The sequence below is a fragment of the Watersipora subatra genome, chromosome 2 (assembly GCF_963576615.1).
Source record: "Watersipora subatra chromosome 2, tzWatSuba1.1, whole genome shotgun sequence".
NCBI classification, from domain to species: Eukaryota; Metazoa; Bryozoa; class Gymnolaemata; order Cheilostomatida; family Watersiporidae; genus Watersipora; species Watersipora subatra.
Window position 1 is genome coordinate 1,795,454 of NC_088709.1, and position 102,703 is coordinate 1,898,156.

The following is a 102,703-nucleotide window of genomic DNA, read 5'->3' on the forward strand; positions in this document are numbered from 1 at the left end:
ACATGTCACACATTTAATTTAACAGTGAAATAACATTTGATTATAGCTATTTAATTTTGGATAGGACATTTCACCATAAAATATAAAATTATGGTGTGAGCATACCAAGTTCAACTCGTATTTTACCATCTTATTGCTTAAATTAGCTTTATAGATTATAGTTGTATCTTTAAAAAATTTTTGGTTGTTTTAGACAATGGTTACCAATTACGGTTACCGGTTAAGGTTTGATCGGTTTGAGTATTTTGTCATTGAATCTCCTTTTCTTGTAGAATCTTGTGGAAAAAGAATGAAGTAGCCGATTATCAAGCTACCAACTACTCTCTATTTTACAACAACGCAATGTTTCTAGCCTTGGTTGTGCTCGCTTCATTTTTTGTGTTCCGAAGTCTCTCACCTAGTCTAAACTACATACTCTCGATGGGGGCCGCTTCAGGTCTTGTGGCTTTAGTTAGCACTGGCACCAAATAACTCTATTCATTTTGTGTAAATATTGATAATGTAGTTCGTACAATGGCTAGTTGGAGTTAATGTGAACATTTTTATCACTTACGTCAATCTATGCTAGTGGTAATAAAATAAATATACATTGTTTGTTTGTCTATTTGATTCGGTGTAACACCCTATTTGTAAGAATTTGCTTGCCTTTATCTGATCATCTTTCGGCAAACATAACAAAAAATACCGAAGGAATAAATAAAACAACTGTAAAGTATTTCTGCACATCGCTCCTCAGTTTGCCACAGAGTAGTTGCAGGTTAACATCGTTTGTCTAATATGTTGGCGAGGAGAAATAATAATATAGAATTAATTGGTAACTAAATTGCAACTAGTTTAACTTATATGATGAAAATTTATCTGCGAATAGAGTTTTTCAGTAACTAAAAGGTTTTTTTAGTTGGAGTCATACAAACAAAATTCATACATGAAAACATTGCGCCTACTGTGAATGTTTATACATATGTGGCCAAGTTCAGTAATTATGAATGGGCTCAAATCGCTACACCTTTGAATAAAATCATTCAACGCAGAGTCTAATATTCACAAAGAGCAGCAGTGGAACAGACACGAAGGATTGGAAGTGCTGGAGCAGTGGAACAGACACGAAGGATTGGAAGTGCTGGAGCAGTGGAACAGACACGAAGGATTGGAAGTGCTGGAGCAGTGGAACAGACACGAAGGATTGGAAGTGCTGGAGCAGTGGAACATACATGAAGGATTGGAAGTGCTGGAGCAGTGGAACAGACACGAAGGATTGGAAGTGCTGGAGCAGTGGAACAGACACGAAGGATTGGAAGTGCTGGAGCAGTGGAACAGACACGAAGGATTGGAAGTGCTGGAGCAGTGGAACAGACACGAAGGATTGGAAGTGCTGGAGCAGTGGAACAGACACGAAGGATTGGAAGTGCTGGAGCAGTGGAACAGACACGAAGGATTGGAAGTGCTGGAGCAGTGGAACAGACACGAGGGATTGGCCTGCCTCATCTTTAAATGCTTCAATTGGTTCAAAGTCAATTGCACGTTCGTCTAATGATAGAGATTTCTTTATTGCATTATGTCAAAAATTATACTCAACTAATATAAACTCTTTCTATTATGTTTTCAAATTCACAAATTTGGATTTTCCTAAATAATAGGTTAAAGTCTTGTTACAGCTCGGAGATAGAAACCCAAACTGTAACAGTTATTCATTAGAAGTAGCTAGCATCAGGTCTGCAGTAACGGCAGCAATCGTCTACAGCTCATCATGCTGATTCCCATCGACTTTCTCATCTACAAATATTAGGTTTGTAATAAGAGTGAGAAACCTATATAACTGTGTCTAGTAATCAATAGACACCCACGTTGCTGGTGCAGTGTTGGTCAGACTCCATTGCTGTTGGTCAGAGGAGGTCACATCAAATTACGAAGATGGTTATAGGAACTTAATCTTTCAAGATGCAAGATCTCTTGCAATCAGGTTTACAAAGAGATATGGTAACAAAACCACTCATCAGACAGAAGTGGTGGCTTCAACTCATATATATCTGGTATTGAACAGCACAAACTATAGCCTGCTTGTAATAGCAATTATCTATTTTCATTAATTGTGGCCACAGGCTATTTTTATCCGCCTCATGACAACATTGAAAAACTGTTTTTTGTGTTCAAAGATTGAACCTAAAAGTGTACGCTTGTGAAAGCTAGCAATTTATGAGCTTTGGGCAAAAAATCTTTAATTTTGTCTTAAAGAATTTAGTTTAGATATTTATAATGATTAGCTTTCTCCTGCATAAGTGTGTAATGGTTCTCCGCAATAGCTTTACGCTGGATTTCATTGTTTACTGTTTTAGAGAAAGCATGGAAAACATTGGTTTGACATTTGATCTTACCTGTAGATGACTGAGGAAGGTCCGCTTTCATCTGACGTTGTCTGTCTGCCATTAGAACATTTCGTATTTTCTCCAGCCTTTCTCTGTTGGGCATCGAAACAACTTGAAATTGTTTGGTATTTAGCTCCAGCACGCTGTTTGATTCTGGAGTAAATTCTGGCCAAGTTGGAATTCTTGATGAGATCTTTTGGGGCAGATTTGGATTCCTGTGATAATGAGCAGTGGTTCAAGTTTGAGCCAAACTGAGCCTTAGTAAATCATTTATTGGGATTTGTCTTCTCATATGCAAACAAGAACACAGAGTGTTAGACTATGCTACTCTATTCACGTCTCAGCATATAAACTTTGGAAATAAACTGCTTTGCAAGATGCAACTTTTGCAAACTGGCACTTCACAAGTCACTGAACAGCTCGCTAGTTTTAATGGTTAGATGTTGATAGGCCAATGTTCATGGTTGTCTGTTCATGGTTCTTACCCAGTTCTCGCAAAGTTTGTCCACATTTTCATCATATCCACTGACAGCTCTGTATTATCTAGTTCCAAAGAGATGAACGCTTCAGCCAGAGCATCAGCACTAACCATGTCTGCACAGTAAATAAAAAGAATGTTACGCTCTTCAAGGTAGCAATAGACATACAATGAAGAACCTATAAACATGGTACTTTTGATGTTGAAGCTCAACCTTCGAACTCATCATTGTTGCTAGAGTTAAACGTGTCATGATACCTGAGGTGAGATTTGTAATGGCAAAGGTAGTAATTCCTATTATTAATACTAGCAGCTGTGAGAGATCGTCATGTCCATTAACTATCTGCTCAATTATTCTTTGATTATGGAAAGGTGTTTGCATGGTGAAGATGGTAGTGAACATGGCTGAGAGTCTGAACAACCAGGTTCATCTCTCATGTGGTACAGTATTTTCTCCTAATGCACTTGGTGTGGCTACAAACGGGCATAGCCCTTATTCTAGTAAAGACTACTCATATGATTATTGTTGTTATATTAGATATTTCTCACTAGTTCTGCTAGTTCTGCTAGTTCTGCTAGTTCTGCTAGTTCTGCTAGTTCTGCTAGTTCTGCTAGTTCTGCTAGTTCTGCTAGTTCTGCTAGTTCTGCTAGTTCTGCTAGTTCTGCTAGTTCTGCTAGTTCTGCTAGTTCTGCTAGTTCTGCTAGTTCTGCTAGTTCTGCTAGTTCTGCTAGTTCTACTAGTTCTGCTAGTTCTGCTAGTTCTGCTAGTTCTGCTAGTTCTGCTAGTTCTGCTAGTTCTGCTAGTTCTGCTAGTTCTGCTAGTTCTGCTAAGGTAGTATCCATCCAGAGTCTTTAGACTACCAGATAACATCTTATTCGTAATGGCTCCTAATTTTAGCAAAGGGGTTTGATAAATACTGCCCAGCTGTTTATACAAAACCGCCGTCAAGACGCTTCCAGGATAATTAGCTTAAGTTCACCAATCACCATTATCTCTGGATTATTATATTATATATCTCATTATATGGACGACTTGTCAGAGGGATATGGACCACTTGTCAGAGGGGTATGGACCACTTGTCAGAGAGATATGGACCACTTGTCAGAGGGACATGGACCACTTGTCAGAGGGATATGGACGACTTGTCAGAGGGATATGGACTACTTGTCAGAGAGATATGGACCACTTGTTAGAAGGATATGGACCACTTGTCAGAGGAATATGGACCACTTGTCAGAGGGATATGGACGACTTGTCAGAGGGATATGGACTACTTGTCAGAGAGATATGGACCACTTGTTAGAGGGATATGGACCCCTTGTCAGAGGAATATGGGCCACTTGTCAGAGGGATATAGACCACTTGTCAGAGGGATATGGACCACTTGTCAGAGGAATATGGATGACTTGTCAGAGGGATATGGATGACTTGTCAGAGGAATATGGACCATTTGTCAGAGGGATATGGACTACTTGTCAGAGGGATATGGACGACTTGTCAGAGGGATATGGACGACTTGTCAGAGGGACATGGACCACTTGTCAGACAGCTTATCACTTATCAGCTTAAACTCCTTGGGCCCTTAGAAATACTGACAAAGTAGTTTCCTCTAGTTCCATTTTTACTCTTTCCTTTTTCTGTTCAGATCTCAGCTGTGACGTGCTTTGGTCTTCCAAGTTACCATTTTATCTGAAGTAGACCCTCTTTGCTTTATGCATACCCTGGTGTGACAGCCTTTAGTGTGTCAAACCCAAGCGTAACATCCTTTAGTCTGTAGGCCCCAGTGTGTCGGCCCTTATTTTGACAGCTTTAGTGTGTCAGCGCCTAGTGTAGCAGCCCCAGTGTGTCAGCTCTCAGTGTGTCAGCCCTCAGTGTGCCAGCTCCTAGTGTAGCAGCCCCAGTTTTTCAGCTCTCAGTGTGTCAGCTCTCAGTGTGCCAGCTCCTAGTGTGACAGCCCCAGTGTGTCAGCTCTCAGTGTGTCAGCCCTCAGTGTGCCAGCTCCTAGTGTAGCAGCTCCAGTGTGTCAGCTCTCAGTGTGTCAGCTCTCAGTGTGTCAGCCCTCAGTGTGCCAGCTCCTAGTGTGCCAGCCCCAGTGTGTCAGCTCCCAGTGTGACAGCCCTTTGTATGAGAGCATGAAGGCACTTGCCAACTGTTTACAAAGGTGGCCCAGTTGTTTACATTCAGACGTTTGATTTTGGAAAATTTTTAAGGTCATTGGGCCAAAAAGCTAAACCATTAGTTTTTAGCAAACATAACTAGCTACCTTTCCAGATACCACCCTTAGCTGCCTCCGCTGCAACATTCCCTGCTCCAAAGAGTAGAGGCAGTTCATCGCCATGGTCAGCACCACGTTTCAACCAATCCTGCAGCTGCCAGAGTGGGTTTTCCACATTATGCAGCTCAGTGAAGTAATAGCCATAGGTAGCCTTGTCACTGACACTGTGCTGCTCGAGCTGATTGGCAGTGTCTGCGTTGAAGAACTGCTCACCTGAAGTACAGACAGAAATTAAACGGATATCTTTGCCCTCCATAAATTGTTTAAAGGCTGACTTGCAACGAAATTCACATTACAGTTATTTGGTACCAAAATATTCACCATGTCTTACTCTGCTGTGTTGTAGGTGCAAAATATGTGGAAATGTGATTACAAGCTCCTGAAAGCTCAAAAACGAACAGTTAATCGCAGCCATCACGAAAATGTCATAGATTGGAATCCCTTTCCAAAATGGCTCAAATGGAACGTAGTTGAACACGATGGCTTCTGTTTACACTTTCATGCAACCTCATTCGTCAAAATATTTTCACAAATATACTTCACGCATTCACTAAAACCATGTCTATTGTCCTCATGCATCTATTTCATCATTATTCTAATGCTGTTATTTTGAGCACTGGTATCTCAAAACCTACCAAAAAATTCATCAAATTTTTGACCTTAGATTGAACGATTGCATATCACCCTCTGATAAACATGACGAGCCTGTTGGTGACCTGTGATAGTCAAAAATTGCTGCAGAAATAATTCGCGATGTTTGGCATGAAGTATGGGTCACATGATCAGATTACAACTAGACAATTAGACTAAGCTGAAACAAAACTGTAAAGTAGCGAGCATCTATATTTGATACTAGCTTTTTGGTGAAACACGAAATGTTTGTCTTAAACTAATGCTACGAGACGTTTTATATTGAGCCTTTTATTGGGCTTTCAATTTACGTGATAACATCACGTGACAAAACAATAACCAAAACGTTTGAGAGCGTCATCAAAATGAAGAGATTTCACACTACGGCGTTTTCGTGATGGCTGCACTCAACTGTTCATTTTTGATCTTTTAAGAGCTTGTAATCACATTCCCATATATTTTGCACCTACAACACAGCAGAGTAAGACATAGCGAATCTTTTGATACCAAATAACTGTAATGTGAATTTTGTTGCAAGTCAACCTTTAAACATCAATCTTTATTATATTTTCAGAAAGGAGGTTGTTAATCAGAAACATTCATCAAGAGGTGTTTAACTTGCCCACATTAAACCAGCATATTCAGGTGCCTACATCACTGTTACCACTTATAAACTTCAGGACAGTTAATAGCTCTTACTTTTACATCTACCTCCAGTCGCCAAAAAAACAGCAATTGTTGAAAAGTTACAAATAAGAACGCATTAACTGAAATTAAAATCGGAAAGACTACTAACTTTAACCTTCATTATGGTTATGCTCTGCTTTGAGATTAAGGTCAGACTTTGAGATTAAGGTCAGACTTTGAGATTAAGGTCAATAGATTTAATTGTTTGGTCTTAAAGTCAGTCAAACTATTATCACAGAGTAGTTCTGACAGATGATGTACCATGGCCACTGCATGAATTCTAAGAGCAGAATCTGATGTTTAGTAACATTGAGTCCTTATTTGGTAGTTGAAGCAAACTATACAAAGCAAACATTGCAATTGACGTTTTAATAACTTAGTGACTAGCTGTAAAACAATCGCTTTGGGAGGAGTTGCCTGCTCACACCAAAAATTTATGTAATTTGAAAGCGTGAGTAGGGACTTCTTTGTGAGATTCACATAATTTAAACTGGTTTAACAGTTATCGCAATCTAAACAAATTTTAGTTGTTTATTACTATCAGACTTGAAAATAATTTGATGGAAAGAAAACGTTTAGCATCTCACCGCTTCCTCTTATCTTCAAAGGACAAAAGATATGAAAGTTGAGATCAAATGATAAATAAATACCTAGAAAGTCAACAACTCTGAAGGCTCGTTCCTTTGGACTCATCTCTTCATTTAGACCAAAAGCATTTACGATGAAGTTGGTACAGAGTTGAGGAGAGAGAGGAGTAATCTGGGTGAGGCATTTAAAGTTGATATACTCTAGCATCATATCATAGTCGACACCTTCATCGACTGACTTGTTCTGCGCTTCCGCCATCCCCCGCAGCTCAAACTCATAAAATAATCCTCCTTCCTGTTTGTTGACACCAGCCATCACATCAAACCTATTACACATACAACCATTTTTAATGCATATAAAATAATATCTGATAACTCTACCTCTATATACCTCTGTTCTTACAGTATGTGACATATTCACACCTAGTGTGTCTCATACAGAGATTTGCTTTTACAAATGTCAAGCAGTTTCAGGAAGGGTCTTTGAAAAAGAAAAGTCAAACATCGCTGAATGTGTGAATAAGAAATGATTTATTGAACATTAGTAAAAGTCTTTTTTGGTGTTTCTAATGCAAAACTCAACAAGTAAAGTACATGTGAGTAATTCCGATGTGTTCAAACAAGTCACACTGGGTTTAAGAGGTTTCCGAGTTCTCTATAGGCATCTCACCTTTACCAAGCTGACAAAGAAATAATGCAGTGCATCACCTCGGCTCATAAGCCTTCTGACAATGTCTATGAAGCAGCGTACCTGTGAGAAAGTTCATAGCTGAGGTTCTCTACAGTGTCATCAGAGAAAAAGTCATCATCAGCGGTTGGTACCATGTACGTAGGAAGCTGCATCTCTACTATTTCCTGAGCTGTCAACTTCTCCATACATTCATACAAATCTTGGTCAACCGCGCAGGCCTTCTGCTCACGGATAGATTTCTCTATCTCACTCCTCATCCTCGGTGATATGTCAAACATCATGAAGGCCGTCCCCGACTATAAAATCATGTCAGTTTTTTGTGATGAGCAGTTAGCATGATAGCTTTGGTAACTTTAGTATATAATCTTGGTGATGTGAGAAGGCTGCAGAGCAGCGTTTAAATAATCTCTAATGTACATTACAAGAGCTAAGTTTTTATCTAATATCATCCTTGGTGACATTACGTAGTCAGGTTAAATTCTGTTCTTTTTTTTCAACTTATCCATTCAACTGAAATCTTACATTTTTTTCACTTTATGCTGATAAAATTTCATGATCTCAAATTTTGTTTTCTCAGTTTTATTATAAGTTGCTGCCTGCTAGATAAGATAGAAATGAGCTATATTATCACCGGTCAAGGCTGTTCAAAAGAAATTAGACTTTAAGACAAAAAACTAACTCTTGTAATGGATTATCTTCCGGGTACATAAAACTTCTGCCAATATAAAGGAGCACTTAGTTGACTGGTCTCGTGTAAGTGTAAACAAACCATATGTATGGTACAATTATACAGATGGTGCAGCTGTTGGCATGTAGTGACAACACTTGACAATCTCGTGTGTCTCATTGTAATAATTAGAGAATATTTGAATCTATTCTACAGCCAGATTAGTGTAGCAGTCTGGCACTTCGCTTGCAGATTACACCATTAAGTATTCTGATAAAGTTCCACTCTCCAACGATTTAGGGAAATGATGTCATCCACCTATTGCAGTTGCATCCTGGTAAAACAACTAAATTATCTTCCGAATGTTTAAAATAAAATGACGATGAGGCTTTACTACATAGTTGTACAGCTGCACACAGCTTGAGATATGGTCCTGCAAGTATTTGAAATTTACATAATACTTTATTTAGGATGGTCTGTTTCATTTCTAGCAGGTAAGTATGATTTCTCCTGAAACAATATGACTGAGTAAAGCAGTGACCTACAAGTGTACTGGCACAAGTGTACTGGCCCAAGTGTACTGGCGCAAGCGTACTGGCACAAGCGTACTGGCCCAAGTGTACTGGCACAAGTGTACTGGTGCAAGCGTACTGGCGCAAGTGTACTGGCACAAGTGTACTGGCGCAAGTGTATAGGTCCAAGTGTACTGGCCCAAGTGTACAGGCCCAAGTGTACTGGCCCAAGTGTACTGGCACAAGTGTACTGGCACAAGTGTACAGGCCCAAATGTACTGGCCAAGCGTACTGGCTCAAGTGTACTGGTCCAAGTGTACTGGCGCAGGTGTACTGGCGCAAGTGTACTGGCACAAGTGTACTGTCACACGCGTAGCCCCAACTTTTATAAAAGTCACCATAAAAATAATCATGAGTGGGAGACACAAGTCTACCTGAGCTATCCCTCGTTTAAATAGCCCATCATTATGTTGGCCTATTAGCTGAGACGAGACGCTTGCCCCTCCAGCTGACTGTCCAAATATAGTCACCAGATCAGGATCTCCTCCAAAGTGGGCAATGTTATCTCGCACCCAAAGTAGTGCCTCCCGCTGGTCCCAAAGTCCATAGTTCCCAGTGCCTAACAATACACACGAGTAATAGGACTATATAGGTAAACTAGTGGAATGTCCAACTTTGCAAGGGTATTAAAAATCAGCTTATAAACAGGGACAGGTAATGTAGTTGCTTGCCACTTGCCATTAGCCGGGCACATTGCCAATGGCTACTTTGAGTAAGTTAGTAAACCTACTAATAAGAGCTGTGAAAGCAAGCTTTAATCGCGTTGCGCCATAACAGAGAGCGGTATGCGTATTTTTACCTACATAGCGACATATCTCACCCAATGAACCTATCAATCTCGCGTAGCTACATTGGTAAGATATTTGCCTGATGAATGGGAGGTTCCGAGTTCAAATCTTCAGCGATACGGATTCTTTATTCCAGTATTTAATAGCTATAGCTGGACAAACCGAAGTACATACAAACTTGTAGATTTATATATATAGATATGTATCAAGGTATTTCTATCATGTGTTCTGCAGGTGAGCTGGTAACCCTAAAGACTCTTCTCTCACTTTAAATATTCTGAGCATTTGTAATTATTAAACATTTTTGCACCATCTGTTTGTTAGGATATTATTTTGAGTATAAAACCAAAGTGGTCCGAAGAGCATTATTTCAAATTATAATAATACCATCACCGTACAGTATTGATGTTGTAACCAGGAAGTAATGCTGCATGAAAAAACTAGAAGGAAAAACCAGTTGAAAGGCTTTTTGCACCACCGACAATAAACTTACAAAACAACTTTATAAATATTTGGTTTAATTGAATTATACTTTTCATGAATTTTTTAGAACCGGAAAAAATATATGGCCACTTTTTGTGAAAACAATGAATTGTCGTTATCAAAATTTCTTCGTAGTTTAGATGGTAAACAAACATACATTTATTAGTACAGATCTATTAAGTTAAAGTAAAAACCTTCATCACTTTGAGCTACTATGTCAACTCTCAAAGAGGAATACCATCAATTCATACGATGCTTTGTTAGTAGCTCTGAATCAGTTATTATCCTAAAACTCTGCATTTTAATAAACTTTACACTACTAGAAGGTGACCAACTAAACATTTAACAAGACTCTAAACAATAGCTACTAAATCTTTTTAGTAAATTGTAAACTATCTATTTCACCATCGTGAGTTGTGAAAAAAATTAAAATTGAACAGCTCAACAATATCCCAACAAAATTTTTAAGATTTTCTGATTAAATGTGATTTTTATGTCACAAATTTGGGATTAACTTTATGCTTTAACCTTTGTTCGCTAAACCAGCTTTTTCAATGCAAATACTGTGTAAGGTAGTACAGCATAGCGCAGCAGATGAAGCATAACGTATTATATCTTAGTATAGTTTAACATATCAAAGTATAGCATAGTTTACCATAGTATAGCATAGAATGGCATAGTGTTGTAGTTGTGGTAGCCTGTTGTGTTACAGTATAGCGTAAATTAATGCAGGGTGACACAGCGGTGCAAAATGTAGAATAGTACAGCTTAATATAGTTTGATATAGGTCAGTGTAGTTTAATATAGCATACTACTGCTTAGAATAAGTTAGTATAGCATAACGAATTCTAGACTAGCTTTGTATAGCTAGTTTTCCCAAGCTTAGTATAGCCCAGTATAGCTTAGTACAGGATATTATACATTAAGTTAGCACAGTATAACATATTATAGCATGACATAGCAAAGTGTAGTATATCATACAATGTACAATATAAGTGACAGAATAAGGTATAAGCCATACAGTTTAGTATAGATCACACAGTATAGGCCGCAGGGCATAGTTTAGCTATCACATTACACCATATAGGTCACTGGGCATAGTGTAGCCAAGACATTCTATTATATAAGTCATCGAGCACAGTTTAGCTGACATCATATACTATGTAAGTCATCAGGCATAGTGTAGCTCAGTGAATTTCAACTTTTGTTGAGTTGTGGCACATTTTCTATGCTTACAAAATTCTAGGGTAAACCACAAACCAAAATGACAGGAATGACATTCTAACACAGCTAAGGAGTTTTTTAATGTATTTATACACTGACTTAGTGGCCCGGTTTTGATAAACACAAAATGGATATCATTGCAGGAATGGTAGAAAGTATCATACAAAGTTTTTGCTCAACAGCTCTCAACTCCTTTCAGTTGTTAGTTTTTTTTTGGGAAATAGAAAATGGGAAGCACTTGGGGGAATGGGGAACTTCTTAGCAACAGATGACTACTCTGTGTAATTTTGCCAATCGGAGAAAAGGAATTAGCTTTGTGTGAGGCTCAAACTCATGCCATTCAGCTTAGCATATCAACTATTCACCTACCAGCGATAATCGGCCACCCTCGATGGGACAATGGCCAATAATAATATAGAAAAGTTTTAAAGCAATTTATTATCAATTTTCCACAGTGCACTTGTTGATCTCCCACGGCACACTAGCGTGCAGCGGCGGCGCACAAGTTGAAACTCAGTGGTGTAGCTAACACATTATACTATTTACATGTAGGTCAGACAGAATAGACCAACACATATTGTCATGCATGGCAATACAAACCTTTAGTAGTTGAAAGGAAGCCAAGCACTCCAATGCGGTAATTGATAGTAATGACAATGACATCACCAGTAACAGCAATGGAGCCGCTGACATAGCAGATGCCTGTCCCACTCATTAAACCTCCTCCATGAATATAAAGCATGACTGGCTTTTTCTCCGCTGTCTGCACCCCTCCGGGCACCAGAATGTCCATGAACAGGCAGTCTTCATCTCCAACATACTTTGCATCTGAATAACAAGTTAGAGGAATAGCTATTACTGCCTATCCCTCTGTTTGGTCCACTGCAATCAGCATGCTAAAACCTAAGTGAAGGCTAAAGTAGCAAGTACCAAGGCATCTCATCAGTATTCACAAGAGTTCAAATACAGCCTCTGATGATTAGTGCCTCACTTTTTTAAAAACAAAAACCCCTAACAGACGCCTAGCAGACATTTAACAGATGCCTAGCAGATGCCTAGCAGATGCCTAGCAGATGCCTAGCAGATGCCTAGCAGATGCCTAGCAGATGCCTAGCAGACAATTAACAGATGCCTAGCAGACGCCTAACAGATGCCTAACAGACGCCTAGCAGATGCCTAGCAGACACTTAACAAATGCCTAGCAGACGCCTAACACACGCCTAATAGACGCCTAACAGACGCCTAACAGATGTCTTGCAGACGCCTAACAGACGCCTAACAGATGCCTAACAGACGCCGAACAGATGCCTAGCAGACGCCTAGCAGATGCCTAGCAGAGACTTAACAGATGCCAAGCAGATGTCTAGCAGATACTTAACAGATGCCTAGCAGACGCCTAGCAGACACCTAACAGACGCCTAACAGATGCCTTGCAGACGCCTAACAGACGCCTAACAGATGCCTAATAGATGCCTAACAGATACCTTAAAGACACTTAACAGACACCTAAAAGACGCCTAGCAGATGCCTAAACTTGTACCTAAGAGCATGCTCACCTCCACCAGCAAGTTCTATTTGTGGGCACCTGTTTCCAGGTGATGTAGCATCAACTATTCCTTGCCATGCTGGAAGTCGCCTGGGTTTTTTGAGTCTTCTGTCACCAACTGGTGCTTCAGCATACCTCACCCCTGAAAATACGATGTCATCAGTTACTGGCTGATTTACACTATAGTATCATCTAGATTTGTATTATAGCGTATATTTATAAGGTAGTTTGCAGAATTGTAATATGATACAGACACTGTTAGTTACTAGGTGGTGTCATAAAACGATACATGTATTGTTAGTTACCATGCTCATGGCATGAGGGGCTAGCTTACAGACTAGGTTTTGCTAGTTAACAAGCGAGGCTGTTATCTTGCTGACAACTTATCTGTTATGTTTGATTTTAATGAAGACCTAAATCATCAGAGGAAATGCCATTACATGTACCAGTAGCAATGATAGTCTGCATAAGCATTAGAGTTTCTAAGAGGTCACAACTCCAACAAGCCAACAGTAGGTTTATCTATTTATTTAAGCATATTTATTATTATTTGGTATTTATAGCCACAAACCATAAACTTCTCTTCAAACCTACACTTCAAATATACTTACCAGTAAATAAATCCACCGGCACATCCTGGAATGTTTCACTTCTCCCTCTTAACTGTCCGCCATGACTCAAGGTGACTACTGGCTGGGCATTGCTGATATGGCAAGTATAGCATGCTGCCATAAGCAGTATCAGTGAGTAGGCAGCCATCCCGTGTGACCTGACTGTACAAGAAGTGTCAATGACTAGGGCTAGCTTATAACGGATACTTATAGAGAGGCGGCACCCTTGCTGACCTTGAAGCTCGGCGTACAATCTGTTCATGTATTTCTAGTCGTTTTATCTTAAAGTATTTGCTTAAAATCTTGCAATTGTTTACTCAGCACACATCATCTACTCGCTCTGATATTAGCAGGTCATGATGAAACCCGAGTGCGAGGTTCACAGTCTTAGTCATGAATATACAGAACTGAGTTGCTGGCAGCTCAGACTCAACTCATTGTGCAAACAATTTCTGAGTCACGCTGATGCAAGCAGCCCGGGTAGAATAGTTACAGATGCATATTAGGACATCAAGGTAACAAGTGCATATTAGGACATCAAGGTAACAGGTCCATATTAGGACATCAAGGTAATGAACTCATAGTGTAGGTCTACTTTGTCCACAGCTCGGGCTGGCAGTCTTCAAGCTAAACTGTATGGTTTCTAAAAATTGTATTACCAGTTTTGGTACACGATATTTTCATATCTGATTACAAGAGTTCTGAACCATGAACAGTAGGACCTAACCTGGTGGGTATGCTTGATGTTGGAAAAACTAACATAGGACAGGGATCATCAAGAAAACTTTTAACTTTAACATGAGTTGTAGGCCGGATTCTTGCATTTATTACTTTTTACACAATGTACATAATCCTCCATCTGTACAAGCAATTAAAATATTTGCTACTTATAACAGAGTCTCCATTTTTGTCAGAGGAAAAAACTCTAACAGCTTATTGGTTGTACAATTATCCAATGAGAAAATTGAAGTTTGCCATTAGTAGTTAGTTATTGAAATGACAAAACCCAAGACTTTACAAATCTATACTACGCCGGGCGTTCACCTAGTAACTTATATGATGAAGTGTTCTGTATGTTCTCTATAGACTCACAAAGCACTATTGACTTCCCAAGATACTTCCCATTCCTATTCCCAGTAAATGATAGTTGCATAATTGTTTTATTCGTATGGAGCTGATATTTAATTTTTTAATAATTCTGGTTTGTTGTTTGCTGCTATCGATTTCAGCACAGATTGTTCTGCATACTTATGCCATGAAAATCATAAAGAGGACGACTAGCAAGGTAAACTAGTTAACCGTAAGGTTAGAATTAAAGCAACCAAAGAAGACCTGGTGCATTTATTCCTAGAGAGCAGCAGTCATGTCATCAAAAATATTAGAAAAAGTTAGTGACCGGGTGACAATGATTTGGTAGAATAAGTCATAATGTAAAAGTCAACAACAGGGTTTGATATTATCGATGGCCTTCAGACTGAGCAGACAGAAATTGAGGATATTTTTGTAACCTGCTATGCCATTTTCAGCAACGACAACCATGACAACTTTTTATTCAGAATAGACAAGCTGCCCTGTAAGAAATCAGCTATTCATATCATGGAGGGAAGACAACTCAAGCTACTGTCTGACGATACACGCTGTTGTTACTGAACATGAAGGGAAGACAACTCGAGCTATTGGCTGATGGTATACGTCATTGTTACTGAACATGAAGGGAAGACAACTCGAGCTATTGTCTGATGATACATATCGTTGTTACTGAACATAAGGGGAAGACAACTCAAGCTATTGTCTGATGATACATATCGTTGTTACTGAACATGAAGGAAAGACAACTCGAGCTATTGTCTGATAATACATATCGTTGTTACTGAACATGAAGGGAAGACAACTCGAGCTATTGTCTGATAATACATATCGTTGTTACTGAACATGAAGGGAAGACAACTCGAACTATTGTAGAGATGATACATACTGTTGTTACTGAACATGAAGGGAAGACAACTCGAACTATTGTCTAAAATACATGCCGTTATTACTGCTTGTGTTAATCTAGAACTATTCTGAGATGTTGAAAATTTTGGAATCACCCACTTCTTACTATTCCATCTTTGCTGTATGGTTCTCAGTAAGACCCAAAAATAAAAGGAAATAGAGAATGAGGTGGCCAGTCTGGTGATTGATGTTGTGCTGCTGAATCCAGCTGTTAATGACCTTTGAGTGATGACAGGCAGCATTATCATCTTGAAATCACTCTCGCCATACTGACTGCTGTTGGGAGCAATGTAAGCATTTTGTAAAACTCTTTGATATTTTGCACTGTTCATAGTACCATCTAGAAAATCAATTCTCTCAAGACTTTTGGCTGACATACACCACAAATCATGACAGTTGTTAGGTGTTTGATTCTTACATGTGGATCAACGCATTTTTCAATGTGCATACTCTCCTGCCCGTCTAGTGGCCCAACTATATTCACAGTGACATACCTCACCACTGGCTATCACCCTATGCCAATCGTCAGCCTAGGGTTGATACCTTTTAGCTCGATCTACATAGTTTCTCTTTTTGTTGATCAGCAGGTTTATTCTTGCCTGACGCGTATGGTGCTCCCTTTCTCACAACCTTCTAGCTACAGTCCAGTGGCTGCCTTGAACATCTGCTGAGCTTTTGACTAACTAGCTAATTCTGCACAGGAATCGTATGCATTACTGTTTTCCAGCTTGCACAGCACTCCGCGCTGATGACAACTTGATATCCGCTTTCTGTCACTGTTACCTGATCATTGTTGAAAATCCTGTACTCTTATGTTTCAACGAGGTTTTTAGCAAATTTTCGCCTAATCCATTTATTTATTATCTATCTTTAAGCCAATGTTTAAAGAGTGCTACACCTCTAGGTGTTTAGAACATGAAGGATTTGCCAAATTTTGCTATTCTGTAACTAATTAGTTGGTTTAAGATTCCTGAAACGCTGCTTCGCAAGCCTGCTTTAAGGACACAAGGATAAGGGGCTGCACGAGAATAAGGGGTATGCACGAGGATAGGGGTATGCTAAGGATAAGGGTAGGTAAGGATAAGGGTAGGTAAGGATAAGGGTAGGTAAGGTCATCTATATGGGCCTCTATAATCTGAACTTGAGAAGCAGTAAGAAACTGAGAGCTAATATGGAACTACATTAAAACTAGCTGTACCGAGGAACACTAGTAGCCATATCTATTCTTGTCATTTGACCAGTTATGTGCATACACATGTACACATGCATTGTTTGTAATCTAACAAACAGTTGCAAGTGTAACTGTTTAGGTATGTGCAGGCTACTCATTTCAGCTTCACACACGATTGTATTTGACTGTGTTTTATTGTTATCTTCCTGTTCACATAGAGTAAGACTTCAAACTTGACTAATAAACACCCACAACAGGAAACCAGCTAATTTGTTTTCAGCAATTACAATCGTATATTGGAGTTATAATTCATTCAGTATAAGACAACTTGAATACAGAATTCACTCACAAACGGCTAGTCTACAGTGCTGTAATTAGTAGCGATATTTTCCAGATGAATAACTAATTTTCAATGTTTAACAGTTACAAATGTGAAATAAATAGCAAGTAAACTCCTACAAATCTTGCGTAGATACAATCATATTCGCTGCTACTCTACTGCGATTATGTTTAATCGATAAAAGAGTTGATGAATGAGTTATAAGACTTATCTAACACATCTGAATAAACCATGAGCAAAATAATGTACATAAATAATTGTTCTTCAATCAAAGATGTGACATAACACTGCACTTGTTGTGCGCCTGTCTGCAGAACTGGAGACAGGCGCACAACAAGCAGACTTTTCGTTTCTAAAACTTAGTCGCTATAACTGGACATATAGAGGACAAACACTGAGATTTATATATAAATATATACTAGCTGTACCACCCGACGTTGCCCGGGTAATAAAAGTCTTTAGACAGAAAATTGATTGGTATTTAACATATAACAACATTTGCCATTCTGACTTTCAAACTACATATCATGAGAAAAGTGTTTTGTGTAGTTGAAATAGACTAGGAGAGAAAATAAAAACAACTGTAAAGGTTGTAAAGTTCGTCAAACAACTGTAACTTTCAAACTTCATAACTTGAAAGAAGTATTTTGTTGAAATAAATCCAGAAGAAAAATAAAAATGTAAAAGTGTTTAAATATAAATGTAAAATCACTAATAAGTAACAGCTACATGTAATCTGTTTTGCTACGATTACAATGAAAATTCAGTTGGTTTACAGTTATATGATTTTAGTTTGTTTCAGTGTTGGCATGTGAAAATTGGCCTGCGAACATGTTGTAGGCTTTAGACGTACATAGAGAGAGTGGTATAGAAACCCATAGTAGTTATCTAATGCAATCACTTCCTGGTAAAAATCATCAACATCATCATTAAAAAAGTAACAAAACAATATGTTAACCTTAGTAACCAAAGGTACCTACAAGGATTTTAGTATTTTAGTGCATTTTGTGGTTATGATCTGCAAGATAATATGACATTACAATGTACTGCGTGAAGAGTTCTTACCTTCGAGACAGACGTGTAACATACTAAACGTTGAAACTAACTTAAATGAATATAGCTTACTAAAATAATTACCGTGTGCATACGGTATACGATAGCGACAAAGATCATTACGCCTTGTTTGGCTCAGTGGTAGAGCTCGGTGGTAGAGCTCGGTGGTAGAGCTCGGTGGTAGAGCTTGGTGGTAGAGCTCGGTGGTAAAGCTCGGTGGTAGAGCTCGGTGGTAGAGCTCGGTGGTAGAGCTCGGTGGTAGAGCTCGGTGGTAGAGCGCGGTATTAGAGCTCAGTGGTAGAGCTCAGTGGTAGAGCTCAGTGGTAGAGCTCAGTGGTAGAGCTCAGTGGTAGAGCTCAGTGGTAGAGCGCCTAGATCTTGAGCTTGCAGTAGCAATCTCCATGAGTTCGAATTCATCAGATTGCAAAAATTTAAATCCAAGATTTAAATAGTTATAGATGGACATACACAACGGTGAATACAAACACGACCAACTTTGAGAAATACATACTGTACTTTTCGGACTATTAACCGCACCCCTAAATAAACCACATCTGCTTCATTTTCAAAAAAATGATAGTAAAACAATACATAGGCCGCACCTTTTGTATAGGCTGCAGAACTCATGACGATGCTTTTTAACACAGCAACAACTTTGCTGGTTAAAATGGAACAGTGCCGTTAGGCACTGTTCCATCTTAATCAGACTGTATTAACCGACGCTTTTTAATCCAGTGCCTAGCGGAACATTACCGTTAGGCATTGTTTTGTTTTTTCTTTCACCGTTAAAGGCACGCTAACCAGAGATTTCGGTTAATGTGCCCTAGCGGTGAAAGAAAAACCACAGAATAACAGCAGCTTCTAAAAAAGCCACATGGTTCAAAACAACAGAAAAACGTAGCAGCTAATAGTCCGAAAAGTATGGTATATACATTCAGCCTAGCTCAAGTTCTTCAAACTCATTTGGTCATTATTTTATTACTTGTGCAACGCCAAACTCTCGGCATTCAGTAGTATATATATCTTGTATATACATCTATACATATAAATGTGAAAGTCTGTCCTTCGGTATGTACAGCTATAGCTATTATCAGAATGGCTGTAGCTGGTCAACGCTGATACAACCTCATGGCATACCGTCATTAAAAGCCTAGCGCTTATTAGCAAGCTTACTGGAATTTTCTATTGGCAATGTGCCAGGCTAATAGCAAGTGGCGGGCAACTCTCATTACTTCTCATTGTTTATAAATTGATTTTTAATATTATTTTCCATTGGCAATGTGCCAGGCTAATAGTAAGTGGTAGGCAACTCTCATCACTCCTCATTGTTTATAAGCTGATTTTCAATACCCGGGCAACCCCGGGAGCACAGCTAGTGTATATATATCTCAGAGTTAGTCGTTGCTCATTTGTCATGTTATGTCCCGTTATAGCGATAAAGTTTTAAGAATGGAAAATCTTCTTTGCACTAGATTTAAATTTTGAACCTCCAGCCATCTGCAGACAGGCATGCTATCCTCTAGGCCAAGCGGCTTTATTTCTATACAAAGGAATAATTGCAGTAGTAATCATTACACCGGTTAAAATGGGCACGCTTGAGGCGCTTGCAAAAGTACTATTGGTTACTACCAATTCTCTTGAAGATCATGATTGATCGCGTGAAAGATCAAGACATGTTACGCTACGATTACAAGCTGGCTTCACGGCTCTTATTTAGTAAGCTTAAGTTAGTAAGCTCAAGTTACTTAACAAACTTAAGTTACCAGCTTATAGCTACTCAAATTAGCAAATTTCCTAATTTTGTCATTGGCTAATTAATCATTTTACCTAATGGCAACTACCTTACCTGCCACTGTTTATAAGCTGCTTTATAATTCCCAGTGCAACGACGGGCGTTCTTCTAGTATATACACTGTATATATATGCTAGATATATAGGCCTATATATATCACGTAAATATTACTAGGTGGAAGGCCGGCATTGCCCGAGTAATAAAAAGGTTTTTGCATAGAAAATTTAGTTTTACTAATCATTTGCAACATTTACCATCCTAACTTTCAAACTTTCTATCATAAAAAGTGTTTTGCGCAGTTAAATAAGAAAAGCAAAAACAACTGTAAAAGTGTTTAAATGTGAAATAATTAGTAAGTAATGGCTAGATAAAGTACGAATTATTAAAAATATAAAAGTGAGTTAAAACTGATACAATTAAAACATCCTGAGAAAGACAAAATAAAAATTACCAAAATGTTGAATTAATAACAATGAAGAGTACATTGAATTGTGCGTATAAAAAAAAGGCTAGTGTTGCTGCAGAAGCAATCTATCAAACTTTGAATACGACAATGCTGGTAACCTTATTCCTATGATGTGATGGTTGAAGGCAAAACCTTACGGAGGAATGCCACACATCTCAGGAAGCCGAACGTGCAACAAGTTTTTTTCAGACAAGAGAGATGCAAAGAGAAAAGGGTGAAATAAAAGAATTATAAGATTCTGGCAGCGAAGAAGATTCTGAAACACAAAAAAGATGTGATACATTGGAAAAACAAAAAGGAGACCAGGAATTACTTATCCAATTTCAACAACAGAGCCACTAGAAGTGGGAGAAATGTTTCTAGAAAACATATGTCAGTAGATTATGACTGGAATTAGGAAAGGAGGTATAACTGGAAGAACAGAAAAGAAACAGTTACTATCAGCAAAGGAGAATAGAAAGAAAAATAGGTTCCGAGACCTAAAGGAGATTGTCAGCGAAAGGAAAAGGTTCTCTGCCATAAAAGGGTTATGGCCAACTGGCCGCCTTTTCATAAAAGAAAACAAAGGGGGATGAAGAGAACGTAAACCAGAAGCAAGAAAGACTTGCCAGAGCAAACGCAGAAAACAAGGGAAAAGGAAAAAGGGGATTCTGGGAGAGGAGATGTAGCCATGAAAGTTGATGAAAGGATTTTAGGCGACAGTTATACTTTGGGAGAACTTACAGATGATACAGATGAGCTGAGCAGACGACAGTCAATCTAAAGATAGTTATAACATCGTTTACACCATGTTAGTACCATGTACCTGTTCTTTGGTTGACGCCCTTTTGTCTTTTGTTTTCTTTGTTGAAGTCTTGTTGTGACTGTGCTCCTTCCTTTGAATAGTATTTTCTGTTGGTTTTTGTTTGTTGAGTTGCTATTATTAGTCCGATTTTGTGTTGTTCAAATTTTTTCTTACAACTGTGAGGCTCATAGTAATACCACATTTAATTTTTTACTTTAAGTTCTTCTCAGAGCCAATTTTGCTTTTCACATTTCCTGCCTGTGATTTTTGTACTGCTGAATTATTTTTAGCCAGTATTTTCTTCATATACGCAGTTGTGAGGTCGTAGCCTACTCAGTACCTATTCATAAATTTTAGACAATGACCTTTGATGTTATTTCTTTTCACAAATTTATTTATTGACCTTAATTTATGACGATTGTGATGTGTACAAGGCAGCCAGATCTAGTGATGCTGGTGTACTGTGTGATTTTTTGTTTTATACTAAAAGTGCTGATGTTAGCACATAGCTTGATTTCTTTAAATACTGAACATGGAATTCAGAGTAACCTTCATCAGTATATTGGTCCCAATTGCGAAAAGGTCAGCAAAAGTTACAGTGCCGATAGAATAGGAAAAATTTAGTGGAAGTAATCATGGCTGTGGACTTACATTTACATACTGCCAGGTTTCTACTAGCAAAACTATGAAAACTAATCAAAAGTGTTTCGATGGCTCGTATACAAGCAAAAAGATCTCTTAGAAACAAATCAACCAATATAGAACGCAAAATCCTTTTCAACCCTTTAATAAGGCTACATGTATTACCGAAAAAATGCTAGATTCATCAATAAAAAATGATGAGATAGCGATACTTCAATTTAAATGTTTGTGCAGTATCGTAACAATTTGGAGAGGGGATCTCATCTATGTTCACACTAGTCTTTATGTGAATGATTTGGAGAGGGGATCTCATCTATGTTCACACTAGTCTTTATGTGAATGTCGTCAATCAGCTTCTACTGTAAAAGCAGTTCTTTAGAACTTGTGGCTAGCACTTTATAGTTAATGTTACTGCGTGTGTTTCGTCCACCCAGTGACTCAAATGAACTTATGATACCTGACCTACTGATTAAAACAATGACTGTAGTATCTATAAAAAAGATTCCAATTTTCCAGATTTCCAGATTCCAAGTATTGATAGAAATGAATTCACTTATACATAATGGAGCCAAGTCGTAGTATGGCCCTTTTATTTCTTGTATTTATGATTCATGCTTGAGTTAGCATCTGTTCCAGCCTACTTATTTATATCATGATATTCGACCTTCTCTATTGAGCGATCGTGCTATTATTGAATCTGCTTCAGTTTTGCAGACCATACCTAAACTCAAAATCTGCCACTGCAATTTATTATTAGTTTATATTTTGCCATGCTATTTATGGTATCCACATTTATTATAATCCAGCTCCAAGATGTCACAAAAGATTTATTTTTGTTTACTCTGCCAATGCTAAATATTTATTTTACTTCAATTCAAGGTTTCAAGACTTTTCATGGTTTGTGTCCTCGTTTTTTACATGACAGTTACAGGTTCTCAACCCATTTCAACTTACGTGATGTGAACAAATTGCATACAACCACTAACAATTATTTTGAAAATATCATTGCCAACTGCTTTAACATTCTTCCACCTAATATTCGTTCTCTTAGCCGAGAAAGGCATTTTAAACACTATTTGTCAAACTATTTATTCCCTTTTAATGGCTAACTGTTGCCTTTCTTTGTTTTTGTTTTTCTACTGTTCTATGGCCTAATTTGAAAAAAATTTCTATTTTTAAAATGAAATTATTGCCAATAAGGTACTATATATATATATATATATTTATATACATGTATATATGTAGTTTACACTGTAAAGTGCTCAATAATCGAGTCAATTAGAGCTGTGTATGAAGTTTATTAAAAACTACAGGTTAAAATCATTACTACTATTAGTTTCATGCAATCGCGTTGCAATCTTCAGGTAGAATGACTAAAATGTATAATGTACAAGCTATGAAATTATAAAATTACTTTATATAGCTAAGGGCTTAATACTATTGTCTGATATAATTATAGTATACAGCAAAGATGCCGTCAAATTATGTTATTGAGCTAATTAGGTGTTTTTTAGCGTGCCGGCATGTGGATATCAGCTCACTTCTACTGTTAAGGCTGGCTAACTTCGGTTTGAATAAGATGAAGTACTTTTCCCATAGACATAACTGGCAAGATATGTCTATGGAAAAATATGCCAGTGCGCTAAATGGTTATTCGTGTGAGAGCAGGATATATTTTAGGTGCTGAAACCGATTTGTTGTTATATTATTTTTTTGTAATGCGTGTTTAACTAGTTGCAGCGTCGTTGCTTAAACCAATCATTTGTGTTTCCTCATCTGCTTGTATAAATAAGCTTTGTGTTTTATGTTATTTGACAATTGCCTGTAAGTGTTTTGTAGCCTGTCAGCATTTGAACAACTAACTGAAATTGGCTAACCAGCTCTAAAGTACTAAGTCTGCAAGAACATTTGTAGCTGTTGTCATGCGTGTACTGGTTGTGGGTAGATCATTATTGCAGGGTAAACAAACCTATTTGATTCCATGGAAATTTCTCACAAGGACTAATAGTAAATATTAACTTTTGAAGACGATATTGTTGATAAACTCAATCGTGTTAATTTACTTGCTAATGCTCAGACCTGCTCCAGTTTGTCAATAATAACATATTGGTACAATATGTACATGTTGACAACATTGAGAAAGAATGAGTCATTAGCATGTCACTTGTCAATAGGAACAAGTGTCATAGAACTTGTCACTCATACAATATGTTCTGTTTATATCAGTTGATTGTTTTTATTTCGAAATTTCATTAAAACAGATTAACTTTTAGACAGGCTTGTTCCGGTGTTGTGCATAATACTCACAAGCAAATGTTCTGAGTTACTTATTAATCCAACACATCCACAATTAACATGGTGGCAGCGAGTGTTTCGGACCTGCCCCTATTGTTGGTTTTTATGCTCTTTCTGATGAGAGTACAGTGCACCCTCAAGATACGATGTTAATTCGTTCAAGGGTTGGCATCGTATGGTGAAAAATTCGTATATCGGGGTATAGAGACCATTGTAATTAAACAATGCAAACACCCCCTGGTAAAAATCGTCAATTTTTTTTTATAAAAATGTGTACATATTGACAATTAGCAACAAAATAGTATGTTAACTTTTGTAATTATAGTTACCTACAGTAACTGTATTGTATTTAGTGTATTTTAATGGTTATGATCTGCAATAAAACGCAAAATTATAATGTGTGTACCAAATGCAGTACATACGGTAAGGAGTTCTTGCCTTCAAAAGATATGCATTACATAAACTTTGAATTCACTTCAAGTAAGTTTAGCTTGCTAAACCTACACTTAAAACTAAGTTTTAGTATGTATCAACTTTTTATCACGAAATTTTATCCTTCAGCAGTTCCTATCTTCACTTTCACTATAAACTTTAGCCTATCTGTTTGAAACCTTTTTCAACCTAAATCAATAAGGCCGAGCGATGCAGTTATAGAAAGCGGCCCCTCGCACACTTGACCATTTAACGGCTACCAAAAAAAAAAAAATTTTTATTTTCTATGCAGGACGTACATACCTTTGGAGTAACGTGGCTTTAGCTGGTACATGTAGCGAGTAACGCAGAGATGAGGCAAAAGCGTATCAATGTTAATTATGGTGCTGTGCACTTGAAAATAAATTTAAAACGTAATGAATTGGAATTTTTTAGCAGGCTAAAAGAAGTTGTCCATTCCTGTCCAATTCTTCTACCTTTTCTACAAAAAATTTGATGGTGCAATGCAGAAAATTGCTAGCTAGCGCTTGTAAAAGGATCCAGAGAATGTGGTACAGTAGTTTGTCTTGTATGAAATGTGCACAAGAATCAATGTAACCATACATAAATGTACAAAGTTTGTACGCATTTATACCCAATGGGGAGATAGGGCTTTAGCAAGTTTCAGAAAGTAATGTGGATGCGTCAACTATCCTGAGTAGCTAGTTATATGAGTTACGTACATACATACGATGAATTGTATTCACGTAGAAGATAACAAGCCCATATGCAAAGACATGGTTAAACAAGAGAATAAAACATAAAATCAAAAGGAAACAAATAAAATGAATAAAATATGAAAAACATGCCACACGAGAGATAAATAATATATATTATACAAGCATTGTTTTAATGTACCAGTCCACATCAGTAAATTAAACACTTGAAATATTTCTGCAATTGTGGGGTTTTCTGTATCTTCTACATCCTCGCCTTTACTAAATGGTTGCTCCTTTTGAATGCTGATCGCGTGCATGACCTAGCTCATTCAAATCTTCAGTCGGAAGCTCTTTCTTGTGCTTGCTTTAATGGAGTTCTTGTTTTAATAAAAATTGCAAATGCTGATTGGTTGCGATCATATTCCTTGACAATGTTGATAATACGGGTGCCTTCTTCTTATTTACGACATCCAACTTTGTTGACATAGAAATCATTTTTCCTTCATTTTGTAACGTTTGCATCGGTCTCAGATTCCATAGATAACGAATTAAATGTAGATACTTGTAGTTATATACGTATGCTGACTTAAAAGTTTATAGTAAAAGCTATAATAACGCTACAAATGAATATTTGCTCTCGCTTGTGCATTTTATACGAAATTTTCCACGCGGATATGAGAGAAGTCGATCATCGTGTCTCTTCTAAACATTCTAAGAATGTTTTTGGCAAACTATATTTGGGTTTTTTTTTTATTTCGACGTATGTTATGAGCACACCGATGGCCAAATTTTAACTCGGGCGAAATTTTTCTCAAATTCGTATGGTGAAATAAAATTTGTATAGCGAGGTGAAGATATCACAATGTTTGACTTCGTAAGGTGAAAAAATCGTATATCAGGGTAATCGTATCTCGAGAGTGCACTGTACTTTTAGAGCTGTTACAATGGCCGATGTATGTGTACGATCCTCCGAACCCCTGAAACTGAGACAATGAGGATGATGCTTAGATTTGGACTGTTTGGAGAAATGTTTGGAATTATTATGCAACAGCCACTAGTCTTGCAGCTGATGTAACTGGGCGTACAGATGCTTACCGTGTTGCTGTTCTTATGAGCACATGGGGGTCGGATGGGATTGAACTGTATGGCAGGTGTAAGGCACCAGCGACAGTAAAGGTGAAAAATGTCCTGGACACTATTGAAGCTAAGATTAAGGGTGATAGAACTGAGACTTTTGAAAGATATGTTTAACGTGTGGAGTCAAAAAGAGGGTGAGTCAATGGAAACTTATATCATTGCTCTCAGAGAGCTAGCAGGCAACTGTAACTTTTGCAACTGCTTGAAGGACTCACTACTAAGGGATACGATAGTGCTAGGTATTACTGATGAGCAAGCTAGACAACAGCTATTAAGAACTAAAGATCTTACACTGACGCAATGCATAGATACTTGTAGGATTATGAAGCTGCAAAGTCACAAATTCAGGTGATACCTGAAAATTCTATGACTAGTGAGGTTAATCGAGTAACTTAGGAGTACAAGGGAGCTAACAGCTCTACTTATCAAAATCGAGCATCACAAAACCCAAACAGGGCAGAGAACTTCATAACATACAGTAGATACCATGGCTCGTCACATGTGAAGGGGAAGTGTTTTGCATATGGAAAAACGTGTAATTTGTGTAAACGCCAAAATCACTTTGCAAACGTATGCAAGTCTAAGGTAGAAAACATGGTGACAGCACAAGATGCTGATCATGACACCAACAGCAACAATGGCTATCATGAGGTATTTCCATAGATATAACAAACCCTAGATTGGCGAATAGCTATCATTACAATAGAGCAAAAGTGAGGCATATAATTGGCTATTGTTTTCACGAAGTTATGTCACAGTGATATGCATCACAGCATCAGAGCATTCAGTTGAGCAATGAGTTTAGTACTGAAAGCATGCTTGTCATACTAGTTTTCAAGTCATAGAAATAACAATAAGACCATAATTTTGGTGAAATGTCATCAGAGGAGACTACAACACACCAGGCATGGCATTGCTCAATATCTTTTCAGCAACTACTCTCACATCAACTACTTCCAAACCTTTAAGATCAACCAGGATCACATTGAGACTCTGTTTTCCAAGATACAATCTAAGAGTGGCTATAACAATAACCCGGATGTGCAGTGCTTTAGATCTGCACTTTGAGCACTGCTCATAAAAGCAGATATCACACCAAGTCACAACGCTAACTGTATGATTTGGACGAGAGCAGGGCTAAAAAAACTGGCCAACTCCTACATTCTCTGGCTAGAAAGAAGAAGGAAGAGACAAACGCTGAGGAAGGTGAAGATGAGGAGTTTGGTGATGAGGAATTTTTTCTAACCATTAACATCACCAAACCAGCGGTAGATATCTGTCAGTACCCTATGTCAGTCTGACATAACCCTATTCTCAGTTAAAAACAGAGGAGGATTGGTGACGCCAAACCCATTGATAGGTCGAATATTTATTGCTGCAGAAAAGTGCTTATACGTTCACACACGGAGAGCTATGGTATCACACAGAGAGTGATTAAACAAGTAACATTACAGACACTAACATGTCTCATTACATAACCTCAATCAAGGTTTCACATGCACAGTGCATGCCACCAATCTACGCAAAACAATATTAAATCGCTATATTAAAATCAGAACACACTACATGTATATGCCTCTTCAAAGCAAGAATCTAGTTCAGCCAGCCTTAAACAAAAACTATCTCGTTTAGTTATTCACAGTCATGTCTAATGGGTGTTTAATACAGTGATCCAGCTTAACTGCTTCTAAATCTCATTTGATTCATTAGTTTGTTATTAGCTTAATTTCTATTTGGTCACTTTTTGTATTATCAATGATATAGTAGCTTCTAAATCATTGGTATTATTTATTACCATGAGTGTAAGATTCTTGCCTTTCTCATCCAAAGTCAGTTTTATGTATTTTCCATAGATATATAAACTTAGATTGGCCAATAATAGCTATTCCAATCGGTTGCCTTGTCAGACTTAAATAGCATGACATAACGTCATTGTATTGTACCTCATGCTTGACTGCACTGTTGTTAACAATGGAGCTAATCAGGAGAAGGTGACAAAATCACATTTATTTTCACATAAAAACCTTCTTGGATACATAATCCAGTAAACTAAAGCAATTGTGTGATAATATCTGATAACCACCATAGATTAAAACTAAAAAGCTATGAATTGCTGCACAAAAATCATGAGCCATCAGGGCTTTATTTGCCACCCTCTCTTATCCCCATTCTCTCTTTTCCCCTTCTCCAAAGAAGAAGTGAGAAGGGGAAAAGAAAGAAGGGAGAAAGGAGAGGGGGGGCAAATAACCCACCCACTCAAAGAGCCAGACCCTGGCTAAGTAAATAGTCTAATATCATGCTGAACTAAACATGACTAAATATGATGAGTATGCAAGTATGTCTTAAGTCAAAAATGAGACAAAATGATTATTTTACAGCTGGCTATGTAGCTGGCTAGGTCATCAAAGCTGAAGTGTAATGATTGTTTCACTAGCATCGTGGATGTTACCAACTATGATGTAAACCAAGCAACGAATTCCCTAATCATAGTTAAGAATCATGATGGCTTGACTTTGTCTTCGCCTGTGGCGATTGAGGTTTGCAACCACAGTGAGAAAGCGACGAGAGTGTTGCTTAGTAGTGCTGGATTGGTGAAAAACTTTCCCAGGCTAGCACTAATTGCCACCATAGAGAAGTGGCCGAGATTCAACATCATGCTATTGTTTAAGTGTAATCATCAAGCTAGTAGCCTAGCTCGTGAGATAGCAAAGAGATATATTTCGATTAGGGCGCATTATGAAGCTAAGAATAGAGCTGTCACGGGTAGCTTGTCTGGTCTTGACCCACCGGGTCAGAGGTGCCCGGTCGGGCCACCCGACCCTCAGGTCTTCCTATACAAAGACACCGGTAGGTTTATGGCTAAACAACAGCGGTTGTATATCGCTTTTTAAGCGCGATTGAAATTGAGTCGCGTATAGTCTTAGAGCGGAAGGACCAGGCGAAATAAAACAAGGTGAGTCAAGACTATATTTTTATGTCTGCGACAATAATCTTTGGACTATAGGTTTCACAACGTTTTTCGGCAAGAAATAATCAACATGTCGGTGGTCTGGGAGTTCATGAAGAAGCCAGTCACGAAAGGAAAATACCAAGTTATTTGTACAATATGCAAAAGCAAGTTAAAGGTTGACTTGCAACAAAAATCACATTACTGTTATTTGGTATCATAAGATTCACCATGTCTTACTCTGTTCTGTTGTAGATGTGAAATATATGGGAATGTGATTACAAGCTTTTAAAAGCTAAAAAACGAACAGCTAATTGCAGCCACACGAGACCGCCGTAGTTTGGATTCGCTTTCCAAAATGGCTCAAATGGGCCATAGTTGTTACAGGATGGTTTCTATTTACAGTTTCATGCAACCTCATTCGTCGAAATATTTTCACAAATGTACTTCACACATTCAATAAAACCATATCTATTGTTCTTACGCATCTGTTTTATCGTCATTGTAATGCTGTCACTTTTAGCAGTGATATCTTATAATTTAACGTAAAAAAATCGTTAAACTTTTTAACCTTAGCTCGAAGGAGTACATATCATTGTCTAATAATTATGACGAGCCTGTTGGTCACCTGCGATAATCGAAAAGTGCTGCAAACATTATTTTTGAAGTATTGGGTCACGTGATCAGATTACGACTTGACGATTGAATAATGCCGAAACAAAACTGTAAAGTAGCAAGCATCTATATTTGATACAGGGTATTCGGTAAAACCCGAAGTGTTCGTCATAAACTAGTGCTACAATAAGTTTTATATTGAGCTTTTTATTGGCTTTTCAATTCACGTGAGAACATCACATGACAAGATGATAACCAAACTGTAATGACTACGTCAGATAAATAAACAGATTCCAATCTACGGCGGCTTTTCGTTTTTGAGCTTTTAAGAGCTTGTAATCACATTTTCACGTATTTGGCACCTACAACACAACAGAGTAAGATATGGTGAATCTTTTGATACCAAATAACTGTAATGTGAATTTTGTTGCAAGTCAACCTTTAAGCTACAAAGAAGGGTCCACCTCAATACTATTGAGGCATTTACAACGACGGCATCCTGAAGAACTTAAAAGCGCGTCTAAGAACCTTCAATCCAACCAATTTATTTTATTTTTAGTTTCTTTCACTGATACCGGAAGTTTTAGGGATGTGATGGATTTTTGCTTTTCACTATGCTGGGTTATCTATTTCTATATTTGTAAAGTATTTCTTAACTAATCTCTTGTTGATTATAATAGCAGTTGAAAATAAAATCTGTAATAAAAACACTAGCCAAATCATGCCATTAATCTATCACCCATTGAATAGCATTGATCCACCAATGTCTAGCCATAAATTGTAGATTGCATCTATAAACCAAGCCACAAAATATAATGACTGGTGTGATAATGGTTTCTTTTATCATAGTTTATTGGTGTAACAACATTAGGCTGTAATAGAACTATCTCTTAACCTTAAATGAATAAAAAATCGCGTGTGCTGACCCGGTCCGACCCGATCTTGGCCCTCATTGCTGACCCTGAGTCTGGTCTGACCCTGCATTCCTTGGTCTCGTTCCAGCTCTAGCTAAGAAAGCCATTGAGTCCATTTCCCTGATCAGATCAAAACTTAACAGGCTCATCATATTTAGTCATGTTTAGTTCAGCATGATATTAGTCTATTCACCTAGCCAGGGTCTGGCGCTTCGGGTGGGTGGGCTATTTGCCCCCCTCTCTTTTCCCCTTTCTCTCTTTTCCCCTTCTCACTTCTTCTTTGGAGAAGGGGAAAAGAGAGAATGGGGATAGGAGAGGGTGGCAAATAAAGCCCTGATGGCTCATTATTTGTGTGCAACATTTCATAGCTTTTATAGTTTTAATCTATGGTGGTTATCAGATACTATCACACAACTGCTTTAGTTTACTGGATTATGTATCCAAGAAGGTTTTTATGTGAAAATAAATGTAATTTTGTCACCTTCTCCTGATTAGCTCCATTGTTAACAGCAGTGCAGTCAAGCATGAGGTACAATACAATGACGTTACGTCATGCTATTTAAGCCTGACAGGCTATTTCCCTATTGGCCAATCTAGGTTTATATATCTATGGTATTTTCAATAAAATGTGCAGTCTCAGATGCACAAACTATGGCAAAATTGTGCAGTTTTAGGTGTTAAGTCAATAGGAATTCATAGATCAATGATTCCCTCTACACATCACCATGACGTTGTTTCAAGCTATTTATATGCCTCACTTATTTTCATTATTCGCATATCTAGGGTTTATTATATCTATGGGTATTTCAGTTGAACTCAAGCAATGGTAGACCACTATATGCTGCTATGAAGATAGAGGCACAACATGAAACTACAAAGTTTTAAGTAGATTGCAGAGCTATAGTCTCAGCCATTCCTAAGAGATTGATTAGGAATGGCTCACACAAGTAAACCTATGCAAACAATTGGGACAAGATTGAAGGTTTATAATGGTAACATTGGTGTGGTTGCTGGTGAAATCAAGTTACATATAAGTAACCCAGCAAATGGGTAAGGATATCTGATACGTTTTATTGTGACAAACGAGGACCTAACACCTGTTTTGAGTAGAGCAGACATAAAAAGAATGCAGCTACTCACTCTAAACTCTGAACATATACAAGAGGTAAATGCTATTGACATATTTGACGGAGTTTGGGAAAAATGGAGGGGGATGTGAAGCTACATCTAGACAATAGTGTTGAACTTGGACTATGCGCACCTCGTAGGGTCCCAATTGCTCTTCATGAAAAGGTGAAGAAGGGTCTAGATGACATGGTAAATAAAGGAGTGCTGAAGCCAGTGAAAGAGGCCACTGAGCGATGCTCTCAGATGGCTGTGGAAACAGAGAAAAATGGCAAATTCGTATCAATCTACAACCTCTCAGCAAAGCTTTGATATGAGAGAGCTATCTTACACCTAACTCAGATGACATTCTGCCTGAGCTAAACCGTGCCAAAGCATTTTCAGAGGTAGACCTTTCCAAAGGATATTGGCATGTAACACTCAACAAAGAAAGTAGCAAGCTGACAACAATGACAACTCCATTTGGCCGATTTAGATTTAAGAGGTTGCCATATGGTCTAAAGGTCAGCTCAGAAATCTTTGTCAAAAACTGCAACAATGCTTGGAGGGTCTAAAAGAAGTCTGTGTGGCAGATGATATTTGGAGCTGATGTATCAGAATACGACTAAAAACTTGATGCACTTATTAAAAGATATCAAGAGACTGGCATAAAATTGAATTGGGACAAGTGCATATGGAGATCCCTAGTGACCTGGGAGGGCCTGAAACCTGATCCACATAAGGTAGAGGCCATTGTGGACATGAAAAACCCTACTGATCAGGAGAATATTCAGCGCATATTGGGCAGCACTGGCTATTTATTAAAGTTTTTACAAAATTTATACATGGTTGCAGAACCACTAGAGGCTTCAAACCTCATAGGAGTCATGGGAGTGGAAGCCTGAACATGAGGCTGCTATGGCTGAACTGAAGAAGCTGGTGTCACAAGCGCCGATACTAGCCTCTTATGACCCTAAATTATCACTGGTGGTTGAATTTCATGCATCTAGCAAAGGATTAGGAGCATTGATCATGCAGGAAAATAGGCCACTAGCTTATGCAAGTAGAGCTCTAACAAACAGTGAACAACACTGCACAAATAGAAAAAGAGTGCTTAGCTGTAGTTTTTGCAATGGAAAAATTCCACTAATACATGCATGGAAGGCTTACAAACGTTCGATCTGATCACACGCCTTTGGGGACAATCCTCAAGAAACTATTGGCAATGGCCCCAAAGAGACTTCAAACTATGATGCTGAGGCTTTTACAATACGGCATTATCCTGGAACATAAAAGGGGAAGCCAGCTACACATAGCCGATATGCTATCTCGAGCATACCTTAACGAAACGTCTTCAGCATCTAGACATATTTTCGAGAGTCAACAGCGTGGTACATCTGGCAGCATCAAATGAACGGCTTAATGAATTCAGAGTGGCAACACTACAGGATCCAGTGATGGTCCAGTTAACAAAGATGGTTGAAGTTGGTTGGCCAGCGAGCAAACAAGATACACCGAGCTGAACCCGACAGTTCTACTCAATGAGAGATGAGCTACATGTATCTGTATCAGAGGGGCTGTTATTCAAGGGTGAGCGTTTGATAGATCCTCATTCACTGCGACAGAGTGTCCTGGCCAACCTACATAGCTCACATCTAGGGGTAGATAGCATTCTGCGACAAGCACGAGAAGCAGTATACTGACCTCAGATGGAGACAGATATAGAACACTTGGTTAGAAAGTGTATAGCGTGTAATACATACTCAAGAGCCTAACAAATGGAACCACTAATGCCTACACGCACAGAAGGGCCATGGCAGAGAGTTGGCATATACTTGTTTCAATGGAATGGAAATGACTACCTGATAACAGTAGATTACTAAAGCAATTGGTTGGAGGTTGACTTTATGCATAGCATGAGGACATGCAGCATTATAGAGAAGCTGAAGCGCCACTTCATGAGGTTTGGAATACCCCGATATGTTGTCACAGATGCAGATCGTCGTTTCTTAGCAAATGAATTTCAGGTCTTCAAAACCAAATGTGATTTTGAGCACTCCACGTCATCGCCTCATCACCATAATGCAAACAGCAAGGCTGAAAGTGCTGTAAAGGCGGCTAAGACAGTCATGGCAAAATGCAAAGAAGACAGATCTGACATAACAACAGCTATTCTGGATATAGGAAACACTCCAAAGCAAGGCTATCTAACAAGCCCATCTCAAAAGATGTTCGGTCAGAGATGTATGACACTAACACCTGTAACAGAAGGAACATTGAAACAATGGGCAATGGAAATGTTCCTTGCAGGAATCGTGAACAACTAAGGCCATCAGCTGAGAGTACATCTGAGATACCCATAGATACCCAAAATGAACAAAGCTCTGATGAAGCACTGGCAGAGTGAATGACAACTCTAATAGTGAAGTCACCTTCAATACACCTATAACTGTTCGTCAATCTTGCAGAGTACACGAACCTCCACCTTATCTAACAGAGCTATATGACATGACAAAATAACACTTACCTCCATCTGCTGCAATGTCGTTAACAATGCACTTAAGCTAGCGACATTAATTATTTCTCAAGTAACCAAGGACTCAAGTTACACTTCTTGTGGTTAAATTACCTGTATTTTATGCATCTTTAGTCAATGTTGTGTAACCCATATTTTGTATTTTATGTTTCCAAGCTATATGGTGCTATAGCTTGTTTAACCAAGGGGGTGTTTATATATCAGTTGATGATTTTTTTATTACAAGGTGTCATTAAAACAGACCAACTTCCGGGACAAGGCTTTTTTCAGTGTTGTGCATAATACTCACAAGCAAATGTTCTGAATTATTTATTAATCCAACACATCCACAATCAACATGTTCCTATTGTGTTAATATGTTCCATATGTCACCACAAAGCAGGTGTGCTTTTGGATGTCCTACATCACATGTGTCAAACTCACGACCCGCGGGCCACATCTGGCTCGCTTTCTAATCTTATTTGGCCGCAAACTGGTTACCTTATCGCTGTTCATGGTCCATAGATATGCAGCGATGATAAAAATGCTACACAGAACTGTAGATCCCGTAATGTAACGCTCCAGCTGCCTTGCCGCATACTTCTCGTGTCCATTAGGTCTAGTTATTACAAGATATTACGAAAATAGTCGTTAGCCTGATGAACACCTGCTGTCTATCTTGAGAATCTCCATAACACAGGACTTAACACTAAACGAACACGAGTTTGTTACCAAAAAGGATGCAAGGAAGCTGGCTTCGGTCAGAGCATATAATCAGACCAGCGTCATAAGAGCAAATAAAACTGAATGATTTGAATTGTTATTGCTGAAAAGCGCACATTTTATATATATTTCCAGGTTTTGTAGCATGCCCATATTTCTAACTTGTATAATTTCAACAAGATATACTTTTAAAGAGAGCAAAATCTTTTTTGGGATATTTAAGTTTATTTTTTAGATACATTGACATAGGAGCAAAGGAATTCGAATTTTATTTTTCACAAAATATTTTTATGAAGAGCAAAAAGTTAAATAGAAGTAATTTAAGGCTCAAGTTTGCTTCAGAATAATATTCCTGTCTGTTTTTGTTCATATTTATGTTCCAAAAACATTTCGTTTTAGTGTGGTTATCTTGTTCGGCCCGCGCCCTAAAGTGTGTTTTCAATTTTGGCCCGTTGTACGATCGAGTTTGGCATCTCTTTCCTACATGTTGGGTTTGAGCTATCAGTTATATGTGAATGATTTGGATTTCAGTAGCTCATCCCTCATAGATTTTAGAAAATTTTGGCGGTTAATCATTATTATTATGAATATTTATTGAGGATTGCAAACCAAGTATATAAACTCTTACAGAATAAATAACTTTTTGTCCTCACATAAAAAAAAAACACAATACTGAAAGATATGTTACGAAACATACAGTCAACGTAATTGTCAAAACAATACAATAATACAATGCTACAATACAACTCAATGCAACAATACAATAATACAATGCTACTAAGACTATGTGCTACATATACCACTAAGAGCATATGCAACACCTAACAGATACCAAGACTATAATTATGCTACACTACACCAACTACTACTAACACGATATTATACTAAAATCCACAAGAGACCTGAACAGAATGACTAGGCTGAAATAATCCTAGGTGACTAGAAGACAAGAGTATTTGGAATGAAGGCACTTATATAGGCATTCAAGAATTATCATTTGAACAGAACGAGTATTGAAAATGATTACAATATTAAGAAAAGCTTAAAAGAGACCGTGGATCAGAGTAACCGGCAGATAAAAAGAGGTGATATTGAAATGGAAAGGAGCTCTTTCCAGTGTTTGAACGCGCGTAGGGCTTGATAACTTTATGGCTACTCCGTAAAGACATGTGTGTGTGCATATCACTGACTAGTTTCACCAAGTAATTTGAGGCTTTTTGTTTTTGCACTTTGTTTTGGATAAATTTTTTAAATAAATACTGCCTACGGCTAGCAATTGTTGGTAAATTTAACAGTCGGCGACCACAAGTTACTGAGAACTTAACTGGAGCTGAAAGCATAATACGTATTGCCCGATTTTGAATTCTTTCAAGAGATGTAGATTTTGCTTGTGAAATAGTTAAGAAGAGGGAAGAACAATGCTCTAAAACAGCCCTTACTATGGATGTATATACCAGCTTAGCTTGCTCTACAGTGAGGTATTTTCTGAATTTAGACGAGAGGTAAACTAACTTATTCGCTTTTTGACAAAGAGCTTCAATATGAGGACCAAAAGTCAACTCGGAGTCTAACGTAACACCTAAAATAGAAAGGGTGGGCTGGGATTTTAGAATGTCGCCAGCCATGCTTATAGTTTATTGTTCTGTTATTTTTCTATTAGAGAAAATACAAAACTGTGATTTAGCTATATTTAGCTGAAAAAGGTTATTACTATGCCATGTAGAGGAGAGGCCTGTATAAGTAACTCTGAACATGACATTAGTGAGTCTTCAACAGACGTACCAATGCTAAAAATCAAGGTATCATCTGCATAAGCAAATGATGTAGGGTGAGTGACAAGAAAATCATTAACAGCCAGTAAAAATAAAATGGGACCTAGTATAGAACCTTGAGGGATTCTACTATTAATGGGAAGCATAGATGACTTAGAGCCACCAACTTTCATAACCTGCATGCGATTAGATAAATAGGAATGAACTAGTTCAGTAGCGTTGTCTGACATATCATAGTCCTTAAGTTTGGATATGAGTAGCTTGTTTGTTGACTGAATCGAAAGCCTTTTTCACATCTAGAGAGAATGCTGTAATGTAGACCGGAGAGTTTCTATCTAATTTAGAGCGCCAATCGGTCAAAAGAGCTTGCAGAAATTGTTCACTTGAATGATTTTTGCGGGAACCAAATTGGCGGTTACATGACAGTTTATCTTTCTCAAGAAATTCCATGAGTTGGTCTTTCAGAATTGACTCAAAGATTTTAGATAGAATGTGCAATGATGAGATCGGTCTGTAATTGGACAGGTCCTGCTTTTTTCCTTTTTTATAAATTGGAGTAACAAGAGGTATTTTTAAAGAGTCTGGAAAACTGTTGCTAGCAAGTGACTCATTAAATACAATTGCCAATGGGAGTGCAATTAAATCTACAATACTCTTATAGACAAATGCCGGGATTTGGTTTACACCACCACTTTTAGACGAATCTAGAAAGTTTATGCGAGATACAATTTTTTCATAAGAGATTGGGGTGAAATGAAAAGATCGAGTACTACAACCTGTATGAGAGGCAATGGGAAGGTTAGACCTTTTTATATTAAGTTTAGTAGGAACATCAGTAAAGAAATGATTCATAACATCAGCGATTTCCTCCTCTGACACTATCAATTGATCATTAATCAGCAAGCTTTCAATTTTCGCTGAAGAGTTTTGTTTTCCAGACAGATGCTTTAAACATTTGTAGAAAGAAGTTGCACTCCCAGAAGCCTTTTTTGAATAAGTCTTTTTTAGCTTTCCTTATTTGATAGAGCACATAGTTTTTGAATTTATGATAATGTAGTATTTGATTTTCGGTCACAATATGCGTGGACTGATAAACCTTTTTGTAGTATTGATTTTTCAGATTAACTAGTCGTAACAAATTTTGGTTAAGCCATTCTTTCTTTGGCCCGCGAACTCTGATTTGCCTCAGAGGCAGGTGATCGTTAAAGATTGTGTATATATTAGATTCCAACAGGTCCATTTTCCTATTAGGAGATATTGTACTATCCCTTGCTATTTGAAGCAGTGGAAGTTTTTTTACAGCTTTATAGAAAATGTGTGGGTCAAATTTACTATATGCCCTGGTCTTAATAAGTTTTCTTTCACATCTGACTTTTTTGACATATGTTAATACAAGAAATGTCGCATAGGGATCAGATATAGAGTGGTCACATGTAAGTATTTTAAAAAGATCAACATTTAAACTTTGACTAACATAACTGTGGTCTAGAAGAGACTCTTTACCAGTGTAACTAGTATAAGTAACCCAAGTCGAGTGCTGGGATAAACCTAGAGCATCTAGAGTGTTTTGAAGCAGAGATTTTTCATCGCTTTTGACATTCCAGTTAATGTTCACGTCTCCTACAACCACCAGTGGTCTATTTATCATAGAAGGAGAAGATAGCAATGCAGAAAACTGAAGCAAAAACTGGGTTTTGTTTGTATCGGGTGTAACGTACAAGCTACCAACAATAATAGACTTTGAATTTTCAGCTGAAATCTCAATCCAAACGGAAGAGTCACACACTTTAGACATGGCAGTGCACACGTGTGCAAGTATTTTAAATTTAATATTAGAGCGAACGTAAAGTGCGGTGCCACCGCCTCTAGATTTTGTCTCTGACTCACGGTCGCATCTAACTATGGAAAAACCAGCTAAATCAACTAAGGAGTCAGGTATGCACGGTTTAAGCCATGATTCGTTAACTGAAAAGATATCACAACAATCATGTAGCTTAAGACTCAAAAAATGAGAATTTTCTATGTAGTGATTTAACATTATGATGTAAGATCCTTAAAGAGTTTTTCGATCCAACCGTACTTTTTTCAACAAGACTACTTATAGGATTCCAAATTTTGTTATGATATTTCTGATTTAATTCCCTAAGAGTATTGTTTGTCACATACTGAAACCGATGTGACATTGAAGCATTACTATCATCAATTGGATTATTCTTTCGATTAGGTTACTTGATGGTACACGAAAGTCTAATTGGGTTAGGTTCATTACCAGTAAATAAGCGTATGCCCTGCAGTTCATATCTGAGTTTAAGATTATAATTAAATGATTATTCTATGTTCTACTCAGGTTCATATACGAAAGCTGCGGACTGAGATCTTTATAACAAATGCATTCATTGCATTCGGTATAGTCTAAAATGTTTTACTCGGCTCGCTCTCGAGTATTTGGTAAAGCGATTATTGTGCTGATCACGTATTATTGAACGCAGTATATAGAAGATACCTCTATGTTTGTGGATACATGTGAGATTAAACAAAGGCTTGTTGTGTAATCCATTCCTGATCTTGGTCTTGGTCAATCGAACCCTAAGACCTCGATCCCCGAGGAAAAAAAGGGCCATCATGTACGTATCTAGATCTAGTTCAAATGTTTTCAATAAAAGTCAAGTAATATTCGAAGTAAGTAAAATCATGACTATAAAAAGTGCGTTAAAAATTTCTTCGTAGGTCGCGAGAAGTTCTCGGTAAAAAACTGTTATGATAAAATGTTTTGCTGGCTGGAACAGCCCTAGGTACGTCATTGGATACCGATCTGGTATGATGTGAGTGTGTGTCATTGTGTATATTGTTAAAATTATTGATTAAAGACTCATGCACATTGCTGGAGAGAATTTTTATAAGTAAAACCATTCGAGCCGACTTCCGTCTGTTCTTAAGCAATTCCAACCCTAATTTGTCTCTGGCCATAGTTACGCTTTCCACCCCTTTAAGATCCGCAATAAAACGCACAGCGCGCCTCTGGACATTTTCCAGTTGTGTTTCATGTTTTATGAGGTATGGATCCCATACCTCGCAAGCGAATTCCAAAACGGGCCTGCACAGACTAAGATATGCAATTTTTTTGACGTTTCTGGGTGCTCCGTGTAATACTCTCCTCAACATCCCTAACCTTTGATATGCTCTAGAGGTAATGTCATCTATGTGTATGTCCCATTTAAAGTCATTAGAGACATTCACTCCCAAGTATTTAAAAGATTCCACAATCTCCAAGTGTACGCCATAAAGGGTATACGATAAATTAACTTGGTTGATTGGTGGCTTCCAGCCAAACAAAACTACCTGGCATTTTTTAACATTAAACTCCATTTTCCATGTGTTAGCCCATCGCTCAAGAGATAAAAGATCTTGCTGAAATAAAAGCGTATCACTAGGCGTTGTAATTGGACAGTATAAGAGAGCATCATCAGCAAAAAGGCTTATAGAAGAATGTTGAAGAGAACTTCCAATATCATTAACATAAACTAAAAACAGTGAAGGGCCCAAAACAGAACCCTGGGGGACTCCGGATGTAACTGCCAAAAAGCTTGAGTTACTTCCTTGGATAACCACTCTCTGAAATCGATCAAACAAAAAATTTTCTATCCATTTGATTATTGACTTGTCAATTGTAGTACGAAGCAATTTGTCAATTAACAGACCATGGGAGACTTTATCAAAAGCCTTGGAAAAATCCAAGACTGCTGCATGTACTGATGTTTCATTATCAACAGCCGCCATTATTTCATTTGATGTAGAAACAAGCTGAGTAGCACAGGAGAGTCCTCTCCTGAACCCATGTTGGTCAGGGCTTAAAAACTCCTCAAGTATTGGGCTTATATTGCTAAGAATAATATGCTCTAAAAGTTTGCATGATATACATGTTAAAGACACCGGTCTAAAATTTCCAGGGAGCTCTTTGTTCCCTTTTTTAAAAATTGGTACAATATTTGCAGTTTTCCAAATGTCTGGCAAAACTCTAGTATCCAAAGAGTATTGAAAAATTAGTGTTAAAATTTCAGCGGTATTATTTATATCAATACTAAGATCGTTTTTTGTCAAGCCATCTGGGCCCGGAGCTTTGCCATCTTTAAGACCTTTCAACATTACTATGACACCATCTTTAGAAACAACTATCTGACTTTTTGCTACCCCATCACTATAAAAAGTAGGCCTGTGGTCTGTTTTTGAAAATACGCTTTGGAAAAATGTGTTAAAAATCTCAGCTGTCTCTGAGCAAGACTTGTCCTTAAAAGCTGACGTACCGCTACCACCACTCCGGCCACACTTTCTTCGGTAAAAAGAATAAAAAGGCTTACTGTCCCCCTTGCTTAGCGGTTCAAAAAGAGTTCTAATATAATGCTCATGTTCCATTTTTCTGAAAACCTTTTTGTTTGTTCGTCTGAGTATCTTGTACTCTTCAAGGTCCTCTGGCAAGCCCGATCTTTTAGCTTTGTTATACATCTTTTTTTGTTGCGTAACAGCTGCTTTGGCCTCTTTATTAAACCACATAGGCTCATTTGGTTTCGAATTTTTGATCTGGTATTTGGGAACAAACCTTTCAATTGCCATTTGTAAATCACTCTGAAAACAGTTCCAAATCACATTTATATTTGCATTATCCCTAATTAGATCTTTTACTTTCACCAGTGTATTATCCAGATGTTTTATGACAGCTGGGGTATTAGCCTTTTTGTACAAATTTAAAAACCTTTTTGAGGTAGTACAAATTTAAAAACCTTTGGACTGACTGGAGCTGTAACTCCACCATGAAATGGTCACTCAGGCCAGGCTCAACAATATTCAGATTGTCAACCAGCTTCTCATTATTAGTAAGAACAAGGTCCAAGATATTCCCTCTAACGTGAGTCGGCTGTGTCACCAATTGGTGGAGCCCATAAAACAAAACTAAGTTTAAAAAACATTTGTGTACTTCTCTTTGATTTGAACCGGGCCTAACGGCCATATGCTCCCAATCTACATCTGGAAAATTAAAATCTCCAACTATCATCACAAAGTCACCAGCAAACCTCTTGAATATAAAATCTAACAAATCACTCAAAGGAACGATCGAGCCTTTTACCATGATAGGTGGAATATATACGCAAAGTATAATTAATCTAGAATTATTATGTGAGTCCAGTTCTACTTGGACACAAACGGCTTCCACTGGGAAAATCTCGAAATCAATACTGAAATATTGGTGAGGCAATGATAGATAGTTTGTCACCTGTGTATTCGCATTCGAACAAATTTAAAGGTAATTTTAAAATTTAAGTTATTGATTGGGGGTGGTGTCCAATTAGGCTTCTTGGCATTTTCATTTCTTTAAATCAGTAATAAGTTGTAATCAGACAGATGTAAAAGTGTCACGAGCATCCACATCCTAGTAACTGCAATCGCAACATTACTATCCCTAGTTAATTAGTTATTCTGCTTTATTAGAAAAATATTCTTAGTTGCAACATATTTCCAATATATACTGTTGCTACTTAGCTTCACTATATAGGAAAGGAAAACTATTGACCTGTTTATTTCAAGCAATAAGCATCGCATACTTTCTAATACTAACTTATTTTATTGATTCAAAGGATGCAGATTGAGTATCCAATAGACAAATCAGCGAAAGGACTGTTTGTGATTGTAAGACAGCAAACTCACCAATTAAATTTTCATCCTTTATCACCAAAGAACGAATGCGATTGGGGATTGAAGAGCGAACTCAAATACGCCGCTGATGAAGAGCGAATAAAAAAAGTGTTTGCATGGAATTTTCCACAAGATGAATCTGAATGGCTCATTCGCCTCAATCTTGAAAACTCTGAAGCTGATCCCAAAAATCACCTAACCTGTTTTGATAGCTTCATGGAGTATGTATGCAGAAATGATCGAGCCACTCCTAAATTTATTCTGTTCTTTCTCTTGTCTCATGGCTTTGAGAATGGAGTCTTTCTGTTAGCCGCGAAAGGTGTAACCATAAATGGACAACGAATACCCAAAATGCAGTGCTGTAGTGGAGAGGACACGCATAGATTGGTCGACAAATGTTTTGCAAGAAGTATCAGCAGAGATATTATATGTAAGCTTAGCAAGCGATATCCAGACATTCCAAAGTTATGCGTTATTCAAACTTGCCGAGGTGGTGCAGAGGAGAATTTACAAGGCAGCGTCTCTCCACCGCCAACTATTAGACCTTCTGCGACGGAGCTGTTCATTGCTGACCAATCTGACACACTAGTTTTTCGAGCATCGGTAGAAAGCTATAAGGCTTATGTTGAAAACGGCTCTCTCCTAATAAAGTCATTCTGTGATGCTGTTAGTGAACTTCAACAAAACTGTAGATCTTATCACAATCTTCTAAAAACAATAGGAAAGAACAACCCTTGCCTAGAATCCTACTTGAGGGATCACAGAGAAGACCTGATAGGAGGATGGGCAATGAATATATGTCAGCGTGCGACAGCCTTGGTCACCAACCGCCTGTTAGTCACGATAACGTTGTCTGACACATCATTGGGGAGGTTGCTTTTGGCCTTAGACCAAGGGGATAGTGAAACTGCAGCAAAGATACATGAAGAGTTTCGTGAAGGTATCACTGCTTGTGACATTCCGGCAGAATCAAAGCAAACTCTGCTCGACGCTTGTAGCCGAAGGCCTGAGTTCACATGGCTGATCTGCAGATACCTGTCTGGTAAGATAATCTTGTTAAAACCAGCAAAACTCTTAAATGAACTGCAACCATTTAGGCTACACCTAGATAAGGTCATCACTGCTCTTCATAACAAAGTTCCATTTGCCAAGCAACAGCCACACATAAGCAGCTCGTTAGGAAAGAAGCTCTCAATAATTAAGATTATTGGAACACGTGGCCAAGTGCTTACTTAGAGGTGCAAATAGACCACATTGCTGCCAGAACATTGTTAGAGGTGCAAAGAGACCACACTGCTGCTAGGCCACTGTTAGAGGTACATAGAGATCGCGCTGCTGCCAGACAATCGCTAGAAATGCATAAATAATACCTGCTCTTAGACCATCCTTAGAAGTACAGATATCACTCTACTGCCAGACAATCGCGAGAGGTACAAGTAGATCATGCTGCTGCCAAACAATTGCTGGAGATGCATAGATATCACGCTGCTGCCAAACAATTCCTGAAGATGCATAAATATCACACGGCTGCTAGACCATTCTCAGAGGTGCACGAAGATCACATCGCTGCTGGACCATTGTTACCGAGGAGAGAGCATGCTGCTGTTAGACCATTGCTAGAGGTACATAAAGATCATACTGCTGCTAGGCCATTTTTAGAGATGAGAGCTTTAGTTCTATTATTGTACAGCAAACTAATAAAATGCAGTAACTTGTTTGCTAGCAAAGGTCCCTCTATGATTGTATATGCTTCAAATTACATGAACTATTGCTGTAATAATAATACTTTGTAGCTTGTGTGTGCCTTTTATTCATTCATTCATTCATGTATTTCTGCTCAGTTTTATTGTTTTGTTCATAGTATGGTAGAATAGTCCCAACTCACCAAATATTCTGTTTAGAAAATGTTCCATTAGACAGCACTTGTGATTTCCTTTCTTGTTTGATTTAGTCTAATAGAGCTCTCTTGTCTGGCATACATTTGTTACTAGCTAACATGATACATATACATGTGCGTGCATAATAAGTAATTCGCCAAGCTCATAACATCATTAAGAACTGAAGACACAATTATTGAGGCAGAAAAACCCTCACTTACAGAATGTGTATATAATTTTCAGTTTATCAACAGATAAATTTATCCGAAAAATATCCCAACAAAATTTAACTCTTGTGTATGTAGCATGCACAAGAGACACGCAGACAGCCCCCATTTTAGCTCAGCCCTTTCTCCACATGTAAGTCCGAACAAGGCAACAGTCGATCAGCTGATGGGTTTTCCACGATGCTAGTCATATATACTAGTACATAGCCTGCTAGTGTATGACAACGTATGCCTTTTAAGGACACTCAGATATTGCAACAGCATACCTTTCCACTTAGCACCTTACTTACACCTTTACACGATAGCTTACACTGTAAGGTACCACCATATCTTGGAAGAGCCACATCAACTTGACTCAATTCCAAAGGTTGCACTGATATTAAAAAAATTGCAATACTGTCGTGCTATAACTTAAGTGTAAATTTAAATAATGTCGCTCGCCGACGGAATTGTTTGGAGCTGCCTGCTAGATGAACAGGCTACTGTTAATCATATCAAAATCTTTGCTTGAAGCTGCCTGCTAGATTTGGCTAGAGGACTGCCTTCGAGTTCTTTTGCCTGAAATATATGTATATATTTCTACAAGGTTGCGCGTCTCATTTGCCAAGTTGTGGTTATAATAGAAAACCAAGTTAAATAAAAAAAAAACAGTCAACTAATATTAAGCTTTACTGAGTGTCAAACTATTGTAGTAGGGAGACAATATGGCTCAGGGATAACCAGCACTACCCACTAGACTGGCATTCCTTGGCATCTCATATTCAAACGTTGCAGGATAATGGCCCAGTAGTTATACTTGTAATAAGTGTTGCTTTCAAGTTTGCCCGAACAAAGCAATTAACTTCATCAACAATAGAAAACAAAATGTTGATAATGCATCTACTAAAGAATCAAATTTTTCGGTCGAGTAGATAGTTGCCTGCATAATTATGGTGGCAAGCCATTCAGTTTGCTATTGGCCACTACCGAATAATTTTCAACTGTTCCTCTGGGAAAAACAGCCCGAGTCACAATGATTGTCAGTCTGGACTTTCCCACTTCACTTTAAAGCTGCCTTCACCTATTAGACTTGCAGATGAAGATAGCAAAACTCACTTGAGGGGATCTGCATTGAAATGAGTCTTTCATGGAACTGTAGTTGATGCAAAGTACCACAGCTGTATCCAGATACCTATTTAGCTGGCAACACTTTCCAACCGCCAGAACAAATATGTATCAGAAATCAGTGTAGCATGTAGTGGAATAGCAGCTACGGTAAGTTCTTTCATGACAGATTGATAATGGCTATAACAAATAGCTGATGTATGAAAACTGCGTCAAGGATATCAGAAATGGTGCAAAAAATACCTAAAGCGATGCCAGATGAAGTAAAAAGAATTCAGATATATGCAAGAATGCTGGACATAGGGCTATTATCAGACAAAATTATATGGGTACAGCAACAACTATGGGCAACTAATGTTGAAAAATGCAGGAAGTAGAATTACAAAATTATATAAAAAAAACTTATAAACACGCAAGTATAGTTAAACTTATACATTGGACCCTCGCTATGCAATTTTAATTTGTTGTAGAGTTGGCATCATAAGACGAAAGTTTCGTATAGAGGGGTACAGAAACCAAAGGAAATATCTAATGCAAACACCCCGTGGTAAAAATCATCAGAATTTTATAGTCAAATTCTGATAAAAAAATTTTAAACTTTACATGAGAAGCTCTTCAATTTGCAACAAGTCATCTATGCTTTTGATTTATATATAGTTTGTCTAGGTACATGTATCTACTAATAAATACATGCACTTGTGACAGTGCTCTGATAACTTGACAGCTCTGATAACTCGAACACTTTCGCTCGGTCCCGTGAAGTTTGAGTTATCCGAGTTTGCCTGTATATGTGCTGTACATATTAAAATAGTATATTTACCTTGGTAACTATAGTTACCTACAGCAACTTTAGTGCATTTAGCGGTTACAATCTGCTTATGATTATAATTTCTTTCTTCAACGTCACTTTTAATTTTGGCTAACAGACCCTTGGGTAACAAGTTATAGTTATACATGCATCTGTAATTATATATGTATGAGAAATGTTTCTAAATATTATATTAAACGCTAAAATGCACAATAAATTTTCATTTTCGCCTACTTTTTGCTAATCATATCATGTTTTTAAGTGAAAAACAAAGAATACTGAGAGCGCGGGCATCATCTCTTTCAGACGTTGCAGGAGGGATTTCGGCAAATGGCATAGCATCTTCGTTATTCCGAAGTATTCAGCACACCGACTGCCAAATTTGAATTTCTAGAGACATTTTCGTCGATGTCGCATGGCGAAAAAAATGCCGGAACGAGGGTAAGAAAAAACATTGCGCTCCACATCACAAGGCGAAAAACTGTAAAACAGGGATGTCGTAACCTGGGATGCACTGTACTTCAATGACCTTGACACAAATTTCTAACAGAACACAATATTCCTGCGAATATTTGCCTTTACGCCCTTAGCACTTCCCAACATTTGGCATTTTCCAAGCATTGCAGTTTTACAAATGAGCATAGAGGCTTGTGAAAAAATAATAAAACGGAGAAAAATACAGACATAAAGCCAATTAGCTAGGTTCATTTACATTGCAATCGGCATATTTCAAACTCATATATATCACTCAATATCACTTCAACTCCAACCCTACGAATTGCCTGGCCTAAACTTCCATTTCCCTCACGTAAAACAACAAAAACCTTTTTGAGCTTTCGAACGGGTTTTTGATGTACATGCATCATCGTTTTTCCATGATAATGCAAGACTTGAGTACCTGCTTGCTAAAATTTTTTAGTTAAAATCACAAATTGGCGAAGTTTTTACTAGCTGGAACTGAGGTGTAAACGGTGTACCGAAAAAACTCATTTTTAAATCTCACCTCAGCTGTGAATAAAAGGGCATTCATTTTATTTCAGGAACCGGCATCGAAAAGAGAAATATTGACCTAGTCCTGTTCTTCTGAGTTCACAAAGCTCAAGTGTACTTACACCAACAACTTCAACAACCTTTCAAGCAAAATGGGTGCTAGCTGTTGGGGATGTTAATTCCTTTTTTTTTAGAAACAACTCATAAATCCTTACGCTTACCAACGCAGAATTTACAATGGAACAAATTTACTGGAGACCTGTACCGACTTGTTTATGCTTGGTTTGTATTGATCGCCATACACAAGCTCCAACAATTAATAAGAAATCACTATATCAGCTTTGTTATTATCCAAACATTTTTGGCATCACTCCTTTAGGCCAAGAATACAGTCAAAGGATAGCAGCATTTCTAAGTTTGGTTACATAAGAAAATTTGCCAACTATAAACTATTTGGCTTTTTACTCGTTTCTGCGTAAATTATAGCTTTATAGCTTGAATGGCTTACGGCAGTACACTATATTCTAACAAGCTGGTGAAATATACCACAAACACAACATGGTAGGAAATCCAACCTTCGCAGAAGCAATGCGGAAATATTTCATTGACTGTTACGTATGATTAATGCTACAAAACCACATGCAAGAACCAGTATCAAGCAATTAGGCTTTGAGTAAAGCAAGTAGAAACACTTTTCCTAGAGTAGGTAGTTTGCCAGAGTTGCCAAGCTTATAACAGCAAAAAAGGCAAAAATGTTAAATGATGGCAAATACTGGGAAGCAGTTGGAAAAAATGCAATTGTAATCACGAGTTGATTTTTTGCAAAATATGGCTGATAGATGTCGCTGTAAAGCTGATTAAATATTGTGACTTTTCGACATTACATATTAAAATAGATGCTACAAAATATGATGAAAACCAATGGCAGCAAGTACAAATATTGAGAAAATCATTCAAGCTTTTGCACTTCAACTATTAATAAAAAAAACCATTTGAAAGATAAAACAGACGGGGTAATTTTGGGAGATTTGGTCACAAAACAACGGCTTTGAAAAGTCTCACAGAAACATTAACTTGCCACAACTTGCTAAGTGCAGATAATGCAACAACACATGACGCAATATAACCGATTTCTTTATTAGCCTGTTTCTTAATTAGTAAACAAAAACGCACAAATCATGCATAGCAAACCAAATGGTTAGCAGCTGGCAACTCAATTGTTTTGTAAAATTAACTAAACAAACAGAATTTTGGGTCACATAAGGTGAAGCCGATTTCACAAACAATTACACCACCAAGATTGTGATAATTATACAGCTGTCTCATATGCAAACTTTGTGAATTTTCTTGACAATTGTATACCTGCTAATTTAAGATTTGATTGACCAATGGACCACTTGCTGACCAGCCGGATGACTCAAAATCTTTCTATGGTAGTTTTTTGCTGTAAACAGCAAATGCATACGAAATTCAGGATTCCTGCTTCTGCGAATACAAGACTTGTTGATTAGGTCAGCAGTAAAATATATGCAACCACATAAACAACTGATGCATAATCATGCAAGTTATAGCTATCTTCAGGAAGAAGAGGCACATACATACCTAATTGTCACACAGCAGCCAGTATCTGCAAAACACGAAAATACCCTTATAAATAAAATGAACAAGACCATACAGTGTCAAAGAAAATTCAAATTGACAGCACCATCGCATTCCCTTTGGCAGTGCAAGCAATTGTTGACCCAAGATTACAGCAGCTGTCATATGGCAAAAAAGCACCCAATAGGAAATGTAAGGTTATTGTACCATGTGACTAAGCTCACCTTCACCAGAATCTAGTCGATGCTAAATCAATGTGACTGTATCAGCTAGTATAATATACGTCACTACCCGTGAGCATCGAGTTTGTTCTGCAATGCCTCCAACACTAGCTAGACATTTTCACTCACATCAATAGTTAGTTGTACAGTTGGCCATTCTTAGGTTGTTACCCTGGTTAAGCTGTCATCAGACCTGGGAGTGATGAACCTAATAAGAATTACTCTGCTCTTCTTCAACAACTGGTAGATGACATCAAATAGTTGATCAGTAAACATTAGATTACAGTCATTGGATGGAGACCAGAATGCAGAAACAAACATCTAACTACACCCAGTTTGCAGTTGTTATATTTCTATGAAAGTTATATAATTAGCATCCATTGCTGCGAACAGCAAATTGGGAATATATGTACAGAGAATCGATAATGACTAATATGAAACAAAGATAGGTGGAGAAAGGGAGGATGATGTTGGCAAACAGTGCTAATAAAATATGTACAATATTTCTATTAAATAACTGATTTAGCATGACAAGGAATGAAGAGAAGGCATAGCCCTAGTCCACTCCACAGTTGACCATCTCGGGTTATGTAACATCAGCGAGATACGAATCATTCTACCTTCTTCGTTCGTATCATAGGCTATATTGCCTGCGCTACACTGCTTGTATGTTGTACTATAAACTCAGTACTATCCTTTGAGAGGTCTGTGAATGGCTGGGTTGGTAGAAGTGAACTTAGCCTTAGGCTATGGTCTAGTACTAGTAGTGATGGTTGGCTATGAGAAGGCACTTCCTATTCTAATCTAACCTTGTCATGACCTAGATAAGTGCAACAAAACAACAGCATTAGAATGAGATAATTTCTAAATACAATCAAATTTTGACTTACGACCATTAATATATTATTACTATTTTCACTGAATGAGAAATACATCTAACAAAAAATATGAGCAAATAATGGTCTGGAAAGGGCAATTTTTGTGCCAGAATACAACGTCTGAGATTCACTTGTTTACTGATTTCTCAAAAATTGTAAATTAGTACATATGCATACAATTCTCCCGCTTTGTTCCTTGTTTTCTCTGCTTTAAAATCAAGGACCCAAGAAGAATAGTACAAGTGGTAGTAGTGATGAAAAAACGATGATGGTAATGATTTTATTCAATTTCAAACAATTCAAAAAAGTGCAAAAAAATTGTAGCAAAAAAGTATTTGAAAAATCCCAGAAGCCAGATATCTAGCGGTCATCACGAAGAAGAAAGGGAGTGATGAAAAAAGCCTAAAACTAAGGGTAGTGGAGGCTGATAATGATAATTAAAAACAGCATGTAAAAAACATTAAACATAAAAACAAGCAAGTAGGTTATGTTATTTTACAGTGAACGTAGTCGGATTCTTGTCGCTCTATCTCTATCAGCACCTCTACCTACAGACGCCCTGCCTTCCGCATTGCCGAGGGTACCCTTCAACTCGCTAGTCTTTACCATAAAGGTAAAGCGACAACAAAAACCTTTTTGAACTATTCCTAGCTTCATATTTAATTTCCAACATAATTTTTTTTACGTCGAACTTATTATATTTACTTATATATTATTATATATGCAATAAACATAATACATGTGCTTCATTACATTATGTAATTACAGGAAGGATTTATCAACATTTTTTAATTGTGGAACAAATTGAATGAAACATAGCATTTGTATAAGAATATTTGCCCTACATCCGAACATTTTGACATACAGAACCAATATCATAACAGATTAATTTCGTATGACGAGGTTTGACTGTAACATAACTCTTTCAACAACTACTTGAGGGCTGCTTTTCCCGATGAAATCGACTCGGTAAGGTAAAAAACGGCAACAATTAGAAATATCCCTAGGAACTCACCTCAATCCATGAAATATGAGATTTTTAATTTCTGTTCCAACTACCACTGTCACTCCCTACAAAATATCCAAATAACCAGCAATATTTTGTGATCCATCTTGCAATTACCATAGTGACCATCCCTGCTTATCCCTTCTATCATTCTACATTGTCACAGATCGGTAGATTTAAATGGCTAAATGATCAAATGGAAGGAATGCCGGTAGCAATGATAATTATAATAAATATATATATATTATAATAATTATAAGTATTCTAATTAGTGTTAAGACATTTATAAATACATCAAGTCTCCGCAACTATACATATGGAACTGTTTGATGTCTGATTGTACGGAGGTATTATTAGGTAGTTTACTGGATTAGCTTAACCCTCTCACAACGAGGCTATTTTAGCACAGCAATTTGTACCTCGGACATTGCTGTAGGAAAGCTGTGTCTTACCACCAATTTATATTGGACAACTAAACAAATATGTATAGGAAAACTGAGAAATTTCTCTACAAACTGATATATTTTGCTTGCAGTTAACATAGGAAGAAGATATCATAATCTGAGTTTGCTATTATTCGGGGTTATGAGTTATTCCTTTTGATTTGCCTAATTTTATGCGTTTTTAAATGTTATACTGCGCCACCCCTACCAGTTCCCGCTTCACTATCATATTCACTGTCTTGTAACATAAAATCGTTTGTCCTGCTCAAATTAAATCATTGAGAAGAATTTTTTTTGGCCATTTTGAATAAATTTCAAGGAAGACGAACTTTTATGAACAAGCACTGCTAGCACATTTGCGCAGAAATAGCTTTATAATAGTAGTGCAGACTATATCGCATTTATCAAGGCTGAAAAGCGGTTGCGGTGATACAAATTTATAACAAATTAAATGAACTTTTAAAAGCTCTATGTAATCCCAACACTTTCAGGATTTGTTTTCAAGTCATGGACGAATAACCTAATATTGTTTGGATCCATCATAAAAGGGTTACTAAATACCAAATCTTTAAAAGCAATGTTGATAAAAGACTGAATTACTCACCACCACTATTGCTGTAGGGTGCTGTTCGACTTGGTTTATTAAATCCCCTTATTGGGCCACCTCCGGTGCTGTTGCCATATCCACTAGTAGTGTCGGTTCCATATCCACCACTACCATATCCACCAGTGCTTCCATTGCCATATCCACCACTGGTTCCACTGTTGTATCCACTGCTATTTGCACTACCATACCCTCCAGTGCTTCCACCTCCGTAGCTTCCACTGTTGCTATACCCACCACTACTTCCTCCAGCGTAATTAGCATTTTGAAATCCACCACCACTACTAGAACTGTCCCAGTTGCTCTGTTGCTGATTGCCACCCCAGCTTCCACTTCCACCTGAAAATCCCGCAAGAGGTTAATGAAGAACGAAGCGGAGAACACCGCGATATAAAGTGTATTCACTATATATGCAAAGCTCACCACTATTTCCATAGCCATCCCCTCCGCCGACTCCGCCAGCCTGGTTGAAACCTCCACTACTATATCCTCCTCCCTGGTTAAAATTTCCACTGCTGTTGTATCCTCCTCCATAATTTGCTAGAGGAAAGAAACACCACTGCATGATATCATAGGCCCACAACAAGAGATGGACATTTGGATTGAACTGGTTTTTGTGTACATCGAACCCATCGCATAACCACCATGTTACACACGAGGCCCCAAATTGAACCGTTTTTACTACACTTCTATTAGAAATAACATTATGACGCACAGGCGCATACACATATACATCGACAGATATCTAATGAAGAAGTAGAACAAAGTTCAAATGTCTACTTAACTTTGCTTTCAGCTACCAGAAGTTTCATGCATCTGCATTCATCAAGCTGTACTAGTACTAGCATAGTGACTATGCTACTATATATATATATATAGATTTATATATAGAATTATGTATATATAGATAAATGTATTCATATAGATTTATATATATACATATATAAATATATATATGTATGCAGATACACACGACCTGTTTCCGTAGCATATAAACAAACCTAATAAAATAGAAAATCTGAAGTATTCAACGTTTGTTCAAACTGGTAGGTTTTAGAATATTAAAACCAAATGTTATGAAAATATTCCTATGGAATACAGCGTAGCCGATTTATTTCAGGTTAAGAGGTGATGGTGATAGAGATAACAGCAAACTTGCTCCAACTTACACCAGGTAATATTCAAATTGACTTACAATTGAGGCTACCATTTTTGTAGCTCAAATGTTGTTTGCTTTTGTTTTATATTATTTGCAATGTTCACAAGCCTCCTCATTTTAATTTATGCAACTGTTTTGTTGTGACAAACTTTAAAGGTCAATCTTTAAATTGTCAATATACAATGTGTATGGTGAGGTGATAGTAAGCAGAGGTTTACTGTAGTAGCAATAAATTGACACAAACAATCGGAACAAAATGGACCAAGGAATGGATGTAGATTTAAAGGTTGACTTGCAACAAAATTCACATTACAGTTATTTGGTATCAAAAGATTCACTGTCTTACTCTGCTGTGTGGTAGGTGCAAAATATGTGGAAATGTGATTACAAGCTCTTAAAAGATCCGCCGTAAATTAGAATCTCTTTCCAAAATGGCTCAAATGGGACGTACTTGAACAAAATGGCTTCTGTTCACACTTTTATGCAACCTCATTCGTCGAAATATTTTCACAAATATACTTCACGCATTCAATAAAACTATGTCTATTGGCCTTACGCGTCTATTTTATCATCATTCTAATGCTGTCACTTTGAGCGCTGATATCTCAAACCTACCGTAAAAATTCATCCAATTTTTTAACCTTATACTGAACGATAAATAAATAATCACAATGTTTGAGTACGTCGACGAAATAGGGAGATTCCAAACTACGGCGTTGTCATGATGGCTGCGATTAACTGTTCGTTTTTGAGCTTTTAAGAGCTTGTAATCACACTTTCACATATTTTGTACCTACAACACAGCAGAGTAAGACATGGTGAATCTTTTGATACCAAATAACTGTAATGTGAATTTTGTTGCAAGTAAACTTTTAAGCTACCATAAACCTTTTAAGAGATAGAAAATACTTACACTGATTGCCAAATCCCTGGCCATAGTCACCTCGACTGAACCTAGAGACATGAAAAAGAAAATGCGTGTTATAATTGCTACATATTTATAAAAAAAAAACTTTTGCTGCCGAAGGACGAAAATCCAATTCTTACAGCTAAACGCTGGTTCACACTATATCGCCATATCTCGGCGATGGTGCCATTATACTTCGGTGATCGTCAACGATAGCAATGTTCACATTATCACAAACCCATCCGCGTTTGCATCAGCAAACACTCTGTGACGTAGTGTTCTCACTTTTCTTTTTAAATTTTCGCAAAGAAACCTCTTTGTTTTTGCGTGCTTGAATCAAATACTAGTCTCGCAGCAACTACACAAACGGAAATCAATAGATCTCGCTATCCACGAATTACTATCGCCGAAATGGTTTACATTAAATAGGTAGCTGTCGATGCTCGACGAAATATCGAGAAAGTGTGACAGCTGCAAACTTTACCGACGTACAGACGCTTCCCAACTTGGGAACGAGTTACGTTCCAAACGATCGTTCGTAAAGTGAATTCGTTCATAAGTTGCCTCAGTGCTATATTTTGTATTATAATCTATGTTTAAGGCCTATATAAGTATATTGAAGGTTTGTATAAGTATGTTTAAGGCTTGTATAAGTAACCTGTATTGGTTTGTACTGAAGAAACATTTAGTAAAATGGAGAGAATATTGTGGTGGACGCCGGGCCATGACACTGCATTTCTTATTTATTGCTCGTGCTGCCCTTTTTATTATATTGTTGTTTTTCTCGTTATGCTATCACTTATCGTTGTTGTCTAATTTTATTGTGTGTGTTGTCCTTTTATTATAGCGTTGTTTCACTCGTTATGCTATCACTTATCGTCACTTATATTGTTGTCATACCAACGCACTAGCGATCCTATTTATTCACCTTGTTTGCCGGTGTTCTTACTGGTTGCCGTTAGCCAGAACGGTTTATATGATTGTATATAAATGAGCGCTCACTTAGTTGAGCAGAGCAGATAGCCATACGCTCCTTGGCTAGTGAAATTTCCTTCGCTAATAAAAAGCTGAATGAAACTACACGCACTCTCTTCTCTTTATTTACAATAATTCCTTTCACATTCCTTTGCAAATTCCTTTACAATACGTCCAGTAAAAATAAAAAAGTTCTTTGCGCACTAGAGATACGTTCATGCACTTATGCACTGCAACAAACTGGGCAGAGGAAGGTGGATGCTGGGTGGTGCTTCCGAGTAGTGTCTCTTTTCGCCGCTAATACCGTCGCTATTAGCGGCGGACATACGCGCAGGCATGTTCGTATGCACCGTTGTTCGTAACTCGAATGTTCGTAAGTAGGGGAGCTTCTGTATACAGGTTGCTTCGTCAATGCCATCGGTCTACGGGTCACATAATCGATGATGAACGCCGAGAAGAAAACGCCATCATATGATGGTATAGTGTGAACCAGCCTTTTGAAACATTTCTTTGTTTTATTGAATAGCAAACAAATGATTGTCCGAAGCCTTTCCATGTTCATTTTATAATCTTCAAGCATTAATAAGCACTGTTAAACCATAAATTTTCATAATGGAATTCAAATAGGTCAACAATCTTTTGAAACGGTGAATTTCACCCCTGCAATTATTTTTTCAAACTCGGTTTCAACACAAAAATGTTTCTTACGTTCAATAGTATCCTGAAGAACAATTAAAATTCAACATAAACATCTGTACTGTTTAAACGCAACTGCATTGCGACTGATGCTGCTATGACGAAATCTGATGTTTCGATCAAAAAGTCGCAGCAATATCAAATTATTTCCAGTACACTGCGGTTTGTATCAGATTAGTCGGTCAGAATGCAAGGAAATTTGCTTGATATCAATATAATATTTCGGCTTTTTTGTGAATCTGTAAGCATAATTTGGCCAAAACCAAATGGTTGAATAAAAATCCAAACTTGATCGTCTTTCCGATTTATTAATGACTGGTAAAAAGAGCATCTAACCTCAAAATCCTATTTTATGAGAGAAGACGGACACCACAAACTTCATGATACCCATTTGATAGGGTTTTCTGGTTCCAAGTTTAATACATTTAATACTGGCCACATGTAAAAAAGCTTCGTAAAATACCATTTACCTTCTATAAATTGAATGTCATTGGAGTGGTGTGCTAATACGGTGGTGCAATGCTGCTAAAAGGGCCTCTTGAGACATTTATGAACAATTATCATACAAACTTTCAATGCTGAATATTCAAAATACTCAGTTGGATAGTCATGTAATTTTTTTTGCCCGCTGTCATTTAATTGAGACTATGTCAGAATTAGTGGTTGGCCTTCGTGCACCCCCAAACCACTTGACAATAGGAGAGTTAAAAGGTGAGAGCATTTGTTGAAACAAAACTGCAAGGACATCTCATCTCTTTTGACTGGATGACTCACCCGCCTCGGCCTCCACGACCTCCTCCACGTCTCATTTCATCCTGGCTCTTTGCCTTCTTCACTTCCACTTTAAATCCTTGAAGATTAAGTTTGCCTTCTGGAGAAGTCTGAGCTTGCACTGTAACATAATAGCCAATTAATGTAACCATTTTAGCAGCAAAAAAGCAACAGCAAATAATCTTAGATATGACAAATTATCCATGTAGCAGTTTATCGAGTTGAAGCTGCCTTAATACCTTAAGATTACCTACACTCTCAAGTGCATATTAACCCTTTGGCAGGGGAAACGACCAAAATGTGGTTTACCAGTTGCGTGGGGAAACGACATTTATGTCTATTTCAGTAGACGTTTATAAAGCTGTCGCCTAGTAACATTAAACAAAGGATATGCACACTAGTAAGTTTTAAATATCGTCAACAAGATATCGGTCGATGATTTACAATATGAAACGATTATCTAAGAGGCCTTGCTTTGTGCTGAAAGCTAAACAAATTGCGCCTCCTTGGAAAATAATAAAAGTCGGAAAAACTAGTCAAACTCGGCTCGACTTTCAAAACAGTAAAATAAAAGATTATTTGATCCTGCGATCGTTAGTGATTTTTTGTCTTATCAGAATAAAAATAATTCAAACGATAAAAGTGATGTAAACTTTTTGGACTTTTAATATACTTGGAATATACAGAAAAAACGATCGTTATGGTGGCTCGCACGGCTACGTTATAGCGTTTGACTCTACCGAAAAAAAATGCTTCCAAGCATTTCATACAGGGACAATTGCACATGGCTGTATTCTTTTTTGAGTAGTAGATATGTGAATGAATGTTTATGTACAAAAAATTTAGTTCATAGAAATAAATTTAAGATTTGAGCTATGCATGTTCATAAAATGTCAATTTTATTGAATTTTCGAAAATAAATTACATGAGGTTCGGTTGTTTTGGTTGGCCTTATACCTGGTCAAAGGGTTAAAGATGTGGTTGCGTCAAATTTGAGTTGATCTTAAAGGAAAGCATTTTTTTCTCTATCAGTTGATTTGTTTGTTGTGTTAGGCGATCTTATTGCCAAAATATTTGAAGATTAAAGTCGAAAAAAATCTGATTGCGGTAAAAACGCTCAGGCCAAAAAACATGCCCAGACTTGCCCAAAATGATGTCACGCATGATATATCTGTCAATATATCTCGTATTCACATCGGCTATTTGCAATAAAAGTCTAGTCCTACGCGGCTCTATTGGCATATATTTTATTTTGTATTTGCTCATGCTGGCTAGAATAATATTTTAAATCCAGCTACAGATACATTATTACCAATGTCTCAAACGAGGAAAATTAAAAACTTGTCATATTAGCTTCTTCTAAATGCTGTGTAAACATCTTAGTACTGACTACCAATTCTACCAGTCTGCGGTAATTCTGTCAAGCAAACTATGAAGAATAAGATCTTTGTATCAGCACAGTTCTGTCGCTACCCACACTAACGATATACAGCCTCCCAAAAGCCCCGCCCACATTATGCCCGTCGCCAATCCTGGGGGTGGGGCTGTATATCATTGCCCACACCGAAAACTAGTTTCTTACGACCGTAAGTAAAATAAGCAAGCTGCGTCTTTGAAAAAAATATACATAGGGATAGCGTTTCAAGGATGAAAAATCTGCTGGAAACTGGATTTGAACTCGCATTCTCCAGTTCTGCGGACATCCATATACCGTATCCAATTCACTACAATATTCTGCAACTCATGTTTTGCATTATCTTCAACAATATCATTTTATTATATAATTTTTACAAGCAAAAATTTTTCATCTCGGCATAAAGCTTTTATTAAAAATACTCATCAAGTCGTGGCCACTCACATAGTTTTAGCTGATACAATAAGACAAATTCATCAAATTATAAATGACAAATTAAAAACATGACAAATTACAAACTCAAACAAAGCATCATGGTTTATGCAGCACACATTCAAGTCTCTCTTTCCCATTTATGGCAGTTTCCACACTGCCAAAGCTGCTTCAGCTGGTGGGACCATTTCCTGTAATCAGTAAAACAAATGCAATAAATATATGCCATTCATAGATATGTCATTCTAACGCGTATCTATTGAAAGCGTTCAAATTGGGAGTTGGCTAGATTGCGAGTGTAATTTTAAAAATGAATAAATGTGTCGCGGTCACAGAAACCATGGTTAAGTCGCAAAGCACGAAGTTGAGTTATCCGACTTTGAAGTTGAACCAACTGAATTTATAATATTGGTAACGATTTTTGTAACACTTGCATCTGGACCAATCAAAGAGTGATCTTTCTGAATCTGAAGTCAGTTTAGCCAATAGAAGTCTTCAACCCTCGGAAAAACCCTCTTAAAACGTTGCTAAGCTAAACAGGAAGTACTGAAAAATGGCGTTCGATAAATATAATCGTTTCTTTTTTGCCAATTTTAAAGATAACTCTGACATTTTGGACACTTATAATCGGTACTTTGGTGTTCCAACTGATGTCAAAAACAGTAAAAGTAAAGGGAATTACGATGATAATTTCCTAACAATTCTTAAAAGATTATTACATTATTTAATCATAAGAATAATTATTCGATTTTATAGGATTATTATCAGATTTAATTATTAGAATAATTATTAGAATTTCCAAGATCAAAGTATATAGTGACCGACAGTGTGCAATATGTTACTGTTGTTACTTTTTTAAAGGTTTTGCTGATGATTTGGCTGTGCCCGATATCGCGGTACTGCCAAGCCGTTTTAAATATCTACAAAATTAAGCAATGCATTTTCTTTAAAATATACAGCTATTTCTGTGACAACCAGCTAAAATCTGTTTAGATTTTTGAACACAGCATAATTTTTTGAATAGAAACACAGAAATCTAGCTGAATATCACAACCTCTTGATATTGGTTGCTAAGACGTTTTGAAATGTAAACAAAATTGGGCATTGGTTTTCGTTTCTCAAACTTTAACACCAGTTTTCTCGGAACTATGTTTTCGCACTAATGGTAAACGCGCATTCAGTTTATTGACCATAAAATCTGCTGTAATTAAGCTAGAATCAAAATTTTTTTTGCAAAATAACTGAAAATTTTTTTCTTTCTGCTAATGTAGATAACTCAAAATCTTACAATCCCGACTTAACCATGGTTTCTGTGATCATGACCCAAATGTTTAAAAGCATAAGTACGCCAAGCCAACGATTCGAAGCTTTGGTTCTGGAAGTTGAAGATTTGCATTGATCAATCGATTTTCTTCACTTTCTACAAGTGAGAAGTGAACATCTAAAGTCAAATCATAAATCTAATTTACTAGATAAAACTGCCACAGAAAATTTGAAGCAAACATAGCTCGGTGAAACGATAAAAAATTATAAAACAATTAATCGTGATAGCAAAAAGTTAAAATTTTATTAATTAGTACATGTATAAATGAGTACTAAAAATATTACCTCTAGTATATATTCATCAATCTAAGCCATTGTATTGCTAGGCGATATGGATTAAAGAGAAGCCGTCAAGAACTCACTGTACATGCGTATCTCACGCGCAAAAAATTACATTATAACCTCAAACAGGGAAAGATAATCTGAATGTAAACTCAACAGTATAACTATAAGAGAGTCAGAGTAAAAGATAAATTTACCTTCATTCTCCTATCTTCCTCCATAGCACTTTAACAACCTGATGCACAGTAAACTCGGAGTCACCTTCACAGTAACTTTACAGCAATTTTTTCAATTCTGTTGTTCATCAATAAAACGTGTCGATCGAGTAACTCATTGAAGTAACGATGTTAATTAATTTAGTAAATATCAATGTCCATGCGATTTAATAATAGAGTAAAATCCCTAGATTTGAGATCTCAGACAACTGGTTTTACGAGTGATAACATTTATTACGACCTATATAAAAATTTTGTGTTGATGATTGGCTAATGAAGCGACCTCATATTTATCACTCGTGGACTCTTTTCAGATGTATCACTAATTACGTCACGAACGAAGCACCCGCTGGAATGTGAGCTTTTTAAAAGATGGCCTCATTCAAACGCATATATCTCTGGACAGGATTGGTCTACAAAAACAAAAATGACATCAAATTGTAGCTGATGTTTTAGCCTTTCATCGGTCTTAATTTCATTAAATCGACCTTTTTGACGCAGCCACATCTTTAAAGATCTATAGCTGTCTGAGCTTACCTTATGTGTTGAGCAATAACTGAGACTAATGAGAACTCAACTCGAAGATATCATTTGCAAAATGCATTCAACAGTAAGTGATGGACATTGTCGCCATGTCACAAAAACCACTCAAGTGAACTTGGTTTTCGATGACACCTCCGGTTAACAAATGTAAACGGACCTCAAGTGGAATGCGAATTTCTTACGTACACAACTTAAATGTAAGAAATTGAACGTGTCCAGAGGCAAAAAAAAACTGAGCCAAATTTGCAAACCTTTCGCTTATACCATTTTACTGTATTTTATGAGCGAATAAAAGACCATACACTTGCTAGGTCTAGAACTTAAGCAGCTTTGGTTGAAGAGTTGTAATATTCTGGTATTTCTTTCAACTGCAGAGGATAAGTAAAATGAAAAACACATATGCTTTAGAATTCACTAGCTACTCAGACCCTAGCTCTTATGAAAAGTATGTATTTTTCCTCTGGCAACATACTGCCAGAATGAAACTCAATAGCTAAAACTGTGAATATTTAATACTATATTAAAAGGTTGTCTAGCATGCTCTTTGATTACAAATGACAATGTGCTTGATGCTACTAACTTACAAACACATTTATCAACGGCATCGAAGTCTTGGAATGTAATAAAACAGAACCCTTTCCTCTTGCTGGTCTCTTTGTCAGTAAATGTCTCAACTCGCTCAATAGTTCCAAACTGGCTAAAATACTGAGTGAGATCATCCTCAGTGATCTGATCCCTCAGGCCACCCAAGAACACTTTGTTAACCTTCTGTTCTCTTTCACTTCGTCCCTGCGAGGTTTCCTATAAAGGCAGATTATTAACAACCTTTTTGGAGATGCAGAGTTGGTAAATAGTATTCCATTCATTAATTGCGAATTGAAAACTTGCATGGGTCTAGAGCGTAAAAAACATTACCTTAGGGACGACCCTCTTAGTGTCTACTCTTTTACCACCAAGAGAATGAGGCCTGTCAGCCTGGAGTCTGTCGACACATTCCGATTTGTCAAAAGCCACAAATCCAAATCCCCTAGATCTAAAAATTTAAATACTGTTAAAAATGTACAAAAGCCACGATGAAACAGTTGGCAAACGTAAAATTCATTGAAGTAATACATAACCACAAACCTTCTTGTTTGCGAGTCTTTCATCACTATGCAATCTAGGATTTCGCCATATTTGGAAAAATAGCTCTTCATTGCCTCATCATCTGTCTCAGGGTGCAGTCCTCCAATGAACACCTTCCTTAAATGCTCAGCTTCCAACTATAACAACATACACATTACAACATACATGCATTTTCAGTCATAGCATTACATTAACAGACGAAATCTGAGATTTTCCACGATTGCTAAAAATCTTTTGTAACATTTTACTCAGGGTTGGCAAAAGTATTGATACTTTTAAAAGTATCACATCCCTGATATATATTATGATATTTATTAATATTTTTGATATTTATGATATTTTCGAAACAAATGACATTTGGAAAAAGTTTGAAGCTAGGTTGAACTCGTCTGGTGTTTACATTGTGATTGATGTATTTTATAGGTTATATGGGACCAGTCAGCAATGTTTAATACCAAACACTTGATTTATTGTAGGTCTAGTATAATAATAATATTTATAAATATGAAACTGTTCGTCAAACATTGGATTGGAAATCATGAATGCAAAGTGCAAAATAGTGCAAATAGTAAATACACACTATGATAGTCCAAGCATGTTCTAATGTCCTCCTCTTGTCTAGTTTAGGTTTTTGTAAACAAACACCAGCTTGTCAGCCTTCACCACACCGAGACGACTTCTCAACTTGCTGTGAACCAGTCCACATGATGGAAACACACACTCAACACTAGCAGTCAGAGTTATATCATCACATTTATCTATAGATTTTATACTGAGCCAGAATTCTTTGAAGCTATTCATTGAAAGATTTTTACAGAAAATGATGAGATACTTTGTCATCTCAGTGAGCCAGTGTAATGTGCTTACAATTATGTTTCTGGGTCTCAGATTGTTCAATTCAAAATCATGGATTATGAAGTTTAAAGGGTTTTTGGTAGGCTGGTCTTTCAATAAGGCAATAAAATATAACAGTTTAACATGATATAATCAGGTTAAGGAGATAGTACTGGGATGAAGGAATACAATTTAGATCTGAAAAACTCTTCTCAACACAAACACTAATTAGTTGGTCTAGCCAATGTCACCCCCTTGGTCTGGCTGTCTTTGTTTGTCTGTGTTGGGTAAGCCTTATAAGCACCTATACAAGTATTTGATGATTTTAGGTGTTATTTAGTGTTTTTAGACTGTTAGCAATAGTTGTAAGGTAAAAAAGGAATGATAAAATGGATATTTTTCAAAAATATCAAATTTTTGTTTACCCAAAAATATCCTATCTATCGGCAATATATATCGGTGATACAGTGCACCCTCGAGATACGATTACCCTGATATACGATTTTTTTCACCTTACGAAGTCAAACGTGATATCTTCACCTCGCTATACGAATTTTATTTCACCATACGATTTTGAGAAAAGTTTCGCCCAAATAAAATTTGGCGGTCAGTGTGCTCATAATGCACGTTGAAATAAAAAAAAACACCGAAATATAGTTTGCCGAAAACATTTTCAGAACGTTTAGAAGAGACACGATGATCGACTTCTCTCATGTCAGCATTCCGCGTGGAAAATTTCGTGTAAAATACACAAGCAAGAGCAAATATTCATTTGTAGCGTTATTATAGCTTTTACTATAAACTTTTAAGTCGGCATACGTATATAACTACAAGTATCTACATTTAATTCGTTAGCTATGGAATCTGAGACCGATACAAATCTTACAAAACAAAGGAAAACTGATTTCTATGTCAACAAAATTGGATGTCGTAATTAAGAAGTAAGCACCCATATTATTAACGTTGTCAAGGAATATGATCGCAACCAATCAGCATTTGCAATTATCATTAAAACAAGAACTCCATTAAAGCAAGCACAAGAGCTTCCGACTGAAGATTTGAATGAGCTAGGTCATGCACGCTATCAGCATTCAAAAGGAGCAACCATTTAGTAAAGGCGAGGATGCAGAAGATACAGAAAACCCCACATTCGCAGAAATATTTCAAGTGTTTAATTTACTGATGTGGACTGGTACATTAAAACAATGCGTGTATAATATATATTATTTATCTCTTGTGTGGCATGTTTGTCATATTTTATTCATTCTATTTGTTTCCTTTCGATTTTATGGTTTTATTTTCTTGTTTAACCATGTCTTTGCAGGTGGGCTTGTTATCTCCTACGTGAATACAATTCATCGTATGTATGTAACTCATATAACTAGCTACTAAAAATAGTTGACGCATTTACATTACTTTCTGAATCTTGTTAAAGCCCTTTCCTCTAGGGTATAAATACGTATAAACTTTGTACGTATGGTTACATTGAATCTTGAGCACATTTCATACAAGAAAAACTACTGTAGCACCTTCTCTGGATCCTTCTACAAGCTTTAGCTAGCTAAAAGTTTTCTGCATTGCACCAGCATTTCTTTTTCTTTTAAAGATGTGGTTGCGTCAAATTTAAGTTGATCTTAAAAAAAAGCATTTTTTTCTCTATCAGTTGATATGTTGTTTGTTGTGTTACGCGATCGCATTGCCAAGATATTTGAAGATTAAAACCGAAAAAATCTGATCGCCGTAAAAACGCTCAGGCCACAAAAACGTGCCCAGACTTGCCCAAAATGATGTCACGCGTTAGGCAACCTGTCTCTATCTCTCATATTCACATCGGCTATTTGCGATAAAAGTCTAGTCTTACACGGCTCTATTGGCATATATTTTATTTTGTATTTGCTCATGTTGGCTAGAATAAAATTTTAAATCCTGCTACAGATGCATTATTATGAATGTTTCAAAGGCCTCAAATAACGAAAATTGAAAATTTGTTCTACTCACTTTCTCCAAATGTTGTGTAAACATTTGGGTACCGACTACCAATTCTACCGGTCTACGGTAATTCTGTCAAGTCAACTATGTATAACGCGGTCTTTGTATCAGCAGTTCTGCAGCTACCCATACTAACGATATACAGCCTTCCATAAGCCCCGCCCACATTATGTCTGTCGCCTATCCTTAGGGCGGGGCTGTATATCATTGCCTACACCGTCTACGTACTAGTTTCTTACTAGTAGTATTCTTACCGAATACTACCGAAGTGAAATAAGCAAGCCACGTCTTTGAAAAGAATATAGATAGGGATAGAGTTTTAAAGATGAGAAGTCTGCTGGAAACTGGATTTGAACTCATTCTCCAGTTCTGCGGACATCCATATACCATATCCAATTCCCTACGATATTCTGCAAATCATGTTTTGCATTATCTTCAACAATATGATTTTATTATATAATTTTTACAAGCAAAAATATTTTCATCTCGGCATAAAGCTTTTATTAAAAATATTCATCAAGTCGTGGCCACTCAGATAGTATTAGCTGATACAATAAGACAAACTCATCTACTGCAACAAACTCAAACAAAACATCATGGCTTATGCAGCACACATTCAAGTCTCTATTTCCCCTTTATGGCAGTTTCCACACTGACAAAGCTTCTTCGGCTGGTGGGACGACATAAACATTCTGCAATCAGTAAAACAAATCCAATAAATATATGTCATTCGTAGATATGTCATTCTAAAGCGTATCTATTGACAGCTTCCAAATTGGGAGTTAAATAGATTGCGAGTGTAATTTTAAAAACGAATAAACATTTAATAAAGGCACAAGCACGCCAAGCCAACGATTCGAAGCTTTGGTTCTGGAAATTAAAGATTTGCAATGATCAATCGATTTTACCCACTTCCTACGAGTGAAAATAATTTGTAATCATGACTCTAATTTACCAAAGAAAATTCGAAAAAAGTATTAAAGCTAGGTAAAACGGCAGATAAGCTATGAAACGATGATTGGAGATAGCAAAGAATTATCATTTTATTAATTAGTATATGTATTTATGACTATAAAAATATTACATTTACTTAAGTATAGAAGACTCTAAGTTAATTTACCTCCATTCTGTCTTCCTCTGCAGCAAAACGCTGCTGACGCCTGTCAGCTTTGACCATAGGCTGTCTACTCCAATCTTTTACTAAAAGTTGCTCAGATAGCTCTGAGTCGCAGTCGCTCGAACTTGAAGCCATTTTAAAACTATGTATAACTTAGTAATTGTTGAAACGCGTTGAATCAGTAACGATGAGAATTCTCTAACGATGAGAATCTTCGAGACCACAGACAACGCGTTTTACGAGTGATAACATTTATTACGGCCTATATAAAAATTTCGCGCTCATGATTGGCTAACGAAGCGACCTCATATTTATCGCTCGTGGTTTCGTTTCAGATATCTTGCTTGTGACGTCACGAAAGAGGCATCCGCTGGAACGTGAGCTTTTTAAAAGAGGGCCTCATTCAAACGCATATATCTCTGGACAGGGTTGGTCTACAGAGACAAAAATGGCATCAAATTGTAGCTGATTTTTCAGCCTTTTATGGGTTTTAATTTCATTAAATTGAATTTTTTGACGCAACCACATCTTTAAACCAGAAGAAAAATGGGACAGGACTAGACAACCTTCTTTAGCTTGCTAAAAATTCCATTTTATTACGTATTAAATTAATCTTCAAGTGTACAGCAACATATATAGCATTGATACGTTATTTCCTCCTCCCTGCTTTATTCGCTACAATATACCAGCTAAAGTCACGTTACTCCAAAGGTATGTACGTTCTGTATAGTAAATAAAATTTCATTTTTCTTTTCGGTAGCTATTAAATGGTCAGGTGTGTGAGAGGCTGCTTTCGATAACTGACAGAATTCTGGTCGAAAAATGTTTCAACCAGACACGCTAAATTTTACAATGAAAGTGAAGACAAACTTATGAAGGATAAAATTTCGTGATAAAAAGTTGAAATTCATTAAAATAGTTCAAAATACATACTAAAACTTGGTTTTAAGGGTGAGTTTGGCAAGCTAAACTTATTTGAAGTGAATTTAACAATTATGTTACGCGTACCTTTTGAAGGTAAGAACTTGTTACCGTACGAGCAGCATTTGGTACACAGATTACAATTTTACAGTATTGCAGATTATAATCACTAGGTGCACTTAATACAATGCAGCTAATGTAGGTAACTATAGTTACTAAAGTTAACATACTATTTTGTTACTAATTTTCAATATGTACAGCATTTTTATAAAATTTTGGACATTTTTACCTTTTTTTTCCCATTGTATAATTACAATGGGTTCTATACCCGGACATACGATTTTTTTCGCCATACGACGCCAGCCTTGGAACGGATTACCATCGTATCTCGAGGGTGCACTGTATATATCAAGCGATATATCAAACCAACCCTGATTTTACTACAAACAACCCATACTAAGAATGGAAATAAATAATTGTAACTGCATCGCTACAACCTTAGTCCTGCATTTAAAGTGGGCGAACAAATGAAAGGGCGATATGAGAATTTGAACAGCAGTAAGTGCAAATTTAAGTCACATCTACCAACAAATTTGCTTGTTATCAAGACTTGCATTTAATTTCATAACAGGGTGTAGATTCAATGGAGTTTCAATATACAGTAGACGCTCCTATAATGTATACCTCCTGTAACGTGAATTTCAGATAACGCAAAGAACTTGTGTAAAGTTTTTGCTTCGTACTATGTAATGTTTCCCATAACATAAAATGTCATGTTGAGACAAGTTCTCAAATTCGATTTGAATGGTAGCCTACTTTGCCGCACTTCGGAGAAGAAAAAAAATGACGTACGTATAACCTTATATCTATTATATATACAACTTCCACGACGTTCTAGTTCGCCATGATAGGTTAGCAGATATGAAAAATGGATATTTTTCAAAAATATCAATTTTTTTGACCCAAAAATATCGATTTTTGACCCAAAAATATCATATCTATCGGCGATATATATCGATGATATATATCAAGCGATATATATCAAACCAACCCTGACTAGACCAATTAATTAGTGTTTGAGTTGAGAAGTTTTTCAGATCTAAATTGTATTCCTTCATCCCAGTGTTATCTCCCTAACCTGATTATCTCATCTCATGTTAAACTGTTATATTTTATTGCCTTATTGGAAGACCAGCCTACTGAAAACCCTTTGAACTTTATAATCCATTATTTTGAATTAAACAATCTGACAGCCAAAAACATAATTGTAAGCACATAACACTGACTCAATGAGATGGCAGAGATACTCATCTCATCATTTTCTGTAAAAATCTTTTAATGAATAGCTTCAAAGGATTCTGGCTCAGTATAAAATCTATAAATATGAAGATATAACTCTGACTGCTAGTGTTGAGTGTGTGTTTTCATCATGTGGACTGGTTCACAGCAAATTGAGAAATTGTCTCTGTGTGGTGAAGGCTGGCAAGCTGGTGTTTGTTTACAAATACCTAAACTAGACAAAATTAGGACATTAAAGCATGCTTGGACTATCATAGTGTGTATTTACTATTTGCATTATTTTGTTTGCACTTTGCGTTAAAGTCATGATTTATAATCCAATTTTTGACGAACGTTTCATATTTATAAATATTATTAGTATACTAGGCCTACAATAAATCAAGTGTTTAGTATTAAACATTGCTGACTGGTCCCATACAACCTATAAAATACATCAATCACAATGTAAATACCATGCAAGTTAAACCTAGCTTCAATTTTTTCAAAAATGTCATTTGTTTCAAAAATATCATAAATATCATAGATATCAATTAATATCATGATATATATCAGTGATATGATATTTTTGCTAACCCTGGCTGACATGCTATTCGCAGAAATCCCTCTCATACGTCTGAAAGAGATAGGATATTTTTTCTCAGTTCAACATTTTTCGTGTTTTGTAAATGTTTGAAATAGCATAAATGAAATGAAATTAGTGAAAAGAAAACAAAAGCAAAAATTTAGTGTGAATTATAGCATTTAGTAAAATATTTACTAAATAAACTTCAATTCATTATACGTGTGCATACAACTACAGTCAAACATGGATAACTCGTCCACGGATAGCTCGAACACATGGTTAATTCGAACATTTCCTTTGGTCCGTTCCCACGTAATGATAAATTGCTATAGATAACTCGAACTCAACACTGTTAATTCGAACTGTTTTTTTGCCCAACAGCTACCGAAACGGTTGTTTTTGCTTTAGAAAATCACTTTATTCAAAGCCATAGAGGTAAACTTCATCTTTTCGTAATTCATAAGCGTCGTTATTACCACCATCGGCAAAATATTTTTGTCAACGACTTTTCTAAAAGTTTGGTGAAATTTGATTCATACTGCGATACGATGAATAGCACGGGCTAGCCGGGTCACGCGCGCAAGAATTTTCGCCACGCACATACAAAACAAAAATCGCATGTTGTTTTGTATGTGCGTGGCGAAAATCCTTGAGTGCGTGACTCGGCTAGCCAGTGATGAATAGTTTTTCGACGTTGATTCCGTGTTGAATTAACGTCGGAATGTTGAATGTTTAAAACGTCTTAAAAAATGTTGTAATTAAACGTATACGTTGTCTGAGCTACAAAAAACTATTCATCGTTTGACCTAAACACAGAATACGTGTGTACATTCAATAAGTATCTATTAAAAAAGCGTGAGTGATATAAAATGTACCGTAAAACCTCGTAAAACTTCTAATTGAACTGCCTCGGAGTGTTGCTCTTAACGAATCCCAGGTAAAGTAAGGTAATCTGCATAAACTTCAAGAAAAAACGGCAAAATTGATCGTGGGTAAAACCCCAAAAGAAAAAAGTGTCTTTTCTTTTGAGCATTTCAACAACGATCAAGTTTTGCCAATGTCAATCTGAAAAACGTCCTGGCAATAACATCACCTCAAACAACAAACCAATCTCAAGTGATAGAAAAATCTCTATACTTTTTCATGAAAACGTTTTAAACTTTACATTAGAAGCATTTAATTTGAAACGAGCCATTTGTGCTTTTGATTTATATTATAGTTTGTATATGTACATGTATCTACTAATAAATAAGTAAATATATGGACTTGTGACAGTGCTCTGATAATTTGAATGCTCTGATAATTCGAACACTTTTGCTCGGTCCCTTGAAGTTCGAGTTATCCATGTTTGACTGTATATAACTACACACATAACTTTAATTCGTTAGCGAGGGGCCGTAATATTGATCACAAGGTCAACGGAAGAAACAACAAAATGATTTTATTGCAACAAAACTTCTATTGTAGCCCATAACCACTCAACACACTGAAGTTGCTGTAGGTAACTATAGTTACTAGGGTTAATAAAATATTTTATTACCAACTTTAACATGTACATCATGTATATAAAAATTTTGATGTTTTTTACCAAGGGGTGTTTGCATTAGATAATTACTATGGGTTTCTATATGACATTTTCGCTTTACTTTGTATACACCGGAACAAAATAACGCCGTATGGCGAAGGTCCCTGTATAGATTCATCAGCCAACACTCATAAATTTATTATTACTGTTAACATTGAACAACATTGTAAACATGCTCATAAGCCTAGTTTACTATACATCTGACAATTGTATTTATAAGCACCAATAATCATTCAGTTTCATTAAATGATTTGCTTGTATTAAGCCATGAACAACCCTGAAACTATTTTTACAAGCTACCACGGTCATTATAGGAAAGATTGACCATACTGTTTATGGGATACGTCGCTGTTTGATGCGATCTTAAAATTTCGTATTAAACAGACAGGAAATTATGCTGTTCACCTTAGCTCGATAATAGCGTACAGTGCAAACTACATTTTTACAATTACCATTTCAGACTAAAATCATCACTTATGTGATTGTGTATAGATTAGAACGGGCAATATTGATGCAGATTTTCGCAAAGAGCCCATATGAACACGCACTATTGGCGTGGCTTAATATTGTATGCGTGAAACAAGAAAATGTTGTTAGAATTATACCGGTGTGTTCGAATGTATAGAATTGTAGTTGTATTTAAATCACGTCAAGTGTTGTATAATCGAGCTGGTGGGCCGCGGGCTACGCTAATGCCCGAGGTCATGGTAGTTACAGGTAGCTACGAGAGGTTACGGGAAGTACGAGAGGTTACAGGAAGTACGAGAGGTTACTGGAGTATAAAGGAGTCGGGAGATTGAGAGCTTCTTTCTTGGCATCAACCGCATGTGAGTACGCATCGATTTATATAACATGGCGCAGTTGACGAAGCTCTGATTTTTTTCCTTTTGCGTTATCATTAGCGATAATTTTTCTGGTTGCGGGGTAAGTTAAACGGTTGTATAGACCCTTTCACGGGCGTGTAGGTGAGGTAACGTGAGGTAGGGTAGTGTTGTGAGGTGTAGTAGCGGTGTTGTTAAGGTGCAATTATTTATTAGGGTAGTGTTGTGAGGTGTAGTAGCGGTGTTGAGGTGCAATTATTTATTACATATTCGGAGGTGGGAGTTACACTAATTATACGAGTGGGGTAGAGTGTATTCGTGGCGAGGGAGATATTGTATCGGGTAGAGATGGAGAGTGGGTTTCCGAAGCTGGTGTTTGGAGAGCACGGCGATGGGTCGTGGGAGAGATTCATAGAGGAAATGAATTTATGTATAGAGAGTGCTGTAGAGAGAAGAGGTTACGAAGGTGAAGGTGACAATAGGCGCCCTATATGGTCAGATATAAAAAAGATAACGATTTGTGAGTTTCTAGACCGCAGTTCCTAACTCGGTTTGAAAACTGTGTAGCTGTGTTGGCGATTATATGTAATCAGTAGTACCATGGACGTAAGAAAATAGTTTTGTATAGTTTTTAAAAGAAACCTTTGACATCAGTGTTAAACGTCCTGCTCTAGCGGGCAATATTTGTTTCTTTTTTGCATTTTTAATGCGAGCGGCATCGTGGGCCAGCATCGTGCTGCACGCTTGCAGTCAAAACTCTTCTTCTTGTAAATTAAGAATGATTACTGGCATTAAAGAATGGTTTTTGGTGTTTTGCTGGTGCTGGAAATGTCTAGATTTATTCTAGATACTAGAAATATAAGGTATACATATAAAAGAGTGATAAAAACATAATACATTGAAAAAATACCAAAAAGGTTTACTGTTCTTAATAAAATGTTACGCTGCTAAAAATAGATCCTAGACAGATGTTTTATAAGCAACTATGTTCTTGATGACAGTTTGTGTGGCAACAGTGTCTTCTAGTGCAGTCTGTTAAATTTCTAATTGTAATTTTCCTTCGAAATATTGGATCAAGTTTTAGATTTTATTTTAATTATTTTAGGTGGTAGATGTTGGCATAGAACTGGCGATTTCCAAGTCGAAATCAACAATCAAGGTATGTCTTTCTGAGGTTGTGATCTAAAGTTGATGTGACGTGATGCTGTCAAAGTATCTCTATTTCATTTAATCAGCGGTAAAAGTTCATCATGGGATTAATTTTATCATAATTTTTGCTACATCAACAAAATATATATTTTATAAACTTATTATGCAACGCTTAACGGAGCAGAAAAGATTTTGCCATATTGTATTATTCGTTAACTTTTTTATCTTTATCAAATGTTTATTTTCAGTTTCATGCTCTACTGATCCATGATAGTCTCACTAACGCATTAGACCAGCCTGCTGACATTATTATAGTACCAAGACATGATTCTGAGCGAAGTCATTACTCCCTAATGGTTAGTATTCTTATGCTGCACTTTTATACTAAAAGACTATGTCAAGATATTAATTTTGAGAACAATTAGCGTTGCATGGCTGTGCATAGTTATTATAATTGTTTTAAAAATTTAAAACAGCACATCTTTTATATAGCATGTAACTTGAATAAGGTAGCTGTTTTGTAGACACGGAAATACTTGCTCTGCGTGTATCTATAACATGCAACTTGCATTAGCTTGCATAGCTTTATATACAAGTTGTATACGGTACTCTGTTTGCAGCTGGTAGATAGGAAACTTTGAAAAATTCATTCAAGGGACTCTCTTTCTTACAAAGGACAACAGACCATTGAAAAAAGGTGAGCATGAAATTCTTCACTAGGTTTGTCGGTAAATCTTACAAAAAGCAACAGTTATTGCCTTTGCATTCTAGCATAAATGGTTTAATCCAAAAGCTCACTGTTAGCAACAATATTTACAGGAAGCTTGTTTCTGTTGATGAGAGGTTTGCTGATTATGCTGTGACGGCTATGCAACAGAAAGATTGTGTAAGCTGTGGACTGTATGTTACCAAGGTGAAGCTGTGGACTGTATGTTATCAAGGTGAGTGACACTCTCATTCGTAGAGGTCTCAAGACTTCAACAATTATCAGTAGGAAACGTCTGGTTGGATTATTTATCTACACATTAACTATTACTAAGGAACCTAGTCCTATTCTGTCAATTTTCACTGTTAACCACAATGTTTTTTCACCAAAATTAGTGTGATTCCTTGTAGGGGGTTATGCAATAATCTTGAACTTTCTAGATATTCGGCACATTTTTGTTGTTGTAAACTTACTAAAGAATAATTCTAAGAATCTCCATTTTTATAATGTTATTAATATTTTCAGCATGCGCAACGATATGTTGAATTGTTTGAGCTAGAAAATAGAAAAGATGGTGATATGTCTTTAAATCCTTCCACATACCGTAAAGAATTATTGGCAAGTATAAAGGTATGTGAAACAATAACTATTCCCAGCAGATTTAGCACATCTGTATATCTTGTATGTAAATAGATGTTAAGATACTTCCTCACTTATTTGGTTTAATTTTCTCAACCTGAACTAACAACTTTTTAACATTTTTGCATTGAATTTCGTTTTTAACCAGTTGTCTTTATTTATGTTAGGAAGATGGTCGAGCATTGGCGGATATCAAGCTCTCTATTGAAGCAGGTAGGTTGAAGATGTAAGTCACATACAGGTTAACAAGTTTTATATTTGTATCATAATAATACATAAAAATTATTTTACTGTGTTCACCAATCTAGAGCATGAGAATACTATTCTGATATCTTTAAATAGTATAGTGTTGGTATCTATGGACATTACCTGCTTTATATATATCTAATGCATGTTCTTAACCCTTTGGCTACGGCGCGCTTACGGCCGGGAAAATACCACCGTACGGAGGCAATTACTAGGGCGATTTGAGCCTTCGGCATGACTGCATAAAAACTGCAGTAACTTACATCACTATTCTGATAGTTACATAAATTAATATGCATAGGAAAGCTGAGAAATTTCTCTACAAGCTGATATTTTTCTATGCAGATAGCTTGCAAATGCTTTCCAGCAAAAGTCTCAATTTGTTGAAGCTATTAATTTTTTTTATACACCATTTTCAATTGTATTTTCCTAATTGATAAAGGTAATTGGCAATGTTGTATAAATAATACATGCACGGATTCATAGGTTCTCAACAATTTGCAAAAAAAATTGGTCGTCAAAGAGCATTGAAAGTGGAGTTATGAGCTCCGATGCATTGCGGGAGCACCACTCGAAATTCTCAGTGCGTGACCCAAAAGACCAGCGAAAAATGGAGGCCTGACAATGTCGCCTAAACTTCGCTATAACGTACATGCAAATTGGAATAGAGCTATAAATGAATATGCATTTGAAAGCTTAGAAATTTCTCAACAGGCAGCCATTTATTCCCTGTAGATCGTCCCTGCAAAGTTATTCGTCTGTGAATATTTCTATCAACATTGTGATGTGTCAATGTTGCCACCTTTCTATCATAAAACATCGATAACAAATACATTTTTGGAAGCAATAACTCTGTGAAAATGGTTTATGATAAGCATCTGCACGGTGTCATATGTTTGCAAGAGTTTGCAAAGAAACTGGTTGTCCAAGTCATCCTTTCCAAGCCAGCAAGCTTTCATCTATAGATATGAATTTACCAGGCAGTGAAACAGAATATAACCGGTCGCATATCATGGCAAAAAGATCTTCTAACTTGAAAAATCTATTGCTAGCAGGCTGTTCAAAATTGTCAGCAAAATGCACAGTAGAAAGTAAACTTGCTTCTATTTTTCTTTCTATTTTTAATTTTATTAAAAATCAGCGTAGATAATAAAGGATTGTGGACCAGTAAGACAACAGAGTAGGCTTTTTAAAAATACTTATATGCAAAACTAAATAAATAACTCGCCAAATATCTTTACCATCAACAGGCTCCGAAGCATCGCAATGTTTTTGGAGGCCATGTTTATTCGTTTCGTTAAATATAACATTTATAATGGCCGATGTTATAAAAAGCTTTAAATATTAAAAATACTTACCTGTTTAAAAATTCGAACTTACTCCTGCCAAGCTGTCAGCAAAATGTAATTTTTTTGTTTTAAGTCAGCTCCTCTTTGAAATCCGTAAATACTCCCGGTTTCATCGCCGGCCGTTTCACTCTCACTTTTGCAATCCAATTCACCCTGTTGATCTTATTTTTCACTTTCATCGTCTACCCCACATTATTCCAACCTGATATCCTTTTCTTCATTTCCAAACCAGTCGATGTCTTTCTCTAAACAAACTTTTTTAGCAGAGCTTGAACAACCGCGTGTGTTCATGATGAATAGATTTCCATAAAAGAACACATCTTTGCAAAGTGTATTGCTTGCACATGCGTATTAGGTATTATTTATAACCTCAAAACAGTATTACAAAGCCGACGGAAATTGATCAAATTACTCATTTTAATGCTGTTTTTTTAATAAATAATATATTTTAAAAAAGGTCTATCGAAGGCCGAATTATTTCGAGATCCGTACGCTGAGACAATGCTCGTATTCCGGGCTTTTATGGATTTTGGAAGCAAAGGGTTAACTAGATCAAAACTTTGTGGAGTAGTCTGTAATGTTTTCTATTTATTTGTGTAATAGCCAAGGAAGAATCCACCAGAGTTGGAGCAGTGAAGTGTTTCACGACAACAGAAGATCATGAAGCTACCAACTGGAATGGCAAGGAGCTTACAGAAAACCCTGTGGAATTTCCTGCTGTCTCACTAGATGCTCAGCTTATGTATTATAAAATCAAGTACCTGAAGCGCTATAAAACACACCATACTAGTTATGGTGTATTTAATGTAGTTCCAGCCGAAGATTACGAACATTGTCGACAGGAGCATATATCTGGAACATATTATGGTATTCAGATGGTAAATGAGACCATTTTATATTATCTTAAAGAGAGTAGCTCTGACTATCCGGTCATTAGTCGGCAACTTATTAGACTGAGTCCAGCTGTACTAGAAGCTTACGAGTCATGGTGTAAGAAGTTGACTCCAAAAGATGACGATAGTAGGCCATCTCCAGCATATTATGGTATGGAAAAATCCATTACGCATAGCTAAACATATGCTTTCCTGTTATGCTTTCCAATGTACACATGTATGCGGATAACTGGCATATCTTCAATATGTTTTAAAACAAAATTTTATTGTTTGTTCACACTGGACTATTATAGTGTATTACCTTTTATTTGATGCCCTGATCCAGTAGTAACTACTGTTTTATTAACTTTTATGTTGCATACATTTATATAGTTTAGCCATCCTGTATTTCTAGTCAGTTTGTCTGCATTAGTGGAATATGCATCAAGGCAGTGTGTACTCAGCTGTACTCAGTGTATACTTTTTCTTTACACAATTTTGCAACTTGGTGTATTCAACTTTTTCAATGGTTTTTCTATTTGGTACATAATATATTTCGTTGAGAAATGCTATGTAAATCTAAATAGTATATAACTTTTACATACAACATACAATGATAATACCTTCTCATAACTCTAAGCTTTAGTTTGTATAAAGTCATAAAACTTTTATGTAGCCAGTCTAATACTTGCTCTTCAAGTCCATGAAGTTGAAATAAGATAACTGTTTTGTAGCCAGGCTAATAATTGCTGAAAAGTTAGGTTTTAACATGTATTTAATAGAAATATAACTGTTTTGTAGCTAGGCTAATATTTGCTGAAAAGTCAGGTTCTAACATGTATTTAATAAAAATATAACTGTTTTGTAGCCAGGCTAATAATTGCTGAAAAGTTAGGTTTTAACATGTATTTAATAGAAATATAACTGTTTTGTAGCTAGGCTAATATTTGCTGAAAAGTCAGGTTCTAACATGTATTTAATAAAAATATAACTGTTTTGTAGCCAGGCTAATATTTGCTGAAAAGTCAGGTTCCAATATGTATTTAATAGAAATATAACTGTTTTGTAGCCAGGCTAATATTTGCTGAAAAGTCAGGTTCTAACATGTATTTTATAGAAATATAACTGTTTTGTAGCCAGGCTAATATTTGCTGAAAAGTTAGGTTTTAACATGTATTTAATAGAAATATAACTGTTTTGTAGCTAGGCTAATATTTGCTGAAAAGTTAGGTTTTAACATGTATTTAATAGAAATATAACTGTTTTGTAGCTAGGCTAATATTTGCTGAAAAGTCAGGTTCTAACATGTATTTAATAAAAATATAACTGTTTTGTAGCTAGGCTAATATTTGCTGAGAAGTCAGGTTCCAATATGTATTTAATAGAAATATAACTGTTTTGTAGCTGGGCTAATGTTTGCTGAAAAGTCAGGTTCTAACATGTATTTAATAGAAATATAACTGTTTTGTAGCCAGGCTAATATTTGCTGAAAAGTTAGGTTTTAACATGTATTTAATAGAAATATAACTGTTTTGTAGCTAGGCTAATATTTGCTGAAAAGTCAGGTTCTAACATGTATTTAATAAAAATATAACTGTTTTGTAGCTAGGCTAATATTTGCTGAAAAGTCAGGTTCCAATATGTATTTAATAGAAATATAACTGTTTTGTAGCCAGGCTAATAATTGCTGAAAAGTCAGGTTCTAACGTGTATTAAATAGAAATATAACTGTTTTGTAGCTAGGCTAATAATTGCTGAAAAGTCAGGTTCTAATTTGTATTGTAATTAGAAGAAAAAGTATAGTTGTTTTATGGGCAAGCCAAAACTTGCTGTAGTCATATAAAATAACTGCTTTGCAATGCAGTACATATGTAATAGTTTGTAATAATAATAGTATCAATGTACAAGCCCTATTCAAGAGTATACTAAAAACCATTTACAACAACAGCCTACTACAACTACGCAGTACAACTAGCATTAGCAGTTTTGTAGTTCCGTAGAAACGACCTTGTCAACGTTCAGTTATATTTGGAGGCGCCAAAATTTATTTTTGTGTACATTCCGCAACCGATTTAGGAATTGCGGCTAGAAACTCACAAATCGTTATCTTTTTTATATCTGACCTATTATGAGAGGTAGAGCTAGGTTAGTGCCACTATTGAGAGCTATTGGGCACAGTGGTAGAGAAGTATTGAGAGGTGCAGGGTTTAACGTAGATGGCGTAAATTCTACTTATGAAGGGGCAGTGGAGGTTTTACAGGGTTATTATGGTAGACAAGAAAGTATGTTCGTTAAGGGGCATAAGTTCCTTACGGCTAGGCAGACACTTGGGGAAAGTGATAGAGAGTTTTTACAACGGGTAGAGAGTTTGAGCAGATATGCAGAGGTGACTAACGATAATGATAGGGTAAGGTTTGCCCTTATTGTGGCGGTTAACGGGTTGAGAAATAGAGAAGTAAGCAGAGAGTTAATGAAGAACGCAAATCTTACTTGGGCGTTATTGCAGGAGGCATTGAGGGCTCGAGAAATGGCCGACAGCTCTGATAGATTTTTGAGAGGTGAGGGTAGAAGTACCGATTTAAAGAGTGAGGTTAAGAGAGAAGTAGCAAAGGTATCAGAGTTTGATAGCCGAGCGCAGTACAGGAGTAATGATAGAGATAGTTATGATTCAGCAGGTAGATCTTCCCCTAGGGGTAGCCCTAGGAGTAGTAGAGAGTATTATGGTAGTGAAGAGCAAGGTGCTAGTAGATATGGGACAAGAGGCAGGGAGTATAACAAGGACGGTGACAGTAGAAAGTATAGAGACAATAGCAGGGAGAGGCATGTCTCTAGATCTAGAGCAAGCAGTAGAGAAGGCAGTGGAGGTAGAGTATGCTACAATTGTAAACGTAGTGGGCATGAGATGAGGAGTTGTCCCTCCATTAAATGTTTTTGTTGTGGACAGCGAGGACATGTATCCCGTTATTGTAGGGATAGGAGAGAAGTAGGTTATGACGGGCGGGGTAGTAGCAGGAGGTCAGGAGGTAGTCGTGATAATAGCTACGAGCGGTATGGTAGCAGGGACAGTAGTGGGGAGAGGTATAGGGGCCGAGGAAGCCCCCGCGAGATTAGAGACAAATTTGGCAGGTACAGGGACAACAGTATGGATAGGTTTGAGGGGGAGAAGTATAAGGAGAGGTACCAAGATAGTAGTAAGGGCAGAAGTGTCAGGTTCTCTGGTTCTAGGGATAAGTATGAGGAGGACAGTTGACTAGAAAGGAGAATTGTACAGGTTTTGAAAGTCAATGGGAAGAACGTTGAATTTACGTTTGATACTGGGGCAGAGGTGTCGACTGTAACCGAGGGGACGGCCGAAAGGCTGAACCTACGGCTAGAGGAGCCATCTACTGTTTTGGCGGGAATAGATGGTCGTAAGCTAAGAGTAGTCGGTAAAGCAGGTGTTCAATTGGAAAGTAAAGATAGAGTTATGGAGACAGAGGTATATGTGGTGAAAGGATTGAGAACGAACTTCTTGGGCATAACTGAGTTAAGGCAGCTTAAATTATTTGCTGTTGTAAACGCGGTTTGCGAAAGTAAGTTTGAGGCTGTTAAGGAGTGTAGAAGTATTAAGCCAGTTAAGCCGTTTTCGTCAAGAACCATTATTGCTGGGTCAAGTTATGTTTCAGATGATGTCGAGTTGCAAAACCTGACAAAGAAGTCTGACAGAGAGAGCGAAGTTAAGAGAGGTCACACAGGTCAAGATTGGTGGACTTGTAAAACCAAGGGAGTGAAGAGTAGCGAATACGTGGAAATTGGTAGCCAACAGGGGACAGCCCAAGGCACCAGAGATGTGCAAGGGTCTATGGGGTGTGATGGAGAACAGAGTCACGATGAGGTAAGGGAAGGTGCTGAGAAAGTAGCTGAACCAGTGTCTGTAATGGAAAAGGTTTGCTCTTTTTTAGCCGAGGTATCCAGCAATGGAATGTTAGACAGAGAAGGTCATGAGAAAAAGGTAGCAGAGATTGAAAGAGAGGAAAGGGAGGTGCGGAGGAAGTCGAAGGAGAAATTGGCTAAGCTGAAAGCCAAACGGGAGGCAGCGGTCATGGAGTTGGAAAATGTCAAGGCTTTCAGGGTAGTGGTGCAGGAGTTAGCCGAGGTTCAGAGGAGAATTGCTGGTAGCAGACCTGCACTGGTTGCAGGTGAGGTCGAGCTAGATAGGTCTGGGCCTATGCCAATTCCCAGCTCTGTGGTGCCATCCCCTGTGCAGCCGGTTACGGCCCAGGTGGAGACCTCCCACAGGAAGCCTGTTGAGCCTGCCTCTTACTGGGGAGAGCGAGGTAAAGATGGAAGAGACGGAGATGAGGTTGAGGAGTCATTACTGACCCAACCAAAAGACTCCGGGCTTGTCAGGGTTGGTGGAAGTAGTGTTGGAGATGTTGGTGGAAGGAGTGTTGGTAGTGACAGTGGTCACGGTAAAAGTATTGGTAGAGGCGGAGGTCAGAGTGGTGGAAAAGCCAGTGCAGACTGGCAATGGAGCTGGCAGTAGCGAGAAGAGTACACTGATTTATACAACAGTAAGAGTGGAAGATCAGGAGAGTAGTGCGGCCGAGTACAACAGCAGCCCCGGGTTGCTCGAGAGTGATGGTACGCAGGAGGTGTCGATGGAGGAAGACCTGGGTTAAAGCGTAAGGTAAACTTCACCAGCAAGGTGAGTCGGTGAATGAGTTCCAATGTATTTCAGGAAGGTTAGTGGCCCATACAAAAAAGAAAAGAAAAAGGGCATGTTGTATAATCGAGCTGGTGGGCCGCGGGCTACGCTAATGCCCGAGGTCATGGTAGTTACAGGTAGCTACGAGAGGTTACGGGAAGTACGAGAGGTTACAGGAAGTACGAGAGGTTACTGGAGTATAAAGGAGTCGGGAGATTGAGAGCTTCTTTCTTGGCATCAACCGCATGTGAGTACGCATCGATTTATATAACATCAAGTAGGCCTTTTGTTTGATTCTGGTGAGTATGAGTCATTATTACTTTTTATTCGAAAATAATCGCATTTCATATTAGGAAGTGAACGGTGCTGGTTTACTACTCATAATTAGAGTTCGCAATCGAAAATTACGTGCAGAGACATACAGCAAATATAATTTATTTAACTGCTTTTCATTTGGAAATCACGAAACGCTAATCGTTTTATCGGCGGGCATTGTGAACCTATAGTCGACAGACTATCAGTTGGATACCAGCCGTAATAGTGTAAGACGAGCATCGTCTAAAGATAAGACACCTGGAAACACACACATACGACATGCACTATGTTCAATGTCTAGTAACAAACATGAGTTTAGCTCGTCTTATAGGAATTTTAAAACATGTTTCCGAAGACATCTCGGTCTAACGCTCCAAAGGCAATCGCCTGCAACACAAACACATATTTTAACAGCTTCATTCCACGAACTTCTCGGGATATTAGATTGGGAGATCATTAGAACAGGAAAGTTTTATTAATTGATGTTTTAAATTCACTTGTTCAAATAGATAAATTTTTATTCTTATACAATCTATGCAAACGGTCTCCACTTCCTCCTTTTGAGGTCTCGAGACTCTTTTTAATCAGAATCAGAATCAGAAAGACAACGGCATAGGGGCACAAATAAATAGAAGAAAATCTTCATGATTAGTGTAAGTGCCGTGTATACACAATATTAATGCATTAATACACTACTACCATCGAGTAATTGACTAAAGATACATTTTAGAATACATACATCAGCCATGACTTGATATACAACGGTACGAGTTTGACTTTTGAATTACTTCTTTTTAATAAATGACGCAGAAAATGGCTGCGAGCGCAATTGTCTAAATGTAAAGCGTGCACCGACGTTATTGGTGCATTTACCGAGTTTAGCCGACTTTTACGATTACTACCGAAAAATTTCGTTCATTGGGAAAAAATTATTGCCGAGAAAAGTCGTTCGTATGAAAAAGAAGACAAGTCCGCAGAGAACATTATGTGTTATTCTAGCAATAGTAAATACACTGTACATGTATTGGAGTGGTGGTAGCGGTACGTCAGCTTTTAAGGACAAGTCTTGCTCAGAGACAGCTGAGATTTTTAACACATTTTTCCAAAGCGTATTTTCAAAAACAGACCACAGGCCTACTTTTTATAGTGATGGGGTAGCAAAAAGTCAGATAGTTGTTTCTAAAGATGGTGTCATAGTAATGTTGAAAGGTCTTAAAGATGGCAAAGCTCCGGGCCCAGATGGCTTGACAAAAAACGATCTTAGTATTGATATAAATAATACCGCTGAAATTTTAACACTAATTTTTCAATACTCTTTGGATACTGGAGTTTTGCCAGACATTTGGAAAACTGCAAATATTGTACCAATTTTTAAAAAAGGGAACAAAGAGCTCCCTGGAAATTTTAGACCGGTGTCTTTAACATGTATATCATGCAAACTTTTAGAGCATATTATTCTTAGCAATATAAGCCCAATACTTGAGGAGTTTTTAAGCCCTGACCAACATGGGTTCAGGAGAGGACTCTCCTGTGCTACTCAGCTTGTTTCTACATCAAATGAAATAATGGCGGCTGTTGATAATGAAACATCAGTACATGCAGCAGTCTTGGATTTTTCCAAGGCTTTTGATAAAGTCTCCCATGGTCTGTTAATTGACAAATTGCTTCGTACTACAATTGACAAGTCAATAATCAAATGGATAGAAAATTTTTTGTTTGATCGATTTCAGAGAGTGGTTATCCAAGGAAGTAACTCAAGCTTTTTGGCAGTTACATCCGGAGTCCCCCAGGGTTCTGTTTTGGGCCCTTCACTGTTTTTAGTTTATGTTAATGATATTGGAAGTTCTCTTCAACATTCTTCTATAAGCCTTTTTGCTGATGATGCTCTCTTATACTGTCCAATTACAACGCCTAGTGATACGCTTTTATTTCAGCAAGATCTTTTATCTCTTGAGCGATGGGCTAACACATGGAAAATGGAGTTTAATGTTAAAAAATGCCAGGTAGTTTTGTTTGGCTGGAAGCCACCAATCAACCAAGTTAATTTATCGTATACCCTTTATGGCGTACACTTGGAGATTGTGGAATCTTTTAAATACTTGGGAGTGAATGTCTCTAATGACTTTAAATGGGACATACACATAGATGACATTACCTCTAGAGCATATCAAAGGTTAGGGATGTTGAGGAGAGTATTACATGGAGCACCCAGAAACGTCAAAAAAATTGCATATCTTAGTCTGTGCAGGCCCGTTTTGGAATTCGCTTGTGAGGTATGGGATCCATACCTCATAAAACATGAAACACAACTGGAAAATGTCCAGAGGCGCGCTGTGCGTTTTATTGCGGATCTTAAAGGGGTGGAAAGCGTAACTATGGCCAGAGACAAATTAGGGTTGGAATTGCTTAAGAACAGACGGAAGTCGGCTCGAATGGTTTTACTTATAAAAATTCTCTCCAGCAATGTGCATGAGTCTTTAATCAATAATTTTAACAATATACACAATGACACACACTCACATCATACCAGATCGGTATCCAATGACGTACCTAGGGCTGTTCCAGCCAGCAAAACATTTTATCATAACAGTTTTTTACCGAGAACTTCTCGCGACCTACGAGGAAATTTTTAACGCACTTTTTATAGTCATGATTTTACTTACTTCGAATATTACTTGACTTTTATTGAAAACATTTGAACTAGATCTAGATACGTACATGATGGCCCTTTTTTTTCCTCGGGGATCAAGGTCTTAGGGTTCGATTGACCAAGACCAAGATGTAAGGTGCAGTTATGCTATCCATAATTGAGTGTATGTGTCAAATTATAATTGCATCTCATTTTGCTGCGCATATACATATGCACAACGCTTATATGTACCATGCATATATGTACCACACATATATGTACCGCGTGTATATTACCACGTGTATATGTGCCAGGCATATATGTAGCATGCGTATATGTACCACGTTTATATGTACCATGCGTATATGTGCCACACATTTATGCACCACACGTATATGTACTACACGTATATTTACCACGTAGATATGTATTATTTACCAGATGTGTATGTCGGTACTCTGCATCAGCCTTAGTCCTGGCACCTGCATATCATTCAGTTGTACAGTTTCTCTTGTAACCAGCTCAACTTTTAACAGACAAGTTTTCATTTGATCTGATGGCACAACACTCACATTGGCTTTGATGATATTAACATACATGTACGTACAATGTACTGTGATTGTCAGTTGCGCTTTTTACTGGCTCATTGAGAGACAAAATGGGCTAGGATTTCATTCATGAATTTTGATGTTGTTACGCGTGAGATGCAACAATGCTCTCCACCAGAAATGCTGTGTGTATTTGTAAAAGTTATGTTAGACATAATTTTTCTGCATCCTCACATACATCAGTTTTGAATTCATTTTGTTATCTTCTTCATTTTTGACTATGTTTGGGGAGCTTCTTCTTAGATTGTGTGAACTAAATGACTAGTATTAGTTCAGACACTAGTGAAAGCGCTAAATTAAAAAATACCAGTTTATCAGTAAACGATATTATAATAAATAACGATAAACTTTATTTCCACAAGTTCAACACCGTAAATATAGAAACTAACAATAATATTCTAAAACATTAATAATAATAATGTAAATAAGTTAAATTTATCCAGTGAAAGTTGCACCCTTACACAAACAACTGTCCATACTCTTTGACTGGTACTTATCAGATCTGCTTATGCCAGATGATCAACAGAAGATAACCTACTGGAAATTGTTGCCTTTTATACATGTTTGGCATGGTCTATGGTATGTTAAAGTATTTAAAAGAAATATTTTACATTGTAGAGTGGTTTCATTGGTTAGAGCTCAGATTGCGAATACATCAGTAACCAGAAAAGAGATGACGATTTTGTGCAGTTCCCTGTTCATCTGTTTGGCAAGTACCACACTGCGTTAGGGTTGGAGATGTAGTCGCTCGCTTCTGATCCCATTCCTGTTGTCTCCGTTAGCTGGCGCATCGAATGAGTTAGCCATTGCTTCTTAATTGCATGCATCTCCACTTTATTAACATCACATACCAATAATATTATGTCTAATGTTAATAAAGTTGTTTGTTAGACAACAGTCTTCCGTCTTAAGCTATAAACCGATGGCTCTGTTTCCATATAGCAAAGTGACATTTAATTTAATCTATTTTCGTCTTACCATACGAGTCAGCACTGTATCTGACAACTTCATACTGTGGTGATCTGTAATTATTCCCGCTTCAAAACATTCTGTTCAGTTGCGATCTCTTGAGTTTACTTTTTACATGCATGGTATATCTTTATTTTTAGCTGAGTACTATTACGGTAATTAAATTAAATTTATGTTGACCAATCTTGCTATGTTAAAGATCTACATTTTCTGTTTTCATACAAAACAACCTAGTTTCACTAATTGTTTTACTAGTTCGAAGTGCACTAGTGGAACCTAGAGGGTGTCAGGGTTTCCTATTGGTAGCGTCTTTGTCAACCATGAGGCTGTTGGTTCGAGTTCTGCTTAATGCCGATCTGACAAAAAGCTATCAGCATGCTTTCAACCCTAAATTGCTGGGTCTTTCGGATCTAGAGCATAATTAGGAGGCCTTGTGTACCACACTTACAACGTGGACACATTAAAGATCCACCCCTGTCCTTCGCACATTGGGCGAGTGAAATGACTACCTGGCTCTGTCAGACTGGACGCGTTGCAAAATGCATCCCTTCGGGTTAATCTGACAGTTCCCGAAGAAGCCCTTGATAAGTGTTAGGACCCCCAAGGTAGCTTATAAAAAGCTAGTCGTGTACTAGTGTGCTTCTTTAGAAAACATGAAAATACTACCAAGCATTGTCACCCTTGACAGAAGCATGCCATTACTACTACACTAGTAGAATGGCAAATCAGCAGGCAGTAACTACAGCACAACATGGGTAGGTAGTATTTTACCTATGATCCACTTCAGAAAGCTGTTCAAAAAGAGGTATATTCAATTTTCGAAACGGTTTTTCCAATTATAAACAATTTTCTTTTGATCAAAATGTTTATCACTACTTTTTTTCTTACATTTGCATTCTGCATTAGGGGATTGAGAAAAGGGTAGCCTCAGTTCTCACCATATCTCTGAGCGAGTCAGCCACAAAATCTTCTTTTACAATTTAAGGACTTTAGTTTGCAGCTTGCCACAATTGGTTGGGTGGTAGTGGATTTACAAGCATCCCTTTAGCGTGCATAATGCATATTTATCAGGAACATATGGTATTAGACTATCATAGTATGCGACTCACTGACATTTTAATGTAGAGCAAAAGTAATGGCTAGTACATATTAGTAAATTTTAAATAAGTAGGTGCTTCTAGTTCTGGTATTTGTATTGCAAGACTTACTGGCTATTATTAGTTCCACGTATGACTTATTAGCGGAGCATGTTTAATGCTGTTACCAGATTTTTATACAATGTTCCTGTCAGAGCCTGGCGCTCTGTTACATCAATTATAACCAAAGTTGCAATTCCTTCTTCTTGAATCACATCGCATTCGCAGTCGCTACTGTTTACAACCAGCCCCTGACTCTGAAGCAGTGATATGTTTTGTAAGCTTAGGAGGATATTTTATTTCTATGTCTGGCTGACGTTAATAAAGGGTGACATACTCAGTAAGCAGAAATATCTCTGTATACTTAACGCTACTAAATTTACCACGCAGTTGAAGGCCAGTGCTATAGACTTGTTGAATGACATTAACGTTACAATTCTCCATTATAACTTTTGATAATTTTTTATTGTATCTTGTTTCATTTTTCTCTATATAAGCTAGTCTTATAAGCAACCATACCTACATGTATATCACAATTGCGTTGTACTTTCTATGACGAACTATATTAACGAATTTGGGATGATATTTAGAAGTGGAGAGTGTATTGCTAGTAATAGTATGTGCGGTAGTGTGTGGTAGTGTTAGTAGTAGTGCTTGTAGTATTGCTAGTAATAGTGAGTGTGGTATTATGTGGTAGTGTTAGTAGTAGTGCTTGTAGTATTGCTAGTAATAGTGAGTGCGGTAGTATGTGGTAGTGTTAGTAGTAGTGCTTGTAGTATTGCTAGTGATAGTGAGTGCGATAGTGTGTGGTAGTGTTAGTAGTAGTGTTAGTAGTAGTGGTTGTAGTATTGCTAGTAATAGTGAGTGCGGTATTATGTGGTAGTGTTAGTAGTAGTGATTGTAGTATTGCTAGTGATAGTGAGTGTGATAGTGCGTGGTAGTGTTAGTAGTAGTGTTAGTAGAAGTGCTTGTAGTATTGCTAGTAATAGTGAGTGCGGTAGTGTGTGGTAGTGTTAGTAGTAGTGTTAGTAGAAGTGCTTGTAGTATTGCTAGTAATAGTGAGTGCGGTAGTGTGTGGTAGTGTTAGTAGTAGTGCTTGTAGTATTGCTAGTGATAGTGAGTGCCCTAGTGAGACCAGGACTGCATGGCTAAACAAAAGACTCTTTCGGTCTGCATTTAAATTGTCTTCATCTGATTTGCTTTAGGTACAATGATTTTGAGTTCCTTTTTCAGAGATACTAGATGACTTCAATTGTCCCTGTCAGTATTTTCACAAAAGATTTTAATTGTCAACAGCTACAATGATAGCATATCTATAACTGCAGTAAGCAACATCCAAAAGAAGTATATTAAAGAAGATGACTCTTTAATTAGGTTTTTAACCCTCCGCTAGCAAAAACATCTCCCTGTCCAGATCAACATGTAAAAAGCTAACAAACTTTAATGCTATATTCCTTTACTGTTGATCGCAGATGACACGAGCAACTATATCGACATCTGTGATGATGCCTATTGGATGAATGCTAGGTCATCAGGAAATGCAACTTTGCCTATACACCTCACGTCTCCGAACTATCCAAATGATTACCCTAATAAAAGACAATGCGTGTGGTTCATGAACGTAACAGAATACCGTAATTTAGCTGTAAGGGCTAATTATCATTATATTATATTACTATAAAATCTCACACATTATCTGCTTATAACTTTGTTGTTGCATTTTAAGTGTTTTTGCGCATTTATGTTACACATTTATATATGCTGCTTGCAAATGATAGAAACATGTTAACATAATCTGTTGATGCATTGTATATTATTACTTCCGGTAAGATCATCTATTCCGGTCAGAACCACGATAAGAAGAGATGAACTGATGTATTGTGTGAGAAACTAATACTGCTAACGCTATCGCCCGCAACAACAAATTTCAACGGAGAGAATCTATCTAAAATTTAACAGATGACCTTTATAACTATATTTTTAAACTTTAGTAGCATCTTTCAGCTGCTATTACAAAAGAACAAACTAAAAACCGCAATGAGGCTTGGAATAATCTCATGAAAAAAACCGCTGATGTGCCTGCCGAGGCTAGTTGATTACTACACGTTATTACTACAGTTAATAAGTGTGCTTGCACACTTTCAGGGTGTTAATAAGTATGCCTGCACACTCTTAGGGTGTTAATAAGCACGCTTGCACACTTTCAGGGTGTTAATAAGTACGCTTGGACACTATCAGGGTGTTAATAAGCACGCTTGCACTCTCAGGGTGTTAATAAGTACGCTTGTACACTCTCAGGGTGTTAATAAGTACGCTTGGACACTATTAGGGTGTTAATAAGCACGCTTGCACTCTCAGGGTGTTAATAAGAATGATTGCATACTCTCAGGTTGTTAATAAGTACGCTTGCACACTCTCAAGGTGTTAATAAGTACGCTTGTACACTCTCAGGGTGTTAATAAGTAGCTTGCACACTATTAGGTTGTTAATAAGTACGCTTGGACACTTCCAGGGTGTTAATAAGTACGCTTGCACTCTCAGGGTGTTAATAAGAATGCTTGCATACTCTCAGGTTGTTAATAAGTACGCTTGCACACTCTCAGGGTGTTAATAAGTACGCTTGGACACTATTAGGGTGTTAATAAGCACGCTTGCACTCTCAGGGTGTTAATAAGAATGCTTGCATACTCTCAGGTTGTTAATAAGTACGCTTGCACACTCTCAGGGTGTTAATAAGTACGCTTGTACACTCTCAGGGTGTTAATAAGTACGCTTGCACACTATTAGGTTGTTAATAAGTACGCTTGGACACTTTCAGGGTGTTAATAAGTACGCTTGCACTCTCAGGGTGTTAATAAGCACACTTGCACATTATTAGGATGTTAATAAGTACGCTTGTACACTCTCAGGGTGTTAATAAGTACGGTTGCACACTATCGGGGTGTTACACTTACTCTAGAAAAATTCCGTTCGTTTTTATACGACTGCGTTTTGACATATAGATTGATTGGCTTGTAAAAACAATTAAGCCTGCATATGTGCACATCTGTACATGGACAAACAGTAATCTGTAATAGAGACACTTTGACCTATTCAACTTGGAAAAGACATAGATTTAAACCAGTTTTTTTGTTAATAGGTTTTTTATCAAATTTGTCTCACTTTTACTAAGCAATGTTTACTTGAAACGCTTGTAACAGAGTCCGGTGCCCAATTGTTATAATTGTAGGTCCACATACAAGATCTTTCGATGGGAGACTATGGTGTTCAGTGCAACTTTGATTACGTGTTAATTGAAAACAAACGCTACTGTAAACACCAACAGGAGGGATATGTCAATCTAGATAACCATGATCAGCCTCTATTAATAGGTTTTTTCACAAATTTCGATGGCACTGATCGGGGCTTTGCTTTAACCATAAATGGAAACTTGCTTAGCCCAGCATCTGCTGCCACATCATCAAAAGTTGCATTTATGACCTCAACGCCATCAGCACCAACCACTACACCAACAACAGACACTTTTACCGAAACAGTAACATTGCTAGCAACAGCTAATGATCATAAAACTCTTCCTCCAACATTGCCTTCCACACCTACTATCTTATCAATGCTTACTACAAATATATCAACTTCTACAGCATCCATAATGGTGACCCCCTCAACAACACCAGCGATAACTACACCATTAACTGCTACACCAGTTGCCAATATAGTATCGATAAGAACTAATGTATCCACAAGACCAACTGCAATGATACAAACTGGGACAGTAGCATATAGAAGGCTAGCAAACACGTCAGCTACAGTACACTCAACAACAGCTATAGCACACTCAACAACAGCTAGAGCACACTCAACAACAGCTAGAGCACACTCAACAACAGCTAGAGCACACTCAACAACAGCTAGAGCACACTCAACAACAGCTAGAGCACACTCAACAACAGCTAGAGCACACTCAACAACAGCTAGAGCACACTCAACAACAGCTAGAGCACACTCAACAACAGCTAGAGCACACTCAACAACAGCTAGAGCACACTCAACAACAGCTAGAGCACACTCAACAACAGCTAGAGCACACTCAACAACAGCTACAGCACACTCAACAACAGCTACAACACACTCAACAACAGCTACAGTACACTCAACAACGGCTACAGCACACTCAACAACGGCTACAGCACACTCAACAGCTACAGCACACTCAACAACAGCTATGGCAATGTCGATTAATACTTCAACCGAAGACACAAATCATACCCTTGCTGTATTAAGACATTCCGTTCCAACGACTACCACATCTCAACACAATACTGTGACCGAGAGCAACGTCTCTAAAATAGTTTACACAACCTATGTCAACAAATGGTCAACAATACCTGCTGGAGGTGAGCCAACAAAAACCAGTTCATACCTTTACTAAGGTTTGGTGTAATACCTTGTACAGCTTGGCATACAGAATGCTGCTCGGCAAGGTTGTCTGCTGTCTATTTCTAGTAACTACATGTACCAGGTAATCAAACTAGCTGGTCTATCTTTTCAAATAGCTGCTTTAAACAAAATTGGACACACCCAAGTTGGAAAACTTTCAGGAATTTTTTAAGGTTTTTATAATGGTATGTGTGATTTTGCATTACTTAATGATCGTTTAATGTATGCTTGACAGATATTACTACATTGCCTAGCTATATATGGATCATTGCTGGAGTGGCAGGGGTTATTGTAACAGCAGCCATCATTGTGGTGTCGTCACTCATCAAACAGAAAAGGTAAAGTGTGAGCTTTATAATACTATTTTCAAAATTACTCTAAAATATTCCTACCCTGACATAAAGATTGATAGAATATTTCAATTTTGTAAGTCATAACTAAATGAGTTTAATTTGGCGTGATGTTTTTTTTTGTTGAGTTGCGTATCCTAACATCAATTTAATCATGTCATGTAGCTATAGTAGACGGTAAAAATAAGAGACCGGATTTCCCTAGTGAGATAGAATTGATCTAAAATAGCAAAGGCAGAGATTATTAAATGATTTCAACCAATCATCAATAAACAGCCACCTGCCTCCCTAGGATACCTGTTAATGATGGTCTTATTTAATATCGACATTACTGTCAGAGTAGGTACCGCAAACGATGTATGATATCATGCCAAAAGGTTCTATAGATAATTGTCTCTTCTGAAGAAAGCATCTCACCAAACTGATGATCACCAAACTCGATGCACTCAAACAGTGTTGCAGGACCTTGTATACATTTGATATAACGAGCATCTGAAATAGACCTACCTACTGTTTGTGCTGATCCTCAATGCTTGTATGCATTGCAGAAAGCTGAGAAAAGAGCAACGACAAAGGGTTTTGTTAGAAACTAACTTTAAAAACCACATGGATAAAGTAACGAAGATGATGGAATGGGACAACTCCTACTTCTAGCATTTTATGCACTAGTTTGTGCTTCGCATGCACTGTGTGTCCAAAAATGTTGGATATTGGTAGAGCTCAAAATGGTGTAAGATAAACATTAACTTCTTACTTAATCACGACCACACCAACAGCATGCTCTACAACTACTAGTGTTCTTTGTATTTGTAGCCAATTATGTAAGAATAGTATATTGCTCATCTTTAAAACAAAAGATGTTATGACATTGTCTAATTAGCTCACAAGATGTTGTCTTTTAACATCAAAACAGGCCTATGTGACAACAGTCCTACTATGTTGGGTCTAAGGAAATTACGAGTTCCTATCATGAGCAGGTGTACTATGCAATGCGTATTAGGAAACAATTGAAAATATTGCTAAAATGTAAACTTCGAAATACACGTAGCTTATGTTTTTGTTCAAGTATCTCTTAAATTATACTTCTACATTTATTTTACCTAGTCTTTCATAAGACTTCCTCAGAGCTGTTTTAACAGAATCGTGATATTTGCATAGAGCTAAGTCATCATACTGGTAGTAACAAGAGATATTCAGTGTCTGGCAGCATTAAATTTGAGGAATCTCTATTTCAAGCAGCGTAAGGCTGGGTGAGCAGAGACTGTGAAATGCATCATTTACGGCATCTGTCATATCGACTAGCATACAGCACTCCCAAATGAACAAGGCACAGCACGCTGTTTAGCAGACCATTTCATGGGAATAAATACACGCAGATAAAATATAATGCCTTTTGTTTGGCGAAGAGCCAACATATTGCCTGTAAAACTATAAGACTAGCCACTCACAGAGCCCAGCTCAAGGACAGAAAGTTTATAGGCTATAAAAAACAATTGAGTACGTTGTTTGCATTGATGAAGCATCCATGATGGCTTTACCAACAGGCATGATAATAATAATAAACTCGATGTTACTTCCAAAAATTGTAAGATTTTGAGATGACCAAAGTCGTCCACATAATGTCTTATCAGTAGATACACTAACTCATAAACATTATTACCGAAACTTTATATGAAACCAATAACAAATGTAAATGTATGCGTGTGGGTTAACTGCCACACGATAACAGAAATCAGTTGAATGCACTCCAAGTTGATGAAGTTAAAAAACAAAATCCACCTCTCTAATCTTCTTGTACAACTTCTATAGCTGTATTTTTAATCATTCAGTTAGCTGTATTGTTCACCTCACTTGTATTGTTGTTGTTTGTCTTACCTAAATGTATATAGGTCTTTGTTTAATTTTCCTGTATAACTCTATTGTTCAACCCACCTATATAACTCTATTGTTCAACCCACGTATATAGTTCTATTGCTCAACCCACCTATATAGTTGTATTGTTCAACCCACCTATATAACTCCATTGTTCAACCCACCTATATAGTTTTATTGTTCAACCTACCTATATAGCTCTATTGTTCAACTTACATATTCAGTTCAGCTCACCTACATGTATATAGCTCTATTGTTTTATCTGTCTCTAAACCAAATGGGTTGGCCGCATGGTTCTATCCAAGATATTTAAAAATAGCAAAAGAGAATGCTAAACGTACTACATTGGGTCATTAGTGAGTGGCTGTCCAAAACTACTGTGGTCAACAAAAGGTCGATACATCGAAAAATCAGTAAAAAATATCGCCATGAAGTGACGTTATGCTGACGATGACCAACAATAATCAGATTGACACAATTAAATCAATACAATTTAAAAGATCCATCCTGTCAAGAAATATTGATCTTGAAGGAATGCTGATACCGTAATTCGGCACACAGTGTTTCTGCTCTATGCATGATAAATTACCCAACATAGTATATAATTTAAAGCACATAAATTACATAATTTTTTTATTGTATATTTCAATACATCAGAGTCTTGGCTTTCGAATGAGCTATTGTTTGCCATGGTGAGACAGACATTGGTTGGTGTTTATAGGATTTCCCCAGAGCTCTACCGCGAAAATGTTTACTGATATAGTCTCGAAAATTGTGACGTCACAATTCTCATATTCGTTGTTGTGTGCTCTTACCGCTTATTTATCAACTACGATAATGACGCTAGTGGCAGGCGAAGGTAGGACAACTCCAGAGAACGAATGAAGATGACAAAGGAATCAGTGTCATTAGTTCTCCATGTACATATTATTTCTATGATAAGAACCCAGACTCCAAGAACCATACTATATTTTCCCGATGATATTATGCACTAGCTCTTTATTTTTAATGTGATGTTGAGGGTGACGGCTGAGACTAATTAATTTCAAGCATTGCGTGATCTCGCCAAAGTGCGATTGACATTTAGTCCTAGGGCCACGCAACCGCAGGTCATAATTTAATCGATGTGATTTCATTACCTTTATCAACGACAGTACATTTATTGAAGCATAATTAATTAACCTAGAACATGTGTTTGTATTGGTCGGCGTTAGCCGATCGCGGGCATTGTTGATTATCTAGAATCTTAGTTTATTATTAGCGCTCTCCGGGTTTAACAGCACCGATTGTCACAGAAAAATGCAGCCTTAATGGCAGCGAAAGGGATCGACGACCTGAGGCTAAATGAGAATTATGACGACACATTTTGAGTACCTGAACCAAGTGTTTTTTTGCAGGACATACTTTTGACACCCCGTTTTCCATAGTTCTATTATTCTTTGTGTATTGAATATAGGCTCATTCAAAAGCCAAGACTCTGATGTATTGAAATACATAATAAAAAAATTATGTAATTTATGTGCTTTAAGCAACTAAAGGCTGGTTCACACTATATCGTCGCATCTCGACGTTGATGCCACAGTACTTCGGTGATCGTCGATGATAACAATGTTTACACTATCACAAACCCAATCGTGTTTGTATCAGCAAATACTCCGTGACGTAGTCTTCTCATTTTTTTTTTAATTTTTCATGAAGAATTTTTTCTCTTTGTTTTGCCGTGATTGAATCAAATACTAGTCCCGCAGCAACTATTACGAATGAAAATAAATAAATTATGCTATACGCGACAGCGAATTACTACCGCCGAAATGGTTCTGTGAAGGATTTTTCTTCTAATACTTACGTATCAATCAATACACCTTCAAAAACTCTCGGGCTATAGTTTAAATGCTGTCAGACTAATATTAACCCTAATATTTAAATAGGCCTAGATAACTGCTCTAAACTGTGACGAACAGTGTTAGCGTAGCCACATAACCCTGAAAGGATGACTGTCTGGTTATTAATAATGCTCACCGCTACACTAAACTGTGATGAACAGTGTTAGTGTAGCCACATAACCCTAAAAGAATGACTTTCTGGTTATTAATTGCCACTTCAATAATGTAGTCCTATGTAATTGAGACAATCAATTGACATAGGATAATCAACTTGACATAGTGATAGGATGACTATGGAAAGTTGTACAAACTCAAAAACAATATCTGAGATAATCAGATTTGATAGAACAACGCTGTTCGGTAATAAGCCGAAATAGAATAGCTAGAATAGCATAGCATGCGACTAAAATCTCTTATCCACAATTTAGATTGATAGATATAACAAGCTTAATTTCACAGGTTATAATTACTTTTATTTACTAATTCAGACTAAGACATACCTGGAATATAGAATAAGACTTAGAGTGATATTCAGTTAAGAGCAGGAAAAAGACAGTAAAAAAAAAGGTAACACATTATTTTATACCTTCTAAACATAAATGGTAGACCAATAAACTTAGTCTCTATTTACTTGGTCCAATCATTATCCTTTCACGTGTAGGCTATTTACTCTGTATTTCCGGAGTCAGCAGAAATACCAAACTGACCAATGTTCTTAGCAAACAACATGATTCATCATTTTGTAATTTCAGTCTACCGGTTGTTTGTCGTGAAGAAGGCAAAATGCTCAGCCAAACAAAAATGGCCAGCATATTGCAGACATAATATATGCTATAAATCCATTACACAGCCCCTTTTGTTAAATGACTTAAATTGAACAAGGCATTTTAAACAACGATGAAAATAAAATTGTGTAACAATAGGAGTGTAATAAGAAGTAGGGGTATTTATATTGTCAGAAATTTATGCAATAAAACTTTTCTTAGAGGCAATCTTTAGGCGTTCCTCCTTGGCAGCGAGACGGCATTGTATTTTCTTTAGTTCCTTAAGTTCAGTCAGACAGCGTCTCCAGACCTGGCTCCTGATTCTTGAGGATATCCCGGCTGATTTCCGTCATCACTGTCAATGGATCGGGATGGCATTTCCGGTGCTGTAATAGCCCTTGGTAGGTGTTTTCTAGATGGCCACAGTCGCACATGTATGAAGTGAAATGGGAAGCAACATGAATTGCGTGGAATTGCCTTCCAGTGCTTTGCTGCAGGCATACACCGCACCGCCGGTTGGTTGGAGCTCCCCTAGCCTCATTGATTTGCTGCTGTGCTGCGACACTCGCGTTCCTTCTGACACGAGGGAGAGGTGTCTTGTTTGTTCTCTGCCGCTCAACCTGGACACTCGGTTGCTCAGGGGCCTGTGCCTGTTCTATCACGGGGGTTGATTTCCTGGTAAAATACTGCTGCAAGATTATACGGTTGGGCTGGTGTTGAGGAGATGACGGGGCTGTTACCATCTGCTCATCATCGCTGTTTGCTTCAGTTTCCAATACAAAAGACATCTTCCGGAAATACTAAACTAGAGATAATCTGGATTCAAAAGAGGTTCTATGGGAGACAATCCCATTTCCTCTAGTGTGGGCTAGCAATATAAGAAAGTATAAGAACAAGCTACTGAGTATGCACACAATTTCGACTAATATATAACACAGCGAGGGGGCGTGAGACGATCACACCCCTAGTAATGGAGACGATCCATCACTTACTTCCATAATCTACCATGTAGTGCTTCAGTGACCGCCTCGGTCTTTCTTCCAAGATAGTAGGCTTCACTGTTGCTTCTACAGGTGGCATTGGTTTGGCTACCGGTCTATCTTTAATTTCCGGTATCAGTGGAGGAAAATCCTCCAGGCTGAAAAGCGGGTCAGGCGCTTTCTTTTCTCTATGCTTCCTAGCGCCTTTCATGTTGGGTTGGCGCACAGGTTACGGGATGAACGGAGCTTGGCCTACCTCTTCCGGGTATTCTATGAATGGCTTCATCCGGCTTTCATTTTGGAGGTACTCTTGACCGTTTCGTTCTAGCTTGTAAGTGTGGTTAGGCCTTACCTCGATTATTCGAAAAGGACCCACAAATTTCGGGCAAAGTTTCTCATTTTGTCCTTTGCGTTTTCTCTTTCGGACCAAGCCGACTAGATCTCCAACCTCGTACGGTGGAGGCTCCTCAGCATCCTCGGTCCGGGTTTCCAACTGCTGTTGTCGAAGTTTGTCATAAGCTTCGTGTAACCGCTCGAGAAAATCGAGGGCATATTGCTGTGTGGTGGTATTTTCGGTGTCAGATGTACCATACACAATTTGGTCGGGAAGTCGGGTTTCCCTCCCAAGCATCAAATAGTTTGCTGTCTCGCCAGTCGCGGTATGGGGTGAGGCGCAGAACTCTTTCATCATTTGAGGCAGGAGAAGATCCCAGTCTTCCTGAGATCGTCCTTCTAATAGACTCCGAAGCGAATCACCAAGAGTTACATTCATCCTCTCCACCATGCTATTTCCTTGTGGATGATAGGGGGTGGTTTTACTTTTTTTCACCTTCCAGAGCCGACCTAGCTATAGCATCAGGGATGACTGAACTTGGGCACCCTGATCAGAATGTATTTGCTCTGGCAATCCCAGGTAACAGAAGATGCGATTGTTCAATGTTTCAGCTACTACTGGGGCAGTAGCATCAGGGAGAGGTAGAGCATCTTGCCATCGTGTAAAATGATCGGTCACGACGAGGATCCATTGATTCCCCCGTTCTGTCCGGGAAGTGGCCCTACCAGATCTATGGCCACTTTCTGCCAGGGTCTACCACTGTATAGCCTCTGGCGGTTGCTAGATTTGGAAACTGTACTCTGTTTTGCTAGCTGGAAAGTTTCACAAGTTCGAATATGCTTGCGAATTTCAGACATCATGCCTGGCCAAAACCATTGCATACGAATGCGATGAGCAGTTCGCATTATACCACTATGGGTAAGACGATGAGTCTCCCATATAACTGCTTTCCGGGCAGTTGTCGGGCAAACAATACAGTTACGCATTTGCCCGTTTGTCTTCATCTGCAATACCAGCTTCCCTTTGATGATCTTCAGAGCAAGTAATAAACTATGTAATCTTCGCAGTTCCCTGCTACCATTTTCCAGTTTCTCTCGTGGAATATCTCGCCCGCTTTCCACTGCTTCGTAAATGTCGGCAACATCACTGGGTTGCTGCTTTTGTAACCTCACAACTTTGTCATCTACAGACGGAGAGGTCATAGTAAAAACAGCGGGAGATGATTCCTCAGTTTTTACCGGGTGTGAGGGAGATGAGCCCTCAGTTGTTTTGTCCCCTTGTTCGCTATTTCTAAGAACAGTATTCTCCCATTCAATTTTCGAAGATCCAGGTGATAGTACCGGAGATGATCCAGTACTCTGATCAATGCTACTTGGTGAAAATAGAGATGATCTATTCTGATCCACCAGAAGTTCTGTAACTACCTCGGCTCTGGTTGAACCTCCATCTCGCGTTTCTATTCTTTTGCATTGTCTGCAATCCGAGCAAGTCATCCGACTCAACCCATCCGCATTCCCATGACGGCCGCCTTTCCGGTGCTCAATATTGTATTGAAACTCTCCTAGGATTTCCAACCACCGAGCCACCTGACACGAAGGCTCTTTCCTTCTAGCCAACCATATCAATGATGCATGGTCCGTTCGGACGAGGAACTGACAACCATACAGATAGGGTCGAAAGTGTTTAACACACTTGATAACAGCAAGAAGTTCCTTTCTAGTTACGCAATAGTTTCGTTCAGGAGGACTGAACGACTTGCTATAATACGAAATTACTCTTTCTTTACCCTTTTGAACTTGGGACAAAACTCCCCCTATACCTTCGGCACTAGCATCTGTGTCCAAAATGAACGAAAGGCTTGGGTCTGGATACTCGAGAACTTCTGAAGTCACCGAACTTCTTTCAAAGTCCCGAATGATTTTTGACACTCAGGCGACCAACAAAATGAAGCAGACGTAGATGTTATCCGATGCAAAGGACTAGCAATAATTGAGAAATTTAAAACATACTGGCGGTAATAGCCAGCTGTTCCGAGGAAAGCCTTTAGCTCACGCACACGTTTTGGAACAGGCCACTCTTTCACATCCACTATCTTTTCGGGGTTGGTAGCTACACCATCTGCACTCACCACGTGACCAAGGTATTTAACTTCGGCTTTAAAAAGACCACATTTACAAGGCTTCAATTTCAGACCCACTGCCCGTAGGCGCTCAAATACAGCTGCTAACCGCTCTATATGCGAATCAATATCCTCACTGAACACAATAATATCGTCGAGATACAAAAGCAAGGTTTTCCAGTGAAGACCCCTCATCACGCGCTCCATCAAGCGACTAAAGCAAGCAGGAGCAGAGGTGAGCCCAAACGGAAGCACCGTCGACTTCCACAGCCTATCTCGAGTTACAAATGAGGATTTGTTCTGTCCATCCTCATCTAAAGGAAGCTGCCAGTACCTGGATATCAAATCAAGGGTGTTGAATATCTTACTCTCGGCCAATGCATCAAGACTTTCATCTATCCGCGGCAACGGATGACAGTCTTGTTCTGTGACGGAATTCAACTGGCGGTAGTCAATACAAAACCGCCAGTTTCTATCTTTACGTTTCACCAGGACAGCTGGCGAACTCCAAGCACTATTGGACGGGGTGATGAGCTCCTGCTCCGATAGTTCTTTTACCTGTCGCTCAACTTCCGCTTCCCCTTCAGGTCCGAGGCGCCGAGGTGGTTGCTTAATTGGCCGAGTTCCTGGCTTAACCGGTATCGAGTGCTTGATCAAATGTGTCCAGCCAACATCAGCATCAGACCTGCTGAAAATGTCCTGAAACTCCATTAGCAGCTTCCCAATACTACGTCTTTCTCTGTCAGTAGTGCAAAGTTTTATTGCTTCCTGATATACAGAGCACACATGTTCAGGCATAGAGCCTACTGAGAGATGATCTTCAGTTTGACTGTTACCTTCATTTAACACATTTGTTATTTGACGTTCATCTACCTCTCCATCGCTTGGAATCTCTACCGCATGGAACATCCTCACGCAACTACCTGCATTTATCACGATTGGTGCTCGTGTTATATTAATGCAGCGTATTGGGACTTGCAACTTCTCACCTACTTTTGCTAAGCATGTTCCCAGCAACAACCCAGGAGCAGCCTTGGGATTCTCTTCCCATCTGTCAACTACCCCAACTTCGTTTGTCGTTTTCCCACATAGTCTACCCTTCACTATCATTTCAGAATGGGATGGAATGGTAACTTTGTGAACCACTTGAACTTTGTTATGCAGTCAATCACCGAACCGATTAGTGCACTTCAGCTCTCTGCCTTTCATTTTTAAACTCTGAAGTCTAAAATCTATGACACAAGCATGGTTTTCCAAAAATGGCATACCTAGTATCGCATCCTCGGTGAAGGGGCATACTAAGAATTCAGACACAAAAGCAATATCTCTGAGTCTTCCTGACAACTCGATTGTCCCTGAGATCCCCATCTGACTACCATCTGCGAGGCTTCCTTGAGACTCATATGGCATCAGCTGATCTCTAACTCCTTTAGATATTCTTTCAAACACATGCTGTGGTATGATATTAGACGTACAACCAGAGTCTATCAAAAAATGAACAGGTCTGCCCGACACCTTCCCTGGGAGGAAGTAACTGGGGTTGATACGTGTAGGTTCAGTTACCTGTGATGAACGAGGTAACTCCCTATTGGGCCCATCTATGACCAAAGGCGAGAGACAATCATTGCCATTTTGGGGTGATGTCGATTTAGAAGCATTGGTAGATTCATGACTTTTTGACTTATCCTTTTTGCCAGTCAGCAGGCCTTACTGCTGTGGACCATCTATGTTTCCCGCCTTTGAGGTTTGTGTCTTCAAAGTGGGACAATTTCTTTTTAGGTGAGGGCCCCCGCACTCATAACATGGCAAATCAGTTCTCGATCCATTGTTAGATGCCTGGTCGGAGGATCTACCTGTAGCTGCGGATTTTTTGCTGTAGAAGCTGTTGCATAACCTCTGCGTTTGTTTCCATTTGCTGTAACATTTTCTCCATCACCTGCTCCATTGGTGATTTCTTTTTGAAAGAAACCTGATCCACTTCTACGGAAGCAACGTGATGTTTGGTTTTTCCCCCCAAGTTATTTCTCACTTGGAAATACTCTTGAGCAGCTGTCACAGCATCAGCTACTGACTCAATTGGAAGCACTAACAAATGGCGTTGAAGCACATTATGATTTAATGCTCAGGTGAAGGAGTCAATGGCCAAGGTGTTTCGTACTTCCTGACCGGCAGCTGGGTAAGCAATATCAACTAATCGCTCCACCTCAGTTCCTAGTATGTGTAACGATGAGTTACCCTCGTACCTTAACTGTCCTAGTTTATCCCTAGCTTGTCTTGGACTAATGCCAAAATGAGCCCGTAGACCTTGAAAGGCGATTTTAAGTGTCTCCCCACGACTGCAAGCCGCAGCCACCCCTTCCAAAGCGCATTTTAGATGTAATAAGGCGGCTCGATCTTCCCATTGATTAGCAGCACTAATATCAATGAACTGCTGCAAATACAATTCAACATCTCCGCTACCATCACACTTAGGTAGCTTGAACGTTGTTCGCCTATTTAAATTTACGTTAGCTAAAACCTGAGCTAATTGGTCCATATTTACGCCTCCTGTTGCCATTGATTCAGGTGACGCTTGATGACGCGGGGGCATTATAAACTATATAGAATCCCACTGCTGCCACCAGTGTGAAGGATTTTTCTTCTAATACTTACGTATTAATACACCTTCAAAAACTCTCGGGCTATAGTTTAAATGCTGTCAGACTAATATTAACCATAATATCTAAATAGGCCTAGATAACTACTCTAAACTGTGACGAACAGTGTTAGCGTAGCCACATAACCCTAAAAGGATGACTTTCTGGTTATTAATTGCCACTTCAATAACGTAGTCCTATGTAATTGAGACAATCAATTGACATAGGATAATCAACTTGACATAGTGATAGGATGACTATGGAAAGTTGTACAAACTCAAAAACAATATCTGAGATAATCAGATTTGATAGAACAACGCTGTTCGGTAATAAGCCGTTAAAGCCTAGAATAGCATAGCATGCGACTAAATTCTCTTATCCCCCAATTTAAATTGATAGATATAACAACAAGCTTAATTTCACAGGTTATGATTACTTTTATTTACTAATTCAGAGTAAGACATACCTGGAATATAGAATAAGACTTAGAGTGATATTCAGTTAAGAGCAGAAAAAAGACTGAGTAAAATTAAGGTAACACATTATTTTATATCTTCTAAACATAAATGGTAGACCAATAAACTTGAAGTCTCTATTTACTTGGTCCAATCAT

At 37.6% G+C, this 102,703-nt stretch overlaps 7 protein-coding genes and 2 long non-coding RNA genes across 10 annotated transcripts; 6 read left to right on the forward strand and 3 right to left on the reverse strand.

The window, feature by feature from the left end:
- Positions 1–1,528: 1,528 nt before the first annotated feature.
- Positions 1,529–39,346, reverse strand: LOC137387368 (bile salt-activated lipase-like). Of its 2 annotated transcripts, none has more exons than XM_068073773.1 (11): positions 39,268–39,346; positions 13,604–13,765; positions 13,009–13,134; positions 12,047–12,274; positions 9,326–9,510; positions 7,773–8,008; positions 7,085–7,347; positions 5,106–5,330; positions 2,849–2,957; positions 2,373–2,578; positions 1,529–1,773 (listed from the first exon to the last, which is right to left on the reverse strand). In XM_068073773.1, the coding sequence occupies exons 2-11, from the start codon at positions 13,749–13,751 to the stop codon at positions 1,736–1,738; spliced, it is 1,764 nt and encodes a 587-aa protein (XP_067929874.1). In that variant the 5' UTR covers positions 13,752–13,765; positions 39,268–39,346; the 3' UTR covers positions 1,529–1,735. The 2 variants fall into 2 exon arrangements, with proteins under 2 accessions (XP_067929874.1, XP_067929873.1); XM_068073772.1 differs by having other exon boundaries at positions 13,003–13,134.
- On the forward strand, positions 33,905–34,315 carry LOC137387198 (uncharacterized). Its single transcript, XM_068073530.1, has one exon. It carries the CDS (start codon positions 33,905–33,907, stop codon positions 34,313–34,315), a length of 411 nt encoding a protein of 136 aa, XP_067929631.1.
- Positions 39,347–39,763: 417 nt separating the features above from the next.
- Positions 39,764–44,653, forward strand: LOC137387598 (uncharacterized). The gene is made up of 2 exons (XM_068074065.1): positions 39,764–39,820; positions 42,626–44,653. The coding sequence occupies exons 1-2, from the start codon at positions 39,816–39,818 to the stop codon at positions 43,917–43,919; spliced, it is 1,299 nt and encodes a 432-aa protein (XP_067930166.1). The 5' UTR covers positions 39,764–39,815; the 3' UTR covers positions 43,920–44,653.
- Positions 44,654–49,845: 5,192 nt separating this feature from the next.
- Positions 49,846–82,211, reverse strand: LOC137387168 (heterogeneous nuclear ribonucleoprotein A0-like). Its single transcript, XM_068073495.1, has 10 exons — positions 82,113–82,211; positions 62,283–62,419; positions 62,073–62,190; positions 61,742–61,958; positions 56,952–57,069; positions 54,513–54,553; positions 52,864–52,980; positions 52,441–52,779; positions 51,403–51,458; positions 49,846–50,329 (listed from the first exon to the last, which is right to left on the reverse strand). Exons 1-9 carry the CDS (start codon positions 82,119–82,121, stop codon positions 51,427–51,429), a joined length of 1,128 nt encoding a protein of 375 aa, XP_067929596.1. The 5' UTR covers positions 82,122–82,211; the 3' UTR covers positions 49,846–50,329; positions 51,403–51,426.
- On the forward strand, positions 72,132–73,210 carry LOC137387481 (uncharacterized). The gene is made up of 4 exons (XR_010977912.1): positions 72,132–72,273; positions 72,516–72,569; positions 72,808–72,915; positions 73,180–73,210. It is a non-coding gene; the product is annotated as an uncharacterized lncRNA (long non-coding RNA).
- Positions 73,219–77,073, forward strand: LOC137387482 (uncharacterized). The gene is made up of 5 exons (XM_068073913.1): positions 73,219–73,256; positions 73,379–73,500; positions 73,791–73,895; positions 74,072–74,117; positions 76,103–77,073. The coding sequence occupies exons 3-5, from the start codon at positions 73,845–73,847 to the stop codon at positions 76,570–76,572; spliced, it is 567 nt and encodes a 188-aa protein (XP_067930014.1). The 5' UTR covers positions 73,219–73,256; positions 73,379–73,500; positions 73,791–73,844; the 3' UTR covers positions 76,573–77,073.
- A 4,731-nt stretch (positions 82,212–86,942) lies between the features above and the next one.
- Positions 86,943–90,954, forward strand: LOC137387199 (uncharacterized). Its single transcript, XM_068073531.1, has 4 exons — positions 86,943–87,055; positions 88,188–88,360; positions 89,945–90,748; positions 90,796–90,954. Exons 1-4 carry the CDS (start codon positions 86,986–86,988, stop codon positions 90,952–90,954), a joined length of 1,206 nt encoding a protein of 401 aa, XP_067929632.1. The 5' UTR covers positions 86,943–86,985.
- A 46-nt stretch (positions 90,955–91,000) lies between these two features.
- LOC137387563 (uncharacterized) lies at positions 91,001–92,608 on the forward strand. Its single transcript, XR_010977919.1, has 3 exons — positions 91,001–91,109; positions 91,388–91,490; positions 92,051–92,608. It is a non-coding gene; the product is annotated as an uncharacterized lncRNA (long non-coding RNA).
- A 4,622-nt stretch (positions 92,609–97,230) lies between these two features.
- On the reverse strand, positions 97,231–97,785 carry LOC137387202 (uncharacterized). The gene has a single exon (XM_068073539.1). It carries the CDS (start codon positions 97,783–97,785, stop codon positions 97,231–97,233), a length of 555 nt encoding a protein of 184 aa, XP_067929640.1.
- Between the last annotated feature and the right edge of the window lie 4,918 nt (positions 97,786–102,703).

Coding starts and splice junctions, on each gene's coding strand:
- LOC137387198 (XM_068073530.1), top strand. CDS start 33,905: ATGAGGACATGCAGCATTATAGAGAAGCTGAAGCGCCACTTCATGAGG.
- LOC137387202 (XM_068073539.1), bottom strand. CDS start 97,785: ATGGTGGAGAGGATGAATGTAACTCTTGGTGATTCGCTTCGGAGTCTA.
- LOC137387368 (XM_068073772.1), bottom strand. CDS start 13,751: ATGGCTGCCTACTCACTGATACTGCTTATGGCAGCATGCTATACTTGC. Junction 13,135..13,603: donor GCCGGTGGATTTATTTACTG/GTAAGTATATTT, acceptor TCGTATTTTCAG/GGGTGAGGTATGCTGAAGCA. Junction 12,275..13,002: donor AATAGAACTTGCTGGTGGAG/GTGAGCATGCTC, acceptor CTTGTTATTCAG/ATGCAAAGTATGTTGGAGAT.
- LOC137387199 (XM_068073531.1), top strand. CDS start 86,986: ATGTTTTGTAAGCTTAGGAGGATATTTTATTTCTATGTCTGGCTGACG. Junction 87,056..88,187: donor AATAAAGGGTGACATACTCA/GTAAGCAGAAAT, acceptor TGTTGATCGCAG/ATGACACGAGCAACTATATC. Junction 90,749..90,795: donor CTAGAGCACACTCAACAACA/GCTAGAGCACAC, acceptor AACAACAGCTAG/AGCACACTCAACAACAGCTA.
- LOC137387482 (XM_068073913.1), top strand. CDS start 73,845: ATGTCTTTAAATCCTTCCACATACCGTAAAGAATTATTGGCAAGTATA. Junction 73,896..74,071: donor AATTATTGGCAAGTATAAAG/GTATGTGAAACA, acceptor TATTTATGTTAG/GAAGATGGTCGAGCATTGGC. Junction 74,118..76,102: donor CAAGCTCTCTATTGAAGCAG/GTAGGTTGAAGA, acceptor TTTGTGTAATAG/CCAAGGAAGAATCCACCAGA.
- LOC137387168 (XM_068073495.1), bottom strand. Junction 57,070..61,741: donor TGCCGTTGATAAATGTGTTT/GTAAGTTAGTAG, acceptor ATTATGTTACAG/TGCAAGCTCAGACTTCTCCA. Junction 54,554..56,951: donor GGTCGTGGAGGCCGAGGCGG/GTGAGTCATCCA, acceptor TCATGTCTCTAG/GTTCAGTCGAGGTGACTATG.